Source organism: Ciconia boyciana, chromosome 12 (assembly GCF_034638445.1).
Source record: "Ciconia boyciana chromosome 12, ASM3463844v1, whole genome shotgun sequence".
In the NCBI taxonomy this organism is placed as follows: Eukaryota; Metazoa; Chordata; class Aves; order Ciconiiformes; family Ciconiidae; genus Ciconia; species Ciconia boyciana.
The window spans coordinates 471,828-613,661 of NC_132945.1; the positions used below are offsets into that span (position 1 = coordinate 471,828).

The following is a 141,834-nucleotide window of genomic DNA, read 5'->3' on the forward strand; positions in this document are numbered from 1 at the left end:
GGGGAAGAGTAATTAGAAATTTGTCTCAACATTTGGCTCCCGAGTCCAGAGTCACTCACCTTCCCTCGGGTCTGTGGGTGTTTGACTGTGCGTTTTTCATGGGATTATGGGCACAATTTTCTCCCTCCCAAGAACAAATTACTCAGCGAGATAAAACAAGCAAAAGATACCGGTTGTGCTGATTCACAAGGAAAAAATTTTCCTTCTATTTTAGCACCATACCAGCAGGAAACTGCAGGGCGATTTGCCAGAGGGGCATAGAAAATGAGAATAGGTACAGATTATCCGACGTTTCCTGGGTGCCTGATAATTCCTTCACAGTCTTAAAAGCTGTGAGTCGGTTTATGCTGCACAATATCGTGAAGAGTAGAGATTCATCCTCGTCTTTAGTAAGCTTCAATACCAGGAGGAGCTCAAATGAAGCTGCCTGGGGCTCAGTGGAGTCTGATTTACATCACTGGAAAGCGGTACCTGAAGGGAAGCGGATCCCCTGGTGCATCCCCGGTTTGTGCAGGAGCTGTTGGGTATTTAATAAGCGTTCCCTGCGGGGACCGCGTCTGCCCCTGCCGCCCGCGCCTGCTGGCAACCGGGGCAGGTGTCCCAGGGGAATCACGCCTCCGAGCGGCTTTTTTGGCACCCGGGCCCTGGGGTTTTATGGAAGGGCTGAGGCTGCGTCCCGGCTCTACGGGCGGCAGAGCCCGGCGTGCGCGCGGCCAGGAGGAACACCGCGAGGCCGAGACCCCCTCGGCTGCGGAGGGCCGGGCTGGCGGGCTGCGGGGAGGCAGAGCCGGGTCTGGGCGTGCTTGGCATGGGTCTCTGGGTTCCTCCAGTTCAGCGCCCACACCTCGCCAGTGGCTCTGCTTGCCGCAGAGATGCAGCCAAAGCTTCAGTCCCCCCATCTTGAAGCACTTACGGGTTTCAGTAGGAGGTTAGACTTCACTTTGCAACTAAAAGCCTTATTTGCTACCCGTAGAAGTATAATTGCTTATTCTTGTCTGCTTTTCAAAGTCATGAAGTGGTTTCTCCCTCCTGTGAATCCTTCCGTCATTCCTCTCTCCTCTGTTGTTGGTAAGGCTGTTTCCCAACTGTCGCTTCTCTGAGCATAGCTGTAGTACGGTGAGAATTCAGTGGCATTAGATTATCCTGCGGCAGCTGACACTGCCCTTTTTGCCTCTGCTAGCCTCGCTAATTATCCAGAGAAATGATCTGCAATGCCCAGAAAGATGCTATTTTGTGCTGCTTGGAAATGCCAATCTGAATCTGAAACTCATGAAAATTCAGCCCTTCACGTCTTACCCCCGGCTGCCCGCGGTGGGGAGGAAGCACCCAGGCTTCTGGGACCCGCTCCTCGAGTCTGGAGCCTCGGGCTTTAAACAGCAGCCACTCGGATAAGCCCGTTCGGTTCAGGAGAAAAAGAGAAAAGATTCTCTAAACGGAGCAAGCAATTTTGCTTTCTCTGAGAATTAAGTAGACTCTAAACTGCTTCTCCACGATCCATTTTTCCCCTTTATCTGGACTCATCATTCTTTCTCTGAGCTGCGGCGTGGCCGGGAGCGTGGTGATGCGCTGCGTTAGATCATCCGCTTCCTGCCTCCTCCCGCGTCAGGACCACGCTATTTTGAGCGAGGACAGCAGAACATCGTGGCTTGGTCAGATGACAGGAGATAACACGGGGCAGGGCAGCAGAGAACTATTGGAAGGGAGAGGAATTATTTAGATCACCAAAAGAGCAAAATGAAAGACATCTGCTGTCTAATTGAGTAATCCAGCCCTAAAGATGTTGATCTGTGTTTAAAAAAAAATAAAAATCAATGTAATTCTATGTTGGTATTTCTTTTCTTGTTTCTGCGATGATCTCCCTTCAGCAGTGAAACAGCCTGCAAATAGAGGTACAAATTTAAGTTTGTAGGAATCCATTGCCTACAGTCCTAAAAGACAATTAAATTATCAGAAAATATCCTGCTTTCTAGCACCCTTTAAAGGAAATGATATACGGTCTGCAATCTCGAAAGGCATCTTGATGAAGAGACAGATCAGCTCATCTGCAGTTACCTTCACTTTTGATTTTTGAGGTCATGGTGGTCAATGTCTGTGTGCAGTTTTTAATGCTAAGAGAGCATTAAAAGCGAAGCATGTGCTCAGATGTGGAAAACTAAAAACATGCGGACTGGGTTAGTTAAAGGGCACGAAGCAAACGAGGCTGAGCTCGAAGGAAAGGACGGGAGGAGCAGCGCACGCCGCCGCCAGCGAGGGTTCCTCCTCCCTCCCTGCGGCCCCCCTGTTCAGGTCAGCGTCACCGCCGTGCCTGTCTGGCCATCCTTGGAGACTTCTCAGGCATTTTCATACTTTTTTTCAAGAAAACTTGTTTCTGTCTTTCCTGGTTTGGGAAGAAAGGGACGGTCCTTCTCTACGGCTCAGGGCTGTAAGGGTAAGAACGGGGATGGTGTTCTTCTGGCACCTTAATGAAACAAATCCTCAGGCTATCTGGGGACATGCCCAGGAAATCTCTTGTCTACCAATGCTGCCTAAGCATCCAGGAAGACTTCACTTGCAGCGACTCCAGAAGCACTTTCGCAGCCTGTGAAGAGCTGCCCTGTGTCTTCTGGTTCCCTTTACGTTCGATACTTGTCAGAGAGTTCAGGTCAGTATTAACTGCTGAGCCCTGTAGGAAAGGGAGTGTTTTGGTGCAGTCTGTAAAAGGAGCTCTCACGTATTTCAAAGCATTTGAGAAACAGGCAAACAAACGCAGATAACAGTGTCGAAGCCAACTTTATATTCTTCGGTACCATGTGCGGCATTTGGTAGAGGAAACAGGTTTCGTAAGACAGTCATGTTTCCGGAGGAGAATACAAAACCGCTTGGCTCAGATTTCTGAGCTCCAGGGGCCGCGCTGCGCACGTCCCGGCGCTCGGTCGGTGACGGCGAGCAGCTCCAGCAGCACCCTGGGCAGGACAGGGCGCGGGGAGGGACCACGCCTGGGCCAGGGAGCCTGGGCTGGCTCAGCCCAGCGTCCGCACCGGGCACGGGGGGGCTGGCGAATGCTTGCCACGCCCTGGGGTTGACGTTTTCTTGAAATGATTTTAAAGCTCTTTGAAGTACTATTACACTTAACAGCTTTTCATTTTAATGCATTGACTTCTCAAAAGGAGGCATGAGCTAACACGGAGAAAAAACATCGTTTAATCTAGATTTGAAGTTTTGAATATTCATTGTTTATCTCCAGACCACCCCAGTGTCTCCACGATGGCACCCAGTAGTGAGAGCTACAGATTGATTCAAAGCTTTTATTAGAAAGCTAGTTACTTTTGAATAAAAATGCCTGTGTAAGAAATTTGACTGTTATCCAGCAGAAAGACTCCTTCATGCCCTGGCAGCTCATCTCCAGAAAGCAACTGCATATTGATAAAGCACTCATTAAATAAACATTATCCATTCCTGGTGGAGAAGAAACAGAAGTCCTGATGGAGAAATAGTACTGGACTGCATAAATGAAGACTATCATAAAACAGACACATCGGCCGCAAGGATTCACGTTGCACAAGAAATCTTCACTCGGGCATTTATCGATTGCTGTGTCTTTGGCTTTGCAGCCTTAGCAAGTGCTCTACCAAGAGTTTCCTTTGGCTGTAATTGCAGGTGAGGCTGAAATAATTCTGAGCTCGGGGAGGATGCTGTGCTCTGGCGCTGTGGTACTTTGCCGCTTTGCTGCAGGAAGCTGCCGCTAACCCAGCTCCTGACAAACTGCTGGAGCACAGCTGGTTCTGCGGAGCAGGAGCCACCAGAAGCTCTGTGGCATGGTTTGAGCTGCAGGATGCTATCATTTTGCTGTTCCTATTTCCCCATGCATACAGGCAATACTTTCGTTCTTTCTTTTTGAAATGTTCCTTTCAATTTCGTTGTCAGCATTTATGATCCCAATCGTACACTAAGGAGAGAAGAGAGAAAATTGCTTGCTGAGCAGCCTGGCAGAAGAATCTCACTGCTTAAGGTCTCCATCCTCCTCACTGCAGCAACGAAGGTACTCGGGCGGCTTTGTAAGTCGCTTCCCTCGCCTCACTGCAGTCCTGACTGGCGCAGAAAGCACTGGCTGCCACGGTCGGGGAGGCGGCGATACAGCTGCCTCAAACACTACCCCTACCTTTAGCAAATCTTTTCTGACAATGAGCTTCTCGCACATGGGGAAGCTGTCCATTTATTATCACTTGAACTGCAAGCAAAGCAGAAGGTCGGCCCGTCTTTGTTCGCAGCTCCCATGCAACTGTAACAGCCACTTCGGTACCTTCTGCTCCTCTGAGGTAGACAAATATTGTCTCCTGCATCAGAATGGAAGGGTTCAGACTGCAAAAATAAGCAGATGGCACCCACCCTGCGGTGTATCTCTGCTCTTATATGAGGTCTGCAACGCTGACAACAGATGACTCTCTTCGTCACAGAGGGATTTTAGGGTTCAGGTCCACAAATCAGTTTAGGCTGGTCTAAGCCAGCCGTCCCTCCACCCCAGCAAGCCACATCAGTGACCAGGGCCACTGACCTGCACTGTCCTTTTTCACTTAGATTATCCCCTGATGATTAGCACAAAGGAACTGAATAGAAAGGGGAAAATTGCTCCCGCAGCCCAGCACTTGACAATACATCTTCTATACAAAAAGGAAATGCCTGTCTCTTCAGTTTTAAGTGTTCATATTCTTAAGCTAACAACGAGAGGTTCCTGGTATTCCTCCTCTGCAGCCATTCATTGGCCTCTGGGAAAGGTCTGGCGTCTGCGCTTGCCAAGCTAATCAGTGAAACAGAAAACACAGAACATTCATGTGCATTTAAATGCCAGGCACTGTATAGTCACAAGAAAAAGAAAAAAATGTTTGAAAGATATATCCACCTGATCCCCACGGCCACTCGACGGTAAGTGCCTCAGTCTAGGGAGAGGAAAGCAGAGGGGACTTCTTCAATTTGAAGTTTTCTGACTGAGGTACCAGCTAGGACAGGAAAAAAACTGGAAGAAAACCGGATAGGACCTGAGTTCCAGATTGGATAAGCCCGAATACACAAATTAATCCGTCACCCAGCACCGCTGACACGAGCAGCGGGTTGCCAGGGCGGCTGATGAACAGACAATTCGGGCAGGCTTTCCAGAGGTCCCGGTGCGGGCCTTGGCGCGAGGGGGACAGCATTAAGCCGACCGAAGGCTTTGAAATCCTGCTCCGCGTTTCCTCCTGGGAAAAGCCTTCATCAGCAGCGTTCTGCTCGGCAGCTGTGTTTTTGCCCACCGGGAGACTCCTGCAATGTGGGGGTCCCTTCTCTTTGACGTCGGATGCTTTGCAGCCTCACGTTCCGCGTTTCAGGGCTTCAGGCGCGCGCTGGGTGCCGTGCGGCGTGCGCCGGGACCGCGGGCAGCGAGGCGGCGGGCAGTGCCCTGTGAGCGTCCGCTCGCCAAGCCCGGCTCCTCTCACCCGCATCCCAGGCAGTTTCTCGGAGAAGCCGGGACGTGCGGCGAGCAGCAGCGGCGCTGTTGGACGTTAGTGCCTCCTCCTCTTCTCAGCAAAACGTTACCAAGGCAAGAAAGGGGGTTGTAATTCTTGCTCTCACGCCTGGAAAGGGAGGAACCCCACAGGACTGTGATTTAGATCGGTCCCTTGAGCAAGAAAGTCGAACAGAAGGAAATCGGCGTTCCCGAAACCTCTCCTTGCACCAGAGGTACCTCAGCTCCAGGGAGGGCTAACAGCCCCCCATCCGTTCTGACAGGTACCGAACAGCTGAACAGAGCTCCCCTAAATCCGGAGGGAGACCTGAGAGTCTCAAAAACATTTTGAAGCTTCATTTGAACCCAGTGGCAAAGAGAACGCTTTCCACCGTGGCCGGGGAGGGGGACGAACCCCTGCAGAACTCCCACAGCCGGAAGGGTCATAGCTGGGACGCAGCATGCTGCTCCTGCCGCGTGCCAGCCGCGGTGGCCGAGATGTGACCCCCGCTGCCGGTGTGACAGCTTGGGAAGCTTTGCTAGCTGTGCTCACTAATAATAGGTGTTTTCTCTCTTTTTTGTGAGAACCTAATCTTCTGGTGTAATAAAGTTGCGTGTTTTTTCCTTCAGCCGAGTTAAGCAGGAATTCAGCAGAAGTTGGCAAATGCTTGGTATGTCCCTGGAGATAACAAACCCAAAGGGAGTGCGTGCGGGCCAGTAGCCAGGGTGTCCGGCCGGGCGGGAGCGCCTGGGGCTGGGTTCGCTCCCCAGGGATGCGCACCCGTCGCTGCACGTCCGGACCTCTCTGCGGGAGGAGGCTCGGCGAGCGCAGGCAGCGCGAGGCTGGTGGTCAGAGACCAGAGGCGGCAGCTGGCTCAAGCCTCCGTGGTTCGTCTGAGACGAAAAGACCGTGAACCGACAAGAGGCGGTACACCGTCACGTATTTCCTGTCCGGTTTTGCCGACTCCTGCATTTGTTCCCCAGTCCCAGTTCCAGAAGATTTAAGTTTAAAACCCAGAGCAGCAAGGGTGCAAAATCCACCCGTGGCCGCTGCCGGAGGAAGGCAGCAGCCGGCAGAGGAGCCTCCTGCCGGCCCCGCTCCGAGCGCGGAGCTCCGGCTGCCTCCTCGGGGAGGAGAGGCAGGGACTGGCCAGTGCCTGACTTCATTCCCGGTTTAAGCTCTCTGGTTTCTTTTGGATACCTGATCTTTTAAGAAACAACCTACAAGAGGAAAAAATGCCTTTTTAAAATTCGTATTTATGCTTTTTTTGTCCCCAGAAAACAGTATACTAACATCGTAGCGAAGAGGAAGAAATCTGCCCCACTTTACCCAGCAGTGAAATGCATATTGATGGGCCTTAGCTTCGCACTGTGTGACCGTTTCCATTTAAGTTGTACAAAATATTGCAGATAAAAGAGCCAAAGTTTGCACACGTAATATGCTTTGCCCAATAATTGAAGCTAGGAGCAGTCTCCACGGAGGGTGCTGGCTGGCTGTATTCCACAGCTGTATGCTAGCTGGGTGGCTTGTGTGTTTATTTCTTGCCTGGATTGTTTAGGATTCTGTACCAGTAAGGAAAGAAATGGAAAATTACTACCTTGTCCACCATTATTACAGAAATCTAAGGCTCCCGGTGGCTCTGGAAATCATTCTGTATTGCCTGGTCCAAGGTCCAGAGATTTTGCTCTTATTTAGCTCCTTAGACCTGAGATTTTGAAGCTCCAATTTTCTCAAGCGCTGCATTCTGATAAGACACTACAGCCCCTGAACTGTTTGTTTGCTTAAAGGTGTAGAGGTGCAAGCGTGGTGCTGCATATCCACGTGTCTCGACCGCGGTATTTTTCCAGCACCTGAAGGCCAGCCCTTCAGGAAAGTCCCAGCATTGCTCAGCAAACCCGAGGCTTTTCACGACATTGAAAAATGCTCCTCCTCATTTCAGATCAGTTAAGTTATTCCTCTTTTGCTGCAGTGTTTCCCCTGAAGAATTCCTCTGAGCCTACAGCCCTGCTGTGGTTGTCCTGTGTCCTACGCGTGCAGACTGACGCTGTCCCGGGACAGGCAAAGCAGGCAGCCGGTCGCTCTCTGCCAGGCTTGACCGCGCCTGGGGCTGCTTGGGCTGCCCCGCGCCCGCGGTCCCGCAGCAGCTCAGTTCCTTCAGAAGCCTCTGTTGAGAAACCAGCTGGAGTCTTCCTGGGAGCCCAGCTGGCTGTACGTAGGGGGTCCTCCTTATCCACGTTGCCTCCTTCAAGCAAGGAGGTCTTTTCTCTACAACGCAGGTGTCTGGACTTTTCCTCCAGTTAATCGTATTTCTCCACGTGTGCATTAATCCTATGTCTCAGGCTGCTTGGAAGGGAAGTTGGATGTCAAATAACCAGGGTTGCCCCTGGAGCCCATTTCAGAAAGGATGCCACATTTGCCATTTTCCATTCCCTTGGTGGTAAGGCAGGTTTAACTTACAAATTAAAAAGCATAATAATCAGTAATTTTGTATTTGAGCTCTTTAGACCTCCTGGGGAAGCGCCATTTGGAGTATGCTCTTCAGATTTCATTATTATAATTTCATAACCTCTTTTGACTGAATTAGCTGAAAACTAAATACTAAATGCTTCAGAGCGAGTGACTGTCAACCCCCCCTCCTTTCCTGGTTGTTTTTGCTTCTGCTGCCATTTGTTGGCAAATGCGGAGCGATGTACTGCTCGAACCCCTCCCGTCCCCTGCTGAGTCTCAGCTTTGCAAAGGCTTTTGCCCCCCGTCCTCCCTGCGAGCACGCCGCTGACGCCCTTGGCTTTTTTGCTGTTCAGAAACCCGCCAGAGCCTCAGCACCCTCCGTCCTCTGCCTCCGCTGCTGCCCCGGCGCCCGGGGCCGCGCGGGCAGAGCTGCGCCCACGGGCAGCGCCAGCCTCCGCACGCGCCGTGCGGGAAGAGGGTCGAGGCAAACCGCTGGGAGAGCAAGGGGCGATGCAGGAAGGCATCCGTCACTGATGCTTAGCCACCTTTTCTCCCCATCCAGAAGATGGGGAAAACGCACGGAGATCCTTCCCAGCCGACCGGTGAGCTTTCACCAGAGCTCCACAGCCCAGAGGCTTTCTGACCCAGCACGTCCGTTAACAGCTGCCCACAGACACATTTGCCACCACGTTAAGGTCCCCAAATCAGGGGCCTGCTGGGTGACTTGGGCCCGGTTAGAGCTTGGAAGGACGCTGCAGTTGCTGTTGGCTTCTCTGCGTGACCGTCCTTTGCTGGCTCATGCAACTTGTGGCTTTGTCACCTCTCTTCCTGTGGTCAGAGCTGCACAAAGGGGCAGAGTTTTGAAGTAAACGTGTACTTCACCACTGCTTTTTGAGTCTCATCTCCCTTCGTTCCTCCCTTCCTTTGGTATGTGAGTCATCCCAGCAAACCTCTCATGCCTTTGAATTAATCAGGCCTTTCAAGGGAACAGAGGCGATGAGCCATTACAGGATGCCATTATTTAAAAGCCAGGAAAATGTACAGCAAATGCTGCGGTGCTACCTAGGTTTTCCTCACCTTGTCAAAGGCATCCAAATCTCAGGCTTTGCCTCCTTAGCTCGTGGCGGGTGAGGTGCAAATGAGAGGTCTCTGCGGTGTCTGCCGGCACTCTCGCCTCCCAGTCTCAGACGCCTTCAAAAGGGTTCAAAGTGACAGCGTTTCTGTTGCAAAGTCTTGCCTGCAGAGTTTCAGCTCTCCGGCCTCAAATCAGCAAGGCGCTTGTAGACAGGCTTAGTTTTAAGACTGTGAAAAGTGAACGAGTTTTGAACTTTTCATCAAAGGCAGCAGGGCTCCTTGGGAACTCAGTGAAGTGTGGTTTTAAATGCAGTTTTTCACATGGTTTCACCTGAACTTGGGAGCGTCCCTGTTTGCTGTTTCTGTATCTTCACAGGCAGGCTAAAAGCAATATGCGCTGGCTGGTGCACCCGAGTAAGCCGCAGTCAGAGATGAAGAAATAAATGTGCACAGTAACAGTCGTACGTACATCACACACACAAAATGACTTATCCCTTCCTCTCGCTGTCAAGTCAGTTTTATTAGCAATGAGTTTTCTGTTAAGGAAAACATGGTTGGTTGGTTGGTTTGTTTTTCTGTCCTGGACTCCCACAGAGAGGGCGAAGAAGAACTAAAGAAGAACCTCCTAGGAAGAAAACATACACTAAGGGCTGTGAAAGGCCCGGAGGCTTCTGGAGCCAAGAGCCTACCGGAGCAAAGGAAGACGCGTTCTTCAGAGAACGTCGGAGGGGTTGGTCTTCCCACACATACGGGCTGTTCCGATCCTAAGGACAGGAGATTGCCGACCTGCGCGGCGAGCCAGGCTGGAGCACAGGGAGGCACGGGTGGGAACCGGCTGTCTGCCACTGGCGTCGGCCGCTTTTTCATACCATAATGGAAATCATGTGGCCAGCTGTCAGGCGGGAACTGAACATGCTGTCAGTGCCATTCTGTATGATTTCAAGGAGAAAAAAAGGAAAAAATAAAATAAAAAATCAAGGCTGAAGATCCAGACCCCAGTGGAGTCACTAGACAATACCCATCAGCTCAGGGAGAGGGCAGATTTACGATGTCATATTGGTTTTCTTTGTTCTGTCACCCAAGCCTTTCAGCTGAAAATTCAAGGACTATCAAATCCATTTTAAAGCCTTTCTTTTCCAACTGCTCTGAAGTTCCATTATAAGCAGCTATTACACACTTGCCATTTGTATTTTGAATAATAAAGTCTAAATTGCAACTGTCCATAGAAAATCGAATGCAATTGCTATTGCATTGTTGCTCTTTTCTTATTTCTCCTATCGAAGCCCATTTTGTAAAACTTGCCCCTCCACCCACTCGCTTGTGATGATTATAGGTGCTATTTAGAATATATGCCAATGGCGGACTTTAATCTGAAATAATGTGTTTGAAAGCACTGTTCCCATTTAGATGGGCAGCTCACGCTAGATCATACTCTGGCCCTGGGGAAATTGTGCCTGAATATCACTGGAAGATTAATTTGCACTTCCCAGTTCCTGCCACCTGAATTTTAATTTGGCTTAAGATAGCAGATGAATTTAAAATTTGGTTGTAGTTCCCGTTTTAGATGTGAAATGTCAGTTGTTTAGAAATCTGGCGTGTTCCTCCCAGGTTAGGAAAGGCTCTGCACGGCTGCTGCCGAGTGGCTCCGTCTGGAGGGAGGCTTGTAGTCCACGCTTAGCAAGCCGAGCTCAGATGAAACAGTGCGACGGAGGGGAGTGGTCTGGTGCAGAAGATCTCGCCCTGCAGTTCAGAAGTTATTAATGCAACCCCTGGCTGCGCTGCCGCCACCTTAGGTAAACCCGAGCCGGCTTTTTCAATGTGTGTCTCGGGAGCGAGAAGGGGTGACTGACCTACACGTTGCCTGTCTGTGCACATTAAACACGCATGCAGGTATAAGGCTTGGTAATAAATATTTCAGGGACTCAGCTCTACCTCTTATGCCTTAAAATCTGGTGGTGATAATAGAGTAGACACCAGCATCTGAGAGCAAAAGGAGGAGTTCTGGCAGCTCATAAGTTACAATGCCTCTGGCGCCTGTGTATCTGCAGTATTATTAATTCACCTGCCTAGAGGGCATCTAGCCCTCCGGGAAGCAAGACCTTCTGACATTTAAAAGTAAGGCACAAGAAGGAATGATACTGAACGTCTTTAATATCTCTGGCCTGCAAAGTCTCTGCAGAGACAGGCAGGTAACTTGAATTTTGCCCAAGAAAAACAGGCAGAAAACTCTAAGCAATTTTATTCCACAACACAGCCATTCCTGCTCCTAAAATGTTTTCCGATAGGTAAAAAAGCAGACAAGCGTCGATTAGACACTTGTCTAGTGACATGGAAAACAAAGGACCGGCAGCTCCATCGAGCGTCCGTGGGACAGGAGGTGGCTGGCGTGGAGCAAAGGCAAGAGCGCGCGGTGTCAACGTCGGTCAAAGCATTAACGTCATGGGAACCTTAAAGCAAAGGAAGACTCATTTCATTGCTATGAATTCTTTTAAAATAGCTTGATTTCAGTCAAATGCTTTGAACCGTGCCTTTGGGAACATGGCTGACAATGACTTCAGTCTCCGCTTGGATTTCAGGTTGCAAACTATCTGAGATGTTCAGTTCATTGAGACATTGAGGCACACGCACGAACATTGACCGCAGCAGCAGATCAAACCTGCCACAGCGCTGGGACCCGTGGATGACGCTCTGCTGAATCACCTCCACCAGTGACCGCCAGCGGGGACCTGCTGGAGGCTGTGCGCGGGCCAGCTGAGCGTGGAAGGGCCGTTTTAGCCACCAGGAAAGCGTACGGGGAGAGTGGGGTGGAGAGGGTGAGCAGCTCCTGGTCAAATCCCTTCCTCTTCCCCCTTCGCCGAGCAGAGGGGCAGTAACCCAGGGCACGAGGAGAAGCCAGGAGGAGTAGCGGGCATCCAGCTTCTTGCCTATCCTCAATCCAGAAACCGAGCAAGCGGTACGGCGTAAGTGGGCAACAGCGGGACCGGCTGCAAAGGGAAGAGTCTCGGTCCCCAGTCAGGAGGGTTAATAAGGATGATTGTTGTACAAAAGAAGGCTAGATGCAGCAATGGTAATGAATCAAGTCTTAATTCTTCAAGCAGTGAGTGCTAGTGTTTCAAGAGGTTCTAGCACATACCTGTAATTAAATAATTTGCACCTGGAGAAAGATAACATGCCTGGGATTTTGCTGGAAATGTGATTGGACTAAACTCATAGCTTTCCTCTTTGAACATACTTGCAGTTATAAAGCCAGCAGTAATATGTGCCAGGCAAGAAAAATATGAGAGGATAATGAAATGACTCTTCAGATGCATGGGAATCTCATAGTTGTGATGAGAATGACTTCAGGGGAAAAAAAAAAAGCAAAAGCCTACCAGATCATCTTGTTGTAATGATAATAAATGTACAGCATGTCCCTTCTACAGCCCTCAGGCAAGAAACTCCATATAGTAAATACAAGATTTCATCCTGCTTCTGCTGAAAGCAACTGGAGTTTTGCCACAGCCTTGAACTGGAGCAGCTTTGAGACCCTGGGAAGCAATAAATACAAAACTCTGAGCAAAGAACTGGTTCCCTGGAAACACGCACATCAAATGCACATAGCTTTCTCCCGCAGAATGAATTCCTATCTCTGTCTAGGCTCTCTTTTTCTCCTATTTACTAGGAAGATCTTCACTGGTTTCTCAAAAAGCCTCTGGCTGATGCGGTGCAAGCTGGGATGCTGTCTGCTTGAAGGCAAACAGATACCCGAACTGGAGAAAAAAATCATCTTTAAGTTATCATCACTGTTTACTTGCCATGACAGAGGTTACAAAGGTGGCTGGAGACCAGGGTGTGCATAGAGCCAGGAGAAGTGATCCCGGCGAGGCTCCGGGAGCACAAGGACCGATTGATCCAGCCCCGCTCGTGGCTCCACGGCTGCCAGCAGCTCTGGCTTTGGGCAGCGTAGCAGAGGGCACACGCTGAGTTACCTCTTCCCAGCACCACCTCAGCTTCCCAGGATCGGGAAACGGAGCTTGAGGATGCTTCTGGATTATTGTTTTTCAGTTCTTGGTAGTAACAGCTACTGGAGACTCGTCCATCTTCCCAGAGAAGAACTGGGGACACCAACTGCTCGCTCTAGCAGCGGGCAGAAAAGGTGAACTTAATGCCAGAGAACAGGACAGATGCTAGGAAGCTTGTGTATAACAATTTCAAATGCATTGTTAATTGGAATTACCAATAATTAGATCATTTGGAAAATAAAAGTGTTATTATCATTGTAACAAACAGGACTGCCAACAGCTGCTCGTTGAATCGGACTGGACTGTTAAAACCTTAGACTCACAATAATTTGAATTATTGGCTCCACACATCAGTGTGTCACCTTTTTACCCGTAAACAAAATTCTGAATCTAGCAGGAGGCATGTTCTGTGTGTCCCATGTCCCTCCCGTGCGTTCCCCGTCCTGTAGCTGCTCCCCTGCTGATGCCACGTGGCCCGGGAGCCAGCCGTCAGCTTGGCGTGACGTGGCCGTAGCGGTGCCAGGCAAGAAACAGACAGTGGGAAAGGAGCCACGGGCAGGATCAGGAGGTGTCAGAGGCGACTGGAAGCAGGCAGAAAAGAAAACCCTCCTTCTTTTTGTTAAATAAGGTGTGAGTGACACACACAGCGTGCAAAATGAGAAAGATGACAATATCTAGTTTACAAACATGTCATCTAAAATCTTTGTCTGAAACCTAAACTGTCTTTTTTTTTTTCCACATTTCTGTGTCAGCATCTGTCAAGAGGAATCCAGACATGGGAAAAACACTTATCTGAGAACAACCCGTCAGTGCTGAAAATCCACTAAGAGCCTCCTTTCAGAAATTTGGGCGTGGAGAGTTTTGTGAGGGTTTTTAAAAATTTTTCTGTTGATTACATTGCCAGCATCTCTGCATGCACAGGTGCTCCATACTAGAAAAGGCGGCAAAGGCCCACCTTCCCGGCCCACCAGCCTGGTTTCTCGCCCGCAGCACGGCGGCTGTGGCAGACCCTGCTCTTCGGCAGTTGCCACATCCCTGCCGGGCGGCTGCATGCACCGCGGCTCGGCCCGTCCCTGCCCCGGGACTTGATCCGGCGCCCAGAGAAGTCAGCACAAAGATCTCCATTGAGCTCGCTGGGCTCCGAATCAGGCTTTTCAACAATCCCCTTTCAGAAAGGTGGCACAGGCACTAACTTTCCATACCAGCTGGTCTGGGAATTAATGCGGGGCGGAGATCAGACTTTCATCCTCAGCATCAGCGTGTATGTGTTCTGGCAACCCACACGGAAGAAAAAAGTGATATGTTATTCTAGCTCCTGTTAATGACTTTTGAGAACAGCCAAATCCCTTAGAAGAAGAAAAGAATCTTGTTCCTTTTACACAAGAACTTCGGAACAGCTCGTCCTCAAAAGGAACAGCGACAATTTTCACTACGAGTATCGAGCATCCTACCTGCTGTTTCTTATACTTTTACAATGAAAGAATAACATGAAACTTGTAAGCAGCTCTTTGCTCTGCTAGAAGGCCACGGAGGGACGCGGGCGTTACGATGCCTACAGAGTTCTCTGCGCTGCAAACTTCTGTCTTTCCCTGGGCCTCTCTCCTGCCGCCTGCAAAGCCTGGGCAAACCCGCGGACGGAGAGACACCCGGACGGGATCGCTAAGCCGTGCCGCTGCCCCCCGTCCGCCGTGCGCGGGCCCGGGGACGAACCGCCTTCCCGGGGCCCTGCTCCCCCGGCGGAGCCTCGGCCAGGGCCGAGGGGCCCAGCTCCAACGGGGGCGGCTGGCGCCGGCCTGGAGCCAGCTCTGCCGGGAGAACACCGGCGGCCGCCGCCTCTCCCCGCGCTGCGCCGGGCCGCGAGCGGGAGCCTCTCCCCGCGTGTTCCGCAGGGCGGGGCCCAGGGCGGGGCCCAGGGCGGGGCCCCGGCCCGGGCGCCCGGCAGCCGCCCCCCTCCCGCCCCGTCCCCAAGGAAGCCGCCGCCGGCGGCGGGGGGAGCGGCGGGGGCAGCGGCGCCGCGCCCGGGGCTTTTTATGAATGGAGTAGTGACCCCCCCGAGCCCCGCCCCGCCCCCGGATTGGCGGCTCCGCACCCGCCCGGCTGCACGTGCGGCGCGGGGCGGGGCGGCTGCGGGCGGGGGGCGGCTGGGAGGGGCCGGGTACCGGGACCCGGCACCGGGACCCGGCGGAGCCGCTGCTGCCCGCGGGAGCGGGGAGAGGGGGATGCAAACGGCGGATGGCGGGGGGGTAAGTGACGGGGGTTCTTTCTCCTCGGGCTTTGTGGGGAACCGGGGGGTAACGTGCGCTGGCGACGGCCGTACTCTTGTGCACGGGTTTCTCTGGCTCAGTGAGCGAAACGCGGGTTTCTGCTCGGGAGTAAGATCGCTCGGCAGGCTGCTGGTGGAAAGACGTCTTCAAATGCGTTAGCGCGGAGGTTAACGTTTCTGCGTCAGGAAGAAATTGTCGCTGGAGCAGGTGGGAGTTTTCGGCCGCCTGTTTGAACCAGCTACTGGAAGAGCTGGGAAGAGTTGTGCTGCGGTAGGCTCTTCCTCTCTGGCTTTCAGATTGTGTCGAGTTATAAAAACTGAAAGCCGAACTCTCTTATTGCATGAAACCGTAGCATTTCAACTCATAGGAAAGCTGCATTTAAACACACCCTTTCTCAGGAGAACAGGAGAGTCCTCGCTGCTGCACCTCTGGTCTTGTCCAAGGCAGCCGCCAATGCCGAGAGCTTCAGCACTTGCTGAAAGTAATGTTTTACTGGGTACAGAAAGATCCGAGGAGAAATTCCGGGTTAGAAAATCAGGTTACAGCTGCATCACCTTAAGCTCTTCCGTTCTCCTTGGGCTCCCCAGGGAGGTGGTCAGGGCACCAAGCTTGACAAGCCTTGACAGAGTTCTGACAGAGTTCGGGGACCGTCTGGATGATGCTCTTGCTCACGCCGTTTGGTGTTAGGTAGTCCTGCGAGGAGCAGGGGCTTGGGCTCGATGATTCTTATGGGCCCCTTCCAACCCGAGATATTCTGTGATTCCATGATTTGTTCCTAGAGCCTTCCCTGGAAAGAACAAGGTTCAGCCATGCTGTGGGTCAGGTCAGGAAACCGATCCATCTGAAAACACTATTTAATTTTCAGATGGATCAGCTTTTTGATTTGGTTGTACAGGGACCTGGACGTAGGCATAAGAGAAATGGCTATAGGAAGTAAGAAGAGGTGTCCCCAGTCATCATCCAAGTTTAAGCCATGGTTCCCCGATCACCCTGAGCTACTCAAGAGTGCAGGTCCTGCAGGTAGTCCTTGAGAAATGGGCTTCTCAAACACATGGGCACTTCAGAAACCTGTTTGGTTTTTCTAAATTGAATAATCTGTACAAGGATTCTTCTTGCTATCCACCAGTCTGAAGCATACGGACTGCAAATCTGATTTGAGCCATGCATTATAGCAGTTTCTTGAAACTCAGCCTCATCTCATGGCAGCAAAGACAAGTTGCCACATGAGACCTAAAGTAAATTGATGCAGGGAAGGCAATGGGTGGCTTCATCTGTCACACCACAGCATCCGCTCTCAAGCGCAGTGATGGCATTTCAGCGTAGCATGAACATCCCAGCCGTGCTTATTCAAAGATCAAAGTGGTTCAGCTGGAGCTGACTAAAATCATGTTTCGTTGTTACACACACGCGGCATTACCCTTACAGCTCCGCGCAGCTCCCTCCCGCTGCCCGCCGAGAGCTGCCTGCCCCGTGAGGAAGGACAGCCTCAGTACATACCACAGCGGGCAGCAGAGGCGTGCAGTCCTGCGCGCCTTACCCAGGCGTGGGATAAACCTCGCAGGTCTCTTAAGGCCCTCGGCGCCCGCCTGCTCTCCCGCCCCAGAAGCCCAGAGGGATGTAGTTCTGGATTCTCTCATTACCTGTGTAAGCATTAAGTCCTTTCTGGCTCGTGCCAAGCTCCCAGTCTCAGAGACGTTTCGCTGTAATGAGTCCCTGTGCCCACCGCCTTTTTCAAAGAGGGCGAATGATCCCTTTCCCTGGTTTCAGCTCTGCTCCCTGTTTCAGGGCAGCTCCCAAGGCTCATGTCTTGTGAGGGGGTCAGATTGGGACCTGGTCTAGGGCTGGTCCTGATGCTCCCAATACCATCAGCATTGGGAGAACAACAAGGAGCTGAATTGCCTGCTGCATTACAGCTGCTTTGCTCTAGCAGAATCCACGGGCGTTTGCTATGCTCTCTGTCCTACCCAGGCTTCTTGCACTCATAAATTTGCCCAGGAAACAGCCATAGGCTCTTTTCAAGATTTGTTCTTCTCTCCATCTCCTGGATGATTCCTCCCTCCTTCCGCCCCACCAAGTTGCTTTAACATCACTTGCTCTTGAGAGGCATCCTCTCGTAGGTCCTCCGGTATTCCCGATGCTCCCCAGAGTAAGCAGACAAGCCGAAGCAGATTGTATTATGGGAAAGCATGGCTACCGACACACACGCACGCACGCACTCCCCTGCGCCTTATTTCCGACAGAAAACAGTTGATCTCCGACTCCTGCTGGGTGGTGGTTGCAGCCGCGGCCACCCCCGTGACTGGGCCGGGTGTGGGTTTGGGGTCTGCTGGAGGTCTGCTCCAGGCCACCGCCTGCCGCGCAGCGAGCCGGCTGCCCCGGGCGGCCTGCCCATCTGCTGCGTGGGAAGGTACCAGGGAGCCTTTTAGCACTCTGGAAGCTCTGCTTATTAATCCCTCGCACCGTGTGAGGGCCATTGATTTGTGCGCACAGCCACGGGGCTTGATGGGAATGGCATGTACCAAACAAACCAGCCACCCTCTCGGAGAACCCGACAGAGCTTCTAAATGACTTTCTCCTCCTGTCTGTAGCGTATCTGTAAATACCGGAGTGCACAGTTAATAGGTTCCACCTAAGATCAATAGCTCAGTGCAATCTGAAATCACCAGAAATATCTAAAAATGGGTGTCAGTAAAGGTGAGGAAGCAGAGATTTTTGTCTCTAGGGAATTGTTCTTGTGTGCCTAGCGCTGGGTGTCGGTTTGTTTGTATGCGGTGTAAGTGGCTCCTCTGTGAGTTGCATGCCTCTACTGCTAAGTCTCGCCTTTTGCTGAAAAGACCGTTTTCTCGCTGAAACTGAAACACTGGAAGCAGAATTCAGTTGTTGTTTGGAGGAGAAAATATGATATAGAATAAAGTCATCTTCTGATGTGATTTCCAGGTTCTGAATCGCTTTAGGATAATTGCTGGGGTTAGGTGCAGACAAAAGCTACCTCTGCTCTTAAAAATGATCCCTCAAATGGCTCTGCCTTTACATTTCCACAGAAAAGAACCGGGGGTTTTGAAGTAGAGGATGAAAGCACCAACAGCGCAGCCTTCTGTGGAACTTGGAGGAAAAATGGACTCAGGTGAGAACAAAGAAGAAAAAGCTGATGTGGGATTAAAACAACTTCAAACCCCACCTGAGGTTTTCCTACATTTGCTACATGTAATAACTAGTTCTTCTTTCCAGCCCGCCTGTGGAGCTATTGCTCTTATTGATAAATGAAGGGGTTGAGAGCGTGCGGTCCCAAACCAGCCCCTTTCCAACTGCTCCCCGGTGCCGCCTCTGCCCCGGGGGAACCCATCGCACCTTCGAGGCCCCCTCCAGCGTTCCGGTTTAAGGTGGTGTTGTAACAGCAGCTGCATCTTCACCAGCTTCCCAGGGAGCCAGGCGGTTGAAGGTGATGGATCACTTGCTGTGTCAGCTGGAGCTGTCATCCCCACGGCCTCGAGCGGAGTGAAGACTCAGGTTAACCCACCATGCCTCGCTTGCTGCTTCAGTCAGACAGGTCACAGATGGTGGGGTTTCTTGAGGAGTTTGACCATTACTCTTCCTTGGCCAACCTCATGTCAATCTACCAAGCAACCAACAGGACCACCTTCAACTGGACAGACAGCCGCATTGTTGAGTGGGAGAAATTTGCCGAGCTGGCTAAATACGAGCCGGAATCCCAGAAACCAACAGTGAAAGCTCTTCTAATCGTGGCGTACTCGGTCATTATCATCATGTCTCTCTTTGGGAACATGCTGGTGTGTCACGTGGTGCTGAAGAACAAGAGGATGCACTCGGCCACCAGCCTTTTCATCGTCAACCTGGCGGTGTCTGACATTATGATCACGCTGCTCAACACGCCTTTTACCCTGGTAAGTGGCCCGCTGTGCTATCCCTTCAGCCAGGAGGGGAGTCTCTCTCAAGAACGCTCTGCCTGGTGGTCACGCCCTCTCTGCGCATGCTCTTCTAGGGCTGAGGCGTGAACCCAGCACAATCAAGTCTCATAGACAACTCTGCCGGGCAAGTAAAACGCTGTTCAGCAGCCTGTGGGCTCCCTTTGCTCCGTTAGACTCTGTGTCTCCTAAAAGACTCTAAAGTCTCTCCAAGTATGCCACCAAACCACAGCAGGAGCTCCTTGGGGTATGCAGGATAAGTGCCTGGATGAACACGTACTTTTAATGTACATGCAGGAGAGCACTAGAGAGTCACACTTAAAACGTAGTGGGTCAAAACAACTTGAATGCCAGTCATACTCGAGTGACTGGAAGAAAGTAGTCAAGCTTTTCAGAGCTGGCAGTTGGGTAAAGTCTTCAGTGAAAGCTCTCCAGACCTGAAGGGGGGTTTGTGTGACCAAAACTTGGTCCACTTTTTACAAATATAGTTGTTAGCATAAGCAAAAAGTTATTACCGCTGTTCACAAAAGGTGTTTGTACGAGTAGACCAGGAGGGCTGTGACAGCACCACTCGTTTAATCTGTGGGTTTTGGCCTTGTAAACTCTTATGTAAAGGTGTTTCAAAATCCAACGTAGCTACTCTTGCTTTGGGTTTCAGGTGGAGCTGCTCAGCCAGCCAGCCAAAACCCCTGCGCCAGCTCAGGTGCAATCCAAAGGGTTTCCTCGTGGATTTGTTTTCAGCACATTTGCTGGCTGATCGCCCGTTGTCTTCCCCTCAGGTTCGGTTTGTGAACAGCACGTGGATCTTTGGAAAGGCCATGTGCCACATCAGCCGCTTCGTGCAGTACTGCTCCCTCCACGTCTCCACGCTGACCCTGACAGCCATCGCCCTGGACAGGCACCAGGTAAAATGCTGCCCGTCCGCCGCTCCCTTGCAAGGCTCTTCCCAAGCCCCTGTCAGTCTCGGTCGAGCCGTGGGTTCAAGGTGGCTGAATCTTGGGGATTAAACCCATATCCAGTGAGGAGGGTCTAGAGCTAAATTCAAAGACGCCCCTTGTGCGTCAGGGGCAGGAAGGCTTGATGGACTTCTGTAGGGTCCCAGGTACGGGGCAGGAGGGAAAAACCAAAACGCGGCATCACGGGTTTCAGGGGCCACTCCCAGACTTTCAGTGGAAAAGGCTGAGGACACCTTTTTCAAGAAGTTTGGAAAGAGCCAGGTCCAACCTAGCCCCCAAGTGTGGCAGGGCAAGTTGGTTCAAGAAGCTTCATTTTACATGGGGGGGCCTTGAAAGACAGCAGAGCCAACGCTGAGTGCAAAGCGTTACTTCAGCTGCGTAGGGAACTTTTCCAAGCTTTTTAGTTTACCACCCAAAACCCACAGAACACCAGTCTGTAGCATCCTGAGCTTAAATTCTGATTTAGTTGCCTGTTTGTTCTTTTGCTCCTCTTTTCCTGTTGGGCATTTGCTGCTTCATCAAATTGCAGGACAGTGGGAGCAAAAAGAAATTCTGAGACTAAAGTCCCGTGGTATAACTACGGGACTAATGCTGCACCAGACAAAAGGGGAGCAGCAGAGCGGGAAACCTCTGTTGGAAATACTGGGAGGACACGTCAGAGCTGGGAGAGGCTGTACCCCCGTCTGCTGCAGCCAGCCGTGGGGTGAGCGCTGATAACGCTGGCTGCGTTACCGGTACGGGAAAGGGAGGGCAGCCCAGGCCACGCGCTTACCTCTAGCAATCACTCTCCTTTCCTCTACTACCAGTCAAATAGTATCTTCCAGACTCTCAGATTGTATAAGCTCTTTGCCTTTTTATCTAACGAAGAAAATGTCATAAAGGGTGAGTTAATGCCTCAAAAGAGGGGAGGAGGGCTCAGCTTCACAGATTCAGCTAGAACAGGAGACATTGCTTTACGTAATCCATATAGAATAAACAAACATACTCACAAGTGAAGAGACTGGTGTAGGTATCTTCTTTCTTCCCTACCTAAAATAACCCACAATTTAAGGAAAATGGTCCTCACAGAACAAAGTAGAGGAAAAAATTGATCTGAAAGCACTTCTGAGCAGATTGAAAAGTTCAAGGTTTCCCATTTTCCAGGTCACTCTAATAAGCAGGACATTTTCCTAATAATGGCTGTCATTTTGTTAACAGCATTAGATCATGTCAAAAAATGCCTCTGCTGTGTGCATTGGGGAAGGGACTTTGCTTTCCCCTGCGATAAGAGTCACGGTGAAGTCTCTGTTGCAGGTCATCCTGAACCCGCTGAAGCAGAGGATGTCACTAACGAAGGGAGCGCTGAGCATCTCTGTTATCTGGCTGATGGCAAGCTGTTTCTCCCTACCCCATGCCATCTATCAAAAGCTCTTCCAGTATAACTACAGGTGAGCTATTTCCCCTTCCAAGCGAGCGTGAAGAGGTCCGGTAGCCCTCTGCGGCAGCGGCTCTCAGCGGTGGGAGCTGCTGGAGGGGCTCCCAGGCATGGGGAAGGACATAGTGGAATCGGTGGGAGTTTGTGTGTGGATGAAATCTCACTTCCCGCAGCAGAGGCTTGGCCCGCTGGAAGAGCTGCCTGGCTCACTGTGGGGAACACATGTCCTGGGGACCCGGGTTTGCTTTCACCATCTCCCAAACGCCCGGGCTCGGGGGTGAGTCTCACCTCCAGCCTCACGCTGGTGGCAAGCTCCAGGCGCAGCCGGGTAGCCAGCGCAGCCTGGCCGGGGCACGGCAGGTCGGCGAGACAAACCTTCTCCAGTGTCATGATACCGTCAGGAGGGGCTTTGTCCCGAGAAGGCCATTTTCTCCCGAGGGCCTTTCCTCTTCCCTCCTCACGCTCGCTCAGCTCCTCAGACCTAAGAAGACCATGTCTAGCCAACTTGCTCAGGCAAGGAGGAAAGAGAGAGCTGAAGCTGCAGGTGGAGAAAGAAAGAAAATAAAACTCATGGTGTAAACATCTGGTACTGAGATTAGCAAGACTATACAGAAAGGACAGGGAGGAGAGGACCACCTTTGTGAGTCAGCAGGGCCATGAACCCCAGGTCTCCAAGAACTCCAGGAACTCCAAGAACTGATTCACACGTTTTAGCTTCCTTGCATTTCATCCATCTGGATTTATGGAACAGGACCAGCCTTCCTTAAAGCTTGAGGCTCCTCTGCCCAACATTACATAAACGAGAAAAGCAAAAGAGAAACCTCCACCTCTTCCTCTGCAGTGACGGGCTGGTGAGAGGAACAGTGCTTCGGCAGGGAAGCGAGGTCGTCTCGGTGTGCTGCTTTGCCTTGCCCAGCAGGGAAGGGAGCTCCTTGCTTGGCTCAACACAGCTACACAAGCTATTAAAAGGAGATGGAGAGGAATTTCACATCCACGTGAGGACTTCTGAAGTATCAGAAGGAAATGAAGGTTCTGATCTAGAGGGGAAACAAAGAAAAGAAAGAAGAAAGGAAGGAAGGAAGGAAAGAAGGAAGGAAGGAAGGAAAGAAGGAAAGAAAGAAGGAAGGAAGGAAAGAAGGAAGGAAGGAAAGAAGGAAGGAAGGAAGGAAAGAAGGAAGGAAGGAAGGAAAGAAGGAAAGAAAGAAGGAAGGAAGGAAGGAAAGAAGGAAGGAAAGAAGGAAGGAAGGAAAGAAGGAAGGAAGGAAAGAAGGAAAGAAAGAAGGAAGGAAGGAAGGAAAGAAGGAAGGAAAGAAGGAAGGAAGGAAGGAAGGAAAAAAAAGCTTATCTTCCCCCCCTTCCAGCTGGTCTAGTGTTGGCATTCATTGCTGGGAAGTCACCCTCTCCTCTCTACCAGGCAGAAATAAAGAACCAGAAGTGTTGGGTTGGTTTGCCCTTGCAATCTTTTGTTCCTCCGTGGTACCCAACCTGTTCTGGTCCTCTTGTCCCCACCAGCCTGTGGCATTGCTATGACTCCTCCTGGCTAGAAACCAGCCCATAATGCTACACAAACCGGTGGTTTTCGTGGTGGTGTCACACTGCTCGTGCCTGCATTTCGCGGGAATGCCAGGCTCGAGGCCAAGGGGATAATCTTACAGCGAGCAGTATTTTCAACCTGAGGGCAGCGTCCCAGGGAGCAGGGCCAGGAGGCAGCAACAGGCAGCAGGAGAAAGATTTCTCTTGTAGATATTGAGCTTCTCTATAAAGGACAGGCACCTTTCTTCCTACAGCACAGCACTTCCCTCCCATCAGCATGGCAGGGAGAGCGTTCGACTGCCCGCACAGGCTTTTTATCGCTGCTTGTGTACGAGAGGTTGCACAAAATGGGAGTGTAAGGTGGGGCTTCACAGCTCTTCTTACTTGTGCTTGTGGCTGATTTCACGGAGCGATGCCTCCGTGGGGGATAGAATATCTTCAACTGCTTGGACGCTGTAAACAAAGTGCTGGGTTACTCCTGCGCGGGCATGGCTTGGCAGCTGCGCGCAGGGCATTACTGAGCAAATTGCTTGTGAATGAACGAACGCCGCTATCTGTTTCCCAGCACCTGTCTCTGTTCATGCTTTAGCACGGCCAGAGGAAACCTAGCCTCACATCGGCATGAGGCAGCGCAGCAATATAAGGACTTCCAGGACGTGCTATTCTCATCCCTGCTTTCCATTGAATAAAAGTCGCAGTTGTAATACTGCTCGTAATAGCTCCTGCAGGGCCAGGAGCTCCTGAGAAGTCCCACCAGGGAGCTGTTGGGGTTCTGGGGACAGGAGAACGTGGGCTCCACCAGCATCAAACCTCTCTGGCTGCAGTGCACAGCCGTGGGGCCAAGTCCACGGTCACACCAGAATTTACCGCAGTACAGCGTCCCGTCTGGTTTTGCTCTCAACCAGCCTCTTCCCTGAAATAATCGTGAGCCCCTTCTACAGCTCCGTGCCCCTCCTTTTGGTGGTGAGAGGGAAGGGGGCAGCGAGGGCAGCGCTGCTGTTTTGATCACCTGCGGGCTCGCTCTGCTGCCCGCTCCGTTCAAATGCGTTTTTAGGCTCCACAAGCACTGAAGCGTCTCCCTCGCCAGCCTTCGGCTGCGCTCCAGCGCCGGCGCTGCCGCCCCGACACCATCCCGAGCTCAAGGCGTTTGCCAAACGGCCAGTTCCCGGGGGCGTGAGGGATGGGCTCGTCCCCTGTCGGTTCTGCTCTTTCCCTGCGGCTTTGCTCTTCAGCCGCGGCCAGGGAGGGTTTGACCCCACGCTGCCGTGTCACCTTGGGTGCTGCGCTTGCTTCCCCTGCCAGATCTCCGGTTCCTTTGGCAGGTCCCCTGCAGCCGGCCAGCAGGCAGGCAGGCAGGCAGAGCTGCCTGCAGGCAGGGGCTGGCCTCGCCCGTACGGGTGGTGAGCCGGATCCTGGGGAGGAAAACGTTGGGAACGCGGTTCACAAAGGATGATTTTCCCTTCTGCGTCAGTTCCCCTCTTGACAAACATCTTCAGGGTCCTCCACGGCCGCGCTCGGCGGAGCTCTGCCCCCCCTTGTCATCCCCCGACAGCCGCGCGCAGGCCCTGCTCGCAGCCGTCCGTTTTCAAGCAATCTTCTATTTGTGGCACAAAAGCCGGCTCCAGAGGTTGAAAACAGGATATTAAAGATATTAATCAATACTGCAACAAATAATGCAGCTTGATGGGGACTAAAGTCTGTGCTGAATACAAGTGAGCAGAGGACAAAGGCTGAAGAGAGAAGGGCAAAATGGAATAAGAGGAAGAAAAAGAGGGGCAAAAAAGGAAAGAAAAGCAGAAAACATCCACCAGAAATAAATGTGTGAGTGCTCCTTTCTCCTAATGTTTCGTCATCTCCAGTCGCTGCGGGACGCGGAGGGTGCTGGGGTGTGTCAGCTGAGAGCCGCTGCCAGGCAGAAAATGTGAACAGAGCCTGGATCTGTCGGCTTTAACGGGACAGATTGCTGAAGTGCTGTTAAAATAAGCTATGGCCTATATGCAACAGCATTGAGTTAAACAGCATGCAACAGCATGTTGCATGTTAAACAGTTATATTAAACAGCATGTTATTAAACAGCATGCGTTAAACAGTTATGCAACAGCAACTGAGTTAAGCTCAGTTCTTTTGTTAGCTAACCATCAGAAGTTAAACTGTCAGGCTTAAGTTAAACTTGAGTTAAGCGGCCAGGTTTTCTAATCGTCATGCCTGTTTTACGATGCAGCAATAAGGTTTTAACAGCCGGTCTCCTGAAAAGCTGGTGGGAAGGGGATGGTTGGTTCAGGAAGGAAGGAGAGCTGCCCGCGCAGGTGGGGTCGTGCCTGCGAGGCTTTCGCATGGCCCCAGCCCCCAGCAGCCCCTTCCCCTTCCATCCGTGTCGGCTTTGACTTCCCAGCGGGTGCAGCGGTTTTCTGCTCTGGCCGAGGGGGTCCCGTACCTGCTGGGGGCACAGGGAGGCGGGTGTGCCCGTGCGGGGCAGGGACTGCAGATCCAACACTGCAAAGACGAGGCAGAGCTATTGCGAGTGTGCTGCAGTGGTGATCCAAGCACGTGCTGCGACTCTGCCGTGTCCCGGGAAGATCAGGTCAGTCGTGCTTGGCCTGGCAACAGTTCGCGCAACCCACGCGCGAGGGGCGTAACACATCCCGGGCTGGATTTCTGGGTGGGCGCGTTCAGGGAAACCGGGGCATAATGTGTCCGTTTTCCAGGTGCGTAGGAATTGCCTATGGGACTGGAGAAAAGCAGGAGTTAGGTGGGTGTCACCCAGTGCCCTCGTTCCTCCTGCGCTGGGTTTTTGGGGTCGGGGAGCCCGGCACTGCCGTGTCTCTGTGCCCATGCACACGGGAAAGGGGCAGATGCAGCCAGGTCAGTGCTGCTTTCACAGTAGCCCCTTTTGCAAGACTGGGCCATCAGGGACGCCTTTTGCCATGCTAAGGGGACATGAGGGACTCATTCGATTAAAATCAGCCGCAGCTTCTAAGAGGAAACTCCAGTTTGTCTTTCTAAGAATTTCTTTCATTGGACAACACAACGATTTCAGGGGAAAGGAGATAACGATACATGGCAGCCAGGCTTATCCTTGGTGAGACAGACACAGAGAACATCATGAGAAGACTTTCTGGGAAACAGAGATTTGACTGAGCTTTGTTTTGTGGCGATGAGCAATATCTGGCCCTCCTCTGTCCGTACTACAAATCTGAGGAGGTGGTTGTTGGTGGTGTGGAAGCCCCACTGTGGTTTGCCAAATTAGCAGCACCCATTTGCACAGCAATGGCCACATGCTATATATGTATTTCTTTGTTTTTCAAGGGAAGCCACTGTCCGGAGTTTGTGCCTCCCCGATTTTCCTGAGCCCGCAGAGCTGGTTTGGAAGTATCTGGACCTGTCTACCTTTCTCCTTCTTTACCTCCTGCCTCTGCTGATCATCACTGTCACCTACACGCGCCTGGCCAAGAAGCTGTGGCTCCGCAACGCCATTGGAGACGTCACCACGCAGCAGTATATCACCCACCACAAGAACAAGAAGAAGAGCATCAAGATGCTGATGCTGGTGGTGGTGGTCTTTGCTGTCTGCTGGTTCCCTCTCAACTGCTACGTGGTGCTCATCTCCAGTCTAGGCATCAAGACGAAGAACTCCCTCTATTTCGCCCTGCACTGGTTCGCCATGAGCAGCACCTGCTACAACCCTTTCATCTACTGTTGGCTGAACGAGAGCTTCCGCTCAGAGCTCAAGTCCCTGCTCTGCATGTGCCAGAAGGTGCCTCAGCCTCAGGACAACGTGCTGCCGCCCGTGGTCACGTCCTGCCGCGAGGCGTGGATGGAGCAGGCCAGGTACAGGAAGGGACCTGCCTCGCAGACCATTTGCTCCACCGTAAACATCCAGACGGCCAACACAGACCTGTGAGCCGAAGGGCTGAGGTGAGTTGGCTGGATTCGGTGGACATCAAAGGGCATCTCCCCGTTTCTCCTCAGGAATCAGCGTCGCTGCTCTGCTGTTTTACCACTGACTTTTGACTGTATCACAGCAGCACCCCCTTTACGGCGGGGTGCAGCGGGCGCACAGCCTCTCGAGCACCCTCGCTGTGAGCCCACAGCCGCAGCTGGCCCAAGGAGCAGGTTGCGTGCAGGGGACACGGAGGTCCACAGTCAGGGTGATGTGCTTTCAGAGTTTCCCATCTTATTACTAGCAGAGGGAGTGGGTCCCGGGTTTCCATCATTGCTCGTGCTGTCCCAAGTCGCTGGCCCGTCTCAGCGCTCCTAACACGTGCCACGACACCAACGGGGCTTTGCAGAGCAACAGGAAGGGACCCATTCTGACACGTGTTTGAAGGAAGGACTTGGACGTCCAGGTTGACTCCGTCCATATGGAGTTTCACCAGATAATTTATGCCAAAGCCTCCCAGCAGAGGCAAGGGTCGTCAACAGCAGTTCCCCCTTCAGACGGCGCTGCTCCTCCCGCCCTCGCTCCTTCTCCCCGGCTCTGTCCCACCCCTCCCTCTGCCGCTTCTGGAGCTGCAGAGCCAGCAGCTGAAACCAGCCCGGCCCAGAGGGGAGCGGGAATGCACGCCGGGCATCGGCGGCAGCAGCCTCAGACGGCACTCAGCCGGGCAAATTTAGTCCATTGAGAATTTCTTCTTGTTTTTATTATAAATGCATTAATTCAGGAAATAAACCTACGCTGGCACTAAACAAAAGGCCACAAAATATTTCATCAGGGCTGTGGCATTCATGAACTGAAGAATGAAATCATTCTGCATAATTACTAATTGCTGTAAAAGAGTTTCATTTAAACAATGGAATTGACTCTGACTAAGAGGGAGGGTTTTGTTTACAGTCCTGGGAAAAATACAGTTTAATTCAGCTACGCTTGGGAGGCAGGTGAAAAAAAGGATCCAGAACAAAGGAAAGATTTAGTACACGAGGGGGAGAGAAAAAAGAAAAAGACAGGGAAAAGAGACATTAAAGGCAGAAAGAAACCAGAATTGCTACGCGATTTCACCAGCAGCGTGGAGCAGTGGCTGGCACTGGGGAGCAGGAACTGGAAGGACCTCCTGGCCTGGCCAGCGATGGCCTTTCTCCATCATAGCATCCCTCTTCAAAATTGCACCCAGACCAGAGGGCCAGGCTTCTCCTCTCGGCTTCCCTGGTTGAGCTTGAGCAAGGGACTTCTCTGACTTGGAGAAGACAGACAAAAGACGGGAAAATATTTATTACTTACTTATCCATCCAGGCTTCCGTTGAGCAGTCACAAGTCTTTTGCAGGAATAAAGCTGTGTGTGTTTTGAGCCCCAACAGTTCCTGGGTGATCCTTCAAAACTCGGTGCTGGCGACCGGTACCTGCTGCAATGGTGGCGGAGGGGCTCTGGTACGGACCAGCTGGGGTGGTTACTCTCTGGTCCTCAGACCTGAAATTCGTAGGGAAACACTGTACTCATAGCAAAAAACCCCCAAACAAACTGCTTTGGATAAAAAGCATTCAGCGCTGGTGCGGCTTCACCTTGAGTACTGCGTGCAGTGCTGGGGCCCACCGTCTGAGCAGGATGTGAAGGTCCTTGAACGCGTCCAGAGGAGGGCAACAAAGCTGGTGAAGGGCTGGAAGGAATGTCCTGTGAGGAGCAGCTGAGGACTTTGGGTTTGTCTAGTTGGTGAAAACCAGGGGATGGTTTTCAGTAGCTTAAAGGCAGTCGTGGCTGCTCGGGGTCAGGGATGCTCCTGGTCTACCCTGGCCATAGCCTGGACTGAGCTTCTGCCTGGGGAGGAGGCAGGGGGGACCCGGGTCGCTGACGAGGATGAGGACGTGCTCCCACCACTTTCCTGGGGGAGGATAAGACAGACCAAAGGAGGGGAACTACGGACTGATTTTTTCCCCCGTTTGTGCAGTGAGAAGGAACAGGAGAGAAAGGAGGGGAGGTACTCGCTTCCAGGCCACTTGACCCCACTCGGACACGTCTCTGCACCTCAGGTGTACATTGCAACATCTGCACGAGGAGAAGAGAGCAGAGCGTCAGGAGCGGCAGCAGAAGTGGATGAATACACGGTCCCTGAGGCACTTCACTTGGAAACTAGCAATTATTTGAATATGGGAATTTAAGGAGCCTGCTGCTGGGTGCAGGCACTGCCCTCTCTCTGTGTAAAGCAGGGTCCGTTTTCAGTTGAAAGACATAGTTGTGAGTTTTTCAAAATGTTAAAAGCATCTCTAATTAATGAGCATCACCTCATTTAATTATTAAGAGAAGCTGCCATTTGCCTTTATACCGTTCCTCACTCCTCATCAACTTTTAGTGAACGGCCCTCAAACTACCATGTATTCCACTTTATTAAAATATTATTTCTTCCCTGTGGAAAGGTGGATGTCAGTATGGAGTTTTCGGTTTCCACTACGGAAATGTAGCAGCCCGTTTCCACTGAAATATCTTCAGAAGTTTAAGAGACTTTTCCCCAAAGATTGCAAAAACCAGCATCCTTCATCCTTTGGTTGCTGTAGCACACGTTTTTAGCACGAGCTGAGGATGTAAATGAGACGCAGTTATAAGGTACAGTGGACGGGCTTCTCCCAGGAACTGGAAAGTTTCCTTTGAGAGTGGAAATGTGAGCAATGGCAGCCTTGGGGCAAACCGGGAGATGGCCACAAAAAGGCTGGGAGGTGCCGTGTCGTATGGGCACAGGAAGGAGAAAAGTCCTGGGAGGTTCTTCTTTAAAAGGACTAACTGGAAAAAGCCTCCCCCCCTCCTCAGAGTCCAGAACAGGGATGAAAATCAGCAGAAAAGAGTTCAGCAATGGTTGGGTAAAGTGTGGAGTGGACCTGGCCTGGAGGCAGGAGGGGACAGCCCCGTGGCACCGAGACCCCCGCTTGGCGCTTGCCCTGGATCCGGAGGACTTGCTCTGGGCTGTTGAACTTCCCCGAAGTGCTCTTGCAGGGCCCCTTCGGAAAACAAGGTTTAAACTCACTATTTGCCTGTAGGTAACAGGATTCATGCCAAGCACTAAGTAAGACCCATCTCTCTAGTGGTGTAGAGTAGTGCTACGAGAACTGTGATAGCGGCAGCCCTCAGTTAATGAGGCAGAGCTTGGTTAGCTGTGATTCATGGGCTTATTCGCTGTTCACAGTTATTCAACTGATTCAGACAGATACTCATGAAAAACACCACTGGTGTCACTCAAAAACCACGCAGAGTTTAACAAAAACACTCACCGAGAATTTAATTCTGGATGAGCATATTCTTTATTTGCTATGTTGTATTGCCCCAGACAAAACTTTCCAGGGCTCTTTGAATAACACCCGCAAAGCAAACATTTCACAAAGAAACAACAGAAGATGGAAAATCGCATCCTGCTCCCCCAAAGCTCTCGGTAACAGCTCGGGGAGCTGTGCGTGACCCAACACCCGAGTGGCAGCGCTGGCATGGACTTCCAGCCCCGTGCCCAGCCCCGTGCCCAGCCCCGTGCTCAGCATGTTGTTCTCAGTGTGCCTTTCCATAGGCTGCTGTATGATGCACTGTGCACACAAAACTCACACCATTTCTAAAGAGATATTTCTATGTTTTTCTTTCAATGTACATATTATAACTTGGGCTTCTATGAAATAACCATAGCAACAACACTAACACGGGTATCTTCCATGAGAAATATTAAGCTATGGCTCTTGCTGTGATTCTGAAATGAAATGTACCTCGCTGTTGGCAAATTCTGGGGTACAGGCCAAGCCGGGAATTAAATCCCATCCCCAGGGCTGTTTTACAGTGCACGATGGATAGATAGAAATTTTCAGTGGTTTCTTGAGGTGTTTGTCCAAGAATGCTGGTACGGACTGGCTGCTGGTTTCCTCAGAAGCAGCTAGATTTCTGGGAAGCGGCAAGCAAACCTTGGAGTCGTACCTGCCCATCATGGCTTTAACGAGAGTGCTGTTCTGGGAGCCCCTGTCACGTCCAGCGGCTATGGGTGAGGCAGAAATCTCTTTGAAGGCTCTTTACCTTCTGTTGAGTCCATCTTTAATATTTTTTAGGTTGGTGGGGTTTTTTCCTTCCTTTCTTTCTTAAAATGGCTTCATAATCTTTTTCTGGAGGAATCAAAGACCTCATTCGAAAGAAGTGGGTCTCTCCTCATACTCCCTTGGTCTTCTGCTAATCCATGTAGTCAGCTATCTCTTGCTGTGAAAAATAACCTAGCTGGTTTTCCTTGGATCTGTCAATCGTAGCATCTCTTCATTGCTGAATTTTTCTCCCCTAAATGGGCATGATGTAAGAGCTGACTGTATTGCATCTTCGTAATGGCTTAGCTATCTAGATTGGTAATTATCAATGCCTGAATGAGATTCAAAGCCTCGCACGCTTTGCCCATTGCCTCGAGGCTCTTGTATCTCTTGAGGATGCCCTGACTAACACAGCAGCGCCCTCTCAGCAGCATTCAGGCAAACGATAGGATGCACAACATTAAAAACAAGATAAACTGAGCTATGTGGCTTGACGTGGGCAAGGCACAGTGGCTGAGGGGCAAGAGATTGCATCTCTGCTGAACTGCAGGCGCAAGGCTTGCTGCAGCAATCAGAGGGCTTACCTAGCCAAGGTCTGGAAAAGGGAATCTAAGAAATTCTGCTTTTGCTGAAACAGGTCAAGGCCTGAGCCAACTCAGCAGGTAAAGAGATGCTTAAACGTTCATTAGTTTATCTTCAGACATGCCGCTCGCCTGTGGGAATGGCTTCCTGAGTGGCGTTGGAGGCAGCCCGGTGTCCAAGATCAATAGGACCAAGGGAGAGCTTCCAAAAACGGGACCACCGCTTCCCGCTGGGTGTTTTCCTCCCCGTGCCCAGCAGGACTGTGCTAGCGGGCTGCTGCAGGCTTTGCTCGCAGAGACCTGCCCTGGCCCGGCAGCCCGCGGTGACGTGCGGGCAGCAGACGCGGCACGGTTTGCTCCCGGCAGCCCGACGGCGTGACAGCCCCGAGGCCGGAGGGCTGGACGGGAGCGTGGGGTGGGAGAAGAGTCCCCCGGGACGCCCGTGCCCTCTGGAGAGCCCTCGTCCTGCTCACGCGCTGCCGACCGAGCCGTCACCCTGCGCCTTCGGTGGCTGCGGCGCTGCCGTCCTCGGCAGGCAGGTGACTTGAATCTGTCCCTGGCAGGCAAAGCCCCAGGTGGCAAGACCCCGAGGGTGAATTTGGAGGGCGGAGTATTAAAACACTGAGTTACCAGAAGTCTACTCCAGAGAAACTATTTGAGCACACACAAATCAGTATGCAAGATTCAAGAGAGACATGTCTGAGTGATTAACAACCCAGATTTATTAACATTAGCTCATGCCAAATGCATCTAACTGCCTTCAGCATAGCTGCTGATGAAGGCGATAAGAGAGAACCCAGTGCAGGGGATACCTGAATTCCAGAGACAAATCCCCTTATATAGCCCCATCACATAATGAACAAAGAAACCACAAAATGCCAACTAGATTAACAAAAAGCAAGCAGAAAAAAACCCACAATGAGTCAGAAAATTAGCTCAGGAAGGAGAAACAGCATAAAATTATCATCAGTTAGCTCTTCAAGTGGAAAACAGTACTGAGGGGCTGTCCAAAGCACGCTGAAGGGATAAATGGAAATGTCCTCAGTTAAATCCAGAGCAAGGCCTGGGAAGTGGGGATATGGCTGGGTCGGTGTCAGAGACCGTCCTCGTGCACTGCGATGGGGTCACTCCCAGACCGGGGAAGAAGAGGGAGGGAAAAGCCCCAGCCTCGCCCGGGAGGCTCGGATGCGAAGGGCGCACCCAGAATTAACGCTGGGAAGATAACGAGCAGACACCCGCTGCCACGGCGGCACAGGCGAGTCTCTCCCTCAAGTCAGGGCAGATGGCTCTGCCCTCTCACCGACTGAGGCGCGAACACGCCTGCTTCCCTCCAGCCATCGCCGCCTGCGCTGCGGTAGGGAGAAAAATGCCTCTGATCTCCCCAGACTCTGGATGAAGCCCAAGCAGAATTCTGACAGGGCAAGGGCAGGTTTATCACGCCAAGCACAATGCTGCAGTCAGCTCTCAGCCTGAAGATTCAAGGCTGTTCACAAAGCTGCCCTGTCCCGCCAGCGCTCAGCAGTAATCCCTGCCCAAATTCCAGCGTATTCCTAAGCTGCTCCCCCGAGCTTGCTGTCCAAGCACTCCCAGTGCACGCACCTTTCCAACGATGACCGCAGCGCTCGCTTCATCCCGAGGAGCTTTCTGTGCCGCGCAGGTATGCCAGGGGCAATCTCATCGCCAAGATGTGTTGGCAACGCTGCGTTTCGGGCGTCTACGTTGGAACGGGACTAAAGTCCTTTGGGGTCACAGGCTGATGGAACGAGGCAGGCGTGCAGGAGCAGATGACCAAACACTGCTGCAGCTCAGGCGAGTGCCTGAGCGATGCTCCGAATCCTGCCGGAGAGGGCAGGTAGCAGCGGTCAGGAGGGAAGCGCGCTGACACGGCCGGAGCAGGCAGGGCTGCAAGCGGCTGCGCCGGTGCGCTGCGCTGAAGCAAACCCTTCCTTAGGAGGTTACTGGAAATCTCCCCAGCCGGCAAAGCAAAAGCACTTCTGGCCCTGTCCCCCCAGCATTTCTTCCGTTGCCCCAGTAATAAGGGCTGAATTAATGCATTTGGCCCCTGTAATGAAGTTTTATTCTCCCATGAGCCAATGCTGGCTTATAATGCCTTGTTCAGCAACACTGAATCGCGTGAGGACGCTGCCCTCTGCAATGAGCTGTCAAGGAAGAGCAGCCGTCACTTATCAGAGGTGAGAGGAAAAAAAATAGTAATAAAAAACCCAAAGAAACCAACAGGCTGAGTCCTGCAGAAACCCTGTGTCTGATTTTACAACACAATAGTCTGTCACTTGAAGAGACTTTTCCATGACAGGCCTCATAAAAATCTCCTTGGCAGATAAGAACAGACAAATTGCTTTATAAAGTCAGATTGATGGACCATCTAATTTGTCTGCTGGAGACAAAAACAATTGCTTTATGGGACACTGTAAGGGACAATTACAGGGAGTGTCCCCATTAATGGAATTTCTGCTTATTGCCTTGCAATTAATGCTGCTTCGCAGCATAAAGGTTTATATCCTCCCCACGCGTCCTCTCTACCTCACACACCCATATGCTTTCATTGCATACCTGAGTCCCTAATCCATACCGTGTCCTGGCAGGTTGTCGAACCTCGGTGGGCTCTTGCCCCAGTTGGCGTTTGTAGCTGAAAGCAGCGACAGTGATTTTTCAAAACATCATTTTTGGCAGTTTCCTGCCATTCTACCAGACCTGCAGCAGACTCCCCCACCAGCCCTGCAGAAGCCCTTGCTGGTTCAAATCCACGCTTGTGGGCAACTTGAGTACTGCAATCGGTGTGATGCCAAGGCGGCCAGACTTCGGGTGTTGTTAGGAGATAGTTTATGATCCACAATCAAAATGATGGCAGGCAAGTTTTAGAGCAACAGATTTTGTTCCTTTTTTGAGACGGAGATGATATTTGCTTGCTGCCACATCTTGTCTCGGGCAATTTCAGAGGGGAATTAAGTGATCAATTAATCAATGCCCTAACCTTTTGCAGCTTCTTTCTCCTTCCACTGCTCGTTTTGATCTTTTGCTGGTGACACGTCAAGCAAGGCAGAATTCAGAGTTATAAGGAGTTCCTGGATCACCCAACATTTCCATGATGGATTTACCACAAAGTTCAGTTAATTAGGAGTTGCAATAGACTGGAGGACCCTGGGCTATCTGGGCAGGTTTTGTTTCCTTCTGAACTGTGATACGTTGCTCGGACCTTTCACATTAAGGTTAACAAACCAAGTCCCTCCTAAAGACTGGAAAGAAGTCAAGTTTTAGTTTTTACCATTAGGGTAAAACCCTAGGTTTTACCATCTAGGATTCCTTTCATAGTACAGTGTCTTTCCTGACTCTGTCTTTACAGGTCAGTTATTTAACAGACTATCTTCATTTTCTACCCTGTTCTTGAATTAAATGCACCAGTGGCTCTTGCTTACGAACGGTGAATAATGCCGACAGTTCCCTGCATGGAGATGGCAATAGCTACAGCTCCAAATCAATACCTTTCCGCAGTATCCCCTCTTTATGTTCCCATTTCTATTGCAGGCTATAGATTTGTTTTCCCTTTATTAAATTTGAAGGTTAATTTTAAGAAAACTAAAGCTAAAGCTGATGTGAACATAAGGTTACCCTGCGTACGATTTAAAAGAATTGTATTGAATTGCGTTACCTTGCCTTCTCTTTAGTGGGATAGAGGTATTCTGTTGTCCTTCACAGATTGCAGGGCATAACGTAGAAATATATTCATCCTCTGGGTGAACTGTAATGATTAACACAGCTAGTAAAGACCGTGAATATTTAGCAATATATTCAGACACCTCAGCTATAAATGGGAGCAGGTTGAAAATGAACCTTCAGCTTGTTTGATCCCCAGCATTCAAGTGCTGCAGGCACCGTCCTGTTCCTCCTTCCAGCAGTCGCCAGGATGAGCGACTTCCAGTGACTCGCTGGTGCCCTTGTGAAATACTTCTGGTGAGAAGCTGGAGGATGTGTCTTTAAACTGTACGTTGCAAATACACAGTTTAGTGCCCTACATTTCTGGTTAGCTCTAAGGGCGTCGATTCTAATTTAAGGGCAGATTTTTATTTCATTTATGATGTGATTCACGGTGCGGATGGAGAAATGGAGGGACAGGAGAAAAAGAGCACTCTGAGGGTTAGTGACAAACCCACCTTGGGTGTGCAGGACCTTCCAGCGGCAATTCCTACGCTCGTGCCCGCAGCTCCGTCCACGCACCCCGGCCGAGCATCCCTCTGGCCCCTCTGGGTGCTGATGGGCCGGTCGGAGCCCTGCGCCCAGCCTGAGCCCCCCAGGTCCCAGCAGTCGCCTGCTGTTAACTCGATTTCACGGGGAGCAGGCAGAAGCAGCGGGCTCCTGGGGTTTTGGCCAGGCCGGGGAATTAGCAGCTAAGACATTTGTTTTAGTCCTCGGTGCAACCCTGCCCAGGGATCCTTGCATTTCAAAGCAGCGGGGTTGCTAAAGCGTGCAAGTGCCATAAAGGGAGGCTGGTGGCCTCAGGAAGAAGGACTGGCTATGTTTTGTGCTCTTCTTTTCCTCTGAGCTCAAACGTTATAAAATCCAGATGGCTCACACGTTCTTGCCACATGAAAGGCTATCACTGCGTCCTCTAGGTCTTGTCTGAGAATGACAGAAGAGCTTGCTCAAAAAGAGGACAGACACTTCAGCCCTAGAACAGGCTTTAAAGGAAGATTCTCTCCCTTTCCCTGGGGATGATTTTGCTCTCAGCGCTACCGCCCCGCTCCCGGTGCCCACACGCCGGCCCAGCCAGCTGTGGCACAGCTGCGTGTCCGCACGGGAGCCCCGCGCCCAGGGCAAGCCTTCGGGAGAGGCGCCGGGTCGCAGGTGAGCCCAGGACGAGGGCGGCCTGCCACACAGCTGGCCACCGGCAGACTCGTATAAAAAGGGACAATAAGAAAAAGAAACGGGAGGCCACTGGCAACATCAGCTTGGCTGATACCTCTTGTTATAGAAGCTTAAAAGAGCACAGAAAGCCCAAATGTCAGGTAGTTTTCCATGATTTTTATTCTTGGAAAAACTAACGCTCTTTTAGAAACTTTAAGAGTTCTGTTTTACAACCTTTTATCTGTTTGCTCCTTCGAGCGCTTATCATGGCTAGCCATAATGTTTGGTAAGTGAAGAACACTGATCGTATTTTCATTATCTCGGAAAATTGGCATAGCAGCAAATTAATAGAAGAGGAAATAAAACACAGGCTGTCGACAAAGCCAGGGAACTACGAGGAGGAAAGGCAGAGGGAAGGGATGCTTTATACTAAGGTATCATTCACAGGAGTGCATTGTGCTTGCAGCTGGACCCAGACAGAGACCCCTTCATCCGGGCGGGCAGCTGAGGAGCCTGGCTGGTTTCGCCAGAGGCAAAGGTAGCGCTGACGGTGCTTTGTGCATCGTCTCCGTGCCGGCTCCCGCACGGCGATTCCACGTTTGGCACCAAGTGCCTGGAAACTAAAATGGCCACACTGCTTAATGGCAGTCTCGTTCCTGCTGGTAAAGGATGCTGAGATCTTCCCGGAGCTCCTCTCTGTGGGGAGGGGTCTGTGGACACAGTGTCTCGTACCAGCAGAAGGGAGCGGCAGGCGGGAACGCCTGCAAACGTTGCTGCAGGTTGTGTGTTACTGGTACGTCCGGGGAATCAACCCGGAGCCTGCGTCTGCCTTGGCCTGCAAGCGAAAGCAAAGTGTTCGAGGAAGTTATGCTGGGTTTTACAAAAATTTTCTACTCCAAAACATTCTAAAACACGGCTGTAAAGAACATGGGAGTTGGAGAATCCAACAGTAAAAAGGTAGGAAATAAATTAAGGCTGCCCATGAAAATTCGCGTTCTTTTGCCTATGCGTGATGCTATAGGTGCTGCCGTTTTCAGCTAAATGTCAGCAGATCCGATTAACGAAAGCTTCTATGTGCGTGTGTGTATGAAACACGTTTTCCACTAACTTCATTCTTGGGAAAAGCTTAATTCTTTCATCTGGAGTTTTCCAATAAAAACACGATTAGTCTGAGGCAGACAGAGTATGGTAAAAATCCATGAAGTTACTTAGGCCAGGCAAAGTTAATGGCCATGAAAACCAGAGCGCTTTCCTGGAAGGCAGCGCTCTCGCCCGGCTCTGCCTGGGGCGGTGGCGTGTAACGGCCGAGCGACAGCGTCACCCTTCAGGCTCACGGCTCTCCCGGAGACGCCTCCGGCTTTCTCCCCTTGCGGCCCCAGCAGCTCGAGCTTTCCACCCCGGTCTGCCTCTCCCGCAGCCCTCCTCCCCGGCCTCTCCTCCCTGCTCAGCTCGGCCAGGCGGGCGCTGCTGTCCCCCGGAGCTGGTCTCGGCTTGTGCCAGGCTAGCAACAGCCCCAGCGGCCAAGCCAAAACGGGCTTACCTACGCTTTCTGAAGCCAAGATGACAATTTTTTGTTTTGCCTTTGCGTTTCCCCTGGTCATTGCAAAGGAAGGGGAGACTGAGGGTGAAGGTGGGAGGAACTGCAGTATTTTCCCATTTGTTGTTTTAGGCATTGCCAATATATTCTCTGCTCCCCCTCCCTATACAAAGTGGAGAATATGAGCCTTTCCTCCATTACATTTAATTTATATTTATATTATTTATATTTATATTTATATTTATATCTATATCTATATCTATATCTATATCTATATTTATATTTTATTGTTTATATTTATATTATGTATAGGTATAGGTATAGGTATAGGTATCGGTATACATACACACACTGTGGATGCTAGGATGCCATTTCAAATCCCGTTCCGTGGCGCACGTGCCACGGGACAGGAGCACGTCTCCATCGGTGCCCGGGGCAAGGGGTGCACGCTTTGGGAGGCCCCCCTCGGGCACGACCAGGGTGAGACCTCAGCCAGGACAGGGGAGCAGCCGACAGCCCGCCCTGCTCCCGGCGGAGCTCTGCCGACCGAGCGGTCCTCGCCGCGTGCCCCGCGTCCTGCGGCACCCGCCGAGCAGCATCGGGGCTGGCGCAGGACAGAGCCCCCGGCTCGGGGTCGTGTCTGAGTCGTCCGGCCTTTGGCGGCGGCCGGGGCGAACACCTCGAGGCACCGTGCCCTCGCTGCTCCTACTTGTTTTAAATCAACTGTAAGAGGTAAGAAATGATGAAAATTGGCCCTATTGTTATTGTATTTGGTTGGGGTATTTATTTGTAATCCAGTAATTCCTTAAAACCAGCTCAGAGGAGGACGTGAGGGGGAGTTTGAAGAGGTATTGAATGGGTTGCAAAACCCTTTATTCTTTTGCTAAAACTGTTCCCCGATGCAGCTGCATTCAAATCCAAACCCAGCCTGTTATCCAGTCTATTGGCTCCCGTTAACATAATAATTATCGCACAGAAATAGGCTGGCCAGTCTCAAAAAACCTCATTTACCACCAGGACTCAGGGAAGGAATACAGGATTTTCACTGGGATAATAAGGTATTTTTGACGGATAGTAATAACTATTGGCATCAGGCTGTCCCTGCAGACAAAGAGTGTTTGTTTTTCATCAGCAAGGCTTTATGATTGGAGCTGCAATGTTTTTCCTTAAAAATGAACTTCTGCTGCCAGTAAAAGGAATCAGGCTCCCATTTTTAATCTTTTTTTTTTTTTTTTTTTTTTTGGTGGTGGTTGTTGTTGCTCCCAGTTCGGTTCCAGTTGAGGGGGTTTGCTCTCATTAATGTCCCCCTAATCCTCTAAACACTGTGCCCAGGTCCCCAGCCCTCCATCCGCACAGCCGGGGCAGTGCAGGCCGGGGTGGGGGTCCCCAGCTTCAAATTTGGAGGGAATCTCACGGCAGAGGCAGTCCCCGGGCCCGGGTGCGGTTTCGCTGCCCGGCAAAGCCATGGGGTGATATTTGCACTTACTGCGCGAGTGATGCAAAGCAAAGCAGCCGGAGACGCCGGCGTCCCAAAGGCGCCGCAAAGCTTTTTAGCTGCTTTTTGAAGTCTGCAGCTGGAGAGTCCCCGTGGGTCAGCCCACAGGTTTGACAGGTGAGTTTGGAAGGTAGAAGAAAAATAAATTTCTGTCTCCTGGCAAACACATTAAATAATTCAATAATGTGCTGTAAAATGTGTGTTTTCATTCACTTGCAATTGCACTTGTGTCCTGCAGAGAAGCGGTAATGAGACCCGTGCAGGCAGGGGAAAGCCTGTGGAAAATACAAAATGGGAAAATCAGAGAACAAACGATAAAAAACCATCTGTGGGGAAGGAAAGTGGAGAAGGAAAGAAACTTGGGACTGGAAATTCAGTTCTCTCTAATGGATTTAAGTCTTCATTTTTAGCAACTAAAATTTAACTAACTGTCCTCTAGCCCCCTATGCAGAGGAGACGGGAGCACACGGAAACTGGGGCAGAGCGGGTTTAAAAGGTTCAGTGCCACAATGACTCTGCCAAGGAGAGCAGGGAGGTGTACGGCTCAGCAAGACGAGCCCCGCGGGAGAAGTGGTTTATCACGGCGCTGAGCGCGACCGATGCCTACGGGGATGAGCAATGCCCATGCGGGGAGCAGCAGCAGAGCCAAGGGAGCTGAGCATCACCCCGGCCGGTCCCTCCTGACGTGAAAACGAGCTGAAATTGAATTACCAGCTTTTCCTTGAGTTCACCCCTGTGAATCCCCTTCTCTCCCTGCCATCATTCCCCTGGGGCTTCTGCTCTTTCCTGCTCGTAACGGATGCGCACAGGGAGGCTGGAGAGTGGGGCTGGCCCCTCCGCCGCGGGCGGCCGCTGCATCGCCTCTTCCACCAGCCTCCCCTCACCTAAAAGCCGCTGCAGCAGCTCGTCGCTGCCGCTGGGCCTGGGGACGCGGGGGATGCTCAGGGCACGGCCCTGGCTCTGCTGCCAGTGGCGTCTGCGCGGCTGGGGACAACCTTGCACGCTGGGGCACCGGGCTGAGCGCAGGGACCGGCAGCAGGTGCCCGCATGGAGAGAGCCAGCAGCACGATCCTCCCCTCCTTCCCCTTCTCCATGGCTGTCCCGCCCTGGGGTCCGAGGGCAGCCTGTCGCAGGCGTTTGAAGGAAACCTCTGGAGGAACATGGTTTCCTTACTGGGGAGCCTCCGAGTCCAGGTGCGGTTTGGTGCCTGGCTGCCTACCTAGATCCTGCCAAACTATTCATGCTGGGTAAAGAGATGTTAATGACTTGGCCTAAGTTACCTTCGACTGACACAAAAATTGGGTCGGACGGTTTTCCACCCGCCTGAAATGCGCTCTGAACATTTGCGAAAGATTCTTCTGGCTGTCACAGAACCGAATGCAACCAGGCATCTGCGTGCGCTAATGAAGCGGCTGTGCCAGGTTAAACCTCTGCAGAGCCGAGCTGCGCAGGGCCGGCCTCCGCTCGCTACCGGTGCGCTTTCTGCCTCTCTTATTTGTGGTGGCTCACTTTTCTACAGACCCTGTTGGTCCGTGTTTAAACATCATAGCTTTCTATAGGGTCGGCAAGAAAATGAAGAGCAAAAGCAGGAAAGCTGCATTCACCAAGGCACTGCTGAGCACTCTTCATCATTTCTGCTATTTGCTTGCTCCACCCCAGCGTTGCAGTTTAGCCAAACTCCCCTGAGGAGCATGTGCTTCCCTCTTCTGACCCTCTTCTACGGAGAAAAGCAGCCTTTCTCTGGCCATGCGGTCCCTTTTCCTGCTCTCTTCTCCCTGTTTTTGGTCTGTATTTTCATGCGCCATTGTTTTTAGTCCAGATCATCTCAGGCCAAAGATGGACAAGCAAACACAGGGTTTCAGGAAAAGGGTCTTGGTGTAAAAGCACTTGCTCTGTGCATCCAGAATTGCACACGAGGGAAACTTTAGGACGCTCATCTGACTTAACTGTTCACAGATCATGCAGTCCTTGCTACTGCAGGGCTCATTAATTAGCCTGGCTCTTGCTATAGGCTGCCGAGCAGGATCCCACCCGGAGCATTCCATTAGCGGGAACATCTCCTTCAGCCTGGCCAGACCTCTCCATCAGCTCCCCTTGGCGGCTCAGTGCTCGCTGGGCAGAAGGACGGGCCCTCAGACGGGAGCCCCCTGTGAGAAAGATGCAAAGACCCCCCTTGACTTGCAACAGCACCTCAGGAGGTCTTAAATAAAGCCTGCTCGGGGTTTACCGGTCTGCACACGGACACAGAGTCACTGGGCTCCACCTCTGCCGTTACTTCGTCAGGGGACGCGAGCGATACAGCTCAACACCCCACGTGTTTCGTGAAAACCCATCGGTCGGGAATATTTGGCTTGGCAGGACCACTGGCTGCAAGCTGTGGCTGTCGTGAAAGGCAGGACGCACGCCTGCATTCCTGCCCCGGAGCCCGGCTCAGAACGCCCAGCGCACATGCCTCGTGTGGGCCAAATGGCGTTCACTGGCATCCCCCTCTGGAACTGGAGGCTCGCCAAGCAGTCGGCCCGTGTGCTTTGAATGCCTTTGTATCAGTTTTGCATCCCAGCTGGAGATGCTCCTCCCGGAGGCAGTTGAGGTGAGGACCGCGTGTACCCCAGCATCTTGATGTGCTGCCAGCCTCCCTGCAAATTGTGGCTGATGAGGCACCAAGAACGGGAGAGGCAGGAGTCGGCCTTGTTCTGACCACCCAGGAGCTGGTTTTCAACCCCACACTCCTCTCTTTGCGTGGAGCACGTTCCCCCCGCCAGCTCTGGTCCACAGACGTCTACTTTCATCACAGTGCTGAGAACAAGAATCTCAAGTACTTTGAGGGGAACACGGTTTATCACCGTTCCTTGAGCATCAGCCAAAAATGAGGCGAGACCAGACAACACAAACGCTCTGGGGCAAGAAGCAGAGTGGGGTGTAAACCTCTTGTTCGCAGGGAGCTCCTGGTTTGGGTGTAAGCGTCTGCTTTGCATGGGAGCGGTCACCCCAGGGACTTCTCCAGGAGAGCAGACCATTGAGGTAGGGCCAAACCCACCCACACCTTACCTACTGCAGCGTGTCCAGTCCTCGGACACCCGAGAATGAAAAGTCCTGGAAGCTTACAGCCCCCCAACCAGGAGTCGCTCGAAGGCAAGGCAAGGCATACTCTGAATTCCCATCCCACCAGCATGCACGAGGCTGCTCTCCCAACAGATCCCCCTCCAAGCACAGCCTCCCTGCAGCCAGCCAGCGGCCTCGGGCAAGCAGCTGGGCATGGGCTGGGCTCTCGGCCCAGGCTGCAAGGCTTGCCTCCCCTGCAGCACGCCTGCCTGCACCGACCGCCTCCGGGTTTACTCGGGGCTCGGTGCAGGCAGATGTTAGGAGCTCCGACTCCTTGCAGACCTTCAGTAAGGCTGGTTGCTCTCAGCGCCGCAGCAAATTCATTTCGCTCTTCACTTGGGGTGTATTATTTCAAGCATCTGTGAGAACAGAGGCCCCACGCACCCAAGGAACTCCATGGAAAAGGCTTCTTTGGAAACCACGCACCCTGAATACCTCCACCGATGCTACGGTTTTGCATTCAGTGATGAGTGGCCGGTTCTCCTGGGCCTCGCTTTTAGTGGCTTCTCTCTCCACAGCTATTGCATTGCTTTAACGGCAGGGGCACAGTTAGGGATGCAGGACTGCACGCAACAGCATCGCGTGCGGGTTTTCTTCGCAACAGGAATGAGCTACAGCAACACCAGCACCTATAAAGCCTGTGAGAGTTTGGACAAGTATCATAGCTTTAATTAGAAAATAAAATCATATCCTTCATTCTAGTAATTATTTTAAAGCCTTGAACAGCCTTGACGAGCACTGTAATCACTGAGCTTAAAGAACAACTGTTCCTCAGCAAAGCTTCAGGAACGGGAGCTCCTTGGGCATCATTTACGGGGTCTCTGCTACCTCCCCGTACTGGGACTTGGCCCTTCTGAGGAAGATTAAAACCGCACAACACAGAGCGGCCGATGCCCCGGTCGGGGCAGGCACCTCGCGGGGAAGAGGCCGGCGCCACGGCTGCTCCTCTCCAGCAGCACCATTTAAGCCGCTCCCAACCCGTTCCCACACCAGCGTCACGAGGACGACGGACTCGGCTGCAACAGCGTCCGCTCCAAAAAGCGCCGCCTGCCCCTGCCAGACCCCCCTCTGCGGGACCCCCAGCTCAGCACATGCGGCCGGGTCCCCCGCCCAGGGAGGCCCCTGGGTCTGCCCCATACGCTCCTGCCCAAGGGAGGCACCCGCAGGCAGGAGGGGAGAGGAATCGAAACTCGGCGAGCACCAGCACCTCCGACCCCAAAATTTATTTAACTACAAACACACAGCACTCGAGAGCACCAGGTCTGGGAGGAATGTGGGGCACACACACACCCCTTGTTTAACAAAAAGGGCAGGAGCTTCAGCTGCTGCTTTATTTGGATACAGACGTCACCCCAAAAAACAACAGGAACAACTCTACTTCACAATTACAATGGTAATGACACAGAATTTACAAAAATATAAATAACCTATTCGTAACCTTAAGGAAAAATAACATCCACCATAAAAAATACCATGTATTCCCCTAGGTAAACCATGGCTACAGAAATGTATTTTTTCGATTGTTTTGTTGTTTGTTTTTTTTTTTCAAAAAGCACCAGAGTCTGCTTTATTAAGTAATCCAAAACACACAGGGCATTTCCCCCTAACACTTGCAGACTTTTCCGAGAAGTGTGCCCAGATGATTAAAACCAGGTTTTCTTCAGTATTGCCTGCTTCTGTAAGAGCATGTTGAAGGTACAATTCTTATAAGCACCCTGTTCAAAAAAAGCACCCACGGATGTACTAATTACTTGTTCATTTCAATGAACATTTTAATAGGATTTAAGTATGTGCCTATTTTTAAGTCTGTGTTTAAGAGCTTTCCAGAACAGGGCTGGACTTAAACTTATCACATAAATTCCTCTGCAAATCAGACTTCCAGACAAGAGTGGTGTCAAAACCAATCACTTGTAAAAAAAATAATCCCGCCACACAAAAGTATTTCCATTGTTCAGCCCCAGCTAAAGTTTGCACAGATGCTGAATTATTTGATTTCTTTCCACTCTTTTTGAGCCGTGCCAGCTTGGCACGAACAGCTTCCTGATGCTGCAACGCGAGATCCAGCGCTATGGGAATTTCCTTCCCTTACATTCCATGTATTGTGCTGAAAATACTATTAAAAAGCAAAAGTCAAGTATCGAGTCCATTGGTTCCCAGCTAACGAAATCCACCGCCCAGGGACTGCCGCCGTTTCCGATGTCCAAACCGCAGCGTTACGCCCCATTTTTCAGGCTCTCGTGGTTCCCCGTCTCCTAAGGGCTTCAGCTGGGCTTGTGGCAATCTGGCCAAAGGGGTCCCCGGGGGGAGTTAAAGGCCGCCTGTAGAAACTGGGGCCCGTGTAAACACAGCGGATTTTGTCACCGCAGCTGGAAGGAGGGTGCCCGCCCCGGACACCAGTGAGAGTGGGGAGCAGCCCTCGGGTGGGAGCTGGGGGGGGCTCCACCGCTGAAAAGCCCCGTCCCAAAACACTCTTGTGCGGGGTCAAGCCTCCCTGGAGCACCAACCACGGCGACTCGCACCGAGACCATGTAGAGGCTCTGGGTGGGACCGAGAACAGCTAAAACACACTTTAAACACGGCTAAAACCACCCCTGGCTCGTGCTGCCAGCTCCTGCCAGCCCAGCGCCGCAGGCAGCGTGCCCAGTGGCACGGCTGGGGCTCGAGGGGCAGCACCCGGCGGGGCAGGAGCTGCGGCACGGCACAAAGCCACCCTATGCACCGCGTACGGCACGGCACAAAGCCACCCTACACATCGTGTAGGGCACGGCCCACGCCCGCCCTGCGTGCCACCTCCTCAGCCTCGAGGCACAGGTTAAGTTTTGACCATGAATAATATTGCTCAGACATCAAACAGCTGAAAAAGAATAGTTTACCTTAAAAACTATGAAGGGAATGGATTCGATTTCTTTAAAGAAGGGAGGAAAAAAAAATATTTAAAAAACAATCCATCCAATGGGTCCAGAGCCCACCCATTGGCACACCAGCAGAACTGCTCAGCACGCGCGGCAGGGACAAACGCGAGGACCTGCAGCACACGCACCTGATGATGTCCTCGTTATTCCCTGTTTTTAATTTAACAGCTGTCCCTGCCCACGCCGGCTCTGCTGTCCTGCCCGGCCGCTGCGGCTCTGGGCCCCCCCAGGGACCACCCACTGGTGGCACCGGTGACACGTGTACACAGGGACACACAGGACATGCCACCCAGACCCGTTCCAACCTCAAAGCCAGAGCTGGGGAGCTGAGCTGCACGAATGCTCTTACTCAGACGCTGTAGGTGCATTTATCTTAACTTCCGCTGGAAGTGACTAAGCGTGTCCACAGAGGGATTAAATATTTATTCGATTTTGTTACGCGATTAATCCAAACGCTCTCTCCCTCCACAGATAAACCTCAAACAAGAAAGCCCTGACCCTGGGCTGCGTTTGCTTTAGCAATACTTTCCCTGACTGCCCTGTAACAGACCGAGCACGTAACAAGAGCCTGACTAACCCCGGCCTAAAACGGGTACGAGGTCTAATATTTCTGGGTCTTGCGGAGCAGAGAGCAATGAAACGACCTTGACTTTGGAAGAAACAAGCAGCGGGGGAGAGAAAGCGTCCCATCCAGCTGAAGCTGCCCCTGCCTCCCGTTATCTAACACATCCCGAGCGCGTTCAAGTCTTAACAGCATTTAACGGGGAAAAGAAAAAAGAGCAGCAGCTATTAATGCCCGTGTTCGGGCAGGTCTGAGGCAAGGGCTGCCTTCCCAGAAGGTCGCCCGCCTTTTCCAAGGACTGTGGTCAGATACCAGCCAAACCGGCGAGCGCAGCCGGGGATGCCCGGCGGGTGCCCGGGCGGGCAGCGGGGTAACAGTGCCGCTTGCTGGCGACCGCCACGCTGCGGGCGTGGCCAAGGGCCCCGGTGACGGGCGACCGCAGAAAGCGGCCGCCGGACCCGGCCGCAGCGTTGAGGAACGAAGCGACAAAGTCGGAGCGAGTGCCGCCGGCTCGGCCCCGGCGCTGCCGCCCGGGGGTCCCGGGACAGCCCGGGGTGAACTTACGGATGCCAGCTAAAGGCGCCCGGCGTTGAACTGCCGCTCGCAGGGAGCCGCGGGTCGCCGCAGCCCCGCTGCCGGCTGCTCGGCCCGTGACCTCAGCCGGGACGGCATCCGCGGCCGGGCGCCGGCACCGCTGCCTTGGCCCCACGCCGGCTGGCGCCCGCCCCGGGCAGCTCCCCGCATGCCTGGCCGCCCCCGGCCGCCTCGCCCCGGCACTCGCCCCGCCAGGCACGCCAGGCTCCAGAGAGGCGGCAGGAGCCGCGCTCGGCTCCGGCACCGGCTCCGGCTCCGGCTGCGCCGCCCGAGGCCCGTCCGTCGGGCCGCCGGCGAAATCCCGCGTAACGTCCCAGAGGCTGGGGCAGACCGAGGAGAGCGGCCCGGACGCCTGCAGCCACCAGCCCCGGGCGCAACACCCGCAACGGGGGGTGCCCGGTGCCCGCGGGACTGTTGCAAGCTCTGACAAATCCTCCAGGAAGAAATTAAAAGCAGAAGTGTGCTCCCCTCCCTAGCAGCTGCTCCCAGAAATGAGAAAATTAGGCCATTTTTAGGCGGGGGGGGGGGAAGGAAAAAGATTATTTTAAAACAAGCTGGCTCTGCCGTGACTGGCGCAGGGACATCACCGCTGACTGCGGCCCAGCCACGGTCAAAGGCTGCAGCCTCCAGCTGCCGCCCGGCGCTGGCACGGTGCCGGCTGCTCCCCGGGGCACGGCGGTGAAGCAGCCCTGCCTCTGCCGCCCCGTGTCACCGCAGGCGGTTTGCAAAGCCTCAGCGCTCGGAGGCGGCGGTCAGCAGACGTCCGCAGGGCCGGGGCACACAGCAGGAGCCTGGGGAGCGAGCCAGCACCCTCCCCAGGCCGGCAGCCACAGCACTGCGCTGTGACAAGGACATACGTCAACCCATCCCGGGGATCAGTCTGAGGCTCCCGCAAGAAAACTGCACCGCTTCACAAAAAGGACACGAAGGGGAAGGCACCAGAGTGGCACAGGGAGACCGAAAGCTGGAGCCTGGCGCAGCAGCCATGGCCAGGTCCTCTGCCGAGGATCGTCTCTGGTGCGGAGGGAGAGGAGCGAGTGAAAAGTAAACGGGGAAAGTGGCAACCGGCACCCAGGAAAGCAGAGCACGGGCCAGACGAAGGACGGGAAAGCTGGAATGGGAGGGAGGCAGTGGCTGGGCCCGTAGGAGGGTGGCAGCCCGCGGAGACCGAGCCCCGTGGCTGAGGGACCCCACGCCAACAGCAGGGCAGCACGGGGCTCACTGCGGAGTGAGAGCACCGTGGCGCAGCGACTGACGGCACTCCGCTGCCAGACAAGGGTGTCAACACAGCCAGAGAAAAATGGCCTCCAGAAGGGCCCGAGCGAACCCTCCCGCGCGGAGGCTGGGAGGAGGCAGGGCTGCAGCCTCCCGGCACTCCTCCGAGAAGGGATGCTCCCCCTCGCGTCCTTCTCTTCCGCGATGCAAAGACCTTCTCCACCTACTTCCCACGTGCACACCAGAGATTATGTGGCCACAGGGCTACCAGATCCTCTCCCGTACCAGTACACACAATGCCTGGAGCTTTCTCCGTCCCTTCCCTGTCCTCTCTAGCGCTGGCGGCCCTGAGCCTGGCTAAGCGCGAAGTGGTCGCAGAGCAGGAGCAAGGCATCGAACCGCTGGAGCCGCTGCAGAGCTCGGGCCAGGAGCGGGATGGTGACTGCATCTCCCGAGTAGGTGAAGTGAGCGACGAGCTGCTCAAATCCAGATATCCGTCCCAACCACTGGGGCGCGACCCCCAGCTCCAGCGCCACGTGGCTAAAGTTCTTCACACCGTTCAAGGAAGGGTCCAACAAGAAGGCAAGTGACTGCACCAAGGAATGGGGCAGCTCTGCTACCGGGAGACCTGGGGGCAGCGACACAGCAGAGTGGGGTTAGGAACCAACCTAGGATAAGGGCAAACAGAGCAGCCAGACTCCAGCCCCTGTCCCTGCCGAGCAGGTGGAACGCCACCAGCCAGGGCAGGCATCTCCTCCAACGTCACCTTCAGAGCTCAGCAACATGGAGCTGGCTCGGTCCCGGGGAGGCTGGTAACTGGTGACAACTGGGCGTCCACCCGCCACCCACCCGCAGACCACTCAAGGCAGTGTCACAGAAAAATCTACCCTGTGAACTAGCACCAAAGGCCACAAAACTCAGATAAGTCCCTGTGATGACTGGTACCTCCAGATAGCCGTGGTGGGCTTCTGGCAGAGCTCCCTTCCAAGAATCTGCCTCTCTCCGCTACCCCAACACTTGGAGAACAAAGATGAGGCTGGAAAGACACTTACCCTTCGCCGTGCTGCTGATCTGAGTCACGAGGTTCTGGGCATCATCCACCTGGCAAGACAAAGACCCCAAGGTTGGTGGCAGCCTGGTGAGAGCAGCAACGCCTGTCACGGCTCCCAGGGCCGCCACAGAGGCTCAGAGGAACAGCACTTCTTCCAGCACTACCATCCCACGGAGCCAACGACCTCCTCGGGATGCTCCAGGGCCTCCCAGCAAACTGCTTCCATAAACGGTCACCTGGAGCTAAGCTGTTAAACGCATCTCTCTGCCAGACATTTTCTGAGCCTCAACGATGTTAGTCACTGGGTTCATCACGAGCTCACCAGAGAAGGAGGCGGCACCGGGTCCCCCCGCTGCCAGGTCAGCGTTCTAGAGAGCAAGAGGACAAGAACCACTCGAGAGCACATCAGCTGAAGATGTGCTTATACGGTCAATAAATCCACTCTGGTCTTTTGGGTGTTTGAAACTGCCCCAGCAGGTCACGGCTCCATGGCTGATGGGCTGTTGACTGACACATCACTAAACATCTGGCAGATCATTTTTGGTAATTACCAGTTAGTTCCAGATATTAATGACCCTTAGTCTACCTCCCTAACCCACCGGGCGAGCCCAGCACCCTGTGCCCGAGCCCCGGGTGGCCGGCGGTGGTTTGGAGGAGCAACGAGGCCAGAGGAACTTACCGGCTGCTCCCCGCTTTCGGCAGTGGGATTGGGGAAGGTGAAGGGTGGGCGCCGGGCCCCCTCCCGCCCCGCGCCACCGCTCTCTGCCGGGATCCTCTGCACTGCCCGGCTCGCTGTGTCCTCCGGCCGCTCACCGCCCACAAACTCTGCCGGGGTGGAGAACTTCTGGAGGTCCAGCTCGGTGCACTCCACCGGGGCATGCGGCCACTTGTGCTGCATCTCAGAGGCACAGGAGGAGAGGGGGGCCAGGGCCTCCGCCGTGCCTGGCTGGCCCTGCCTGGGGTCGGAGGGCGGCAGGACCCCGGCCAGGCAGTCGCCGCGGCCCGAGGCCCGGATGAGGGGCTGGCTTTCCAGGAGGCTCCTGCCCAGCTGGGCTTTGGAGGCAGTGCTGACCGCAACGGCCGGCGGCAAGTCCATCTCCGGCTGGAGAGAGGGGAGCTGGAGACCCACGGCTTCCCCGTCTGAAATGAACTGCACTGCTTCCACAGGGCCTGAAAACAGAAACCGGCACAGCTCAGCGAAGCCCAGGATCTGCCCTGGCCCCTGCCGGGGTCTGCCAGCCCCGCCGTTAAACCCACTGGCCCAGGGCCTGCAGGCAGAGCCGGGAGCACCCTGCCCGAGGCCAGAGCCCCCTCCGTGCACCACCACTGAGCAAAGCCACTTCTGTGCCTTTCTGCAAAGCTGTGAGCGGGGTCGATCCCTCCCCCAGCCGCAGGGAGAGCGGGAGCGGGCGGGGGGATCAGGAGCCGCAGGGGCTGTGCGCAAGCCTTCCTGGTACAAGGTCTGCAAGCGTTTGTTAAGAGAGGTCCCAAATTTCACGTCGGTGGGACTCGGACACCGTCCAGCTCCATCCCTCCTGCCTAAGGGCATCTCAGTAGGTCCTAGGACCGTGAGAGCTGGAGCCCAGCACCACGCTCCCTACCCCCAGAGAAGGAGGAAGGCGGCAGGAGCAAGTACCTTCTGCCTGCCTGTAGCAGGGGCTCAGGTTCTTCACACCCAGGCAGCAGGGACCAGACATCTGCTCCTCACACAGGAATCTGCCGGGTGCCGCTGCAGTCGGGAACATTGCTCGCTGGCCCGAGAAGTTCTGAGTCCTCAGGAAGACTAGGAGGATAGAGGAGAACCAGTCTGAGCGAAGCCTTGGCTTGCTTCCCCAGCTTGTCCTCAGCCGTGCGGCACGTCCGCCGGTGCGGAGCCAGGAGCCAGCAGCTCCCTGGCACACTGCTGGACGCCGAGGTGCCCCAAGCCCAGCCACCAAACCTACTGCCCTCTTCCCTCACCAGTCCTACGGTCTTGCCCGGCAAAAAGCCACTCAGCCCCAGCCTGCCCCCGAGAAGCCCCAGAAGAGAGGATCGCCAGTTCTGACTGAAACGGCATCCTCCTCCTCCTAACTACGGCTCTGAGGAGGAGGGAGGCTCCTCTGTGTCTTTGAGCGGGCAAAGCACAAGAGAGGTCCTGCAGCTGTAAAAAGCAGGATGAGGCGTTTATTCTGTATGAGCAGAGGAACGTTTGGGTCACTGTATGCTGCAAGAGCAGCAACGCTAGGGCCTGTGCTCTGCCCAGCGAGGAGGGGGCCACGGGCACGCGTGGAACAGCAAAGGCATAAGGAAGAGAAGCACTGCAGGCATTGACTCACCTCGCTGGCATTGGCTCTTCCAAAATCGCTTGCAGTAGATGATGGAGAGTGCCAGAAGCACCAGTACGATGATGACCAGGGCACTGCTGGTCAGTGCAAGAAGGGCCGTGTCCTGCGGCGGAACGGTCGGGACAGCTACCTTCACCAGGTTTGTTCTGGACCGACCTGCAAACATACCAGCCACAAAACGCTGGAGTCTAACCCTGAGGCTTGGGCCATCCCCTCCCCGCCCGTCCCTCTTCACGTGTAGTGACCGTGCCTCCTCCGGCAGGTCCGTGGGACAGTGGCTTGTGCTGCGGCCAGCGGAGCAGGCTGGCCAGCGAGCAGATCAGTGAAAGGATGGCGCGCCTCTGAGCGCACGCCTTTGACGCAGTCACAACTTAGCACGTGCCATGAGTCTGCTGCACCATGCCCTCACCACCCGCTCCCCCCGAGCACCTCGCCCGCTGCCGGCGAGGGACGGCACGTACACTGAGGCTCGGAGGAGGGCGTCTGCTTGGTGCAAGGGATGCACTCCCAGTCCAGCTGCCCGCTGATCCGCGCCTTGCGGTAAAACCTGCCAACAGAGCAGAGGGTCTCAGCAGCGCACGGCCCCGCAGCGAGCCCCCGCCAGCCCGGCTCTGGACAGACAGGTGGCTTGTCCACCCTGCGGCAGCGCAGGGAGAGCTGACCCCCCCGCGCTCCTGCCCCGGCAGGCTGGGATGCCCCAAGGCAGCAGGTCTCTCCATCGCTGGCTGAAGCCGTACCCGCAGCTACTTTTTCATGTCTGTTGCCACTTTGGCCAAGGAGCGACATCCCTCGAACTGCCTCCCCCTGCCCCGCGTCTGCTGAAGTGGGCGACAGCGATCAATAGCTCCACAAAGCCACAGAAACACCCCAGCCTGCAACTGCGGCTGGGAAGAGGCTCATAGACCAGAGCCCCGACTCGTTCTTCTGTCCCGACTCCCACTGCTCGCCAGTACGCGGTCTGCAGCCCTCGGGCATTTCGCAGGCTGGCTGTATGCAGCAGTCTTCATTTCAGCAACTCCTTAAACCCATCACCCGAGGCACGGTCTGTCCTCCTCTTTGGGGACCACCAATTGTAGCGGTCTACAGCCACTCATCTTCCAGGGCTTAGCCACCCTGGTGTCCACAGGAACAACTCAGGCCTGGAAGGAGTTTTCTTCCACTGCTCGTTCACGGGAGCCTTCAGGTTCCCTTCTTTGGGGCTACAAGGGGGCCATCGGACCGGTCTGATTGGCATGTCATTAGCAGTGTCCTCAAAGAGGCAGCCCTGCGTCACCAGGGCTCCTCTTACATCCCATGTTCTGGGTGGCCTCAGATAAAGCCCCCTCCGTCCATCCCCTCCCTGCACGCTCCCAAGCGTGACCACCGCGGCTCTGCTCGAGCCAGGACCTGGCCCCACTCACCCCGGCAGGCATTCCCCGCAGACCGCGTTGGTCGTCGCCGTGCAGTTGGACTTCTGGACGCGGTTGATGAGGGTGCAGGACAGGCAAGGCTTGCAGCCGTGATGCCCCCAGCTGTCCTTAAACTTCCTGGGGGGGCAGGCGACGCACTGCGCGTCCCCCCCGCCGCTGTCGCCACAGTCCTGCAAGACACGAGGTCGGGTGCACGGCTGCGGCGAGGACACTTCAGGTCCCAAAGCGGTACCGAGGGGAACGGTGGAAGGGTTACTGCTCACGCGAAGGGTCCTCAGAACCCAGCCGAGAGCAGTCGCCACCAGAGCAGGCGACTGGTGGAGAAGGCGTTTGCTGCCCAGCCGGGGCCCACTGGCCACGTTTAGGGAGGAGGAAAGCTCCGGCAGCGCCGCGCCGCGGGAGGCACCGCTGGTGGGGGAGACCCCGCGGGGTGCCTGGGCAGGAAGCGCCAGTCCCACCGCCGAGGCTGGGCCGGACCCCTGCAGCCTTGTCCCGCTCGCGCCCATCCGGCGTGCCGCCTGGCCGGCAGCACGGCTTCGCCCGGCGCTACGGACCCGGAGGAAATTTAGACTTCCACTGGCAAAAAGGAAAGAGGGCACCCCGAGCAGCAACCTGAGATCCCTTCCCACCCGTTACCTCCATCATCTCGCCCTCCTATCCAAGGTGAGGGAAACCGTTCACCATCCCTTCCCACTGAGTCCCAGCTCTTCCCAGCGTGCCAGGGCCCAAGATTATCCTTCCTTCAGAAGAAGGAAGGCCGGCAGAGGATTCCCCTAGCACTGTAAAAGCCTTGGTGCCAGATGATTCCTGGACCTTCCAGAGCAGCCAATTTACCTTGGAAAGCTCCTGCCCAGGCATGCAGTTTCTGCAGGGGGTGCATTTCCCGTGCTCATCCAGGTACTCGCTCTCTTGGCAGTCCATCGGGGCCAGAGAGGGGCCAGGAGCCTGAGGAGGAGAGGAAGAGAAGGCAGAGAGGTCACAGCCACCCCAACTCTTTGAAGGCGAGCAGCGTGCCCTTTTCTGGGCCAAGTTTCCACTCTGGCCGGGACGGCAGTCTGCATTTCTTATGCATCACGGATGTTGCTGTGGCAGGAGGTGGCTCCGGCAGCTCAGGAAGGGCTTCCCAGCAAGGCTGGGGATGAACTGCCTGGCTTTGCTGCCGTGTCGCAGCCTTCGCGATGGAGCAAATGAAATTTCATTTCCAGCTTTAAGGTCGACGCACCGATTGCTCAGGTCACTGATTCACAGGAGGCCAGCGGACTTTGCCAGCCCTGGCTGTAGGTCTGGGCACCCCAGACCATTGGTAGAGAGCTCAGGCCCAGCAAAGTCCCAGCTTCAGGACCCGGCAGCCCAGCTCCGGCCAGCGTGGCTGCATTGGTCTGACACGACCAAACGCCGGTGCCCGGCCGTGTCCCTGGCAGAACAGGACACGCACCTGCGGCCCCGCTGCGCCGGCCTGGAGCTGTGCAGGCTGCCCAGGCTCTTGCTCTGCACGTGTTCCGGCTCGGTGCGTGCTCGCTTGCAGACATCTCAGAGGACCAGCACAACAAGCACCCACCTCCCTCGAAAACACCATCCAGAGCCTTCCCGAGGTGAATTAATGGCTCTGCTGAAGTTAACGGCAGAACCCCCCCAGCCTCAGGGGAGCCACAGTTTGCACCTTCAGCGAGGGAGGCTCACAGGGCAACACGGGACCGGCGCCTCGCCAAGAACAAGCAACTCAGGCTGAAGCTACAAAACTGAGCAATTTATTTGGAGTTTTGGGCAAAACTGAGCAAGTTATTTGGAGTATATGTTCATTTCTGCATATTCTAGATGGGTCCTTACCATGATGACAGAAATGGAATAAAATCCACCCCCACTAGACCAATCTTCATTTTGCTTTCCCGTAACCTTGTGCAGCAAATCAGGAGAGAAACAGTGTTCAACCCGCCTTGGGAGCAAAACTCCTTGACTCCCAAACACCCACCAGGAATAGGGAACACCTGAAAATGCTCTTTTGAAGACCACCACCCCGAACGGCCTGAACCACCTGGGAAAACCTGGCATTTCAACCGGAGCCGTCCTGCTCCGCAGCCTCCGGAGGAGGAAAGGCTCGGCCGGGACGCCCGTCCCCTGCGAGGCTCTGGCAGCAGAGGGGGGAGCGGACTGCAGGGCCCCCGCGCACCCCCCGGCCCCTCCTGCCACAGCCCCCTTCCCCTCCCGCCCGCACCGTTCCCAGGCACCGAACACAGCGTCCCACAGCAGCATTCCTCCGCAGGCTTTTTCTGCGCTCCTCTGCTTAATCCCCCACCACTCCCTTGCCGGCTGCCTTTTGGAAGCAGACACTTGGATGAGCTCCCCAGGCTCTGAACGACCGAGATTCATTCGAGATGAAGTCTGCCCTGGACGAGCATAGAAAGTGAGTCACCCCTCGCCGCAGCTCCCGCACACGGCCAGGTCTCATTAGCTGTTACAAGGAAAGGCAGCGCAAGCCAGCGAGAATTGGTGATGAGCAGCTAAGGGAGCTAAATTTATCTTGCAAACATCTCGGGAGGGGCATGATCACAGCCTATAAATAGCGTAAAGGTCACCGACACTACCGAATAAATAAAGATTTGTCACCATCTCAGAAGGTGGCGAAGAGGGAGCGCGGTGCCAATGCCCAGGGAGAAGCGCAGGGTTTAGCGTTAGGGTTCAGCTACAGGCTGAACGCAGCAGCAAAAATAAAAAGGGGGAGACAGACTCAAGACGGGTGACACACAGCTGCTTCGGAGGGCTGGCACGCTACTGGCCCGAACCCGAGCTCTCGGTGAGCTCCGAGCCCGCAGCCCCGCCGGCGGGCACCCTCTGCCCAGCGCAGGGGGGTCAGCGCTGCTGATGCTCTGGTCCGGCGTCCAGAGCTTGATTTAGGCTTTCACTCGTAACAAGAGCACAAAGATGTATGAAACAGAGTTGCAGGCAACAGAAAAGGAGCCAAGACACCGGAGTCTGGAGAATAAGGGGACCGATTTTCATCGGCTCTCCAAAGTGCCGTTGTAATACAAGAAAGAAGTACTGGTGAAAAACAAACAAAACACAGCCAAAAAGCCAAACCAGCAGTCTTTTTGGCGAACCTGTCCTGCGAACACAACATGACCGCTCTCTCTCATATCGTTACGGACTTTTCTGCACTTCAGAAGGGTCTGCAGCTAGGGATCCATCCCTCGCAGCCTGTCTCCCCAGAAGAGGCACAGCTTAAACCGGTTTCCCAAATACAGAAAGTTACACAGGCAAAAGGAATCCCGTGCCAGTGCAACTCCACACACGAGGACATCTGCCAGCATGACGGTATCGCTCCGGATGGCGGGGGAAAGAGCGCACCGCAACCATGCCAGCAAAGCTATTAAGCGTAGAGCAGGCCTGCTGTTTCTCAAGCCACAATATAATGATACATGGAATGAACGCTTTGTTGAATATCTGGCATGAAATTCAAAGCTGTGGGATTTTTTTATTTTTTTTATTTACTTCTTATTTTAACCATACCAGAACCAAGACGTTTAATTTGTAAGTGGAGCATACATCCAAACCACACAGCGCTGCCCTGGTAAAGCAGCAATTTCTGGTAGTCTAATAAGCCACTAAAACAACTGGTCCTAATTAGGCAAAAGTAAAAAACAAAAACAAACAACAAAACCCTCCCACCTCTTTGGAAGCTACACGGGATCTCAAGGTGACTGCCAGAGCAACAGATTTTATTTGCCAAAGAGGAATATAAACATGACACAGTATCAATGCACTTACAAGTTGGAGGGAAGCAAAGTGTGCTGCCATCGTTTTGAGATGCATGAAATCTTCTAACTTAAAAACATCATAATTTGTTAAAGGATTCTTATTGTCTCAATGGGACAAGTTGCCTGAGCAAGGCGAGCAGAGTGTGCCTCCCACTGTGTTATTACTCAAGGCAGCAAAAACATGAGCTGCTGAATGAGTTTCACTGCATGAGATAAAGCATTTCAGCAAAGCTACAGTGCAAGTTGCAGTTCATTCACCTCCGTGACAGTTCTGGAGCTCTGTCATTCTCTTTTTCCTGTGAAAATGTGATTTTTAAAAAAATCAGACTATCTGGGAATCTAAACTATTTACAAATTTCTTTTGTGTCCAGCTAATGGATTCTGGTAGGGAAAAAAGGGCAAGGAGATCAGTAAGTGAAAGGGTACAAAAAAAAAAAAAAAAACCAAACCAGTGAAAGCATTAGCGCTGCTGGTTCTCCCCGTCCGACCACGGCCCAGCAGGTACCAGCGGGCAGGCAGGGCAGGCAGCACGGCGCAGCACCCACAGCAGGAGATGGGCCAGGCTGGTCCCTGCCCCAGGCACAGACCCCGTCCTCTCCAGCCGTGGGTCTCTGCTCGCCCGGGACAGGGGGTGCGAGACCCACCTTCGGGGCTCTGACACCCGCACACCAGCAGCGGCTCTTCTGCGTCACCGCACGAGCCAGCGGGACGTCGCGGGAAGTTTCTACTCCGCTGCACGACAGACTAGCCCAGCCAGGCAGTGACCGCGGCTCAGATGAGGTACTTGTGTATATTGGAACATAAAACCAGAGAGCTGAAATCCTAAATAAGAACTGCAAGTGAAAAGGAGGGGGGGAAGAAATGAAACGTTATCTGGAAAATACTACTGCATGCCTTGCGTATGGCAGTGTCTAGTCCCCCTCTCTCGCTCAGTCATTCCTCTGCTCCTGCTCGTTAGTCTGCACTCGTTTTGTCCGGACAGCATCTCTCTGTGCCTCCCTACACTACAAACCATGCTGGGAGTGACTCTGCCACCCCTGGAGGATGCCTTGTAGACGAAGGACTGCTCAGGGAAGCAAAAACAGGGGAAAAAGGCTGAGCCTGAACCTTTCCACGTGGCTTAGAAATCAGCAGGTTTTCCAATATATTTGGAAATTCTACTCACAAGATTATCCACTAAGTGTTTAATTTGGAGTGGCTGGGAACGTATGTTTGCTTTAGGAGAAAACACCCCAACCTCAGGCGGGAAGCGCTCCGGGCTGGTCGCATCTCTCTTCACTGCACTGCGATAGCCCCCAGGTTGCAACGCTCACTCTCTACTCCTGCTTGTGAAGCTTCACGAGCTTCAGCTGCAGAGGGAGGCACCTGAAACACTACCGAGCCCCCCCAGTCCAGGACGGAGCGCGTCGCGCCTGCTTTGGCTGCTGCTCCCATTCAGCTTTGCAGAGTCCCACAGGGCACCCACCCGGACACGGGTCTACCCCTGCCCAGACGAAGGGCTGCCCCTGGCGCTGCCCGCCCGGGGGGAGCAGGAGCCAGGCTGCAAACTGTGGTGGACAACTGAGGCTCCAGAAAGGAGAATCCAGGGTGCGGGAGGAACGCGACATCCCTCGGGTACGTGGATGACGTCAGCCGGGGCCACCCTGGGCTGCGGCTACAGAGCTCTATTCCTACATCCGCTGCATAGAGGCTCGATAACCAATTATAGATTGGGGCAATAACTACTGATTGTTGTCGAGTTCTGGCTGTCCACCTTGGGCGTCCACACTCTGCCTTACCAGATATCTCAAGTGAGACTTCCAAAACTCCTATCGATTTTTATAAAACCTTGGATTTCCGTCCGGTTTTTGCCCCACACCTACTTCTTAGTAATTGTCACTGTCTTGCCTGCAGTAACAACGCGGTCTCTTTGGAGTGCCTGGTTTTTCTTCAATTCTTAACACCATCCCAAGCAAACTCACACAGACTTCGCCGAGAAAAGCATCAGGTAACTCGAGCAATGGCTGGTACGAGGAAAGAATCTGCAGTCGGCGCTTGCCCTGGACTGCTTCAACGCGCCCCCAGAATCGCTTGACGCCTTTCGAGAGGCGACAACACTGACAGCGCTGTCCAGGGCTGAGCGCCGGCAGCCGGCCCCCGCGGGCACTTGGCGACGCCGCCGCCGCCTCCCCGCGCCCTCGCGTGGGGGCCGGGAGCCCGCCGAGCGCCGGGCCCCAGCGCCGCGGCCCCGCGCTGGGACCTGCGGAGCCGGGCCGGGCGGGCCCGGGGCCGCCAGACGCCCCGCGGGCGCGGTGCAAGGGCTGCGCGGCGGCCCACGCGGGGCGGGGGTGAGGGGGGGGCGCCGGCCGGCGCTGGGTCCCCGCCGTGCCGGAGGGCGCCCGCCCCCCCCCGCCCCCCGCCGCGCCGCGCGGCCCGGCTCGCCCCGGCTCGCCCGCCGCCTCCCCCGGCCCGCCACGCGCGGGGCCCGGCCGCTGCCCGACCCACGCGGGGCGAGCCGCCGGCGCAGCCCCGGCCCGCCCGGCCGCCGACAGCCGCCCGGCCCCGCCGGCGCCCCCCGCCGCCCGCCCGCGGGAAGGCGGGCAGCGCGCCGGGATATGCCCGGGCACGTCTCGGCGAGGGGCTCCCCGACCCGCGGCGGCACGACCGCCCCGCAGCACCCCGCCCGGCGCCCCCGGGCCCGGCACCCCCGCCGGGTGCACCCCCGGGCTCCGCATCCCCCGGCTGGCCGCACCGCCGGCGCTCGGAGGCGCCCGCCGGAGCCGGCTGCAGCCCACGTGTGTCGCTGCCGCCGCCCTCCCGGGTGCGGGACCCGCCGCAGCCCCCGCCGTTCCCCCCGGCCCCCGCAACGGCCCCCGCCCGGCGGCGACACCGGCACCGGGGAGGGTCGGGGCCGCCGCCGCGGGCGGGCGGGCGCGCGGACCCCGGGGCTTACCTGTGTGCCGGTGCCGGCAGGACGGTGGGGATCGGGACGGGCAGCGCAGGCAGGGCGGTGCGGAGCGGGGCGGGCAGCGCAGGCAGGACCGGCAGGGCGATGCGGGCAGGGCGGTGCGGTGCGGAGCGGAGCGGAGCGGGCAGGGCCGGCGGAGCGGTGCGGAGCGGAGCGGAGCGGTGCAGGCAGGGCGGTGCGGGCAGCGCGTGCAGGACTCCGCGGCAGCCCGCGTGCAGCGGGGCGCAGCCCGTCCCGGGCAGCGGGGAGCGCCCACGGCCCCGCCCCGCCCCGCCGCCTCCCGTTGGCGGGCGTCGCCGCCTGGGCGGGGCTATGCAAAGGAGCGGCCCGTGCGGGGGCGCCCGCGAGCGGCGCCGGCCCGGCGCGCCGAGCAGCGGGGCGGGCGGGGGCGGCGGGGCCGGGGGCGGGGAGCGGCGGGAGGGGGGCGGCAGGGCCGGGAGCCGCGGGCCGGGAGCCGCGCAGCGCCACACGGCGTCTGGGCAGAGCAACGACGGGGCGTCCCCGCGTTACCGGCCGCGACGGGGGGAAAACGAGAAACCCCGGGCCGCTCGTGTCCGTGCGGGCTCGACAGCCGCCGCCGGCGGCGGGGTGGGTGCCGCGGGGCGGGGAGGGCAGGCGGGAGCCCCGGGCGAGGGCCTTGTTCCCGCAGGGCTGGGTTTGCTCGGCACCGCGGCCGCAGGCGGGCGGGCTGGCAGAGCCCCCCCCGCCGCCCGCGCCCTCCGCCCGCGCGGCCGGGGCTGCGGCTCTGCGCGCCGCGCGCGTACGGCGTCTGCAGGCGGGCGAACACCGGGCGGCGGCGGGTGGCCGTGGCCGTGGCCGTGGCCGTGGCCGGGGGACTTCCCTCCCGCTCCGAGCTGAACTGCCAACGGCCCGCTCGGCGTGACTCATCGCTGGAATCCTGGGGGTGGCTCAGGGGTGTCATCCTGGAAGGGTCCCAGGATTATTGTGCAAAAGACTTATTCCGCCACAGCGATTGCCAAATTGCCATGTGGAATCTAACTGTCTTGTGCAGGAGGGAGTTTATGATCCCAGTAGTCCTGATCTTGGCACTTTTTCCAGCTCATTGTGCCTCCAAACTAGTTAGCTCTTAAGTTTTGATCTGCCGGGCCCATTGCAAAATCCTGCTGTCTTCCCAAGCTTTGGGACGTGGAGGGTAGGCAGAGTTAGTGCTGCTTATTTCGGTGGCCTGGGCAGTAGCTCTCAGTAACGGCTGTTGCACGAGGATGCGTACCTGAACTGGTTTGGTTTTAAACCTGTTATTTGGGGACATTCTCCCCATTTCTCTCTCTTTTTTCAAAATTCAAGCAATCTCTCTCCAGCAAATGCTTTTGAGAAGTCCCATAAGTTCCCCGCCGTCATTGCATAACAGATCCTAGAGAAGCTAGAGTGTCGGATGGGAATAACTAGAAGGATTTTATATGAAATTCAATTAAGCACTCAACTTCCTCACTGTTTTCTCACTAAGTCCTCTGATCTTTCACAGCTCGGTGCTTCAGCCAGGTTAATGATGCAATCTCCACAGGACAAAAAGCTCAACAGGAGTTGTTCTGCAGGGCGATAAGGATGACTTCATCTGTCACATGGGGCAGTTTGCCTCATGTGCGTCCGCGTCTGATGCAACTGGGCTGCACTGTAACGCTGCTGCCCCTCTTGCATCACGCAGACGGCAGCGTGCAAGCGGCCAGCGCTGACGGAGGGGCTCCCTCGCATCGCGGCTGTAAGGCAGGCAGGACACTCAACGACACAAACACAGCTTTTGCGCTTTGGAAGGCTGACATAAGAGTTGTTACTGAGCAAAATGACGTCAACGGAGCTCATCTGTAGGATTATTTTCCGCTAAAAAGCTGATTGAATCAAGATGAAAGATTTGCAATAGCGCATCCGGCACACCACGCCGGCTGGCCGATGGGCGGTTATTCGCAGAGCTTCCCCGGGCCCGTGCGGTTTGCGGCAGCCGCGCTGGTGGCTGGTGCACCGCGCTGCTGAGGGCCCGGCAGTGCCCTGCCACGGCCAGCCCCAGCCCACCAGCGCTGGGGCCGAGGCTGAAGCAGGCAGCCCCGCTCTTGCCCCAGGTCCTTTCTCTGCTGTTGCCCTTTGTGGCCTCACGGGAGCCAGAAAAAACTGCGGAGAGCTGGAAATGCTGTTCCTGTGGCAGTGTTTTCCCCAGTCGGATCAGCGCCTCACAGCCACACAGGCAGCACCAGCGCTGCCCCGAGGACGGCTGTGAAAGCCTGCAGCGACCTGGGGAGGTGGCAGGGCTGCCCTTTTGGTACCAGCACAGACAAGACTGGCTTTAGTGGCTTGCCAGACTGCTCCAGGAGTGACTGCCTGGGTGATGTTTTCCAGATTTCTGCTATTGCAGATGCAAGGATCGTTGGGTCAGGTAAAGTGCTGTACATCCAACAGATTTGGGTGTATTTTGCAGGCTGAGACCTTTGAGATGTTAGCTTCAGCCTACAGAAACGTGTCCTGAGGTATCTGGTGTTTTGACTGTAATTACCTGATATGCTCAGGGTCACGTTATCTCCATTAAGTTGTAACTACATAGCATAATTAGCAAAATTACTGTATTATGAGCTAGCAAAACCATGAATTCTGACGCAGGGAATGTTTTACAGCTTTTTCTTACATACTGGAGTGTTCACAACACTAGAGGGCACCAAATCCAGGGACGAATCTATCGTGGGGGCAAAGCAGACTCTGAACACCCCACCCGCACGCAGACACGCGTACACACGCACATATACACACACGCATACACACACACCCCCCCCACCCCCACCCACCCCCCTCCGCACGACACAGGATGATGTGGTGAAGAAGTCACACTTGTACAGTCAGCTGGACACCTTCCACCTTCCCCTCCGTTTCAGATCCGGGCTCTGCCCATCCCTGCCTAAGGCGTCACAAAATCATGTTTTAACCGGGTGGGGAGGTTATGAAAGGCCATGGGAGCAGTGCAGAATTCCCCTCTGGCCTCCAGGTGAGACCTGCTGGAGGTGCTCCGTGGGAGCGCCCGGTGCTGAGCCGGACACGACGTTCAGCTGAAGTCTCACTCCTGCCAGCTGACGTTTCTCCAGTTTTAGTTCTCGCTTCATGGCCAAGGCCACCTCTTCAGAGCCAACTTTGTTGCTGACCTCGTGAGAGAAGCTGCTTGGGCTGAGATCTACTGAATTTTCCCTATGAGAAATTTCCTGCGATTACCTAAGATATAGCTGAGCAGTAGAGTGTTGAGGTGATCTCTGACCTATTTGTTCTTTGATTCCGGGCCCTTTCCACTTACAGTGCTCAAAATAATAGGGCCTGTGTTCAGAGGAACTTGGTATCGTGCCTGGCCATATGGCGTTTACTGCACCTATAGATCTAACTCAGCAAGCACGGTTTCTTTCTAGGGCCATTACATAAATTGGGTTTTTCACATGATCACCCCATGCATGCTATGACTCTTCTCTACATGTCAGTTAGGATTTGTTGCTGTCTTTTTTGTAGAGGTATTTAGAAGACATTTGGCTTCTCTAAAATACTGTCTTGTGGTGCTCCAGGGCTTGAGTCAGGAAGCTAGGCAAGCCTTTCCCAAGACAGGAATGTGCTTTCCAGTGCTTATGGCGTGTTCCTCCTGGTGTAAACCTGGGCCACTGTGAGCTGCAAGTCTAAATGTGAGCTGGATGCCGCGTGGAGGTACAGCCTGCAGAGAGATTTTAAGATTCCACTTAAATCCAGGTTCAGCTGAACAAGAGACTATAACCCCCCAAAACAGAGACCTGTGCCTCCAAACCCATCCAGGCTTCCCTGTCTTGACAGTGATTTAGCATCTTCATACCACTCTCAGAGGCAGCGGCACTCGCTTTCTGGACACAGCCTGGGGGAGAGGGGATGGACGGTGGTATCTGCTTTTACATCAGCACCCACTGGCTAAGTCGCTTTCCTGGGAAGTGGAGGAGGTCAATGCAGTTCCCCTCTCAGCATGAGAAGTCACAAGCTCACCTAAGAACAAGTTATCGCTGGCCGGAAGTCATCTGGCCGACAGCCTTTCTCTGGCCGACGTAAGGACAAGGCCAACGTGATACTTCTCCAGAAGAGTCTCCCAGCAAACTGTGGGTCAGGGACAAGCGACGCCTCTGCATTAAATAATGCAGATGGCTTATCTTTCCAGTGAATTTGTCCAGCCCATAAAAGCCAGGTAGGCTTTTACATCCTCAACCTTCCCAGGCAGAGTATCCAAACTCACCTGTGTGGGACACAGTCATCTCTCCTTTCAAACCTGCGCGTTCGCTCTTGGGTGCGGGCCTGTAAAAGTTAATGCCACAGCACCTCGTTTGCCAATGCCTGAAGTCCTTACCTGGACCTGTAGTACCCGTCGCGAACCTTCCCAGGGCATTAATGGTTACAAATGTTCCCAGTCTGCTCATCTTCACATTTGAAAAAAGCAGCCTGCAGAATAAAGGTTATCGTTTCTGTGCCTGCAAGCTCGTTTGTGTGGTTTCCCCAGCTATCTCAGCCTGTCTCTCGCTGTAAGCCTTGCCTTTGTACCGCTCTCACAGGACTGTTTTTCCACAGCATCTCGTGAGGCTGAATCATGGGAATCATGAGTATTGCCGTGTGTGCTGGAAGGTGTGAGGACGCACGCTGGCAGGCAGGCATGGGCAGGACACGGGACATCGCCCGCAAGAGCTCTGGGGAGGGCCAGGCTAGCATTGATTTCAGTATTTCCCCAGAGGGGAATTGTTGGTTTTTCTCGCTGCCAGAGGAATTAAGAGCTCAGAAACTTGCCGTGCGGAGCTGCTGCTCGGCCCCGCGTCAGCAGAGGGCCCTGGATGCTCGCTGGAAGCAGCCGGACCCCCCAGCCGGGCCTGCCCACCTCTGCACAGAGCACCTTACACCAGCGAATTGCCCTCTCCTTCCTGAGCTTACTTTGTGAAGGTCATGCAACCACCGGCACAGACTTCATTTTACTTTGCCTTAAATTTTCCTTTCTTTCTACTCTCCCACCCAGTTTCACGCATTTTCTCCAGTTTTTCCTCACCGCTCTGCTGTGTTCCTTCCCAGATGTAAAATGCAGGGCTTTCTGAGTAACTGAGACCCCTTCCCCATGATCTCGTTGACCACGCTCTTCACCCCTTTCAGTCCGCACAGCTTGCTCGAGTGTGACAGGGCGCTTTAGACCTCTCTGTTTCATACAATTACGTGCAACAACCTGCAGTTTTAACTGTAAGAATAGAAGCGGGCAGTACCCCTGACGACCGAGATGATGATATGTTCAAATTCAGCATTGTACAGGCAAATGGTCCTTGCTTTCACGCTATTCTTCTCAACAGCAAGCCCCAAATGAGTTGTGCTTTGCCTCACTCCCTTGTGCGCTGCTCTCCATACCATTGCTAAAAGCCCCTTTTTTCCCACCAGGACTTGCACCCTTCAGACAGCTAAAGACAACTCAAATATCCTTACTTCAAATCAGCAGATGAGCCGAGAAGGGGGACTCGGAGCATTCTGCCTGCGGTTGGTTTTGCTTGTAACCAGGTGGTAGAGCATGGCCTTGGGGCATCATCCCATCAGAGGTGGGACACACCAACTGAACTTTTCCAAAACAGCAAATATGGTGAGGAGACTGCTACATCTTCTGGAGAAGGGGCCAGGGAGGCTTTGGAGGCTCTGGGTGAATCAGGGATGCTGTGGATCTCTCCCCAACTCCTCCTTAACCCACTGCTTTCCAAGTGATCCGAGAGAAGAGAGCTTGGGATCCATCTTTGAGGGACAATGTCCTGCCAGAGAAGCTGTGGTGGATAATGATCTCTGGTACTGCTGCACCCCCCACTCCACTCGTGTGGGATGCTGGACACCCCTCCTGAGAACGATGACCAGAAATGGTGTTGGAGGACACAGACGGTCTCCAGCCCTTTTCCAGTGCTTGAACAGAGAGGGCCACCCCAGCTCTGCAGGAGGAGATTATCACAAAGGCACGCGGAGCCAGGGGGCCTGGGCTGGGCCACCATGCTACGACCACCGATGCCACAGTCATGCAGCAGAGCTGACTCCTAACGGCGCTGGTCTCCCTGCGGCGCCCGGGGTTCAGCAGTGGCACCCCCCTCCTGCCGAACAGGAGCCGTCCCTGCGCCTGGGCCACGCTGGGATTCATGTACGGGGTTGGTATGGGACCACCCCACCAAGAAAAAAGAAGAGAGCAGACGTACTTTATGCCTGCCGCTCAGACCCCCCCTGAAGAGAGCCCGTCTCTGCCCCCAGCCCCGGGATCAGAGGCGGGATCCCACCCAGCGCTCGCCCCAGTCATCCTCCTGTTGCCCCCTTTCCTCAGCATCCTCCAGCTTCCCGCTTCGCTTTGGTTTTCCACGCCGAGGCATTTTGCTCTTTCCCTGCTGTCTCTCTCACTTGTCTTGAGTAACTCCCGAGTGGTTTCCAGCTGTCATTTCTTTCCCTCACTCCTCCAGTGGAAATGTCCGTAAGGGGCTATCGATTCTTCTCCCATCGGGGTCACAAGGCAGCAGTCGCACTGCCAGACATGCAGTGACCCTCTGACTGCTCCCGGCTCTGGGCTGCCCACCGAGCCTCGCCGTCACCAGCCGGCATGGGTTACTCTTCCCTGCAATCAGCACTCTTCTCTGAGCAACATCTTTGCAAAGTCTCTTAGCTAGGGCAAACACCCCAAACTGGCCCAATTCCAAGTGACATCAGAGAAGGCAGGATCAGACCTCTCGGGAACGATGGGAGAGACTCGATAGTCTTAGGGGACTGAGTGTATTTGTCCAAGAGCAACACGCAGGGAGCCCACTGCTTGCCTAAGAGCGGTCAGACGCAACTGAAAACTCTCAGAGAGAACAGCACTACTCCTGTACCCAACCCTATTGCCTGCGTAAGTCTTGCTGGACTTAATGTGCTTGGTTTTGGTTCTTTCCAATGCTCTTCAGGTGGTCTTTCTTAAAGGAAAAAGGATAGGAGTATCCAGAGAGGTATTCCACTTTGTTTGACACAGTTAAAGCCATTAGCAGTTGTATTTACAACTACGTAAGGGAAACAACCACACATATGTGGGCAGTCAAGCAGAACTGTGTTTGATGGAGTTACGCTAGCAACTTAGAGCCTCGGAGTTATTGCCTTGCCATCGGCAGTCTGCCGCTCTCCCGGCACAGCAGTGTGCTCCGTGCTCCCCTGCACTAGCTGGGTTGGAAAAGCAAGGAGGCCCTTGTCCATCAGATTTCTTGCCCTCTGTCACTGCCTCTGCTGCAAAATGATTTCCCCACAGGCTTCCTCAGCCTTTGTCTAGACAACACTATTTTGCAGAGCACTGGCAGAGCTGCAGAAGGGCCTGGAGGTCTTTGCCAGCAGGGAAGAGAACAAAAAGAAACTCTAATTTGAGAGAAAAAGGACAAGGAATGATTTTAGCTTTTTCACATTCCCAGCTGGGAGGATGAAGAGCTGTAAAAGGCAGAGACTGCACACCAGCGAGTCACAGCTCCAGCTAGCTGGGTCACGGACCCTGCGACAGGGATTAGGAGTGTTAAGCATTCAGCTTTCTTACCTGCGTTGCAGTTAAGTCTAGAGTTCAGATTTTTGAGTCCTCCATTAACAGCTGACATTTGCTTAGGGACCACGGTAAATAAGGGCTCATTCCAGCTCCCACTGCAAAGGAGCTATGCACAGAAACCACATCTGCTGCTTTATTCCCTGAGTATATCCTGGGTCATCACCAGGATACTCTTCACTGTCCAGAATCATTACTGCCTGCCAGTGGCAAAGGCCTAAATACATAAATAAATAGATCAATCAGAATGAATGAGTTGGTGAGCCCCAAGCAAAAATTAACCTGGCAAAACAAAAAGTGCAAAATATCCCCCCAGCAGGGAATTATTACTCTCATGTGGTCTTTTCCTTCCAGCCTTCCTTCCCAAGGAAATGAAACCAAACAGAAACGAACCATGTTCGTGGTCTTTTCCATTCAGTGTTTGAGAAAGGGGGTCAGTGAGTTTGCTGATGGTCCATAAAAACACTGAGGGCTGATACTTCTTCACTGTCCAAAAAGTTAGGAGAATCTCTCTATTAGATCATTTTTTCATGGAAATGAGATGCAAGAAGACAGATGCCTCTAAAGCTGTCTCAGAATAACGTTTCCAAGGCATTCCCACTCCTCAGTGCCAGTGTTCATTAGAAAGCATGTTGCCCATTTACAGCTGTGTGTTCCTGAGATACCGGGATTCTCCTAAAAGCTGTAGGACTTCTTTTAGGACCCTCTGGCAATCCAACTCTCAAGCATTCCTTTGGTCACCTACCCAAGTATCTATGTTAGAATGAGTTTCATCTAGGAGGACACACACAATTCTGCTTATCGTGAGTGTCAGAGGGATCTAGCTGTTGGTACAGGGTGTTAGGAAAAGGCACAAAATTCAGAAGACTCTCTGGAAATCTTTGAAAGAAATAATATGGCAAAATGTTTTCCATCAAGAAACACCTCTTGTGTTTTCTCTCAGCCTTTTCAAAAGTAGGTCCACGTTTGTTTTGGTTTATACTAAAATGAAATTTAGTTTGTGCGTTGATTTTACTCTGTTTTCATGTTGAAGAAGAAAAGCAAATATATCCTGCGTCCATCCTTTTCACAAATGACTGGATCACAGGAAGCAAAACGAAAATTCTTTCATTTGAAGTATTTGATTTTTACAAAGCTATGTAGGAACGGAGACATTGTGACTTTCAGGCTTCCCAGGATACCAGATTCCTGCTGTCCATGATCAGTTCTTCTGGAAGAGACACATCTCACCAGATGTATGAAAACCTGCAAGGCATGCTAACACGACTGCTGAGGGAGATTTGGTAGCAAATTTCAAATACACCAGGTGAGAGCAGGATGGTGTTTTGTCTTAGAGCACGAGAAGCTTCTTGAAGCTCTGTTAGTTTGCTGAGCGGTTGTGTTTCGGGGCAGCTGCCATCGGGGGCTGAAGAAGAGGTTATCGGTGGGCTGCGTGTGCCCCCATTACAACACTGCAGACCAGAGTGCATACAGAAATAGGAAGGGCAGAAGTAATTGCCCCAGCGGCCACTAACAAAAGCTGTTGCTGGTTGTAATACCCACTGCAGGTTAGGATCTGCCCTCAGGTGGCGGTGAATCAGGTAGCAGTCCACTAGTTCGTGTGGGTTTGGTGGGGTTTTTTTAAGGCGGAAGGTGCTTCTCTGGTCACTCCAGGTCAGAATCCAGGAGGAAGACCCCAGAAAAATGGGGGCTGTGAGAACGACAGAGTGCCTCCTAATTTCAGAGGGGAAAACAATGACCAACAGATGGACGGAACAACTGGCTGCTTGCTTTGCTGTCTTTTGCAGAAGGAAATAGTTCCAGAAAGTTGGCTGTCAGCTGGTTAATGTGTTCCAGCTGCCTTCTTCCCTGAGCCACGTTGTGCAGGGAGGAAAAAAACCCAGGAGGAAAAAAACCCAGGAGGGAAGATTCTGCCCATAAAGGAGGTTCACCAGCCAGAAGAAGGCTGGTCCCTCACTGGACACCTGAGTAAATACACCCATTGTTCTTCATTCCTCAGTTACACATCCTTCCAACACTTCAAGGAAAATCTGATGGGAACCAGAGTCTTGGGCATTTAGCAGGGAAGAGGCGGAGTTTTACTTGCAGAGTGAAAACAGTTCTGCATAATCCCTAATGCTTTCCATGGCATCCATTTTTGGAAACCTGTTTTTTCAGCATGATTAAAAGTAAAAACAGAACAGATAGATAGAACTTGTTGGCACGCATCTTTCCCCTGCAGCATTCAGAGGACATTACGGTGTATTTCAGGAGCTTTCCTTTGGCAGGACTGGTAGAAAGTTACTGACAATCTTTCTGGCAGTCCCAAGATGCTGTCAGAGAACAAGCAAGCATGTGGTTGTTACATACTCCTAATAATTGCATCTTTGAGAAAAGTAGCTGCGTGCTTAATACTCATTGGTTGTTGCTCCCTAGTTAAAAAAAAAAAGATATTTGGATATTGTATTGTTTGTTCTTTACCGACTCACCATCTTAGCTAAGGGCAAGCTGGTGTCCCTCCCAGAAAGAGGAAAGATGGCATAACTGCTTCAGTGGCACTGAACCAGCCCTCACGCCACAGCCTGGGTAGCTGTAGGATGCAGAGCACATCAGGGCGTGTTTCAGCGTTCACGCGGCTGCGGCGAGTGCTCCTGTGCCTTTCCCTTCTGGAAGAAGGCACCACGGAGATACTGCTGTTTCCTCCTCGCCCCGGGTCAGTTTTACAGGAATAATCACGTAGATAATAAAAGCCACACGCACCCCCCCGCCTTTGAACAAACCTGGCACATTTCTACCGCTATTCTAACTCCGTCATGTACCGCTTTTAGCTGGTCAGACAGGGTTTTCTTTGTTCACTGTTTCTGCTGTCACGAACCCAGGGTCAGCCATCACTGGGCACCTCCTCACTGCTCAACCCTTCCTTTGTGGTACTGGCTCTTTCACTGGCGACACAGACACTCTCACTGCTCTCCTACCCCTGATTAATGATTATTGTGTATTGTCAGGCTTCTGCACCGCACCCAGGAGGACAGATGTTCTTCCAAACCCCAAGAACTGACCCTGCCTTGAAGATCTCTCAGGACAAATTCCAATGGCAGAATAAAAATGGCAAAGAGCACAGGGAGCCTGAGCCAGGCGCTGGAGCTGGATTGTGTAAGGCTGTTGATGTGAAGACCTGACAAACAGTGGGGTGAGGCTGAGACAATTGGCACAGAACACTGGCTCCAGGACAAGATGGCATGAACCTGACGAAAAGGACCATATGCAGATGACCACATCTATGTAAAGCTTTGCAGGTAAAGACAAAGACTTGATTTAATGGAGGGAAAGACTCCAGAAAGGGAATTAACGAAGAATAGAAGAATGAGCTTCCAGGGCCACACCGAAGGACGCTCCAGCCCCGGTACCCTGATTCTGACAATAGCCAGATGTGGGGACAGGGGCAAGAGAACGAAAACAGAGCACAAACATATATGTAGTAAACCTTGATGGACTTCTCTTCCTTGAACTCTCTTGTTTTGTCCCAAACCCACGGACAAATGTAGCCTCCCCAGAATCTTTTGGTGAGGAGTTTCATGGCTCAACGACCTGTTGCGTCAGGAAGCACCTCCTTTTATTTGGTCTGAACTGGAAACCCAGAGCTTGTTTGACAACCTCCAGTTTTTGCTTTACCAGGGGAAGTGAGCAATCCAACCCTGGGCACCCTGACCAAGCCGAGGAGCCGGAAAGAAGAGATTACTTCTTCAGGCACTTCCTCAGGCAGCCTAGCCCTACTTGTTTACCATTTATTCTTCTTGCTTGTATGACTGGTGCTGCTAGATTGCAGCTGCAAAAACAACACTGCATTTTATATACATCTTCCAGCCTGCTCACAGTAAAGAGAAGAGCTTAAGCTCTCTGCAAGGAAGGATTTCACTTGTTGCCACTGTGTCCATCTGATTATGCAGACGTGTAACTCTTCTGATTTCAATAGCATGCAGTCCATTTGCAGCTGAACAGAAGTCAACCTTAAATGTGCCTATACATCCGGTGCCAAAGCTGGCAGGCCAGAATAAATAATTAAGCAGAAACTCAGCAATGGCCGTAGCAACCTGCTGCCTAAAGTAGGTTTCTAGGCATTAATGCAAATCAGCTGTTTTTAACCACCTGGCCATAACTACAGCCGTTACACAGGTACAGTGTTATTGTACAACTAAGTAACATTTCGGCCTTTGACAAATGAATAGTGCAAAGCACTGCTTCAGAAGGGCAGTCACAGCCTGAAGTCAGCTTAAATCAGTGCGATTCTTTAATGTACCAGGATCCTTTAACGTACCAGGATCTTTGGGCAACCTTTTGCTCTCACTGGTACCCACAGCCTCATTCTATGTCAGTTGATTACATTCTTTGAATTGATTTTTCAAACCTACTTTCAAATCCATGAGAGAGCTTCCTCTCTGCAAGGGACTTGGCGGTGTTCAGGGGCTGCAGGCAGTACTTATTCCTGTTTTCCACTAGAATTTGAGCCCTGACCTTGCATCTTAATGTTGACCCATGGAAGCTAAGAAGAGCAGATTCATTTTTTTCCAATCACTACAAAATTTCTGGTCAGAAAAGGCAAGTTCTTTTGCCAAATAAAAATGTGTTATTAGCACTAGCTAATATACCTTACTTCTAAGGATAAATTCAGGGTTGTTTATAAAATGTCGGTGGACTGGCGCTGGCCCATACTTTGGGGAGTGGATTACACTGCAGATGAAGGCACTGAGTGCCCCATAATCGTGGGTGCACTCAGCTGCGAAGCTGCGCTGCCGCTGCTTTCCCTGTAGCATGAACAGTGGGAATTACCGTGTGTACACAAGACAGCAGCCGTCCAGATGTCAGGGCTAGAGGTCTGTTACATACACTAAAAAGCAGATCCTGCTTCTCTCTTCCTTAAATAGTGAGCTGTTTCCACATGCACTAGAAGGAAGACTTAGTTTTCAATTTTATCTCACACGCAGCCCCCAGCGCAGCTGAATGCAGGAGCAGACTGTCTTCTAGTCAGAACTGGGCACTGCCAGCTCCTTTGAAATCCACTGGCAGCTGAGAGCATTCAGTAAGTAATATTTATGCTGAAAAGTATTGTTTTATTAACATCAAAATACTGCTGGGAATCACACTGATTTAGAAGGAGTTTTTATCAGCTTTCTGAGGTGCTCTCTTTCAGTGAAGGACGGATTCAGATTAAAACACTGGCTTTTTGCTTTTCTTTCTAAAAGAGGTATTTCAGCACAATATCATGTCACAAAAACACTGGAGAGATTTTAGTTTAGGATTTAGAATGGACTTTTTGCTCCCTGGAAGGCAGCCTGTGCCGTCGCTCCAAAGCTTGGGATCAAACCCTTCTGCATCACACGCAGTATGATTTTGCATTCATTTGTCATGGAACGATGCAGTGAAGATTCAGCTCTCCCCGTTGTGAGATACCTACTTGGGGTTTGTTTGTTTGTTGGTTTTGCCACTCAGTGCATTACATCTTGGCTGCTGCAACTCCGGTAATGTAATACATCTGCAGAGCCATTCCTCAAAACTCCCCAAACCCCCACAGTGGGTTCCATGCAAGTGTGTACCTCTGTAAAATCATTCAGAAAGATCATATTTTATCTAAGTTATGTCTCTTCTTTCTCATTTAAAAAGCACGTCCCAGCAAAATCACGCCATTTATACTGATCTGTAGCATTTTGCACATAGACAAAGTGCTGCAACAAGCAGGGGTACAGCTGGACGGCTCTTGTGAAGACACGAAGGGGTAGGGGACACTCCAGCTGGGAGGCATTACTCAAGCTGGTTTAATACAGAAGTAGGAAAAAGAGTCCTTGTGAATAAACAGAAAGCTGGCTACAAGCTTTGTTTTTACAAAGTCAGCTTTGAGTCATTCCGACTCAGGTATCAGCGCTGGTACCGCCAGTCACCCACAGCTCATAGCAAAGATCCCTTTTTTCACCTTTTTCTGAAGGCAGAGATGCTTTGCTGTGCTTTCTTTAAAATACAACAGTTAAGTCAGGAAGCACCACAGCAAGGGCCCTACAGAGTCCACATTTCCCAAAGAAAGGGAAAATGCAAATAAAGCATCAAGGCTTCGGAACACAAAAGCTATACAAAGAGGTATGCCGCCTCAGCTGCTCACGGAAGGCTCTGGTTGTAACCTACGCGTATTGCAGGTTCCAGTAACGCCCTCTGGTAGGTTCATTCAGCTCCCGCTGAACAACAGCGTTCATCCTCTGTCAGTGCAAAATTAGACTTAACTTACGGAAAAAAAGTATAGCAGCAGCAAAGCTGAGATTTGTAACCACGCCTCCTGACTCCAGCCCATTCCCCTTACACCATGCAACTGTCTCGCAGGAGGACAACCAAAACTAACGTACAGTAGAACTGGATTTGGCACTTCACTTACAGGCCAACAGGAATGCAAGAATGAAGCCTTTTTCTGCCGTTCTCTGTGCTACGCTTCTTATAGGGCTACGCCGACATGCATAAGCCCAGGAGGGTTTTTGGCCTCGACAGCAGTTCTGCTCTGCCGTCCTGCACCCTCAGCTGCTGGGACACGCAGCGGCTCTGCTAGAGCTGAAGTGCTGGGGAGTCACGGCTGAGTAAGGGCTTTGTGCAAAGTGAGTGATGGTCGTGCCACTCTGAGATGTCACCCTGAGGGAGGGTTGGTGGCCACACCACACCAGACGGGTGATGTAGATAAACAGCCATTAGGAGCCACAGAGGTGGACGGACCTTGCCTCATTTTGGACTTTGAGCAGGACTGGAGCAAGGTTTCCAGAAATGAGACAAAGAACTTCAGAACGCCCACACTTGCCAGAGGGCTGTAAGCAAGGACAGCCTCTTATTTACTGGGCCCAACTCCTACGTCCCATTGAAGAAGCAACAACTTGGCCTAAAGGACACTTTCCAAGCTGGATGCCGTGTGTATGAGAGAAAGCCTGTAGTTATCTACTATCCGTCTCCGTATTTATAGCCTTCGTTTATGGCTGTGTTATTGTTTGGTGGCCTTTTGTCTTCTTTTGGCAGTGACAATGACTTTTCTGCTGTAATATAAACGAGAAGCCATGTCCATGAGCGTATTCCAGGTCATTTTCACAGTACAGTGGTCACAAACACCAGGCAGGCCGCCTGCCAGGACGTCTCCGCCGGCCTGCTGTGGGGCACCAGCACTGCCACGCACGCTGGTCTGTGGTCTGCAAAAATAGAAAGCTGCTTAAAGATGGGCCTGGGCCATAATTTCTCTTGATATACTTCATGCAGGAAGCGCTCGGAGCATGAACCTTCTCTGAAGGTCGGGTGGAGACATTTGCACCAGGACCTAGTGCACTCAGAGCTTCAAATATTTCTTGGCCCAGGCTATTGGAGCTCCCAGGAAAGTTGCTTAGGAATCCAGGCAATGTCACTGTTTAATTTGTTTCTTCCTCAGCTCATTTTCTTTTGGAAGGTAGAAGCAAACTAGATGATCTTCTTTTCCTCCTGCCTCCAGCCTCGTCTCTGGCTAACTTCAGTTTGAGCACTTTTGACACAGCTCTTATTTTGCTCACCTAGCTGCAGACTTCAGCTTTTCCAAATTTGCTGTTTTCCCAAGGGGATGAAACATGTCCATGGACAAGCACAACCTCAAAGACTCCCCAGAGCAGGAGGACTTGCTCAAACCCAGCTCGGCAGAGCCTAGCGGGCAGTGTGAAGAGAGTTAGGCACTTCTGATTAGGCTCATTTTCCTGCCTGAATCACTGTGCCGGGGCTGGCATGGGCATCCAGGCAGGAAGACACAGAGGGAATGAAAAACTGAGGGGAGGGGAGCATCTGAAAAGGCGAGCTCCCAGGGGTGAGCATGTGGGGTGCAAATGAGGGAACACCGAAACGAGAGGGAAGGGACCCCGAGGCACGGAGAGCAGGGCGTGCTCTCCCACTCGGCCGGGGCGTGCGAAGGAAAGCACGCTCAATGCGCACGGAGATGTCGGTCGTGCAGAGCAGCGCAGCAGCAGCGGTGCATTCCCAGGGCGGCATGCACTGGTCCGCACGGCCACGAGTCAGGCCCAGGGTGCGTCTGGGGAGCCCGGAAAGGGGGAGCTCAGTTTGACACCCACAGAAGAGACTGACCCGAGGCCCTCATGCCTGGCTTGCCTCCAGAGGCATGGGGGCAGGCGACCCTTCGTAGCTGCTTGCACGACTCAGGGCCCCGCTGGCGCAAGAGAAAACAATAGATGAATCTATCACTTCGTTCATTACAGCTGGTTTTGCCCTTGACTCTGTTGATCTTTTTGAGGCAAATATCAAATAAAGCCATGGTGAAAACAAACTGCCACAGATTTATGACTTCAGTTCTTAATTAAATTTTTCTTTTGTAGCTGCTCGCTCACGTGCAACACTCTTGGCTTCACGGTGAATCTAGAAGAAGGTCATAAACACGGCTTTGCTCTCCTGGTGGGTAGCTCTCCCTTCTGGCCTAGGGAGAGATCACTCATCGTTTCCGTGCTGGGAGCAGGCAGGGTAAGGGGGGCCAGGCTCTCCACAACCGCAGCGAAGAGCCGGCAGGGTCTCTCGGGCAGCTGGCGACCGACCCTTGATTCTGACTTAGCTTCAGCTCAAGGTTTTCCAGCTTGGTTTGACCTTTGGCAACAAGTGAGTCATGACCAGGAGTCACTATGTGAGATCTGCTCCGAAGATGGATATACCTCTTTGCCCAACAGATGCCCTCTGTGTAAAAACCCCCGGCAAGAAATGGCAGCCCTGATTAGTGCTCTCTCTTGTCTAACGAGAAGCATTTCTGGGTCTCGATAGCCTGCCTTCCAATTCAAGGAAAAGCACAATTACGAGGCAGCTCAGAGGACACACACAGAGCAGCTGCCAGTGCTGCATTCATTCTGGGTTTTAGCTTTGCACATTTTCTACATGCGTTACAAGAAGAAAAACAAAGCGAGCCCAGGGCCAGGCTGCACCCGGAGAGCAGCTCACAGCAGCCTGAGCAACACGCGCAGCAGAGAAAGGCAGAAGTGCGAGCACCTTCTCCTCGTCCGTTGTTGAAGAACAAGATCTGAAGCAGACAGAACAAATGCCCCTAAGAAATGGAGAAGAAAGTAAGAGATTGTGAGGAAACAATTCCAACTATGAAATATTTTTTGCTGTGATTTTTGGCTTGTTGAGCAGGGGACCTCCAAAGTCCTCGTGCTTTGGACTGTGTTTTATTGCATGGATATTTTTGTGGACGTATCTCTTCCCTTTTGTGATTCTGGGCACAGTTTCCCTCCCAGTGGGACCCTCTCAGCATTCCTGAGAACTGCAGCTATTTTCTACACGGGGAAATAGCATCAGAGGAGCTAGCTAGCCAGAGGAGAAACAAGGCCATCATTTTTGGAGGATAATATGTGTTGGAATTTATTTCACTTCTAAGGGTACACTATCATCAAAAACTGACCATTCGTCAGTTTTTCACAAAACTGCTCACCCTTTTTTTCCAGAAATGTTCTTCAATCCAAGCTTTAATGAGGTATTTTGTCTTTAGAAAAACCCAAATAATGACTCCCATGTTTAGAGTAATAAATATTCTCATTGCAAATTACTAAAATAATAAATATTCTCATTGCAAATTACTAAAATAATAAATGCAATTATTAATTCTGAAAAGAAAATATTTTCAAAGAAAATTTGGCAAAATATACTGCAAAACTATTACAGCACAGTACTGTAAACTGTTCTAAGGTAAACACTAACTAAAACATTTGCTTTTAAAAAAAAAGATTTTTCGCTCAAAAAAAAAAGTGTTGAAAAGCAGCAACTGTTTCCTATAAGAAGTATGTTACTGGCTCTTTTTATCATGATATAACAACTGAAAACCAGCAGAGAGGGCAGCAAAGGAGGACATTTCTCCTGGTCACCTATCTGCCCCTGCTACAGGGGATGTCTGAAACATATTTCACCCGGTGCAGATTTTCTCTGTTGCCATTACAGGATCTTCTTACACTCCTGACCTCATACCTGTATTTCTCCACAGCATGGTAATCTGTGCCACGCAGCTGACACCCTTGCACGACAGAAATGCCCCTAACCACGGGCAGCACTGCTGGGGAGCACTGCTTTGGCAGTGTCGTCGCAGGATGCTGCAATTACGCTGCTGCCTGAAGCTTCACATGACGCAGGTGGCCAGGGCGGTGTATGTAACACTACCTTTAAGGCCTTGACAATTTTACTATCTGCAAAGGACAACGTGTACATCTTGCATTATACATTGACTACATTTGAATTTATCTTGCTAGGGAAAGCCGAGCGAAAAAAAAAACCCAAAACATGACAAGACTGCTCAATATAGAGCAAAAATGCATATGTGCAAGATCAAATTGATGTATACAGACTTACGAATGGAAACATGGAGATGCTGACAGCATCTGTTAGTAGACAGTCCTTTCAGGTCTATCCTAGCTATTATCCTAGCTAGTTAGGATTTCCATCATGCACACGACCTTATCCTAGATTATCTGATAGGTTTTTTCCTGTTTTGGCTGGCTTCTGTTGACAGCAGTGAAGGTTGGATTCAAACATAAGATTCGTTTGCAAATTAAGAAAACCAACAGAACAAGATTTCTTTCCTAGAAGCCCTTAAGCACAAGTATCCTTCATTATTTCCACTCTGTCCTGCCTGTCACACCAGGGAGTATGTGTGGAAAGCGAAGTATGTTTTATTGAGGGGAAAAAGGAAACAAATCACTGTGCGTGTACAACTAATAACTAATCTCCATCCCTCTGTAGAGTTTGTGACTGCGGCTCCCCAGCTGTCAGCATCATATGGCATGAACAAATGTCTCTCTAAGGTCACTTTAAATGTCACTCTTTCTTCCACCCCTTATTCCACTACTGATTTTCTTGTAGGAAAAACATCTTTGCTCAAGCGATGGTCAGCCTCCAGCCTCCTGGAGGGCGAACTGCTCCCTGCTCTCTGTACGAGCCACCTTACACCGATACCCACTGTCCAGGCAGCGTCCAGTGCCCACTGTCCAGCCCACTCAAGAGCAAGGTGTCGTGAATACAGCCCTGTAACCACCTAGCAGCATGGCAAGAGCGATGGCACTGTGCTACCCTTATGCATCAATGGAAAGGAATCACTCCCAAAACGGTCCCTCTGGGAGGGCAGCTGCCAGTCCTGCAAAGGAAGGTCTGCCTCTTTCTTTCGATTCCTGCCCTTTAGCTGAGCCATAGATGGTGACAGAAAGCATGTTCCCTTAAATCCTCTTGCCAAAACGCTCTGGCAATATAACATCTGCAGAACAGTAGCAGTGATACAAAGGAAAGTAAAAGTGATTTCTCACTGCATTTACTCAGCCAATTAAAAAAAATCAATCCTGTTTATGATAATCCTTTTGGAGACAAATGCTGCTGTGTGTTTCCAGTCCCACCTATTTGTCTCTTCCATTTCCTCAATGATACGCATGTTAATTTGGCACTGTTAGTTGCGTCTGTGTTTGTGTGCTAAACTCCTCAGTTCTCCTTCCGTTATTTTCTTTATAGACCAAAAAAACCCCAAACAAACCAAAGCTTTTGGCAATTGTTTTGAAAATAAGAAACTGCATTTAATTACTCTGATTCTATAAAGATATTTATATATAAAGAACGGGCTGAATTTTAGCTTTCTTAATCTCCACAGGCTCTTTATGAAGCATAAGCGATGCTTCCTTTCACAAGAGACTAAGCCTGATTTTTCTTTGCCTTGTTACATGGCAATAACCCTGAAAGATACAAAGCAATCACCTAAGCATTTTTCCTTTCTCAAATCCCATCCAATATATAGATATTACTGGCAACAGCAATGTAAGAAAATATACCCAAGAAGGAAGCATTACTGACATCAAAATATGTTAAATGAACAAAACCGGAAATCTGAGCTACTTGTGGTATGTATTTAATAAGATGACCTTTTTTGGTTACACCTAGCCCACTAAACAGGCAAGTTTGAGACTGATGATGCCAGTGTGCCTTTTACGGAAAAGTTTTAAATGATCCTGGTGGCTTTCACAACAGATGCTTTAAGCCCAGGTTTCTGACTGTGTATTCAGATCACTTTCTTTCGTATTCAGCCTATTTTCCTTTTTTCCACACTTTCACTTGCGTGTTTTAATCTTCAGGTTGTAGCCAAAATAAATTAAATTGACAAACAGAGCCCAAGTATTAAATTGACAAACAGAGCCCAAGTATTCAGTTAGTAGCATGTTTCCTTATTAAGGAAGAGAAAGTGAAAATACAGAACAAATTATGCAGATAAGTATCAGAAAAGTCAAAGCTGATCAGATCTCAGCATGTTCATGTGAGAGACTGGCACAGAATGCACTCTCATTGGACCGAAACATCATACTTCCATACAAGTTTCTAGCCCTTTTTCTTCTTCTCCTCCCTATACCATTTAATGATCACTATTGCTCTTGGGAATCTTTTTTTTTAGCATTTTCCAATTGAAAATACCAGTGTTAGTGCTTAGTCAGATATCATTTAGCTCAAAATAACACATTTCTACAACTTCCATCACATAAGTCCTTAGAACCATGGCAGTTTTGGAACCACAGTCTAGATGAAAATAGGCTGAAACGTCAAACAAGCATAAGCCAGCATTTAGACAAACTTCAAGCAGGAGTAGCTCGCCTTCACTTTCGTTCTGTACTTTGTTCCCAGTCACACAGAAGCAAAGGGAGGATTCAGTGAAAAACAAATAAGTCAAATACAGAACTGAGTATAAAGACAAATAACAACAGATACTATTATCTACAGCAATAGACACTACAAAAAGAACACTTTAGAGAAGGACATAAAACCCGCTGCTTCAAGCTTTAAACTGGTTTTTTTCTATGTTATGGGAATATTTCACATCTGCTTCCTGTACAGCTTCTTTCACATTTTTATCCCCCAGTGCTGGACGTAATCTCAGGTGCAACGAAGAGTAGTCAAAGCATTAACAGACTTAGCGGTTGGACGGGCAGTGGTTGTCCCTACCCTACCAGCACTAATGGGCACGGTGTAGGTTCTGTGCCAGGGGACGGGACGACGGGGTACCACTGCACAGCGCCTCACAGCACAACTGCATCCATCTCCAACCTTTCTTTCTCTTTCCCTTCCTCTACTTTTAGTACAGGATCCCAGTCCTTTAATCAAACTGGTAAATGACAACATCTACAGCGTGGTCTAGCGTGTGATTTAGTGTGTGTTTTCATACGCTAAACTTTCCACACAACTCTTTCAGAAGGGCCACCAACATGAAACCTAGAAGCCATAATCCCAGCTTTGGTAGCACATCTACTACTAAAATGCAGGCAAATACGCATGCAGTTTGTGATGGCCACATTTCCTCATGGCAAGCCTGAAGCGTCAGTGAAGGCACAAGTGGCCATGTTGCACAGAAGTACATACAATTCACACAGCTGCTGAAGATCCAAATGGCAACCTGGTGTCACTGCAGGACATAAATTCATGAAATGAGAGAAAGTGGCTGCAGAAATGGATTATCATGAAAATTACTATTTTTCTTCTTTTTGCATTTCATGTACAATCAACAGTGCAGAAGTTTGTGAGGTGGCTGACTGTGGTTCTTAGTTCTTCAAACCAGAAAACATTTCACAGCAACAACTCTCTAGGTTCACCAGAAATATTCTTTTTATCAGTTCAGAGGAGGAAACCGTGCCTGAACTCCATGACTGGCTGCACCTGCGAAAACACACGGAAGCAAACAAACGCAGGCTTCACTGGAGCTCGTCTGTGGAGACCACAGCTGAGGAATCACCGTGCGACGCGGGTGACAACAAAGGGAAACTTACCAAGCATGAAGATGGTCTGATAATGCCATAGATAATATAAGGATAACAAAATTAGAAAACAGCCCAATCAAATGTAACAGGATATCCTAGGAGTGTATGTACCATTGCTTTACAGGCAATGACACTGAATCACTAAGTTTGAGTGAGTTTTAACCTCCCCAAGTCTCAGAATCAAATGAATGTCACCTGCTTCAGTCATGTGCCGTCTTCATAGAGAACAAAGGCACCCATTATCCAGGGTAAAGCAAACGATAATCTCTCTTGGCCAAGGCACCAAAGCATGCTTCTGTGCTTCTGTTGAAAAGCCATTAAGAGAGGATGTGGAACTTGAATTCTAACTAGACTGGGTTACTGTGTATCTTACTCAGTAACTGAAGCAATTGATAGATGTCTTGGCTTCCAGAAAATACCATCAGCTTCTTCAGAACAGCACTCAGTTGCCAGCTACCATTCCTCCTAGTACAGATGCCAACCTAGCTTGAAAGAAAGCTGACAGACTTGTGCAGGCAAGTAGCTGTAGAAGAACGCTGTAGCATGAAATGAAACCGCTATTTGCTTCCTGCTCGTGGAGCTGCTGCATAAACAGCAGTGCGAATCAGTTCAGGCTCCAATAATCCATGCACAGAAAACTGATGTCCACATTAATTCAGGCGTTGCGTGGATGATGAGAGCAGCAAAATTCAGATGTGTTCTGAAGTTTCTTAAGAACTGTGAATTTCCCTGCCAAACCGTGGGAGGTGTGTGCGTCGGTAACATGCTCAGGAACGTGCAGGCTGCAGTCTTGTATGGAGGAAAGACTGAAATGATCTTGCACACTATTCCCTCTTTATTACAGAAAACTAAGAAGAGGCAGAAGCAAATTAAGATGCTTGAAACGACACCTCTAATGTCTTCCATGTAATGCCCAATATATTTAACTGCTTTCAGGGAGGGTTAATATTGTGTTTTACATTTTGCATAAATGTATAGATTAAGAATCTCTTCTTTGATCAATAAATGTTTAAAGCACTGCTTCTTGTAAAATATCTTTTACGTGATATTAGATCCTTTAAGGACAGAGACATATGTCTTCAAAAATCACCATCAGTTTGGCACTTCAGCTGGTACCTCTTGCTGAATCTTTTAACTTGAGTCACCAATAAAAAAATAAAATCTATTCCCTCACTTTCTGTTTTACTTTTCACCTAAAGTCAAGCGGAACTGGAACTTTGCCAAATTGTAACAGTTAAATACTGGTTTTCCCAGTATGTCTGGCCCAAATGAGAAATACAAGTGTCGAAACATTGCAGGGAAGCCTGTCTGCATGTATCTGTGACCCAGATGGAAGCAGGAAGTGCTAAAACACAGCAAGAAATTATTTTCACACAACTTCCCACATACATTGTGTGACACCAAAATTATTTGGAGATGTCTATGACCATCTTAAAAGGTCATCCATCTATAGCTCTCATCATGCCCTTTTATCCCCAGTGAATTAATGATTTTGGACGTATACATAGAAACTTGAGGAATTAAAGTAGCTCACGGCCAGATTAAGAATGTAGGCTTCAAAATTTTGCTGTTTCTGAAGAGAACTAGTATGACCCCCTCACGTCAGCTTGGTCAGCAAGCAAGGACCGCTGTGTTGTACGTAGGAGCTAACCTAATATATTCCATCCATTTCAGGAGAGCAGTGAACTTGTTTAAGCACCGTGTCCTGACCTGCACCCAGCCAGCTGATAATTATCGACCCGCAGCCCTTTGCAGCCAGGCTCCATGGCAACATAGAGCCTGATGAGGGTTATGGTCCACACTGACGGGCTTCCCCACCAATCCGTTACCTAAGGAAATGCCACGAGCAGCTCTTTGTCGGTCGTGTCTCTCTTCATTTTATCAGTGCTCCAAGCCCCAGCTCCTGCTGTAGTCCTGCTCTCCTGGTCGTTGGCCATGCCTTGCCTCCTGGCCAGGCGCATCCACAGATTTCCTCAGTTTCTGACTCTGCCTCGTCCTGACCTCAGGGTTTGGCTTCACCCTTGACCTCTGCCTGATTTTCCACACCCCCACATGCAACACATGGCACATCTAGACAGTCCAAACTGGGACATTGTGTTATGCTTGACATTAATGACCTTTTCTACCATGTCAGTTGAACATGATGTGGCATCCTCTGAGAGAGGACTGGAAGCAGATAGGACAGGCGCAGGCAACTGAGAGCAATGTGACAGTAGCAGAAAGGTCTTGGGAATTCTCCGATGAAAGAGAAGTATAGACGTTGCCCTCCACAAACTTCTCACTTCACACTCTGGAAGGTTTAAATCGTGCCTCTCCAAGTGGTCATGAGCTGGGCAAGCCAAAGAGGCATCCAGAGATGCATTTCCCTCTAAATCAGAGGAACCTCTGGCAGCCAGTCAGCTAGCTGTGCAACCGAAGCCAAGGGAATGTCGTGCTGCTGGTAGTGAGTGGCCTCCTCCCCTCCTCTGGTGACAGAGGAATTCCTGGAGTTCCCTTATTAGAGCGAGATGCGTCAAAATGAGCCTAACGGAAGTGTGTGTAACGACAGATATCCCGTGAAAGTCCAAGAAGCAGAGTTTTTCACTCATCCCATCATAAGATGAATTAACACCTGCACTAATTGTTCTTATAGCAGTCACTGATAAAGACAGTAACATGGGAACGGTACAAAACTGCTAAGCAAAAACCGTACCAAGGGGAGATACTTGCTGCCATTACAAAAACCAGAACTGACTACCTCTAAACATTCGCCCTGCATATGCACTAATATAGTAAAACAAATCACATAGACCTCCTAGCCAACAGGCTTTGGGGCATATGCTATCGCCACATGAGGGTCAGGAAGAATGTTTAGGACAGTATTGTACCAGCGCAGCAAGAAGACTTGACTTTTTTTTCCTGTGGAAAGGATTAGACAACATCCTAATAACGGTTTCAGTGAAGGAATGATTCATTTAAGAGGCTGAGACTGCTACAGAGCTGTCTGTTGTGAACAAAAGGTCCACACAGCATGAAGCCCTTTACAGATGGCACCAGTTCAAATCTGTTAATTATTGTGAGTGTGCGTCCAAAATCGCTGGTGGTATGCCTGGAGTAGACTGGGCATGTGACTGCCTTATTCATTACCAAACACTGCCAAAACCTGTTGCATTAGACATGCATACTGGCAGTTGACCCAGTTAAATACACATGCAGTAAATCAGGCCTCAGTTACAAAACCATTTTTCAGTGTGCATGTCCGTCCTTGTAGAATATTCTCGAAAGGCAGCATAGCATATTGGAAGCTTTACTGCTTGCTGTAGCGTACAGTGGTGAATATATTCCAGAGCAGAGGAGGTCAAAGGAGCAGTATTAGAGGAGGTGCTCCTAGTACTTTCCAAAAAGCACACTAAATGTGTGCAGTAAGGGACTAGACACTTGGGAGATTATCCTACAGAAGATACTTTCTGTTGACCAAACCTTGTGCATTAACATTGCTGATCCTTTACTGAAGCGCTAGCTATCAGTGGTTCCAAGAAGTTCAGCAGAGTAGTATCAGCTAATCGTGTTTTTCAATAAACAGAGATGATCAAAGCCGGAGGGTAACTCGTAGGTGTTCAGGGAATTCCACATTCAAAGCTAACAATAGACTGAACACTGGATGCCATTTCACGCCCTGTGCCAGCCAGCCTGTTTCACTGATCAAAAAGACTGAAGTTGTACTTTTATCTTTGGCCCAGTGGTTCCTGCGGAGGCAAGATTTCAGCCCTGTCTGTTCAGAGGCACTGAGTACTCAAAGCTTCCAGTGGTCATAAAGAAAAAAGTCAGCGCTGAGCAGACTCTGAGAGGGAGAGCTCACATTCCAGAGAAAGGGGAAGTCAGCATTGTGCATGGCGTTAGTGTGTCTGCAAGACGGGAGGCCCCCTTCCTTGTTGCCCTCTCCTCCACCTGGAGCAGGACTCCCTCAGCCTTGCTTCACATAACATCACTGGGTCAGAGAGGTTACTTGTCTAGAAAGTATTGTTGAGAAAACTTCTTTTTCTTAAGGACAATTGCTGTGTACCATAAGGGTTAATCAAGCACTACATAATGAAGAAAAACATAAAAGGGGGGGGGGGGGGGGGAGAGGCAGAGATTTCACACACCTATCTATATGCATTTAACTCAAAAGAGCCCGTCTGGGCATGCTGTAAAGCTGCGAGAGAAAAAGAGAGATTCCTCGTCCAGCTTTGGCACCTCTGCAGCCTGCAGGTCTGTCTCCCTCCCTCAACACTGACTGTCTAGGGTGCTTAAGGGAACTAGGAACCCGACCTGGACGCTTGAAGTAGATCAGCTTTTAAGCTCTACATGAGGACACTGAAGAGCTGGATAATGAGCTGAGGCTTCTTTACGTCATTTAAATACCTAGGAAAAAAAATAAGTGATTTTCACCTTCCTGATTTTAATTTTTTATTTGAATGATAAACCAGGAATGTCTTGGCTTCTTGGCCTGGGAATGCGTGTATAACCGAGATTAGTTCTGCATCACTCTTCTGTGTCACTCTTCTCTATCACTTCCTTCTCCAGAAATCAATTAGTCTTGAATACAGAAATAACTGAGTCTCATAATTAAATCTCATCCCAGTTAAACAGGCAATGGTTTAACTGTGACTTGTGAGTGACTGTAACATTTTGAAATAAAAAGTTCTATCCGTATGAAAATTGTGCATCCTGTACTTCAAACAGTTACTTCAATATTTAACAGTTATTTCTAGTAATAATCAATAATCATGGGAATTGCTCTTGAAAATGATGTGCTCATTTCCTTTTGCTCATTAAAACTGCACAAACAAAAAATATTGTACCCTAATTTCTCCCTGCTGTGCATGGATTAACATTGATTCAGCCATTAATATCCCTGTCTAGCATTAAAGTAGATAAATAATCCTACCTCAGATTAAAAAAATAAAAGAACATTATTACCATTCCACAGATTTTAGTTCCATTTTCTTGATATTATATAGATAGAGAAAAACCTACAGAGTCACAGTTATAAATTTAGTCTAAGATAAACTTTAAAGAAGGGGAAAAAACCCAAACCCGTATTCTGGTAGCAATGAGAAGTTAATAAAAATCTCCAAAGGTTATTTGCAATGAACTCTCTTCTTACCCAGTATCACAAATTGTTTTGTACAGAGACAGGAATCTGTTAAATGTGTTGCAGAAAGAGGAAATATTGAGTTTCTTCAAGAAATGGGGGAGGCACACAGAGATAATGATGCGAAACGTGGATTTTAGTTGGATTGTCACTCACTCCGTGTTGCCAACACCCAAAATTTCATCATTAATCATGCAACGTTCAGATTTGTAGCTTCAGCTCCTGGTGCCACATGACTACATTCAACTATCGGTCGCATTGTTTGGTTGTTCTGGAAGCAGAATTTTAAAGCAAAGCCCTCCCAGTCACACAGGATAACCAAAAAATGGCCTGAAAGTTCCAAAACAATTAATTTTTTTTCTCCACAGTGCTCTTTTCAGAAATATGAATAATGAATGCTTTTGAAGCACTGTCTCCTGATATTTTAGAGTCTCACCTACCATTCTGATAGGCTGGATAACAGCATTACCGTTTACTTTCCCTGAAAGAGCATACCAGCAGCGACTGTCTCAACAACCTCTCTTTATAACCTGGTTTCCTAAGTGAGTGAGGCTTACCTAATTATATTGCGTTTCTGTCCTTACAGCTATTTGTTAATAGCTTCCTTGTGACCTTCTGAAGCCCTTGCTAGCTTCACTCAGATGTGGCTCAACAGCAAATGCCTTACCGAAACCAAGTCACTACAAGTTTTGTGCAATCAGTGGTGTTGGTGATAGATGAGAGAGATCCCAAGTAATACTCTCATGAAAGGAAAAGCGGTGAGCTCAGGCACGACCCGCTCTGCTATTCGCGTGCTGCTGCCGGGGCGGCAGTTAGGAGAATGGGAGGGAGTCAAGGGGATGGAGTAGCAGAAATGGGTTAGACGAGGTGGGAGGACTCTGCAACAGAAGGGTTCAGGATGCTGTTGGGAGAGATGACAAGGGATGTGGAATGAATACTGGTAAAGCAATCAGGGGGCAGTGCTCAAAAGACAGCTTGTTTTCAAGGGATGTTGCCTCTGGGTCCACATGGCTGCTACTTGAAGCCTTACGGAACTGTTTCTGTTAAGAGGTGACAGTGATGATGTGAGTCAGATCTTTTTTCAGTTCATTCCTTCCTACATACAGGTGTCAAAAGTTGTTTTCTGTAAACAGGGTCAAGGTCAGCAATAGCTAGACCTTTGCACACTGACTGTTTCCAAGCTCACTTTTCCAGCCAGTTCTGTGCCCTGAAGCACTGTGTTCTTCCCTCGCATCCACCTTCCAGTGAGTTCTCAGGCTGTCCAATTGCCTTCTGCCTTGAACACAAAGCCAGACAAAGCTGCAAGGCCTCACAAGCACTGGTAGCCAGTTTCCTACAGAAACATCTTGTTTTGCCACAGTTATTTCTTGTTTAGGACTTGCAGAACAGCATTTTGTCTCGGGCAACGGTTTCTGTTGTTTACACTGTCGTTACAGAAAGGTGCCCTCCATTTATCAGGATGAGAGGTAGCCACCTCTTCCATTAGCTTTATCAAGAACTTTGGTTCCCACCACCCCAGGCATGTTTGTTAACCATCATTAGTATCTTTTGGTATAACAGCTCTTTTTCCATATGGAAGCAGACTTAAATTGTGATTTCCACCATTCTTAAGGAGGTGTGTGAAGGAGGATTTATTGTTCAGTGGAAGACGCCTATCACACTGTTACATGGCTGGAGAAACAGTAAAGTGAAAAAAGGACTTATTTTCCAAAACTGGATCCTTATCATGCTCTGTAGCTGAAGTATATGTTGGAACATGCACACAAATCATAGATAACAGATATCCTGACTTTAGATCATAGTTTACAACAAAATAATGCTGAAATGGAAAACCAGTAGAGCTTAAAACCAGAAGGGTACAAGCACATGTTAGTGATGGAAGAGCAGAAGGTAACAGAACGTTGTGTTACAGAGGAAAGAGAAGAACCAGATCGGAAGAGCTGAAAGCAAGAGAACTTGCTGACTGATTTGCTTCTTGAGTTTCTAAGCAAACTCCAACACAGGACAAGGCAATTAAGGAGATAGAATGTAAAATTGTTTTTTTTACAGCTGAAGCCTTTATATTGATCTCATATACCAGAACCTCTCAGGATGAAACAAATAATCTATGCTGCCAGGCCAGCCGTGCCTTCCAGTGGCACTGCTGCACATAAATACACTATGGATTTGTGCCTAGGGCTTGACTGCTTCACTTCAGAACTAGCAGTGGGGTTGGAAAAAGCATAATGCTTTGCCAGGCTTGTGTGGAGTGGGAGCGAATGCTGTCTGCTGTTCTGCAGTGACCCCTCTGACTAATCTGGAAGCGGTTCAGGTCCACGGGAGGTTGGAGAAAGTTCCAAAAGGAAAAAGGTGAGAAGCTTTATGCCACTTGTCCTTAATTCATGCATTCTGTGCTGAACTCGAAAAGTCATCAATGAAATCCTGCTTAAGGGAAGAGAAGGAGTTTTTGGAGAATTGGAAGATTCATGCTCAGAGTCAGCAGTGGTGTGCTTAGGTGGGCCAAACCGAAACTCAGTTTTGTTTCTTCAGTGGCGTGCCAAGACACATATAGGCACACTAGACAAAAGAGGCAGAAACATACGACTCATCAGGGAGGCAGTGCCGCGCGTCTGTAATATTTACCATGCTAAGGCACCTCTGTCTGACTGGGAAATGTGACAGATTCATGGGTTGGGCAGGAATCCTAAACCCTCAGGAACAAAACCAAAGAAAGGAAAGTAAAGCAAAACCAGAAGATAGTGTGAATTCTTGATCACCACCGAGGGAAAGTTCCGAAGCGTGGGCTAGCCATGGAACTCTATGTGAACAATGATGGCCAGATGCCTGCACCATGAAAAAGGCATCTTAGCCTCTTTGGATGGCAACTTTTTGTTCTAGAAAGAAGACAGACCTGTGCAGGGAGGAACTGGTGGGAGAATGTGAGACTGCCTGAAGAGCTTGGAAGAATGAGGGTGTGCTAATTGAACAGAGAGTAAGGAATTGTTCCAGCACAGCAACAGGATGGCCAGGAAGAAATTGGTGACAAAGGTGCTGTGACAAAGAGGGTAAAGGAAGTCCGACAGTACCCATAGTCTCCAAAGTCTGCTATCTTCTGATACCACCAAGGCAAAGCGGGTAGAAAAAATGCCATCATTTCATCAAGTAGCATCTAACTTTGTTACTTAAACTTTCACAGAGTTAAAATGGATTTAAAGCAGGGAAATACAAAGTCATGATAATGAAAGCACAGCGCTTTCACTGTGAAGGGAATTGCAAGAAAAGGGATCGGTGATGTGGCTTTGTGAGAAGGTTCTCAAGAAGAAGAAAAAGAAATCTGGGTGATTCTGCCACTCCTCACTTTGCTGCAGAAACGGCAAAGGTAGGAAAACCAACAACAATAACAAATAAAAACTGAAATCAAAGAGATTTTAAGCACTTTTGCAAGTATATTGAGATGGGAAGTGAGCAAAGTGCAAAGGCAGTTTTCAAACCAGAGAGGAATGGTGTTAGTGATGGCACTAACACTGGACAGTGAAAAATCTGTCTGTGGTAATGCCATAATGCCAGCACACAGACGCTACTTACACTACCACTCTGGGCAGTAGATTGGCATTGTTAACAGCAATCTACAGCTCTGGCTTTTTGGATGATAGTCTACACAATTCCTGAAGGTTTTCGGACCTGGTTTCCAGTGTCCCTCAAATCGTCATCGAGCGGTGGGCTGGTTCCACGCCCCTGGCACAGCACACCCCAGGCCCCCTGCCCTCACCAAAACGTGGCATGAAGCTGCTCTGTGTGCTGCTGCGTGGAGAAATGACACAGGGACACCCTACAGAGCAACCCCGGAGTCCGGACAGCCTGGGAGAACCGAGAGGAAACGCCGTGCCTCCCTCCCGCGTTACTCGGAGAGCAGGGCCTCCTCTCGCAGCCCGGGGCGACTGGCCCGCTGCTGTCGGGGCTGCAGCCTCTCGCCTCCCTAAGGGCGTCCTGGTTGTGACGGTGCTGCAGCTGCCAAGTGAACGTGCCTAAAGCAGTGAGCCACCTCGTGCTTTCCCTGACAACTAAGAGGACACTGAGGCGAGAACAGGGCGATGAGATGGGTGCACTCAAGGAGAAGGGAGCGAGCGCCTGGTCGCTGGGCGGCCTCACGGAGCCAGCGCTGCAGGGAACCCGCAGCAGCAGCAGCCCCACGGGGAGGAGGTGGGGGGCCACATTTTGTGTGAAAGTGGGCGTCCTGCCCTACCACACACCTCCCACCGGCTTTTCAGAATTATTACATATCTGAGCACCACACACTCGTGGCAGGTCTTGCTTTCAGCTCTTTCCGACAGCAACAGCAGTGACAGCTATCGACACCAGGCGCTGCAATATCATTACACGTCCACCAAGCTGGGAAGGTTGCTGTGGGCTTTCAGGAGGCCATGGACCGTGCCCGGTCCCGCCTGAGGGAGCGTCGCTCCCCCGGCCGCAGGCGAGCGGGGCAGCACAAGATGGCGCCGCGCACCCTCCCGCGCCCTTGGCGACGCTTGCCCGCTGCCCCGGCGGCGGCGCCACGCATGCGCGGCCGCGCCCTCCCGCTCCTTCCCGCCCGCGGCCGGGGCTCGCCCTCGGGGTGGAGGCGCGGCCGCGCCGCTGCCATGGCGGCCGGTGAGGCGGGGGGCGGCGGCGACCGCGGTGCCTCTTCGGCCCTGCCGCCCCCCTCCCGTCTCTGTCGGCCGGGCCCGCAGCTCACCGTCACTCCGAAGAGCGAGCTACCTTGTGTAAATCTCGTCGAGTTCAATGCAGTGAAGTTAAATTGTATATTTTAGGGCTTCTTGCAATAATTGGTCCGAGTCAGTGCCTGCAAGCACTCTCAGAAGATGCTTTTTATGCAGCTTTCCGCGGTATTTGCTCAACCTGAGGGCCTTTAAATAGCAAATAATGCACTCCGAACTCAAACCGAAGGACTGATATGCCTGGGGGCGCGGCACGCTCGGACACCGATCTCTGGCCTTCGGCAGCGGCCCGAGAGCTCTCCTTCCCCAGTGCGGCCACGCTGCTCGCGAGGAGAGCCAGGCCCCGGAGCCCTTGCCCGCCTCGGCACTGCTGAGGCCCAGCGCTGCGCGAGGGAGCAGGGCCTGGGCTGGAAGCCCGAACCTCGAACCTGCCTGACAGTTCCCTAAAGCGGTTTTCACAGAGAAAAACCTCTGGTATCAAGCCATAAGGGAGCAGCCAGGGCAGAGGGGAGGACAATGAAGAAGGAATGAAAATACTGGTAGGAGGAGAAGAGACCTAAAATGTCTCTGATCGTGGGCAGCACAGCGCATGCAGTTGCTCAGCAGCTCTCCCACCTTGCTGTTGTTCCAGGCAATGTGGCAGCGGTAGTGGGACCGTGTGGTTTCTTGAGAGAAAAAAATGGCACAGGCACTGTTTAAACATGGACTTCAGGGCCTAACTTTAAATCAGAAGTGAGCTCCACAGGCAAATATTTTCTTTTTGACTGCACAGTGCTGCTTTTAATCAAGCAGAGCCCATTCACTAAGGTATCACATACCCATTTTCTTCAGCCATCTTCAGTAGGAGATGATGGTCAACAGCACTTTCCGGGACTTTTTTCCTTTGTGAAGGTAAAACCATTTTGGCATACTACTGAATCTACAGCTCACTGCTGCTTGAACTCAGCGAAGATAATAGACACCTCCACCAGTATTTAGCAGCACACTGATTTTTGCTTGCTCTGGCTGAGCTAAAGGAAGTTGGTGTTTTGATTTAAACTGGCTGTGAAATGCTGCTGTTACTCAGTTTTTCTCAGGCAGGCACTTGCTGCTCTGTTTTGAGCTATCTAGACCAAGACCTGATGAAGCCTGCAATTCACAGCACGTGTGGTAGACAGCTTCTAGAAAAAAAACCCTCACCTTAAGTAACCTAAATAGTACCATTGCTTCATGTAACTCACTGGCCTGTCCTTTGCGTGTGGAATGAGTTCCAAACCCTCACATAAATACGCAGCGCCATGTGTCATTACTGCGTGCTTTACCCCTCATGCTGTTTCCTCACTTATGACCACAGTGACACAATCCCTGGCAGCTTTTTGGAGTGTGAGAAGAGCGTTCTCAGGGGGTCTTCAGGAGCTCCTTGCCTAAGGGGAATGGGTCGAGTCTAAAGCACGCGGGGCAGTGTTACTCATTTGGCCAAAGCTCTTGTGCACAGGCAGCTTTGCCGTGGCAGGATCTGTGTGATGAGGATGCAGAAAGGAGGGAGCACCAGGAGGATACCAGGCGGATGTAATGAGCTTGAGCAGTTACAGTGTCACTGCTGTAGCTGCTCACACCAGGGCTGAATTGTACTCTGTGGCAGAGGGCAGTCTTGTTGAAACAATTGCAACTGAGGTTTGACATTGAATAAAATGGATTCCCATCACTGGGAAACAGAAGTGGGTTTCTCTGTGGGAAGTAAAGGAATTGGTTTTCATAGGATCATAAAATGGTTTGGGTTGGGACGGGCCTTTAAAGGTCATCTAGTCCAACCCGCCCTGCCATGGGCAGGGTCATCGTTCACCACGGATCAGGTTGCCTAAAGCGCCATCCAACCTGACCGTGAACACTTCCAGGGATGGGGCGTCCACAGCTTCTCTGGGCAACCTGTTCCAGTTGGACATAGAGCCATTGGCTGCAACACTTTGGATGCAGCCATCCAGCCAGTTCCTTATCCATCAAACAGTCCATCCATTTTTGTTTGTATTTGCAATGTCTGGAAGTTATGTCTGGCTGACCAAATGATCACAGCCCTTCGAAACACACTCCAGGTGTTTTCCTTCATGGCTGTGGCTGACACAGCTCACATAAGGCATTTTGGGGCCTGTTCTGGAGCAGCCACGACAGCTTCCCTGCTGCTGAACTGTTTCCAGCACCAGAAGTTTAGCCCATCCTCCACCTCCTTGCGATGGGGTGTTTCTCCTCACTGTGGTCTGCGCAGCAGCAGCAGTAGCTGGAAGGTTCAGGCATACTTGTGCTCATTTGAAAATTGGTCAGAGTAGCCCTGTTGTGCAAAGCAAGTGTAGGGACATGGAGAGCTGTATGAATAAATGTGAGAGACCAGGACAGGCAACATAGATTGAAGTTGAGTGAAGTTAAGATGATCACCAAAGGCTTTATATTAATCCTGTGTGATCTGCATGGAATGTCCATAGAAGTAAGATGAAACAGTGAACAAAGTGACCTGGAACTCCGCATATGCCAGATGTCCACTAGTTCTCAGATCTTCCATGACAGTTTGAAATTATGCCTATGCCCTCCTCTGAGGCTTCTCAATTTGCTGATAGTGGAATGAACAGTCCTAAAATTTTACTTTTTTTTTCAGTTCTTCTGTATAATTTTATCTGATCTTTCCAAATATTGGCATACTGCTATACTCCTCTTCAGCAGTCCTAGAGTCTGCACTTAGAATTTGTGGTGAAAGACAGTCCATCAGTATGCAAGAATATTTGTGAGTTAGTGCTATTAAAGCCAATGCAAGAGACTTAATGGCCCTTTGATTCCTACTTGTGTTTTGAACTCTCCACCACCATAATATGTTTTTCCCTTGATGGAGCAGTATTTATGCTCCATATTTCATGCATAAAATGCATTCAGTTGTCAATTCAGAACAAAAGTAAGAAGGCAACATTACCTATGCAAATGCTTTAGCTAAATGCTTTCCTCATTGTTCCCAAAAGGGAAAAAACGAGACAGGATGTAGCCATAATGCCCATCTACAAAATTTCTAATCTTTAGTTTTAGTCATACTTATTAGGTGCATATACAGCACTTATGTTACTCTGCTGGATGTGGATTTTTTCCTTACTGCAACAGTTTGTGCATATCACCTCAGTGAGATGTTCAAATTAAGTGCAGCGTTTCCAGAAAGATGCTCCAGTGTACACCCAAAGTGGGGAAATCACAAAGAAATCATTTGCTGTCTGGCTGAATGAGATAACTTTCCTGTTACACTATAGAATTTGCAAAATTTAATAGAAAAGTGGTCTAAAATTAGGATTACTGGAGGATTGCTAAAAGCGTTCCTAACAGTGGAAATTGTTGGGTTTTTTCCAGATTTGTTTTTCCTGGCTGTTACCATCTCTTTCGTCTTTCCGGAAGATGCTTAAAGGTGTCCGCTGTAGTTTTAACAGGTAAAAGAGAAGTGATCTGCAGTGGGAACCGGAGAACTAGCTTTATTCTGTGACTTCTTTTTTTTTTTCCCCATTACATTATTTTGCTTTTAACCTTTGCCCAAAGAAAGTTCAGTAGTCTGTTAGGCTAGGAGGGGCATCTTCTACATACCTCTGTTCCCCAGGCAGGATCAACTGTATTTATATCATTCCCAAAGGTATTTTAACCTGCTTTTAAAGACTATTGTGACAACTGTATGTTTGTTCTCCACATATGCACAATAAACATACATATCTAGATACTTTAACCAGGGCAGCATCCTGTTAATACCTCTATGCACACACCTTTGAAATCTGATTAGTCTTTACATTGTTACATTTGGCCGGTGAGGTCGTTTTAAGTTGGTAATATAAATAGATTTGGCTACTTTGCAATTTGATTCTATGTACTAAACTGCTGTTGTTCCACTAACATGATGGCCGCGTAGCATCCATATCATCTACTCTCAGAACTTATATGGTGTGCGTTACTGGAATATCTGGGATCCCCTTTAGCGCACTGCAAACTGAGGCTCAAATTCCAAGGGGGAAACCCATGAAAGCTCTGGGGTATTGCAATGTGCAGCACCTGGTGCTTGAAGGTGTGGGGGCTGACAGAGTGCAGCCTAAAGAGCTTCAGGCATCGGGTGCGTGGACACTTCCATAGATGTGGTGTTCTTTAGGTAGAAGCTTAGGGCACTTAAGGATGTTCAAATGTCAAGAATCAGGCCAGTCCTGAAGGCACCATCATTTCTTCACAGACCTTTACCTGTGCAACTTTCCCATGGCCCTGTAGAAGGTCTGTAGCTCAGCACAGAGTCCTTAGATCTTCTGAGTCAATATAGTAGGCACAGGTTCATCTTTTCCCTTTGCGTAAAAAGTCAGGTTTTAGAGAGAAGACTATAACCTAGCGTGTCTCTGAATATTATATACATCAGATCTTTCAGGGATCCAGTTCAGTTTTGAACCCTGTAGCTTAAGATTTGATAGAAATTATTGAAAGCTTTTTGATGGAGACAGATAACAATTGGCAAACTATGTCTTAAAGAGCAGTCAGAGTTTTCAAGGAAAAAGGTATTTGTAAGAAAAGGAAAAATTGTCAAGAGATTTAGAACTTTCTTAAAAATAATGTGATTGTGATTTAAACCAGATCTTTGAACTTGCAACTGGCTGGCAAATTATGTATGAAAATCCATTCTGGTATATCATCTCTTCATACTAAAATGGTGATTGATATAGAACTTTATGGGGAAAACATCCAGAAAGAGCTTTGAATGTTTGCATGACACAGACTTCAATTTAGTTAGGAAAAGAGCCGTTCTCAGGCAGAAATTTTATTTTAAAGGCAAATGCTGTTAAAGTAATTGCTGTAATTGTTAAATTGTTAAATAGTAATTGTTATTTAACAATTACAATAATTACAATGTAATTACAATTAACAATTACAATTGTTAAATTGTAATAGTAATTGTTAAAATAATTGCTGCTAGGAACAGACAATATAGAAGCTATGAGTTACAGAAAAGGAAGTTCTGGAAAACAAACTTTTTCATATTTCTCAAGCAGCATGAGGAATTTGGGGAACTAACATCAACAGTCTAGCCAGAGGAGTCTGCAGGTCACAAATAGAGGTGGCTCAGCAGTTCACAGAGTACAACTTAACCATGCACAGGCTGGTTTCTAGGTGTTGCTCTGAACTGCTGTGACTAGGACATTCTCTGGCTTCTGCTGAGGAGCACCACCACGGCAGTTCAGAAGATTACTTTTACATCTTGCCTTCTGACCACCAACTTCAAGCTAATGGCACACAGGTGCAAGTCTCTTTGTCTGTTCTCCAAACTGGAGCAAATATGACAAAAGCAGACAAGCGTGATCTTTTTTATCTCTCTTTTTATTAGACTAATTCATATATGGGTTCCACGAAAGCACAATACCTTTAAGATGTGAGTCCTATTGCAGCATGATTAGTCTAAGGTTTCTAAAAGGCCTCCTTCATTTAGGCCTTGTTTTTTGCTGAATTATTTTTCCTCTGCTATTCTGGCAGCATTCACCAGTAGTTTTCTGGTATTGACACTTCCTGGTGTCAGAATCCTTCAAAAATACAGTTACCTGTTGAATTAGTGACAGTTTATTTTCTTTATCTTATTTGCATAAAATGGAGGGACAGTAAGACCTGCTTCAGGGATTGCTTGAAAACGGTGAGCTGCTTTCTTCCACACTCTGGTTCACTGATGGACCCCACAAAACCCCGGAGATGCTGCCCTGGGTCAAAGAAGTTGTACAGCTCTCTGTAGTGAGAGGTAGCCTCTCAAACTGTGCAACACTCCTCAAGGCTTTGTGGGGTTGTACACCTGGGGACTTCATTCCACTCTGCTTTGTTTCTCATTGCTGATGGCAGATTCATCAGGGCAGCTGACAGCAGTGACATGAGCTTTTGTAATCCCTTCTCTCTGTAGGCATTTCATGGGAGCAACAAGTTGAAATTATGCCTGCTCCCAGTCTCTTCTGCTATTTTAGTTTAAACGACTAGCATTGTGTTCTGTGACCTGTCCTGGAAGACTACAAAAAGACATTAATTTTGCAAACAGCCGTGCTGCCTGAAGACAGCACTGTCCCAGCTGCTCAGCCCCACTCACAAGCTAAAAATTTCCACCCCCACAGCTCTGTTGGCAGATGGGATCACACGAGTACTCTCTTCTAGCCACGACATGTTGGGCTAGTGTAGTACTCCAGCGGTGAGACTGGGGGAGCAGAGACCTTCGCATTGTGGATGGGAGTGACCAGCTTCAGCTAACACAAGCGAGGCCAAGAGAATGTCCATAAATGGCTGCTGTCCTCATTTACAAATAAACATTTCTTTCCTTCCTGGGCTGTGTACAAATACTGCAGAAACAAAGCAGCCTTTCAAAGCAGGATCTAGAGCACTTTGTGATACAGACTTTATCCGGTTAGCACTGTTTGTCTAGAAGGTCCACCCTGATGGGCTCGTCGTATGGGAGACTACGCAGAGCGTTCTTAACAGTGCTGTTTATTTCAGTCAGATACAGCAAAACTGTTCGTAGTAATGGGCATTATGATGTGCTTTACCATACAGATCTTATTGGCACCAAAAAATGCAACACAGTACGCGAAACATAGCAATAACGTTCAGCCTTTAAGGAGGTCTGTGCCTTGTCTATAAATTTAAAAAGCAAGCTGTTTGTATCTGTACCTTATATGCTGGATAGCCTAAATTCCATTTACCAGATTATCTAGCAGAAACATCTTGAATCCTAAAATACACTCCTAAAATCTTAACTGTTCTATCAGTGTATCAGCTTTGTATCTCTTCAGCATAATACCCATAAACTCATTCCTAACATAGAATGTGATCTATCTTCATATATAGTGTTGGAGTACGGAAAAGAATAATGTTATTTAGAGGTACTTACTTATGTACAGGATTTGTAAGTTAAATGGTCAGCATACCTCAGTGAGAAGCATAATTAAAACTCAGCCACAGCAGCATTAGATTTGTTGGTACTGATGCTCCCTGGCCAGTTTGGTCACAGAAGATTTATTCAATCTTTGAATTAAATTCTAAATGAAGGAACATAACTTCTTTGTTGCAGATTTCTTGAGTCATCCACTGAGCAAAGACAAGAAGGACCAACCAGGAAATTATCCTCTAGTCAAAATTGCTTGTTTGATGAAGATTTTGGAGATGTCCAGCCTGCTGCTTCAGAATTGACTGCAGTGCAGTACAGTGATATCTGAGCTAGCAGTACTCAAGTACCAGTAGCAGTCCAGGCATGGCATCACAGATGTCACCCTGACCTGTATCACCTGGCTCAGCAGTATGTCTGTAAGACAGTGGTTTTTACATAACCTCTATGGATGACTGAGTTTGGGGAAATTAAGGACATTCCCTTTACCTCACATGCATAGAATCACAGAATCATAGAATGGTTTGGGTTGGAAGGGACCTTCACAGGTCATCTAGTCCAACCCCCCTGCAAGAGCAGGGACATCTTTAACTAGATCAGGTTGCTCAGAGCCCCGTCCAACCTGACCTTGAATGTTGCCAGGGATGGGGCCTCCACTACCTCTCTGGGCAACCTGGGCCAGTGCTTCACCATCCTCATTGTACAAAATTGCTTTCTTAAATCCAGTCTAAATCTGCCCTCCCGTAGTTTAAAACCTTCGCTCCTTGTCCTGTCACAACAGGCCTTGCTAAAAAGCCTGTCCCCGTCTTTCCTATAGGCTCCCTTTAAGTACTGGCAGGCTGCTATAAGGTCTCCTTGCAGCCTTCTCTTCTCCAGGCTGAACAAGCCCAACTCTCTCAGCCTGTCCTCGTAGGAGAGGTGCTCCAGCCCTCGCATCATTTTCGTGGCCCTCCTCTGGACCCGCTCCAACAGCTCCATGCCCTTCTTGTGCTGCGGGCTCCAGAGCTGGACACAGTACTGCAGGTGGGGTCTCACCAGAGCAGAGTAGAACGGCAGAATCCCCTCCCTCGACCTGCTGGCCACGCTTCTTTTGGTGCAGCCCAGGACACGGTTGGCCTTCTGGGCTGCGAGCGCACATTGTTGGCTCATGTCCAGCTTTTTATCCACCAGTACCCCCAAGTCCTTTTCCGCAGGGTTGCTCTCGATCACATCATCCCCCAGCCTGTATTGAAACCGAGGATTGCCCTGACCCAGGTGTAGGACCCTGCACTTGCCCTTGTTGAACCTCATGAGGTTCACACAGGCCCACCTCTCCAGCTTGTCCAGGTCCCTCTGGATGACATCCTGTCCTTCTGGCATGTCAACTGCAGCTTGGTGTCATCTGCAAACTTGCTGAGAGTGCACTCAATCTCGCTGTCAATGTCATTGATGAAAATATTGAACAGCACTGGTCCCAGTACGGACCCCTGAGGGACACCACTTGTCACCAATCTCCATCTGGACATTGAGCCATTGACCGCTACCCTCTGGATGCGACCATAACCAATTCCTTATCCACTGAACAGTCCACCCATCAAGTCCATATCTCTCCAATTTAGAGAAAAGGATGTTGGGGGGGACCGTGTCAAAGGCTTTACAGAAGTCCAGATAGACAACATCCATTGCTTTTCCCTTGTCCACTGATGTGGTAACTCCATCGTAGAAAGCCACTAGGTTTGAAAGCCATGCAGCGTAACTGCATGAAAGCCATGCAGCGTAACTGATGTCTTGAGCTGTCTACTGTCTCCTGGCACAACTTCAGCAAGGCGGAGTGAAGATGGTATAATGTCTGAAAGGTCCTTCACGCTACGCACTTGGGAGTTGGAAAAGGAGTTGAACCCAGATGTCCGATTTCCCAGACAAAAGCATTATTTGCTGAGCCAGTCTGCAAAAAGGTATTGTCATTGTCACCGTATTGTTGACAAGAACACTTGTGCATGTGAAAGATGTGGGCACACTATTCTCAGTGCTAGAGTGATTGTAAGTATTGTCATTCACAACTGGATCTGAGTCATAGCAACAACTTTTCAGCTATGGCATTGCTTCATAAGCTCCACAGAAACATGGGATTTTAGATGAACTACTATTTTGAACTTTGTTGTTGTTCCATCTGTGCACCTTGGTGAAGAGCAAGCTGAATGTTTCTGGCACAAGCTGCTTTGGGTCCCATTTTGAGGTGTTTGGCTCTGCCTACATGCTGTATATCTAGTCTGGAGTTCTAGACCTCACTTGTAAGATATATTTTTAGGGATCTGAAAATCAGATTGAATCTAGCCTTTAGGCATGCCAGTGCCTAATACTTGCATACTGTATCTCAAATAGGAGAATTATTTAACGCAAATTTTACTTTTTCTGGCAACCTGGTCTTTTTTCTTTAGAGAGGCTGAGATTTCTGCAGAATGCCACTATTTAGCTTGTCAGGAGTACTCCTTCAGGAACAAAAAAAAAAACCTGTTCTGGAAAGTGCAGTCAGTTCTCCTTTCTCACTTTCTACAACCTGGATCACAAATAAAAACTGAGTTTAGCCCATCAGGACTTCTTTCCACGATAGGAAAGTCCATAGGGTGAAGCCATTTACTAGCAAATAGATTTGCCATAATGTATTTATTTGTCATAATTGCACAAATTGTCCTCACATACCCTGCATGTGTATTATTTGGACAAAAAATAAAATGCTTTTGGAGTCACTCTTGCATGCATTTCTTTGTGGAAATTAACCCAGTCTGTGGACAGTCAACAGTTCTCCATGTTCACTGTCCCTAAATAATATTTTATGGCCAAGCAATAATCTGAGAACTCCAAAACATAACTGTCATTAAAACATTGGCCTTGTAGTGTGCCTTTGCATATTGTGACTTTCGGGATTGATAACCACTCACTCAGAGTAGTCTCTTGACAATGGTACAAGACTTGCTCGAGGCATCAGTTTACCAAGTATATGTTTTCTATACATTGTGTATGCCATGACTAAACAGAGCGTGAATCAACCATTCCACACTCTGGCATTCTTCTGACTACACCGCTGTTTAGTTGGAATGTATCATCTGTTCTGATTCCTCAGCTGACACCATGCTTCCTAAAAAGTGTACTTGTTTCTTTGAAACAAGCACAGCAACAACAATGACCAAAAAACCCATCGTCCCTCCAAACCTTTTCCTTCTTGGCCATAATTTGATTCTACTTTTTTTTCTTACTTTTGAGAATTTCCTAATATTACCCACATGATTCTCTTAAGACTTTGCTGTATATAAATACCAGAAGAGTGGAAGCATTGGAAGATAACAGAAGGAAATAGCCACCAACATGAAGATGCTAAAAATAAATCATGTCAAAATTGTTAGATTTCTTGTCATGACATGCTAAATAGCCATTATGGGTAGAGAGGATGACTAAAGGTGATTTGAGGTTTGACATGTATCATGTGATATTATCATAGGCAAGCTAGGGAAACACGATCACTAGGAAACTTATTGTGCACAAAAGTGTTTGGAACCAGTGCCCAGGGAGGCTTTATCAACAATTATTGATGAAATGTTTCAGATGGGAACTCAAAGTCGTCTCTTCTAGGCTCGACTACATTAATGTCTCCTTTAATTTGCTGCATGAAGAAATGAGAAGTAAGCTTACTAAAATGGCAGTTGCAGAAACTGCCATTTTGCAGAAACTGGACAACATGGCAGATGTTAAAAGACAATATTAGAGTTCTTAATACTCTTGGCAAATAGGAGGAATGACTGGGAAACTGTAGGATGTAGTACGGAGAGGACAAATAGAGATCAATGCAGTTGGGAAGGAGTGACCAGGTGCCAAGATCCCAGATAGGGAGTGAAAGGCTGTCCAGAGAAGAATGTAGAGTTATAGTGGATCACAAACTGAACACAAAATAAAGTCTTACTATTTTAAAAAAGACTGATAATAGGATGTTTAATTAGGAATACAGCCCCGAAAACAGGTGAAGTAATCTTGTGGCTCAACTAAGTTTTGGTAAAGCCTCAAATAAAACACTTAGTTGGGGCTACCCTCCAAAGAAGATACGAACTGGCTGGAGAGCCTGTAGACAGAATAACAAAAAATCATCAGAGAACCTATAACCTGTCTTTGTAATCTATAAAGACAGATAACTATCTGCAAATATGTAAAATGCTCTTGCACAGAAGGGAATGATCTGTTCTTTGGGCTCATGCTGGATAAGACAAGAAATACTGTTCTTAACTGCAGCAAGAGTGATTAAAGTGAGACATAAAGTAAAAAAAAGGTATTGGCAAGGGACAATGAAATCACTAGAATAGGTTGCCTGGGGAGGTGGTGAAGTCTCCATTACTGGAGGTCTTTAAGAACAGGTTGGACATGAGTCTGTCAGGAGTGGTTGGTTTTGATTAAACTTGGTTTGTGGTAAAAAGATGGATTATCTGGTCTCTGGGGCCCCTTCTGGTTTTCTGTCATGCTATTGTTTATCTTATATCATTGGAGTACTCTCTCCTGTGGTCTTGGCATGCTGCAGGAGACGTAGTAAGGAGTGTGAACTAATTCTTCTAACCGTCGTGGTGTAGCAAACGCTGCCAAGTGTGTGTTGCTATTGTTTACAAACTCTGTGATCGAGAACGGAGACTAATGAGTTTCCAACTAAGTTATGAAGGATGTCTTGAGTTCATGCATAAGATGTTCCAGACACAATAAAAATAGGATAGCTTAGATTTTTTTATGAAACATCAAAATCATGTATGATTTTGCCTTTCTCTGTAGTTGCTGGCCAGTGTCATTATTAATTTTCTAGATTAGAGTCTTGTCAGGTTGTTTGTCTCCTTCCTAAATCTGACTCCCTCCTTGTAGCAGTGTTGGCACAGTATTTCCTGTAAGCTTCCCATTCTCTTTTGCTGAAATTTTGCAAGCTGACAGAAGGGTCCAGTGTTTCATTGGAGATTTATGGGGTGTCCTTATGATTGACCAGAAAAGTTTGGGATGTTTATTATGCATTTCTTCTTAGGGTCATCCTAATGAATATTGTCAGGGGTTATTGCATAATATGATCAGTAAAGACTATCTGGGCTCTTTCCTGTACAGGTTTCTTCTTTATGATGATGTAATGTTCACTCTCAACAGATGAGAGTTTCTTTGGGGGAAATGAATCAGATGGTTGGAAATATCCGCCCTTTCATCTGATCTGTGCAGTGCTATGGTTTATCTTTCTATGTAATTGGAGAGAAATGCTACAATCCACATAGTGACTTCAGGAAACTTTCAGAATACAGACCTCTATTTTCTCTTTCTTGGCTGTGGAAATATTCTCTGCTCTCTTCTTCTTTAAATTACTGATTTGTTTGTTTGTTTGTTTAGCTTGTCTCATTTAATATTGTGGAGTTTTTTGCAGACTTTGAGGAGGGACATGACTGTTTTTCAGCAAGTCATCCTAACAGTCTCTTCAGTGACAATGAAAATATTCCTAGATTGGACCTCCTCTCCAACTCACCATTTTCTGACAATATCATTTGCCAGGGACATAACCATGCAGAAACATTTAATTTAGAGTAGCACATACAACATTTGTTCTACTCAAGTCTTCCAACATCCTATAACAATTTTAAACCTCTGTAAGGCCAAGAGCCAAAACTAAATTCTATCTTAAGTGAAAAGCAGTAAGATCTAGGACCTGTATGAGCAGTGAACTTGTTGAATAAGCCTGTGAGCATTCTAAAACACTAACTGTGCTGCAGATGAGGATGAAACAGCTTGTCGTGGTCCCCATCAGCCTGACCTGGAAGTGAAATTATGTCGTAGGCCTTGATCTAGCAATTTGTCCTGCCATGAGCGTGCGAACAAGACTTACCAACCAGTCACCTGCAATACCACTAGAAATGCAAGTGCACATTTCCTACATCTCCTCTGTAGCTGAGTCCAATCATCAGTTTCAGAGGAAAGCCGGAAAAACCTGCAAGCTAGGTCATGTGTGGCAGGGGAACAATGGCCCATGCGGTCTTTCAGGGAACATACAGTCAACCAAAAGAAAGCCCCGAGGCAGGGGGATCAATTCCATATGATCAGAATATAAACAGTTGGAAAGCCAGTCTCCTTTCAAACTCCCTTGGTGACAACAGATGTAAGGAATACCAGCGGACAGCATAGAACTTATGTCATCTTTAGTGAAAGATAATGGATCTAAATATTTTGCTTTCCTCTGCCCATAACGTTTCTTTTTCTAGGCTTTCAATCACATGAATTTATTCATCAGTGATGGGATCAGGGTCTAGGAGCATGGGGGGTGTCAATTTGGCCAACTCTGCCTCAGTCACCTGGTTACAATACTGAGTGATATACACACTTGGTGACACCTCAGATAACTCTAATCCCTATGGATTTGCACATACTCTCGCTGAAATTAAACCAACAGCTCCATGGAAGATGTGCCTAAGGGAACAGACTCTTCCTGAGCTGTCTGCAAAGCTGACCAGGACAGAAGATAGTGACATCTTATTTCCCTTCCAGGAAGCAAGTGGGACTCTGAGCCCACAGCAGGAGCAGATCTGTAGCGTAAGAATGGACATGAGTAACACAGCACTGCTTTAAAGGTGAAAGTAGAACTAGAAAAAATGAAAAGAGAAAAAGAAACTCACTCTGTTCTTCCATCATGCCACAGAGATGATTCTAGTGCTATTGTACTAGTTTGTAAAGATGCCTGTGGCAGACCTGTCTCCAAATACAGCTACACTACTCAGTCAGGTTGCCTTCCAGTGTCCCTAGCTATGTGCATCACTTGTTTTCTCATGGATTTGAAATTTTAAAAATTATAATTTCAAAAAGAAATCAAACAGAATGGACACCGAAGTTGTATGGTCAGTGAAACAGGCACCGAGACAGTAAGCATTTAACAGGCATCTACCAAACTTCCCAGGCAGAGGTTTATTCATCCCATCCCATCCCATCCCATCCCATCCCATCCCATCCCATCCCAAAAGCTGAAGTAAAAATAACATAGCAAAAAATCTAAATGATAATAATGATAACAAAAAACCCTGATAGACATAGGACAGATACTTGTAGCACCAATACAGTTGAAGAGTATACTGTGGTAAACATTGCTGCACTGGGCACTGGGCACTGGCCAAATTGCTTTATTCGACTGACCTTTGGTTGCAAAACCGTGCCTGCTATGGAAAAAGTAAATAAATAAATAAATAAAAGTTTGCAGTGGTTAGGTGATCAAAGCTATTGTTTGTCACCGTGTCCTCAGCAGAAAGCAATGTTACAACCTACAGACCGGATAGATTTGTTTGTGTGAGGTCTGATGGGAACTGATAATTCTGTAGCCCAAGAAGCTGAGGAGGAAGAAATAGATGGTTATCAGGTTTTTGCTTTTGGGGATTTTTTTCCCCAGTGGTTCTTTGTTGTATTTTTGAGGTTTGCCTTTCATATGTCCCATATGAGAATTTCTCAGTCAGCGTTAAGCAATAATGACTTGTATAAGAAGCCAGATTAGAAATGGAACTAAGTGGTGCCACAACTCTGCCTTGTGCCATTGTTCCAACATGTTTATCTTAGAAGTAGATTTAGTAATTAAAATGCAAACCGGAGCAGGTGGGGAGAAAGAATATGAGGATGTCAGGGAAACAAAGAGCCTTGTATACACACACCAGAGTTATACTCAAAGTGCAGGCTGCCATATGGGCTAGAGGTGTTTGAGTTGTCTTTAAACTTGATAGCTTGAGGCCTAAAACAAGGAAAACTCTTGTGCATAAATGTGCCCTGTTCCTCTTCCAGTAGGAATAGAAAGGAGGAGAAAAACCAACCCAATTACTTTTTACGATGGTGTTTGATGAATTTCTGAATGGGGTTATATGATATGGTGATGAAAAACATGAAGAACTATACCTAATGACTTGCAATATCTCTAATGGCCTCTCTTCCTATGAATGTGTGCTACCAGTCTGTGCTTCTGTTCTAGACTGGAAAGCCTTGAAGCAAGGACTGTCCACTTTTAAAAGGCATAAAATAATTGAGCCTCGCCAGTTCCACAAAACAGCAACAATGCTGGAGTTTCTGTTCCACTACATACTCTGGTGGGCAGAAGTGGGGTATCTGTAGAAAGAGACACAAGAATATTTGTCTCTGGTGCTGGTGTCCTGAGAGTTTTCACTTGTATTTTTGCTTTTTATCAAGAAAAAACAGGTAGATATGATCCCCTGTAAGATCACCATGGCCAATGTGTCAGAAAAATTCAGGAGTCCCTCATTATCATCACCTTCCACCCTTGTACTATTGCAAAAATTTGTACCTTGTACCAGTTGCAAAAACTCACAAGAATTGTGCACGGGAAGGAAATATGTGGTGGAGTGTGGAGGGGAAGATAATAGTTCTTGCTTTCAGATAGCCATGTGACCCTCTGAACATGTCAGGAAGCTGAGTTCCCTGGCATTCTGGCTTTAATCTTTGAGTGTATTCACAGCCAGAACTGAGATGACATATTTTTATCTTTTAATATGGGGAGAGCAAACAGAGGAAAAGATATTGTGCAAGTGGAGTTGTGTGCTTATGTATGTGTGGTAGAGAGAGACAGTCCATTCTGATGGAAGAAGAGACTCTTGCTAGCTGACAACAAGGGAATGCTGCCTCCAGTACAAGTAATTTAGGGATCAGCAGCTGATCCCTGATGAGATCAGAGGGTCAAAGCCCAAATAATCTAATCCAAAAGAAGGAAGCAGTGGAACTGCAAAGTCAGCAACACAACGCCTGTCAGATTTGCACCCACAAATACAATATTATAAAAGAAAGACAAAGACTAGAAGGCAGAGACATGCAAATGCAATGCAAGTCATTTAAGAGAAGAATGCAAAGAGAAGGTAACTCCCTCTTTCCTTCCATACCACCTCACCCCATCTCCCAGATACACATATTTTTGTCAAGTTTTCAGTTCATTTTTCAGGCAATTATTGCTTCCCACACAAGAATGAACAGAAGCTGGCGGATGTATTGCATGGGTAGCCAAAGCTGGAAGTGGATGGAATTGGGTGGATTAGCCCTGGGACACAAGCACATCTGTTAAAGGATAACTTTCTGAGTGCAGCAATGCCAGGGGTGGGACACTTGGGTACGACAGCACTGGACCTATGGGAATCCTGTAGTGTCTCTGTGTGTGTAACAGGCAAGTGTTAAAGAATGGTCTGATACTAAGCTGCAGCTCATGTCTTTGTATCAAGTGCAGTGTAGTGCACAGTAATCTGAGCTGGAAAAGAATAAGCTTTCGCCATAGTTTTTGCCTGAAGCAAATGAAACTCATATCTCAGAGATATATCTCTAGAGAGAATCCTGGAAAGAACAGCCTGTGTCATTATTTATGCCTAGTAGAGGCATAACAAAATGCAAGGGCTGAAACTCAAGTTAGGAAAATGCAATTCAAGAACATGACATGGATTTTTAATAGTGGGGTGGGCAGGAACAGGCTATCGAGAGAGAAGTTGTTAACTTTTCAGCACTTCAGATAAGTAAATCAGGACTGGAAGCTTTTATAAAAGATGTTGTCCAGTTCCATGAGCAGTTATTGAGCTTGATGAGAGTTTATTTGCACAGCAAGGCAGACTCTGTCCTAATATCCTTCATTGCAGGTGTTACTGGGCAAAATTGCTACAGCTTGTGTTTCAGAGATCAAGTGAGATACTCACAGCGGCCTCCTTTAGCCTTGAAGAATACAGGAAGGGTATGGGAGAGGTAAAAATGCAAAGGTCTACTTTTTTGTGCAGTGACTGTTCTCTTACAACAGGGAGATTTTCACCACCACTATAGGACATCATTAGGGAATATGATAATGGACTTGCCGTAGCTAGTATAGCTGTGCGAATAAATAAAGCCATTTAGCATATCCCTATGAGACATTCACGATAGATTTTGGTTCCTGTAAAAGAGCATTAATGACTGTGTCAATTATGTAGTGTAGAAGCAGCTTACAGTGATAAATACATAGAAAATTACGATGGCTAGATATGGAAATATTCCTTCCCACGATGTTTTTTGTAAAAGTTTCACCAATTTGATTAAATTTACCTTGTGTTTTACTGTTTACTAAGGAGATTGACTATGGTGACTCTCTGAGGAGCCTCAGAGGACCATGATGACCCAGGTGACTCAAATTTCTTTCTTGCTGTTAGAAGAAAAGAAACTGCACAACAAAAACTCTCCTTTCCGTGGCCAGGCAAGGTTGGGCAATCAACCACGTACACAGGTCATTAATACATAGATAGAAATTGGGGATTACAAACCTCACAGTCTTAAGCTAATAGCCTGGGGAAGAACAGAAGTTCCCCTTATCTTGTGTATTAATTTGTACCTGCATGTTTTGGAGCCAGTGGAAATAGCACATTAGTAATTCTCAAAAAGTATTTGATACAAGTAGACCAAAAGTCGTTCCTAGTATTTCACTGTCTAGATCACTGCAATCATGTTTATCCACTTTTAGAATCCATTTTTCAGTGACTTTTAAGAACTCCTGCCTTGATGCATTTCCTGCTTTGTCCTGTTTGGAGTGTGGGCTGGCTAATGTTGCACCTAGGCAGAGAAAGAATCAGAATTACAGAGTTTGCAAATACAAAGAACCCATGAAATCATCCAGTCATCCGTCCATCTATCCATAGATAACATTGTGATGTTCACTTCTGAAAGGCTGCTGGATGGATTTTTCAACCACTTTCAATAAGAGATAATTCTGCTGTCTTAAAAACACATTGCTATGAAGAGTTTCCAGATAATTCAGTCTTGACAGTCTTCTCTGGAAGAAAATAAATGCATCTTCTATCCACTGTGCAAGTTCAATGCACAGTAGCTAGGAGAAAAAGTCTGATCTGCCTGCATTCTTGGCCTGAGAGAGCCCCAGAAGAAGCCCTGAGAGCCCTCAGATGAATTGTGAAGATGTGTCAGAGAATGATGAACATGCTCCATTTCCTGTGTTATTTGGTGGGATGAAGATTCCTGATTTCATCCCAGTTCACAGCATTTGAGTGGTAATTTAGGAAAGGTTGAAAACTGCTGGATTTTCACACTGTAGGTTTTCTTTAACCAATGTCAGCACATTTTCTGGAAGCCATGTGTCTAGTCTGTGTGGATGGACAGCGGAGGAAGTTTTGTTTATATTTAGACTTGTTCCAGCCATGAAATTAGTAAAATAAATACAGATAGAAGTAGAAAGATTAGAGAGATTTTAATTTGGTACAGGCATCATTAATGGTTTATTTGCTTTTTGATTTTGGAACTTGCGCCATCTCTTAATAAATAAAAACACTCCATAGCAGCTGCAAAGAACAATGGGGAGATGCAGACAGAGCCAAAAGCAGTAGAAACTAAGTAGCCTGGGACAGGTATTAAAGTCAAGAGCACTGGGCCACATCAACACGCTGTTATTTTTGACGGATGTGGATGGAAAGTTGCAGATCATACAGAAAGGAAGTCAGCCATGAGGAGTATCGGGAGGCTTTCTGTCATTGTTTTGTGTGTTATTACCATAGTAAAACTGAGTTAAATGATGCCATATAGTTGGTAACAACATAGTTGTCTTGAAAACGAGTTAGAAAGCACTTCCTCGTCCATGACAGAGGTTAAGACAGAGTGAAGTAAGCATGAGCTCCAAATATGTACGTAATTCCATGGCCTTCCCTGAGACCGAGAAATGTTTTCATTTGCAGAAGTCTGGGTGGGTTAAAGCAGGGCTACTCTAGGCATTCCTTTCTGAACTCGGGCTTTCAGCCTGCACTGTTTTCAGGAGAAGACTCAGCATCACTTTCACTGAAGGTGTAGTGTTGCAGTCTCTTCATGTTAGCCTGTGACCATTTTAGCATATATGAAGTCAGGACAGCACCTGCTGTTTTTATTTATCAGGGACAAAGACCGAATTAAAAGTGTTATCTTTCACAAAACTTGGTGATATTTATTTGCGGATTGCATCATAACACAGAAAAAAAATCATAAAACTGCCAATAATCCAGTTGTTACCTGTCATCCTTGGAGGATTTGCTGAGTACACACAGAGATTTTGGGGTTCTTTGTCTTGCTCTTCTTGGCCACCGTAGGTGAATCTTTACTCTCTGGTCAGATTGCGTCTTTTGCACTTTCTTTGGCCTTGATTCAGAACAAATGAATATTTGCAGCTTCCATTGTTAGGATAGAGAAGGCAATTCTTAGAGGCCTTCAGTGCCCACAGAATATACAAATATTCCTCTTTCTTGCCTCTTTCCCCTGTGTTTCCCATAATTCATATACAGCTTAAGCATAGCATTAATGCAGCATTGTTTTTTAAAATATTCTAGGTTCACAGCATTCTAAAACACGTCAGTGAGTCATCTGAAATTTTTGCTTACAGGTTCTCACATCTGTGCTTACATATCCTTCCTAAACAGTGGTGCTGTCCTGAATAAGGCACTTTACTAAGGAAAAGATAAAAATGGTTTATCAGGATAGTCAGTGCTGGCTAACGCCTGCAGCAGATTAGAACATTGACTCACAGCTTCTTTACTTCAGTTTTATGCCCACATAACTTTATCAGGAGTGGGAAAGAAAGGAGGCTTTTCCTACCTTTGCCACTGAATCACTCCTTCACCTCTGTTGGTGTGCCCAGGCTTTCCTTGTCTCAATTATCTCCCATTCAAAGGGATATGTTTCCTCAAATTATTCAAAGGATGCTTAGCTAGTTCAAGTTTGTGAAGTACTTTGTCATTCTTGTTGGAAAATCTCTGTGTAAGTGTTGATGCCATTCCTAATTGTTTACAGCTTTGCACTACCTAAACTCACATTACTTCTGATTTTTTTTCCTGTGTTTATTTCTGTATTTATTGAACATATTCATCAAGCTTCATTTAGGAAGTTTGATGTAATTACAGCCATGATTGTGAGAAGTGATATTTTCCTGGTGTTTCATTTTATTATCCTTTGCACATATTGGAAAGAAATGCCAACTCAGTTCTGGCCTTAGAACAAGTTTTGCTTTTGTTTTCAGTCAAACTAACATTCTCTTCCTTTTAATGTTATCTTTTCCAAGTCTCAAGAAGAAATCAGCAGAAGTTAGTTGTCTAGGCTTCTTTACATCCTCTAAGGAATTTCAGTAAGCTCTCCTACAATATCTTGGGGTGGTGCTGGTGGTGGTTGTTTTCTTTCAAAAATCAGAATCTTTTCTGGCTTGACTATATAAAGGATTCTCCGAGTGCAGCTTTGAGTGCTTATGAAAACATACTGTCAGGTAGGAATAGATGACTGGAAATCAGCTCAAGGCCCAGTACCTTGAGAACTGCAATCATCACATGGAATAATTACGACACGTTCATTCATGTGTTTAGGAGTCACTGAGTAAATATTATCCCTGATTTACAGTTAGACCAAGCAACTTGACCAAGGCAGGCTGTGGAGGAACGGGATTAAAAGTTTTAACTCTGGTGAGTGTTTGAAAAATAATTAGAGGGTATATTAGGACCTTGCAGTTCCTTGGCATTTTGATTTGCAATTCATGTGAAGACTTGCCCAATACTTAGTGAGCAGCATCAAAAGAAGTCACGTCTTGGTCTTTGAGATCTTTGCCAGAAAAATCCAAACAAAGGAATTCTCTTCTCTTCAGTGCTTGACGGCTGTCTGCCAAACAGATAATGTTCTTTCCATTCTTCATGAGTATCCTAGAACAGTCCCAAGCTGATGATTTGGCAATGTGTAAGGTCTGAAGTTTATTTAGGCAGTTGGAGTTCTCTGCAGGTTTCAGTGACTATCTAGATCCTCTCCAAGGGAGCAGTTTGCCATCAGTACTTCTCCAGTCAGATCAGTGTTATTTTTTGATTGATTAATGCTTGCAATCCAGAAAAAGGATAGATTAACATTGCTAACAGAGTTCATTAACTTAAAAGCACAAGTTGGATGAAGCAGTGCTGTACAGAATAACTCTTTTCCAATAATCTAAATAACTTAAAAGCTCAAATTCCCTTTCATCATAGAATTTCTCTACCAGCATTTTCTCATGCATATGTTTGAACTCTGTCCATGGAAAGCAGTACAGCTGATGCAATCAGTCCAGGGGAACTCACCACAGCAATGAATTAGTCATGGATCCATCATTCCAGAGGTTCAAGGAGGAGCTTATTAATTAAGTGTCTTTGTTCTGTGCTTTGTCTGAGATAATCTTAGGTGATTTTGGTAGCCTTTCCAGCCTTCAGTTTTCCAAATCGACAAAAATCTTGGGAGTCTGGTTGATGAATGGGTGCTGTTATCCCTTGTTGCTACTAAGACATTAGCTCCTGTTTCACTTAGACATTCAGGTATTTTTTGAAACCATCATTGTTTTCTTGCTTGCAGAGACAATATACAGTAGTGATGATTTCTCTTTATATTATAGCCTTTTTTCCTCTCTTATTTATATACTAGCTTCTCTCTGATATGATTGCAGTTTCTTGGGTGTAGACGGCTCAGTTACTGTTTTGGAATTACGTGCAATGCCCTTTGCTTTGGCATAAAAATATGACAGATTTGCCTGAAGAAAAGAGAAGACAACATCATCACATGGCCAGCTGAGGTCTGAGAACTGCTGGGGTCACAAAATATCTGTAGGCGTACACAAAGAGCTTCAATACCCACTAATAATCATGGTATTCTACTTTCAAAGTCGTGAGTTTGGGCATATGATTGAACGTCAGTTAACCGTATGAATAATTTCAGAAGTATCTAGCAATGGAAGCTGTATAATATCATGTTTGCCTCTCACTTAAGAGAGATTCCCCTGGTTACACATGAGCCAGGTGGAGGTCACCAGTACAAAACTGGTGCAGAGTACAAAATTGCAAATAGGAGGAAAGTACTAATGTTCATTATTTACCAGTAGAACTCCCCAAACAATAGGCCCAGTTCTCAGTGGAACTAATTTTCATTATCTTCTGGGTCATATGCTCAGAGCAAGACTTGCTGGGCTTCTTTAAATTTCTGCAAAAAAAGATGTTATTATTTCTCCTTCAGTCTGGTTTTTGATAGCTGTAACAAAACACTTGAAGCAAGTGTGTGCATTGTGCTAGTCACCTGACTTTTAAAAACAGTCACCTGACTTTTTGAAATGCCTGACTTTTAAAAAGACATAGCTATTAAAATACCTCCAAAAACCAATCAAAATATCTGAACACAGATTTATAGGAAAGGAAGCAAATGCTTTACCTTTTTTTTTGGAAATGCATTCTTGTAATGCACATGCCTGGAGGTCTGAGCAGACCGGGCTGGTCCAGGAACCAGGTGACATTTCTCTGTAGCTTTGCCAATGAACAGCTATCTTGATTTGTGCCTCCACTCTGAATCCAATCACAGATTTCTAGAAATCCTGCCTTTTTACCTGAAGAATCTTTGAGCTTCCATCTTCCAAAATACCCTTAATAATAATAGTTTGTGATACTAATACTAGGTAGCTGTATATACAAAGTTGTGAAGAAATCTCCTATCTGTTGGAGTCCTAAGTCAGCATGTAATGGACCCATGTCCCTAAAATTGTTCTGACACTGTCATACTTGCCTTCACCAAGATGGAAAGTCTTGAGTTTGTTTTGTAACTCTGTGTACGTGCACGTGACGTCATCTGATGGACAAATTCATTAATGATTCAGATAGCTAGAAGCCAAGTCATTTGAACTTTTCTACTAGCTTCCATCCAAAAACCACAACATACTTCAGAAAAAAAGCTTGTAAGTAAAGACTCTCAATCACTACCAGAGCAAAGGAATAAGTAATGGCTGTTTTACAGATTAGAACATAATATATCAAAACAACAGTATGCAGCATTTTGTAATATTTCACAAGTGAAGACATATCAAAGAATCACAGAATGGTTGAGGTTGGAAGGGAACCCCTGGAGATTATCTACTCCAACCCCTCTGGCCAAAAGCAGGATCAGCTAGAGCAGGCTGCCCAGGACTATGTCCAGGCAGGTTTTGAATATCTCCAGGGATGGAGACTCCACAGCCTCTCAGGGGTACTTGTTCCAGTGTTTGATCATCCTTACAATAAAAAAGTTTTTACTTAGGTTTAAATGTATTTTAGTTTGTGCCCCAAATCTACATCAGATATAAGCACATGCCTTCTCTTCATGTTCAGTTATGGACGACAAGATGGAGACAAATAAGCAGCACATTTCCCTGACTCCTTGTCCTTTGGCCCAAGCATCAAGCAGCTGCTCTCTTCTTTTTCTTATTTGACTGCCATTGCTACCAATATTAGAGACAAGCTGTTAGCAGACATTTCATAAGACATCTTCTGAGGCAGAATGCAAGCGGAGAAATACTGAAGTTCTCAAGTCTCTGAAATTAAGAGATACAGAGGCTATATATTAGACAGTTAAAAAAAAAACAGAGACAAATACAAAGGATGTATGGGCTAGCAGGCATGCCACGGTGCCATGACCATTTCAACAGCTTTATTTATTACTAGCATTTTGGAAGGAAGGATGAAAGCGTAAGCCAGAGGATGATTAGAGAGTGAGCTGGGGAAGTTTAGACTCCTTCAGAATAAATCTGAGTAATGAACAGCATTTGTTATGTCTGTTTAAAGGCAAAGTAATAAGAACAAAGGGTAAAGCTACACTAACAGTTAACTATGAATTCTGGTTTGTATTTGTGACTGTGCCACCCAGCTACACTCACGTAAGATTTCTATACTTGCTTGCCAGAACAAGTACTTTCCAAGACCATGATTTCTGCTCAAGCAGGAGGTAGTTATACACTTCAGCCGTTGTCCACAGCTGTAGACAATCAATATGCACCATGCTTGCAAATACAGACAATTCTTCCCAAGAAAAGCTTACTCCAAGCTGAATTCCTTACTCGGATATCTTCTTATTTTCTGCCAGCATCAACTCTCCCAAACGCTGACCTCAACTGCCCTTCTGCCTACCTGGAAATTTAGCTGGCTCTTTGTAAATCCCTGTTGTGCATTTAACCCTTATTTTCCTTGCAGGCTGCAAGGCCAGACTGGGCTTAGCAGATACAGACTGGTTCCTTCTTTTCAGTATAACCAGGTGCTTTCATTGCACTGCCTGAGGAACATAGTGCTGCTGGGTCAGCACTTGAAGAAACACAGGATGTCCCTTGCTTCTCGTCACAGTAGCCCCAATAGCCACCATGCCTTGCCATTTAGAATGAGCATTCAGAACTGGGCATGCCCTGGTCAGAGTGCAGTGTGGAGGGAGTCTCAAACATCGCTCCTCTGAAAGGCAGGGGACACAAACTAGAGGTGTGATAGTGCTCAAGATATGTCCTTGCTATGCAGAGTGCAACAAGCATTTGTCAATACTCCGCAACCTCAATCCACTTCAATTTCCCCACTAACCTTTTTCATCAAGGGGAAAAACTTCATATTACCATACCATTTTACAGAGAAAACTCTGTCACTGCATGTATCTTGCCCTGTGTTATTGTGGTCTATGGCAATAATAGAAGCTCCCAGGTAAATATTTTTGTCATGACATCTCAAAGATACCTGAGATTAATTATCAGTGCTGGCTATGTTCTGCCATTCAGAGTGATATCTTGCTCAGGGTCTTGCAAAGCTACTTACATCTGATTGTTTTCGGACAAATGCTCTCATTCACCACGGAAGTTAGTAGCTGTAAAGACCAAAAAAAAATGACATTGAGGTGCAAAATCCCCTCAAGAGAAGTCATAGCTCACCAGGTAACATGCAAAAAATAAAAAGGTTTCTATAACATGCTGCCTACCTGACAGAAATTTTTTAACATGAAGCCACTTGCATATGGTACCAGCCATTTTGTGAGCTGAAGAGGAACGTCACTCATGTCTTTACAATGCTACACAACTTCTTTCATGTTTCAGTGTTGGTTAAGCTCTTGAACAGAAAGCTTCGGTTAATGACATTTTAACATCTGGGTGTAATTACTGACTGGTGTCAGCTTTCATCAGGTAATGGAGCTAACTTCAGAACAGCCTAAAGGTTGTGTTTTGTTAGAGAGCGGTCAGACCAACAAAATTTGCAACTGGACTTCTCCAGAGTTCAGGCCAAGTCCCTACTTGATACTTAATACGGATGCAGATTTGCAAATTACGTTACATTCAGAGGTACCCGGAACTCAGTTTTCCATCTGAGTCTCTCTCAAACTGTTTGCCTGCAAATAATGTCATACATGATCTTCTCATGTGATTTATTGTATATGCTTAAGCAGAAGCAAGTATTTCCCTTTTTGAATTACTGCATTTGTTTTCCCAGTTCAAACTCATCCACTTTTCAGACTATGACCATATGTTTTCTTTTCTCTCCCTTTTTTTTCTCTGACTTGCTCTCTTACCTACTAAATTTACAGCCTGTTTATGTTGGTCAGCAGCTTCAGAACCTATACATGGCTCCCATCCTCTGAGTACTTGGATGAATCACCTTTCTTTGCAAGATGATATCTGTTGCCAGTGTTCCAAAATACCAATCAATCTGTAAAGTTTTATTTATCCTGTTGAATTTAGTAGTTACTTTGCAGTGACTGCAACCCAGATAAATTACAGTATTTGCCTCTTTATTTATTTGTATTCATTCCTGAGCTTGAGCTGGATATTTTTTGCTGTTCCTTTCAGAAGTTTAAGTGGGAATCCAGTACAAAATTAGAAACTGGATGCCATTTACATCATTTCCCTGAACATAGTAGTATTTCTCATCTAAGAACAACAGCCACAAACCCCCTCTGGCAAAGGAAGAAAATGCTTCTGTTTTCCTCTGTAATTGCATATACCTCAGAGTGCCCTGTGGGACTGTATTCTGAATCTTGATAGGACAGCATGAAGTATATGACCTTGCTACCTTGCTTTTTTGTTCAGCATTTTAATACTGATGCTGGGTCAGGCATCTGAGGATCAAAAACCCGTGAGGGTTCTGTCTTCAGAGCATCTCTGTAATACAGAAAACTATGATACACTGGGGGAGAGAGGAGAAAGGCTGTTTGATCTACACTGTATTGTCAAATGTGTTATTCCTATTGTCAGTTTGTCACATGTGGCTTCTCTAAGAAGTCATGAGTATGTCACCAACTCTAAGAGTAACAAAACTTGTACAGCAGATAGTTTTAGAAATGCTGCAAAGTCAAGAGAATTTTGTAATATATGTTACAACCTCTGCAAAGGAACATGCCCTTAAAGTTGCATTCAGTTAATTTCTTAATCAAAAAGACAACAGAGGAAGGAGAAAAAAATTCATAAACAATTCTTTGTGTAGCATATATGGCCCATTCCTGCCTAGTCTAATGGGGAAAAAAGACAATGGCTGGAAGTCACTCCAAAGTCAGAGAGGCTTAAATAAGAAAAAGGGACTCATCTTTAACAACAAAGTGATTAAACCCTGGAACAGACAACCATTCAACAAAGAGTTAATCTTTCATTCTTGATGCCACATTCTCACTAGGTTTCTTTCTGGACCATAGGGTGAACTTACTAGAGTACGGTCTTTCATCAAATACGAGTTGCTGAACTCAATAGAATAGGATATACAGAATATCCCTCCTGATCTTGAAGATTAGGAATTTATGGTTTATCATTATGAGAACAGAATATTCTGAGTTCTGGGTATTTTGCATCACTGTTTCTCACAGAATTTTTTAAACAGGAGTTCCACAACAGATTCATGAAAAAAGGCAAAGAGAATTCTTAAAATATATCTCAACATATCTAAGACCCCTTTTTTTTAGGAAGTTATGGACAGACTTCCTATGCCTTCAACCAGAGGAAAGACATAAATATTTTTAATGTTCAATTTTAGCACTTTCTTGTTTCTTGTAGGTGCACAATCAAATTTGCAGAAGCTTACACATAGCTGAAGAAGCATGCAAGTCTCTGGAACAGGCTGGAGGCCATTTAGATGTTTGATGAGCCGCAGGATAGGGCGGTAGTTCTTAAAGGATATTGTCTGCCTGCAGAGGCCGATGGGGCCTGTGTGAGATCCCTATCCCCTGTCACCCCACTTACACCTTTCTTCCCTTTTTGTAGGTACGAGAAACCATGTTTCTGTAGAAGAAAAAGCATCCAAATATCAGTTTGATTGATAAACTTTTCTGTCTGCTCCTGTTGCTGTCAACCCCTGCTGAAGTGCAAAAGCAGTTGCTCAGCTATTAACTCTTTTATTTCCAGCTTCTGCTGAGTGTATCTCAGAAAAACGTTTCCCTGCCAATCCCATTTTCAGAGGGGACTAGTGTTAAGTTCCACAGACAGAACTTACAGTTGACTTGAACTGCAGTTGTATTTGATCTAGGGACTATACTGATCTAGGAACTGTATTAAACAGTGGTGAAATTGTTGCATAACTCTGCTTTCCAAGGCACTGACTTAGAGTAGTAAATGAGTCTAGGGTCTATGTGCAACCACATGGCTGGGTCAGGAAGAAGGCCTGTGTGTCAAACTCTAAGTCTGAGTTTGTTTTCCATTGCAGAATGCACATCACGACTGAAAGAAGCCGCCATACCAAACCATATCTGTGGCAAATCTCTGTCTGAAACAGGGTGCTCACCCTCTGCATCCTCTCTGGGTTTCTTGAAGCTGAAATCCAACTTCTTTTGAATTCATGAAGGCATAGAAAATTTTCAAGGGAAATTCAGATCCTATAAGAAAAGTAACATACATACATAGTCCGTTATATGTAGCACTGTTACATATGTAGCACTATCATGTATGTAGTATGTATATAGATACTTGTGCTGCTTTCCTTCTGTTTACATCGGCTGTTTAGAATTAGACCAGGGATTTCGAAAGGGTGTAAACGCCACGGGTTGAAAACCCCTGCTCTGTCAGGAGCAGGAGCCTGTCTGGAAATAAACATTCTTGGAGTGTTTCCTTCAGACACAGTACCAAGGCATTCCCTGTGGCAGTTACATGTATTTCTCACCATTGGGCTGCATTTTCTCTCTTGTTTATTTCAACAAAAATGTCTTTCTTGCTTCTTTGCTCTCCGTTCCTGCTGCATGGCCTTGCTGTGACCACAGGCTGCCTTGACAGAAATCACTAGCTGGAATGATGTGCTTTTCCAAGGTTGTCTTTATTTAGACAAGGTTTCTGCTTTCTGAATTCTCTTGTAGGAAGGGAGGGATCATAGAATAACCGTGCTGCACCTCAAATTGTGGAGGCTATGTGGTGCGCTCAGGGGAAAGTGCCTTTGACATTCCTACCTTGTTTAGTTTCTTCTCTCAGTTTTTTACAGGGAAAACAGGAACTTCTGAATAATTCAGCAGTGTAACAGACAATAAGGATTTTTGTGCTTTGAATATAAGCCTGGGTTGTGGACAATCCTCCTTTCTACGGAGACAGATAGTCAGGACAGCAGCCTGAGCTCAGACATCCCCCAGACACTCCTGTCTAGGGGAGTGGCAAATGAACTGTGGCTTGATTTTTCCTCCCTTCACTATATACCAGAACATGGCAGACTGCAATACAAACAGTATATGTGTTGAGCACACATATTGTAACTGTTCGTATTCCAAGAGAGTCTAACACAGATCAGCCTCGTCAAGGCACTGTACCTTTGGACAGTATTTATACTGAAGAGTTTGCATTCAGAGACAAGAAAGGTTACAAGCTGGAGATTAAAAGAGCAACAGAAAACAGATTTTCCCAGGCCAGTGACAAAGCCAGGAATGGAGTTTCAGTTCCTGTGAAACTAACAACCCTTCCTAAATTTATATCAAATGGGCATAATAGATTGACCTGGGTTTAATATAATCAAATTCTATACATATTGGTAACCTTTTCTGGCTAGTTGTCAGGCCTAAACCAAAGAGCTGAGATGATATGAAACAAAATGTGTATAATAGAACACCTATTTTTTTTAAATGGAAACAGAATTCAGCGTTGTGAGCCTGATCATCAGTATAGGCTGTGAATTCTGATGAATCTGTGCAGAACAACAGGAGGAAGATCTGAGCATAGGTGTTGGTTTCATATCCTCACACAGCGGATTTGGGATGAATATTTCATCAGTTCAGAAAGGTGTTGAGAAAGATGCATGATGAAAAGTACCAGTTAGTTTGAAAAAGGTTAACATCTATTTAGAATAGCGTAGATTTCATGGGGTTTTCAGCTAGACAAATCCAGGCATCTTTCCTCATTTCTCTGCTGTGAAACAGTCCTCTATTGCTCACTTAGTATTTTCCTTTCACGGGGGTGGAAAATGGAGGCCTCAGATAAAACAGATGATGTTGGTCAGATAAGGATTTAAATCAGCCAACTACTGCTGCTGATAGTGCTGCCTATTTAAGATTTTTACATGCAGAAGAGAGAGATTTTGCGGTAGACAAGCAACTCATAACTGTGGAGGAGAATCTGAATAACGGGACAGAATTGCTCTGTTACCAGTTTCAGCCTCCCTGGTGCAATCTTTCTGCATGCTTTGCACCTTGCCTGTCAGTGGAATTTGTAAATGCCCCTTGCAGAAACAGCCTTCCTACTGTGCTTATGTGATTTATGTGACACAAATTGATAACAGGCAATCCATAAACATTAGTGCACAGTCATCATAGAATTACAATGTTACAGTCATACAGTCACAATAAATCATAATGCTGGGACTCCCCTTACATATATAATTTTCTCACCTGCATGCAAAAGTCAAGGTACAAATGCTATTTTTACCATTAGCTTTGCTGCAACTAAGTGATTGGACTGATTATGTGCGTGGTTTTGCTTTTAAACACTCCTAAATGGAGGTTTGTGACATGCTGGGTCAATTATTTACTGAGGGCTAACTAGACTTACAGTCATGACTCAGTGTCCCCTTAACTCTTATTCTACTCTAGAACTAGTCCCACTAGGTGTGGCTGCCTGTGGACTTGTTTGAAATCTTGAAATATTTGAATTTATAAACAATTAAAACACTCTAACATTTAAATTCTGTCATACAGACTCTGCTGGAACATCTGTTGAAAAGATGAAGTTTGCATTTGGTATCCTGATTCGTATAACCCTGAGGTATCACCACACCATATAAAATCAGCAGAGCGGTTCCCCCAGAACCAGTAGTGATGCCCGGTCTCCTCTTGGTCTGGGTGATGTGGTTGATGTTCCGAAGGAGTTTGAAGGAGCTGGTACTCTCCAAGTGAAGTGTATTAAGGCAATGATATATGATCTGCACCTTTCCAGGTATTAGTGAACAAAACATTTTCAAAAGTGTGAACTCTAACTGAAGCTTTTCTTTCCCATGTTTAGCGAATGTGTAATACCTTTCCCTTACGTGACTTCTTCAGTGCCTAAAAGGAGCTGAGGTCTCATTGCAGCTTTTCACCCAACAAGTCATTAGTAGGTTCTCCAACCCCTACAAATACACTTTTTTCACAACACTCTGAGGATTCAACTTAATGGTCCCCTGGGAACAGTCCTTCTCTATCAAAACAATTGGAGGCAGTGAAAAGATCCCCACACCTGCATGTGTATGGACATACACACACAGACAGCATGACAGCATTAATTTAATTTCCTTAGGAAAACAGGCTGAAAAAGAGGAGGAACAGGAAGTACCATTTGACCTTCCCAAGTCAGTGATTTGTGAAATAAGCAAAAGTGGAATTAATTTGTTTTGTACTCCAACATGAAAACAGAATGAAATCTATGTGGGAGTTTAGATTGAAGCACAAATAGATTAAAAAAAAAAAAAAAACAACAGACTGAATGGCAAAAAAATACCCAGAAGGAACCTTGGTTGTTTAGTAATATTCCCCAGGAGAGCTGTTCCCCTCCCAGTTTACCCTCTCTGCTGTGCCCAGGCTCAGATGTGAGGGCTCATGCGAACAAGGGGGTTTCCAAACTACCAGCTCCAAGGTCTGCCCCTTTTCTCTGTTAGTTTTGGGGCTAGTTACCTCAATTCTCGGCTGACACAATGAACATCTGAAGCAGAAAACAGGCAAGAAGCTGGCCAGCTAGGAAGCGGGAAGAAGAGACCTAATGAGATGCAGCTGATACATTTCTCGAACTCTAAATATGAAGTACACCTCATGGCTGTATCCTTCTGCTGCAATTTTCACGTGCTATCTGTTCTCCTCAGCAGACCTTTCACTGACAAGACATACATTTCCTGACATGGGCATATTTTGCTTTAGCTCTTTGTCTTTTAGCCTGTAAACAATTTCAAGCAAAAGGTGCTTAGACACTCAACATTTGTGCTACACCCTGCCCAGCATATCTGGGCGCTAGCAGGGAGATCCTTACCCTTCCTTTCCTCTTCTCACCTCCAGCAATAATACAACACAAAGTCATGAAGCAGATGCTATTGTCTCCATCCATACCCACATGCATCAACTCTGCCAACCATGGGTCACACACTGGATAGTTGAGGATTTTGGAAATGCACTATACGGCTTTTCTTGACCAGAGCCACTGGTTCAGAGGAGAACCCTACGAGGAGTCACTCCAAAATCCAATAGATGTCTGATGGTCGTTCAGCCTGCTCCTGAGCAGAGGGTGTTCAGCAGTGTTGGAGCTAGTACCTGACTGCCCCAGTAAAGAACTTGCAGTTGGGAAGCTGGGGTGAAATGTCCAGCAGTGGTTGATCGCCTTGTTACCAATGGTTCCTGTAGGGCTGGGATTGGCACATTTGCAGGCAAGCCATAAAGAAGGCAGTTCTGCTGCTCCACCTCTCCTGCCAGCATGTCACCCGGCCAGCCGGGTAGTGCCAATGAACTCGTACTTTCTGCTAGCACTAAAAATAGCCTTTTATTTGCCATTATATTTAAAAAGAAACCAGCTGTTTACAAGCAACCTGGCAGCTGTTCTTCCCTGAATGCATCTTGACATCTAAGCTCTATAGCATTACTGGTGCTTGCCAGGAGGCACGCCTTTCTGAAACATCTGTGTGTCGTTAGTTAGGCTGAGAGAGCTCACTCTGGCCCTGTCCCATCCAGCTGCCAGCCTCAGCATCAAGGTTGCAGAAGGCTGTGACAAAATATTTCTTTTATTTTCACTTCTTTTAGAGCTTATTTAAATCTTGCTTTCCAATGTAAGTTGAACATGAAAACCTCTCTGGACAGCAAAATGCACATGATACCCAGGATTACCAGAGTTTTTTCCATGAAGAGTTCTTTATGTTATTTGCAGTTTTGCACCACAGATTTTTACTTTCTGTGATATTTTCAAAGGAATTTAAATTTCAAACAAAACTTAAGCTCGTGCCATGTAAGTAATAAATATTTTAATTAGAAAGTCTTGAAAGGTTTCTGGGATGATCAAGTAAATGAAAAAAGTAAGCATGCATTCAGAAATTAGACATTGCTCTAGCTGAACAGACTGTGTGCAGTGGAAGGCACTGTAAGAATCACGGCTGTAGGTCCTGACTCATGCAGAAGTACTCACTGCCTGCATCATGTTAGGTTATCAGTTTTCTCTTGTAACAGCATAGACTTCAGCGTGTCCCCTGTTTCCAAATGCACCACGATTACTGAACCTCAAAATTGCTCATGTTTTTCTAAATCTAGAAGAAAAGTTGGTGTTTCGTCTAGAACTATGTTTGGTGTTAATTGTGCAAAAATTATTCCTAGTAAATCTGTTAGCAGATAACCAAGTCCAGCAAATTCCATGCAGATGGAAACAGCCCAAAAAGCCTGCAAAACTATGAGCCTATATGTGAGTATGGAAGGAAAGAAGGAACCCCCAGTAGCCAGGCAAGATGGTTTGGGGAATGTTCCTTGCTAATGAGAAGCACTGTATCCCAGGTGCTTTTCTTCCATCTGTTCTTCAGTGATTACTGGATCATACTGGGCATACACCTGAGATATGTGAGGACTGCTGTTCGTAGGAGCGAGCTGTTTGGGTAACACACTACAGGAACTTGCGAGCTGGTTGCAGTAACAAATCACACCAGCTAGCCAACACAAAACCAGGAATGACCTCAGCTGTGGCTTTGCAAACTCAGACTGCTTTAGCAGACTAAAAAGAAAGAAGAGGTGAGAAGGGGGTCATGGGAGCACTCCCAGGGGTACCCTTTGTGCTTGATGAAGGGCTGCTTTTGCAAAAGGCCAAGGCAAGAGCAGCAGTGATTGGAGCTGGAAAGGAGCTGAAGCACGTTCAGCTTGTAACGAGGCTGGACAGGGCTAACCACCTGCCAGACGAACCACAGCCAGCCCAGCACATGCTGCCAGAGGCTAGAGCTGACCTAGGCACTGAAGGGAGGGCTGGGATAAGCTCAAGCCTGTCTAACGAGAGCCCAGAACTGAGCCAGCATTTAGTAAGAAATGCTTTGCCTTGATGCGAGAAATACCTGGGGAAAACTTCCCATCCATCAATGACAGACAGAGAAGATCCTGATCTCCGTATGGTAAGGGCCAGGGACTGTGCAGCACCAGCAGTGCTGATTTGCTGGCACAGAAAAGTCTCTCCAGACAGTCCAGGCCTCACAGAGAAACTTCCAGAGTGGATAAAGCCTCAAAATGCTGGAATTCAAGTCAGTAATTGCTAAGCACTCTGTTATTCGTTACCCTCCCTTCATACCAACACAATATTCACTATTTCTTCTATTTAATTAGATTCTTGAGCAGAATTTCAATTGCATCTATTAATTTGTCAAGCACAAAGAAATAGTTTTAAACCTTTTGTAAGTATCTGATTGAATTGTTATCTTTTACCCACATACACACAGACCAGTTCCTGTATTCACACCAGAAACTAGAAGCCAGACAGAGAAAGGAGCTGGAATAATAAGAGCTAATCTTCATGCTGTCTGCTGGATGACAACTAAAAAGCCCAAAGCAACTCCTCACATATAGCAAGTTATGAAGTGTACCTTATGTAGCAGCGTTTGGGAAGCTGAGCACGCCTGAGTTCTCTCCTAGCTCTGCCTCTGACTCCATCTGTGGACCTTGGTCACTCACTTCAATCCCAACCGAAATACTGGCAGGCATTAGATGGTTAATGCAGATACCGTAGTCTAATGGGAAGAAAAGTTCCACCTCTCTCAGCATCCCTCTAACTAGGAAGATGTCTCGTTTGACCTGAAAGTCCCTTTGGACATGTGTGAGTCTGGTTCTGGGCAAGACAAACTGACCCAGCCCAGGAAGCTTAAGCACTGAAGAACTACAAACCGAATAGCATCTATGCCGATTTTTGAAGTGCTGACAGTGGTGTTGGTTCTTCTGGCTAACACGTGTTCTTAGTGAAAATACTTGTTCCAGGCAGGGCAGCTATTACACTTGACTTATTCCACTATTATTAGCTTTATTGCTATTATTATACTTGCAATTATTTCCCAACCTGTGGGCATCCAAACCTGTAAGAGAGGACCACATCCACAATGCTTATAGACTAACCTTGCTGGTTATATGCATAAAGGAACAGCTTCCACCATTCCTGTTGATTCCTCTTCTTTTCCTAGAAATGAATGCAAGATTTGCAGAGAAAACAAAATGTGTTGATAGTCTCCAGGAGAGAAATGTAGCTGAATATGTGGGGCCCTGAATTCTGGCCCCAGTTCCACTGCTGTTTAGGAATTCTCTTAAGTAACAATTGAATAAAACCCAGACTTCTCCTGCTCTATTTTCTGCTATTTTGGTCCATTCTCCATTTTTAAATGGTCCAGATGACTCCAAAGTCATCAGCAAGTTCACTCAAAGAGCCAACAGCTGGGCTTGCTGATAATTAATCCTTCTTGTAAGGAATTACTGTCCTCAGACAGTAACTCATTCACAATCTTCGCGTTTTCTGTGCCTGCTTCACAGGGCAGAACGTGCTCCTTATATATTCTCCATGGCACTGATATTGATCTCCATCAAAACAGTCTCAGAAGAATGAAAGTACAATCACAGCGATGGATAGAATTACAGTTCAGTGCCTCAAAGCTAAGCAGTGACAGCTTAATAGACCTGCAATAAATGAATGACAATACAAAAACAATATGCTGTGGGAGCCATAAATATGTGATTATGAAGTAACAAACCAGGATTCCCTAAGTGCCAACAACCTTCTGGCATTCCATTTAAAAACTATAAATCTGCCATGGCCCAAGTTAAGTAAATTCCCCTCAGTGTATTAAACTCTTTGTTTACAGGGAGGGTAATTACACGAACTCTTAGTGCAAATAAGAGATGCCTGCTCCAGAGCATGTAAAATTAAACAAGGACATTTCATACTAAGCTGAAAAGCTCCCTCTGACAGTCGGGGGAAACTCCTATCTTCTCAGGCAGGAAGAGTCTGTACCCAGCATTGCCGCATACCTGCAGCCTTTTCCTGGATGTGGTGGGAATAGGAAGGGGTTAAAGTCTCCTGGTACTTGTTGATGTGGGTAGGAATGGAGCATGCAATGTGCCAGTTGTAAACTGAATGGGGAGGTTTTCTTCAAGAGGAGTAAGGTCAGATCCCAGGAGCAGGAGCTAAGGATTTCTGAGTTTCAACCTTGATTCTGACACTGACTTTTTTATGAGCTTGGAGAAAACAGAGAACTTCACCATGGAGAGATGAAGGATCAGAAAGCTCACCAACCTTACAAGGAAGTTTTGCAGGTTAATTGGGGTTTATTTTCATAGTGCTCTGCATGTGAAAGGTGCTAAGAGATACACCTGATAAGAAAATCTACAAAAGGCCACAGATCAAACACAGCTGAGAAACCTATAAAATATTTGTTGCGAATTCAGTGGGAACAACAGGAATAGTTCAGATACAAGAAAGGAAAGAGAATAGTATAGAAAACCAACTCAATTTCCAGTTTCTGAATAGCATCCCTCTGTAGGTCACAAGGCTACCAGAGTGACAGCATTAAAGCATTCACTTCCACCATTGACAACATTAATTCTTAAGGTTGACGGATAATTACCAAATGGGCTCCCAGGGATACTGTGCAACCAGTGCCTGATACTTGAATCTAGATTTAAACTGAACAGTGGTGAATGAGCTTAATTATGCCTTGGGGAAGAATGGAAGATGAAAATAAGATTGATGTCAATCTAGTGGTCCTCAGAAATAATCACTGAGTAGTGAAATAGTCAGATGCCTAAATACACATTACATTAGCTCAGTGGCTAGAAATTTGGATAAACAGAGAAACCTCCACTGCAGCATGTCTAGCTGCAGATTCCAGGACCCATCTGCTGAAATAAAAATAATCTCTACACTAGCATTTTTCCATCTGTGCCTCGGAGTACTTTACAGAAAAGGGGGGGAAGACCCTAGATGCTAAAATCTTATCTGTCTATATGTCTGTCTGTTTATCTACCTGTTTACCTATTTACCTGTCTACACCGACAAGCTACCTGTCTACCTACCTGTTGGCTGGCAGCCTGTCTAAAGGATTTTATGTTTTTGAGTTAATTTATAATTACTATGTTTCCTCATTCTTCTAGTGAGGGTAAAAGCCTTATTAGCATCATTAGCCACCACAACATTTGAAGTAGATCTAGTGACAGGAATCACAGGCAATGAGCCATTAGCAACATATTGTCCAAATGAGCGACAAAGGTAGGAAGCAGTTACAGAGACCAAATTTTTGCCCTTTTTCTTCTTTCACCTGCTTAGATGCAAGAAGCAAATACCAGCAGCACTGCCAGGACCTTTTGCAACTGTAAAGAAAGTAAAGGAGCTGTTTTGCCAAGAGAGGAGGAAGCCAGGCAGCTCGGTACTGCATGAGCAGTCAGCACCGTGATGGATTGTCTGGTCAGTGTGTCACTATGCGTGCAAAATATCTAAGTTCAGAACAGAAAGCTATAGATACCCAAGACCATGGACATAAATGCAAGAGTGACTCTGGGTTTGGGGAGAATCCATGCACATCCTTGGACCCTCCTGTTTTACAGAGCAAGTGGAAGTTGGCCAGGACATGGTGCTTTGCTGTAGAAAGTGCTTGTGTTTTCCAGCTTGACTGTTGCCAGAGTTTGGTTCCAGAGGAAGAGCTGTTGACAGAGGCAGAGGGGCTGGCCCACTCGAGGGACTGCGGAACTTTATAGAGGGAATTCTGTCTTTTATGCCAGTGGTCTTACACAGAGGAAAAGGAATTTTCTTTCTACTTGAAAAAACAGCTTTTTCAAGATAGCAACATCCTAACCATTCTAAGGACGGGCAGAGCTGACATGGAAGGTCTCTTTTCTCTGTTGGGTGTTTGTGGTTCTTTCATCAACATTTTTTTGGTTTATTTACTATTATATTGTAGCCTCTGCAGCTGTTCGTCCCCCTTTTTCCTCTCAAAATTTACAATTTCATCCAAAATCAATCAGGTCCCACCCTTAAAAATGCCTGGAAGCATTCCCTGAAACTGATTGCATGCAAAACGTTCTTGCGTGGCTGAGAAGAAGACAGAGCTGGCTAAAGAATTGTATTTCAGTTTGCCAAATTAGTTGAGACAATGAAGCCAGCAATCAGACAGTAAACATGAGGCAGAACCTGGCACCTTCTTGCAGATGGACAGATAGATAAGACAGTATGCAGGCAACATGTCCCATATTACCCAATAGGCAGCTAATATGGATTTGCAGTGTCATTACTGAGGTCTGGAACAAGAGCAGATAGTTTGTTGAAAAGAGACTTTCTTTGCAGAGAAAAAGATGAATTGGAAATACTACATTGGCCCACTCAGTACCTTTGAGGCACACTGGGATTTTTCAATGGGACTTCAAATATTTGCTCTCGCACTGGTGAAAACAACCGATTCCTTTAATATCGTTGTTTTTCTGAGCTCTTAAATCTTTTTCACAAGAAGATCACGGATAAGACTTCAATCTTATCTGCAGCACTATTACACACTCTGATTCATCCTTCTTTGAATCAGGTCTCTGATTCTTCAGGCCTGGCTAGATTCCACCAAAAAGTACAGGTGGTTTGGACTTTACACAAACTTCAGAGCCCAAAATACTGTGGAGGCTCAAAGACACACAGAAATCTCATTATCAGACTTCCCTTCCTGGCCTTTGTTGTCTCTTTGTGTGTTGTTTACACTGGAGAGTAAAACCAGCCAATTTAAATTTCCTTGTTGTTTGTCATGTGGCTCATTGATCTAATACTAGATGTGTTTGTGTTTCCAGGTCTAACAGGATTGTCTATACATAAACCAGCTTAATTCTTTTTTGTTCAGATCAGTTTTCTCATTGCGCTCAAGTCCAGTTTTATGACAACTAAGTTTAGGACTGGAGAATCTTATGAGCTCCACTGGATACACAGTAGGATGATTACACTTCAGTGCCGGTGAGACAAAAGCATCTGACACTCACTTTCAATACAGGCTGGGGGATGATGTGATCGAGAGCAACCCTGCGGAAAAGGACTTGGGGGTACTGGTGGATAAAAAGCTGGACATGAGCCAACAATGTGCGCTCGCAGCCCAGAAGGCCAACCGTGTCCTGGGCTGCACCAAAAGAAGCGTGGCCAGCAGGTCGAGGGAGGGGATTCTGCCGTTCTACTCTGCTCTGGTGAGACCCCACCTGCAGTACTGTGTCCAGCTCTGGAGCCCGCAGCACAAGAAGGGCATGGAGCTGTTGGAGCGGGTCCGGAGGAGGGCCACGAAAATGATGCGAGGGCTGGAGCACCTCTCCTACGAGGACAGGCTGAGAGAGTTGGGCTTGTTCAGCCTGGAGAAGAGAAGGCTGCAAGGAGACCTTATAGCAGCCTGCCAGTACTTAAAGGGAGCCTATAGGAAAGACGGGGACAGGCTTTTTAGCAAGGCCTGTTGTGACAGGACAAGGAGCGAAGGTTTTAAACTACGGGAGGGCAGATCTAGACTGGATTTAAGAAAGCAATTTTGTACAATGAGGGTGGTGAGGCACTGGCCCAGGTTGCCCAGAGAGGTAGTGGAGGCCCCATCCCTGGCAACATTCAAGGTCAGGTTGGACGGGGCTCTGAGCAACCTGATCTAGTTAAAGATGTCCCTGCTCTTGCAGGGGGGTTGGACTAGATGACCTGTGAAGGTCCCTTCCAACCCAAACCATTCTATGATTCTGTGATTCTATGCATGTGAGCACAGCACAGAGTACAAGGACAGCAGCTGGATGGCTTGCACCAGCATAACCATGCAGAACTGTCTTGTCTTATAAAAAGTGCAATTCCCCGAAGGCATTGAGGCCATTGAGGGATTACAGTCCTATTGCAGTGCTGTAGGAACATCAAAAAAGGGAAAGGAAGGAATAACCACCACTAAAAGAAAAAGAGGGAGAGCTAGTTTGTCTCTCAGTTCTTCGGCTACCAAAAATTGTACAGCCATTTGCCTTTCCCTTTTCCTGTGGTAAAGTCATGGACATCAAGGGGAAAAATCACCTGCTTGGCTTTACTGTGGTGTTTGGGACATCCACTTTTTGCATTTCTTCTAAACTTGTTTCTCCCAGGCTGAAAAGGCTGAAAACATTTTGGGGTTTTATTTTGCTACCACATGAAGACCAACTCAGTTCAGGTCGTGTTCAGCAGACAGTACAGATTTAAGGTACTCAAAGATCAGTTGTGAGGCAGGATCTGAACAGTGGCAATCAATTTGAAATAGACCACTCATTTTGTTTGTTTCTGCTTTATTTTGTTAACACCAAATAGGATTTTGTCTAATAGAGGGGAAAAACGGATGCCCCTGATGAGCTGGTGTGAGCAGCACTAGTAAAGAGGAAGGAGGCACTAAATAATTGGTTGAAACTCTTGGCTTCCCAGAAAATAGTGTAAACAAGGTTGTCAGACAACTGACAGATTCTAACGCAAAGGACTTCCATTTTCCTTTTAAGCTGTGTTCTCTATAACATGGATGTTTTGCCTAGCTTTCTGCTGCAGATTCATCCTCCAGCAAGACAGGTCTTCTAAATCCATGTAGCTGGCTTCACATTTGTAACACACCCAAAAGCCTCTGCTTTCAGCAAAACTGATGGACACTGTGGAGTATGTGCTTCAAGGGATCACGGAATGTACCAGCTTGAAAGAAATATCAAGTGTGTGTTGATATGCTGGACCAGCTTTGTTGTATGCCTGGACTGAACTGCTGCAAGGAAAATCATATAACAACAGGTTTATATTCTCTGTGGCTCAGTGACAGTTGCCTGTTTGGCACAAGCAAGACCAGAAAGTTAGTATTTCAGGCTGACTCTGTGGAGGTTAGAACATGACACTGCATCAGTTTATTTTTGAAGGGTTACAACTGTACCTAGATGGAATATAAAACATGGAACAAAATTCATCAAAATAAGCCAAGTGTAGCTCTGCAGGAACTAACAGAGCTACAAAGGCATGGCTTACCCACCACCACCCCTTCCAGCCAACTGTGGCCAAACGGTCCCAGGTTCAGGAGAAGGAGAGGACACCAGAGACCAGGAATGAAATCTGGTGCTTGGCTTCCAGATGCAAAGGAAGAAGAAACAATACCGTCATGCCTCCTTTCAGTCAGTAAAAAGGCAGCAGCTTGCTGCATCTACAGGGGAGGGATTGCAAACCGGTGGCTGGCTGGTCACAAGAGTGGCGATTATAGAATGAATCTGACAATGAGCAAGGCTTTCTGGGGAGGGGTGGACACGAGGCTAGCGCATTCTGCAGTGAGGATAGGTCAGGATTTCAAAACCTGACTGGACAGAGGTGGCATTTCTAGTCTCTACTTTCAAAATAGGGCTTGATATCAAAAGGCTGGATTCCTCAGGGGCAAAACTGAAAAACAACAGAATGCAAATAGATGTAAGTAGTGAAGACTTTTCTTGTTTAATAGGGAGCTACAGTAACAACAACAACAATGTTGTTTTTTTTTTTATTAGTAAGGCTGCCAGTTTCTTGATGTTTCAGAAAACCAAGACATCTGCTGATAATTTACAAGCACGAAAAGACTCCCCAAATGAACTTGCAACAACAGTTTATGAAAGTACCCAGAACATCACATGATTACCAATAATCAGCTCTAAAAAGGAGGCTTTGGACAATATGGTTCCAGTTACAATTATGTAAAATTTTAAAGTCAAGAAACGTCAGTTATGGGTGGAGCAAGGCACAGACCAACACTCAACTTCGTAGCATTTCTGTTCTCTCTTCAGTCCACCAAAGGGTAAGAGAAGAGTTGTAACCATTAACAGCTTTCCTTACCTCCCTTCCCAGTATGGGACAAGGCTGCGGCCATTCAGATGCAAAGCTAGCATCGAAGACTTGAATTTGAGAAGGTTGCTTTTGGCTGTTAAAGCCTTTCCTGAGATTTCACAACATTTTAAAGCCTAGTAAGATATTTCTCAACCATATATGAGAGCAAGTATTGATTGCACAGTCTTGCTAATCATATAGTTCCCGCTATGTCCGTTGCTCTGTGTGCTGCAAGGCAGGTGTGCCCTACAGTGCCTGGCATTGCAGTTTTCTTATTGTTCAGAGCAGGAACCTGTCTGAAACGTGACAGGGCTCCCGCCTGGCTCCTGCACCCAAGCTGCCTTTCCAGGACAAAAGGATGCTGGCAGTAGGGCGCTGCATGCACCAGCCTTGCGCTGCCATGGGGTTAAGACATTGCTAAACTGGGCAGCTAGATCCAAGAGGTGGAAAGTGCCACTGAGTCCCCAGACGGAGACATTCTGTACAGAGAGTATGAGATTTACTGATAAACAGAAACCTGGAAACAAAGTGCTGTGTCTGATCCAGCTATCTCCTCTAATGCATATGCATGCATAGACCTCCTTCATTTTCTGGGTTCTTGTCATTCACAGGGCCTGAAAGAACTCCAGCGTGTGTGTGTGTGTGTGTCTCTGTGTGTGCACACGCGTGTGTGCACCTATGTGTGCTGTTAAGGCTGGAATTGGAGCAGGAAAGATAAAGCCTAAGAAATAAACACAACCTATCTTTCCCCACGGGAGCAGTATTCTAGAAATACCGCTCAGGATGCAGAAAGGCTAGAAGTCTCTGTTGCCTCCTTATGCCAAGATTTACTGCCCTGTAATGATGTCACTACAATTTTTTGTGCTATAAGCCAAAACTTTTCAGTACTAATCGAAGGGCAGTAGGAGGCAAATCACTGAAAACCTGTTTCACCAGCAGGTTACTTTTGTACTGCAGAAGAACACTTGGTGAACATAAACCCATCCAGCCTTTCAGAGTTTTCTTTAAATTATTCTCACCTCTGTTAAGGGCAAGATATTGTGCTACATCTCTCCTAGCACTTCAGATTCCTGCACCAAGAGATTTCTTTATTTTGATTCACTGGAGACACTTCGGAGACACTATACTACCCATATAGTGATTTTAAGTCAATAGTAGATCACTATTAGCAGGACAAAATCTATTATGTCTTTCTATGGTGAACTCACCGAACTCACTCATCTTTGCCATCCTTAAATATCTTCATTCTTTCTATGCACTGTCACCTCAGGATACCTAGGTTGTGGGTTGCACAATTTGCTGTGCAGCACGAGAAGAATTCAATTACAATCTTGAAGATACGGACCCTCAATCCATGAGAAGCACGTTACCCTGTGTTAAAGGAGACGCCGCTGCCCGAGCACCCACGCACCGTTCAGGGAGTCGCACACTCACCACGCGAGACTTCAGCTGCTGGGGCCAGAGTCCCTCCGCAGCAGCAGCTCCCCTGAGCTGACGGGTGCCCCCTTCGACTCCTCGCTCACACGCACGCTCGCTCTCGGGCGCTTCCTCTCCCCTCTGGCTTGACCCGAGGTTTCCCAACACAGAGTCTCCGATACGACGTATGCCAGACAAAGTGGTTGAACGGTACGGCGGGGAGAACAGCTCGAGGTGGGTGGCTGCGGAGAGGGACCCCCAACAAAGGAATCCCTGGGCAATGATGCCCTTACAATTGAGATTCCCCTCCCCTCAGGAGGCAGTTCGGACCAACAGCAGTATCAGGGTCTGGGCTCTTCCCGTTCTTCTTTGGGCCCTTTCATTGTCTCTAGGCGGGCCGATTCTTCTCTTATCTCTAAGGTTGTGACTTCTGCTGAGGTTGAAGCTTCCTTATCTCTCTGGTTTGCACCGGTTTCGGGGCCTGCCTTCATGTAGCCAAGTAAAAGTTCAGTGTACGGTCAGCGAATCTGGGTGAAAGTTCACAGCTTGCAGCCTAAGGCTTCAACAAGCCTTGCTACTAACGCGATGTATTGATTCCGTTTGGGCTAGAAAGGGACTGCTACAACACCTGCTACATTCTGGTATTTCTTATGCTACAGAAAATTTAAAAAATTAAGACTTGACACCAACAGGAACTTCAAGGAGGTTGTTACCCACAGCAAGTGATTGGCTACTGCATCAGTGCAGCAGATGACCCAGAGACAGTTCCCTTTTGTACAGGAGCACACGATGTCCTTTTTTTCTGTCAAATCTGCAGGTGAAACCTGTGTTATCCACTGAGATACTGACCATCCAGCCCTGGTCATTGGAGACAGACGGCTGTACGTACTGTTTCTGGTGAAGAGATACCCCCCACAGACTCATCATCACAAGTGCGTCTAAGCAACGACCACCATCGTTTTAACTTTCCGCACGAAGAAGTTGGGTTTGGACCAGCTGTGGCAGGCCTCGCTGTCACATCACCCCCAGCGGAGTGTCCCTTCAGAACAGCTGTTGCCCAGATGTGTCAGTGCTGTGTGTAAATAGCTCTCCTGCAGACTAGCTGACATTTTTCCCATTATTATGCTTAGTAGGTGTAAAAAAACAGAAGGGAGGAGGGGGAGACAACCCTCCACACCTGTGTGTTAGAACCATTTTGCTATTTATGGCTTTCTTTTCCAGGTCATCTAAGTGAGGTTGCCCTTGCCAAGTACTTTTCATCTCCACTGTCTCTCTTGGGGATGTGCTATGCTAGTTTTCCTTTTAATTCATTACACAAGCATGCTTCTTCCTTATTCCAGAGAGTCAGGGCAGTTCCTCAGAAAGTGCACATAAGCCGTACACACCAGCCAGGCCTGGATTTACCTGAGCGGGGCAAGCCCAAGGACACATCTGATCCACCTTGCCTGTTATGCCAGGCTGCTGCGTGGTCTGCAGCGTGGAATACAGCTGCAGCTGCTCAGCTCCTCCAGCCACCTTGCAGCTGCCTCCAGGTCAGTGCCCCAGGGTGTGTATTAGTCAGCAAAGGAGCCACACACGGAAAAGACCAGAAGAGACAGAAACTATGCACTTCGGAAGCTTGCCTTGCTCGGTAAGGGACGAAGGGTGCTTTTCAAACCGGCCCGTGCAATGCGCTGCAGGAAGAGCTCTGCGCTCAGTTAAGGGAGGCACGGAGCTCAGAAAAGACAATAGATGGGGAGACTGTAGAGAGGACTCAGGATTCAAGAGGAATGACTTAAAACTGGCATGGGACTGATGCAGTGTACATATATAGATTAAACAACTGGGCAGTTTGCATTTGCACATTTGGTCTCTGGCTTACTGATGTCTGGATCACAAATTGCCTGGGCAAAGTTTTTTCAGCAAGAAGGATGGATAAGGGGACTAAAGGGAAAAAAATCAGAAAAATCAGTTCTCCTCATACGCAGCTTAAATACATTGTCATAGTGTTTGGGAGATTTACAGTCTCTTGCTGGCTAACGGTTGTGTTACAAGCTCTGTGACAGTGGATCTGTATAGCTGTCCTCAGTCGCTGCTCCTCCTTGGAAACATTCCAGCCGCCTGGAGCAGTGATCAGCTCCATCCTGAGCAGGGTTTTGCTTCCAGTGCTCCAGTCTCTGTGCGCTGCTATTCAGAGTTTCAGGAACAGCAAAATATGTTAGTGCAGGAGTAGGTCTCACTGCCTCACTGCCTCACACTGCCTCAAGTTTTAATAAAGATCTAGGATGTGTTAAACTACTTCTTCGGTCACGCAATATATTTACCTGATGAAAGCATGGACTCCTCAGTGTCCAATTAACAGTGAAAATATGCTTAGGAAGTAAATTGTGCAGAGTCTTACACCTCTAGGACATTGCATCAGAGTTTTTGTGACCTGTACTGTAACAACATGATACAGATGTGTAGTTTTACTGACGTTTCCAATGGGCAATTTCCTTCCCACAGCAGCTCATACTGCGATCAACACAACCTAATCCCCTCAATCACACTCTCAGCTGAGCCATGACACATCTTTCCTCCATGATATTCTTTAGATATGTTGCAGGGTCTTTAAATAGCAGTGTTGGAAATGCAAACTTAGAACAACCTCCAAGACATACTGAGGAAGAGCTGTGCCTGCTAAGATGGGACAAAGACCAGTAACGTTAGAAACTTCAGATAAAGGAAAATGTTCTGATGCTTCCTTGGGATCCTCAGAGTATTCAGACAAGGAGCAACAACCTGACCTATTTAAGCCTGGATGAAACGCTGGCCTGCTGAAGGCAGCAGCAAAGTGCCCGTGGACTTCAGTGGAGCCAATGAATCTCCATCAACCTCTGGTATCTCACTTTAGGTGGTCATCCCTGTCCGGCAATGGAAGTGGCCTTGTCCCAGGCTTCTCCCAGCTGTACACTGGGAAGGTGGATCTGTCAGCATTGCTGCCTTGGACCAGATTTCATATAGGAACTTAGAAGTCACAACCCCCTGTATTACCTCCCCAGCTCCTGAGGGATTTCAAACTCTGTCCAAAATGCACTTGTGTAAGGCACAATAAATGGTACAAATGTGTGTTTCATTAGGAATGAAATTTCTTAAAGTTCTCAGCACCTCAATTATTGCCTTTCATCAAACGGACCAAGCACTTCAGTCATTTCATTAAGGTACATGAACAGGCTGTTCTGAAAATCTGTCTCCAATTTGTAAGAGAAGGAAAATACGTTAGTGATTCTTTGGTGGTGACAGGGATGAATTTGGGCAAAGTGAAGAATAACATTTCTGGTGATTGTTACTGTTCCAGAAATATTACCTAAGACATCTGCTTAGTCCTGTATTAAAGCAAGATTTGTTTCAAAACGTGTGAACAAAAGCATTTGAAAGCCACCATGGAGGTCTGCTGCTTTCTGTGCAAGGATGCTGCGGGTTGCTGAGCAATCTGGCGCTGGCCTGACGCTGCTCCTGGGCAGGGACCGGCCGGTGAATCCTGCTCCGCACCAGGAATTGATCCAACTCGTCTCCTCCTAAGCGCTTTCTTCTTGAGAGGTAATGATGCTCAGTCCATTCCCCCACCCTCGCTGGGACAAGGCATGCAGGGTGCCTGGTGAACAGAGCAGGATCCTCTCACCAATCTGTGCCATAAGCTTGGTCAGAACTCACTGAAGGCAGTGGCAAGGAGCCAGGCAATTCCTCTCCCAGGAGCACGTGAGGTTTGGGCTTTCTTGGGCAAAAGCAGCGCGAGCGTTGGACATCAAGGAGAGGTACAGGGGAGAGTTAAGCAACCTATGGTCCTAAATCAGAAGGATGCAACATATTGAGCAATGAGAGATGTGAGGCATTCTTACCTTTCATCATTAAAATAGATGAAAGTGAAAACATTTTCTGCACCCATCTGCAAAGACAGTTTTTAAAGCCTCTTAGCCCACCCACATGAACTCACATGTCTATCTGACAAGACAAGGCAAAGTTAGCAGTCCGCGATTGATACAAATGGCCAAAATATTTAAAATTTTAAGAAATGTGCTACTTCTGTGTAGCACTAGGCAATCTAAGAATAACGGACTCAATCAAATAATGAGGAAAAGCTGTGGGTGGTAGAAATAATGAAGCCGGGTTTCCTACAGACTTCTGCCCTGTTACCGTCTGTGGGTGCTGACTGGCAGGAGGTCTCTGGGGCCGTCTGCTGTACCCGCTCTCTGGAGCCTAATAACCCATCAGCTCACATCGTGGTTCCCTCAGCGACAGCATCCAGAAGAGGTACAAATAAGATCTCTCTCACCCACTTGCATGTTTCTTTCCCCCAAATTACATGGTCTTCATTGCCGCTGAATCCTTGCTTCCCCGTCGTAATTAGGTGAGGGCAGTAACAAGTTCAAAGACACACACGCACAAGCACTCACACCAAGGCTGGAAGTGCCTCTGGCTGAGCAAGCTGCCTCTGCCCCAGGCAGAGAGCAGGATGCCGTTTGTGCTCTAGATTCTTTTTGAATAGTTGCCATTATTTGAAATGTACCGCAAGAACGATTCTTAATTTTCCAATGTGGTTGGAAAGGACTTCATTATTTCAACATTTATGGGACATTAATAAGGCAGATCTTCTGCAGCTATATCATAAATATGTTAATCACTTCATAGCTGGGATAGCACAAAAGAAGTAGTACAATCAAGGTAATACTGTAAGCAACTGGCTAGCGGATTATGCCTGCAACTTGCCTCAAATGAGTGGAAGCCAAACTGTTGAACTGTGTGCTATCAGCCTTATTTTACTAGAGTTTAATGGCACAAAATGATTGATTCTGCTCCTGGCAAGCTCCAAGGGAGTACCGTAACATTTGAGCTCTCAATGGCTGTAGATTTGTGCTCTTAAAGACCACCTTAAAGATCAAAGGTGTTGAATTTTTTTCAGGAAACAAAACAAAGGAACAGCTGTTAATCTTGAGTCTAAGATAAATTTTTAATGGAATGTCCCCTATCTATCTGAAATGTGTTACTTGCTGCATGTCTGAGCAGTCACAGAGGATATTCTGAGCCAAAGGATTTTATCAGAAAAAGTATTTTCTTGCTGTCTGATGTATTTGACATCACTTTGTAAATAATCATTTTGGTACTGATCCAGCAAAGCACTTAAGTGAATACTTAACGTTAAGCACATGAGTATTTCCTAGATTTCAGTGGGACTATTTATATACTTAAAGATGAAAACATGTTGAAGTGTTTTGATGGATCAGGTCTCTTCAGCATCTCCCCCTGCCCCTGATCAGCTCTCATGCTGCTTGTGATGAAGTCAGACAAAGTGCCTGTTCAGTAACGCAGAATCAAGTCCATCAATTTTTTTTTTTTCCTCCTCATGCCTTTAAATTGACTTTGAACTGAAAGACAAAACTCTCAATGACATCCACAGATCAAACCTAAGCCTATGGTGAAGGTCCCTTATAAATATCTGTAGAGATAAATATCTGTAGGACTTTAAAAGTCACCCTTTAAAAAATATTTACAAACAGATACAAATTACCCCAGTGCATGCTGTTGAGAGAACAGGAAAATAAAATTCAAAGCCTTAGCAAAATCAAGTTGAGAATAGGTCGTCTCCAAAACATTGCACGATGCCTAAAGCAGAAGGACAGCCAGGGAACAAGTTCTTTTTCCTACTGTTCCCTCAGGATATTTTGTTTGCCTCCTCTGCCGGGCAGCCCAGGTTTCTCCTCTGCCTTCTGGAAAGCAGAGAGGCCAACGCAGCTAGGGAAAGGCAGGCTTTTGAACTCTGCTTTCTTTCACTCTAGTGAGGGTTGGGGAATAGGGGGAAAAAGAGCGCTGGATTTTTCCTATCCTTCTTTGACCTGGCAGTCCTGTCCGTTGGAAGAATCCTGCTCTGTTTATCGAGCAAGCTGTCTCTGGGACTGACTGCAGGAGAAGAAATATGAAATACCCAGATAGATGATAACTTTTCCAACCATGACGGATTTGCAATAAGCCATACGTGGAAAAGCCTGGAGTCAGAGCACAAGAGAGAGAAAAAAGCTGTGGGTGCTGTTCCCAGCCCTGCCACTGGCTCACCGCCTCATTGCCACCGGGTCATGCTGCTGCACAGCCACCTCGCGTTTCCCGGGGTGGGAACCCGGGACAATGAGTGGTACCACCGCCTCCCCCTTCCCAGATCCGCACTGAGGTTCAATTTGAAAAAGATTGTAAAGCATTTTGGTGCTCATAAATGGGGAAACCGCAGGAACGGGAAAAGCGGAGATGTCTGACAGTTTTCTACCTATTTGATCAAAGAGATGAAATTTCTAAAGGCTGCAGATCTGAACCTTCCTTGAATGAAGACTAACCCCTCTGTATTTCCACTGATTTTTCCTTCACATCTTTGGAATACACTCAAAATACTTTGCTTTTATAACTGTAGTGTATGTCTCCCCAAGGTAAGCCAGAGGTTACCTGAAATCTGAAAACTCCCTGCACCCTGCTGAGCAAACTGAACTCTGAATGGAGAGAGTGAAGCGAGGTGTGACAGCACCCGTCCTCCACGCAGAAGTCAGTACTGGTCTCTCCACTGACCTTGCTGAATGCTGATAGTTTGGGAGAAACCAAGGATGCTAGAGATCCCGAATGGGGGGCAGGCTACCCTGCGACGCAGAGCTACATCTACCTCCTTCCTTCCCTGCTCCCCTCGTGCTTTCAGGGACCCTGCCCAGTGCCAGGTGTAAAATGCACGTTCTGGCCCCACTGGCTGCTCCCGTCAGCTGCCTCCGTGGCAGAGCCATCCCAGTTCTCCACTGCCTGCCTACCTGCTCCCCGCAGGAGAGACGAAGAGCCCCCCAAAAAGAGTGGCAGCAAAAGGGAGATATCCAATGTATCCAGGGGGCATGGAGAGGACAGCAAAGGTGGTTCTGTGAAAGAAGGTGGGAATTCCCACCCACTTCCTCCCGCGGTGATACCTCAGCAAATACCACTGATGGGCTGACACTAATTTGAAATTCTTCCTGGCAGTTCAGTGTCTTAGAGTATTAAGAAGTTGTAAACTTCTTACATATAAGAAGTTAACGAAACTATCGTGTTCATTAGAATTGCTCCTTTTTCTCTTTTTTTAAAAAATGTTTTTTCAATAGCTCTAGCTGGCAATTGCAGTGAGAGGCAAAATACCGTCTGTGGCCATGGGAATGAACTTGCTTGCTATCAAGGAGGGCTGATCCCTGGAGAGCATGTGGGCGAGCGTAGGGGAAGCCTGCACCGTGGCATGTTACCTATTTTCCTGTTTTCTCCATTGCTTTCAGCTGGACACTCTTACGCACCCTTCAGAGCTGCACCCAGCCCACTGCTCGAGCTGGAGTGTTGCCAATTACATGGAGCAAAAGTTGTGGAGAGTTGAATCTTGTTTTTCAAACTGCTAGGATGGGGGGGGGGGGCGAGGTGCAGGGGAGGATGAACTATTTGCAAGCTCTTCGTCAGACCCCTCCTAAACTGGCATGTCCAAGGTTCCTCTGTAGAACTGCAGAATTATGTTTTTAAATAGTCACAGTCTTGAACCAAGTGCCCAATAATTCTCCTCAACCAAAGAGCTCTCCGCATTTCACCGGCACTATTGGCTTCAGTGGGGAGGTGTTGGTGACGGCAGCAAGTGAATACACAAGTGAGACCAGGACAGAGCTCCCATACAGAAGACCAAACAAGTCAGCGCTGGATGCTGTTCGTGTTACACCCCAAACAGCAAATGCCTGTCACACCTTCTTTGTATTGTTTTCTGCTATGGCAAGCCCCACTGCAAATCACTGAAATATAGAAAAACCTTTTCACAGAAGGTAATGCTTTCCCTCATTGTGCAAGGCCCTTATCCAACAAAGCATGGTGGACACATGCTGAATTTTAAGCTTAGAGGCCTCATAGAGTTGAACATAACAATTCTTTTGTCTGAAGTTAACAGCGTATGAGTACTATTTGCTATACCAGGGCCTGAATGATTTGAAATGAGATGGCTACTGCAATTTTTGGTTCCTGAAATCCTGATGATAAAATCTAAAATATTCAAACAAGCACTATGATTTCAGTGCTTAAGCTGAAATAGAAATTTTACAGACAAGATTTGAACAAATTTCTTGCAGTTAGTTTAAAAGCAGAAGTTTTAAAAGCATTTTTGTATGCTGTAGACAGGCACAATCAGCTCGCTGAAGATGTGGGACTTCGTAGTAGAAAGAAACTGAAAATTGCATACAATAAAACTTTCTGTCTGTGGTCAGAGTGGCAGAAGAAACTGTCTAATTTCCTATGACAGTTGCATTCAAGAATAGCTAACCATCCTCAGTTTACTGTTTGTTGTCCTTCAGCACAGCCTGACGTGTATTTATAGCTGTCATCCTATTGTATCTACAGAGCACGAAACATTTTGAGCCGGATTCTGATGTATGGGGTTGCACTGAATAGCCCCGCAATCACCTCCTCGGAGGAAGTTCCTACAGTGTGAGATACTCAGAAGCTAACTCTCACCTATCCAGGTACTAAGAATCTGCTGCCAAATCATACTCGAACGTGTTTCAGTCATACAAAAGGGAAAGGCTAATAACATAAAGACTCCTAGTTGATACAATTAGAAAAGGCACCCCAAACGATTTTATTACTGAAGCAATTGCAGCGTATAGTTAGCTCTGCATATGATCGCATATATAAATACTGGGAACCCCCCTTCAGTCACTGGAGGCCAGTCCCAGCTCTCAGGGCATACCGTCTTTTATAGGCTGGTGTTAGGGGCATTTCCTTGTCACAGTGTTTAATTTCACCTGTAAGGCAATTCTCTCAGCCGGCAAAAGTACGGCACAAGGAGGAGAATCTATTTTAAATTTGCACAGCTTGCATCTCAGTTGCAAACTGCACGTTGCCCACGTATCTATAATCTTCTGGTGCAATCATTTCCACTGCAACACCCGACAAGTGTGTATCAAGCTACTGCAGGAAACCCCTTTGCTGTTCTCTTCCTCCCATTCTGAAAAGTCAGTGCCTCCTCGATCTTTCCAGGGATGAGCAATTGTATAATGTCTCCAGAGAGCATTTTCATCTGGTATAAAACTCCTGG

The 141,834-nt window shown here is 48.6% G+C and overlaps 2 protein-coding genes and 2 long non-coding RNA genes across 10 annotated transcripts; 3 read left to right on the forward strand and 1 right to left on the reverse strand.

Annotated features, from left to right (window-relative positions):
• Positions 1–274: 274 nt before the first annotated feature.
• LOC140658440 (uncharacterized) lies at positions 275–1,812 on the forward strand. Its single transcript, XR_012044740.1, has 3 exons — positions 275–504; positions 1,009–1,068; positions 1,181–1,812. It is a non-coding gene; the product is annotated as an uncharacterized lncRNA (long non-coding RNA).
• A 13,136-nt stretch (positions 1,813–14,948) lies between these two features.
• Positions 14,949–28,358, forward strand: LOC140658438 (G-protein coupled receptor 83-like). Of its 2 annotated transcripts, none has more exons than XM_072876873.1 (6): positions 14,949–15,222; positions 18,285–18,367; positions 18,472–19,145; positions 19,946–20,071; positions 21,416–21,549; positions 26,376–28,358. In XM_072876873.1, exons 3-6 carry the CDS (start codon positions 18,762–18,764, stop codon positions 26,968–26,970), a joined length of 1,239 nt encoding a protein of 412 aa, XP_072732974.1. In that variant the 5' UTR covers positions 14,949–15,222; positions 18,285–18,367; positions 18,472–18,761; the 3' UTR covers positions 26,971–28,358. The 2 variants fall into 2 exon arrangements, with proteins under 2 accessions (XP_072732974.1, XP_072732975.1); XM_072876874.1 differs by having other exon boundaries at positions 18,657–19,145.
• Positions 28,359–36,633: 8,275 nt separating this feature from the next.
• Positions 36,634–59,666, reverse strand: EDA2R (ectodysplasin A2 receptor). 4 transcript variants are annotated; one of them, XR_012044736.1, is made up of 11 exons: positions 59,362–59,658; positions 58,292–58,432; positions 53,512–53,622; positions 52,669–52,847; positions 51,730–51,815; positions 51,260–51,424; positions 50,581–50,727; positions 49,624–50,114; positions 49,181–49,312; positions 48,946–48,994; positions 48,432–48,521 (listed from the first exon to the last, which is right to left on the reverse strand). XR_012044736.1 is itself a non-coding variant. In XM_072876871.1 (10 exons), the coding sequence occupies exons 3-10, from the start codon at positions 53,596–53,598 to the stop codon at positions 37,115–37,117; spliced, it is 1,401 nt and encodes a 466-aa protein (XP_072732972.1). In that variant the 5' UTR covers positions 53,599–53,622; positions 58,292–58,432; positions 59,362–59,666; the 3' UTR covers positions 36,634–37,114. The 4 variants fall into 4 exon arrangements, 3 of the variants coding, with proteins under 3 accessions (XP_072732972.1, XP_072732971.1, XP_072732973.1); XM_072876871.1 differs by lacking the exons at positions 48,432–48,521; positions 49,181–49,312 and adding an exon at positions 36,634–37,311 and having other exon boundaries at positions 59,362–59,666; XM_072876870.1 differs by lacking the exon at positions 49,181–49,312 and having other exon boundaries at positions 43,819–48,521; positions 59,362–59,652.
• Positions 55,193–81,820, forward strand: LOC140658439 (uncharacterized). 3 transcript variants are annotated; one of them, XR_012044739.1, is made up of 6 exons: positions 55,193–58,416; positions 60,860–61,759; positions 69,895–71,966; positions 77,768–78,050; positions 78,684–78,786; positions 80,542–81,820. It is a non-coding gene; the product is annotated as an uncharacterized lncRNA (long non-coding RNA). The 3 variants fall into 3 exon arrangements; XR_012044737.1 differs by lacking the exons at positions 77,768–78,050; positions 78,684–78,786; positions 80,542–81,820 and having other exon boundaries at positions 69,895–75,197; XR_012044738.1 differs by lacking the exons at positions 55,193–58,416; positions 77,768–78,050; positions 78,684–78,786; positions 80,542–81,820 and adding an exon at positions 59,803–59,964 and having other exon boundaries at positions 69,895–75,197.
• The last annotated feature ends 60,014 nt before the right edge of the window (positions 81,821–141,834 follow it).

Bases quoted from the DNA above. Each gene is read 5' to 3' on its own strand.
- LOC140658438 (XM_072876873.1), top strand. From the start codon at position 18,762: ATGCCTCGCTTGCTGCTTCAGTCAGACAGGTCACAGATGGTGGGGTTT. The intron at 20,072-21,415 runs GTAAAATGCTGC...TCTCTGTTGCAG, and splicing joins TCGCCCTGGACAGGCACCAG to GTCATCCTGAACCCGCTGAA. The intron at 21,550-26,375 runs GTGAGCTATTTC...TTGTTTTTCAAG, and splicing joins CTCTTCCAGTATAACTACAG to GGAAGCCACTGTCCGGAGTT.
- EDA2R (XM_072876870.1), bottom strand. From the start codon at position 53,598: ATGGACTGCCAAGAGAGCGAGTACCTGGATGAGCACGGGAAATGCACC. The intron at 51,425-51,729 runs GTACGTGCCGTC...GTATGTTTGCAG, and splicing joins GCCCTCCTCCGAGCCTCAGT to GTCGGTCCAGAACAAACCTG. The intron at 48,522-48,945 runs GTAAGTGTCTTT...CGCTGCCCCCAG, and splicing joins GATCAGCAGCACGGCGAAGG to GTCTCCCGGTAGCAGAGCTG.